At 60.6% G+C, this 136,273-nt stretch overlaps 9 protein-coding genes and 1 pseudogene across 10 annotated transcripts in view; 4 read left to right on the top strand and 6 right to left on the bottom strand.

The window, feature by feature from the left end:
- The window catches only part of PTBP1 (polypyrimidine tract binding protein 1), a 30,960-nt gene extending 30,157 nt beyond the window's left edge, over positions 1-803 (bottom strand). Inside the window, exon 1 of the mRNA XM_082495191.1 lies at positions 771-803. Within this exon, the coding sequence (XP_082351317.1) occupies positions 771-778 (8 nt within the window). The 5' untranslated portion in view covers positions 779-803. The remainder of the gene's footprint in view (positions 1-770) is intronic.
- Positions 804-866: 63 nt separating this feature from the next.
- On the top strand, positions 867-26,343 carry LOC309681447 (uncharacterized protein KIAA1958-like; annotated as a pseudogene). The gene is made up of 7 exons: positions 867-1,051; positions 1,221-1,315; positions 1,676-1,698; positions 1,931-2,046; positions 12,055-12,302; positions 20,545-21,745; positions 25,391-26,343. The product of its transcript is annotated as an uncharacterized protein KIAA1958-like (transcript).
- Positions 26,344-28,180: 1,837 nt separating this feature from the next.
- On the bottom strand, positions 28,181-32,922 carry MISP (mitotic spindle positioning). Its single transcript, XM_082495409.1, has 4 exons — positions 30,666-32,922; positions 29,592-29,803; positions 29,113-29,151; positions 28,181-28,827 (listed from the first exon to the last, which is right to left on the bottom strand). Exons 1-4 carry the CDS (start codon positions 32,704-32,706, stop codon positions 28,741-28,743), a joined length of 2,379 nt encoding a protein of 792 aa, XP_082351535.1. The 5' UTR covers positions 32,707-32,922; the 3' UTR covers positions 28,181-28,740.
- A 6,512-nt stretch (positions 32,923-39,434) lies between these two features.
- Positions 39,435-56,066, bottom strand: PALM (paralemmin). The gene is made up of 9 exons (XM_082495564.1): positions 55,966-56,066; positions 46,686-46,734; positions 45,414-45,494; positions 45,183-45,313; positions 43,508-43,631; positions 43,048-43,069; positions 42,701-42,763; positions 41,489-41,620; positions 39,435-40,130 (listed from the first exon to the last, which is right to left on the bottom strand). Exons 1-9 carry the CDS (start codon positions 55,968-55,970, stop codon positions 39,544-39,546), a joined length of 1,194 nt encoding a protein of 397 aa, XP_082351690.1. The 5' UTR covers positions 55,971-56,066; the 3' UTR covers positions 39,435-39,543.
- Positions 56,067-57,323: 1,257 nt separating this feature from the next.
- PRSS57 (serine protease 57) lies at positions 57,324-59,503 on the top strand (the record flags this gene model as incomplete). The annotated part of the gene is made up of 5 exons (XM_082495333.1): positions 57,324-57,393; positions 57,655-57,808; positions 58,031-58,175; positions 58,694-58,954; positions 59,039-59,503. The coding sequence occupies 5 exons, from the start codon at positions 57,324-57,326 to the stop codon at positions 59,216-59,218; spliced, it is 810 nt and encodes a 269-aa protein (XP_082351459.1). The 3' UTR covers positions 59,219-59,503.
- Positions 59,504-62,326: 2,823 nt separating this feature from the next.
- Positions 62,327-71,977, bottom strand: FSTL3 (follistatin like 3). Its single transcript, XM_082495408.1, has 5 exons — positions 71,868-71,977; positions 68,872-69,057; positions 65,779-65,994; positions 63,863-64,090; positions 62,327-63,748 (listed from the first exon to the last, which is right to left on the bottom strand). The coding sequence occupies exons 1-5, from the start codon at positions 71,926-71,928 to the stop codon at positions 63,696-63,698; spliced, it is 744 nt and encodes a 247-aa protein (XP_082351534.1). The 5' UTR covers positions 71,929-71,977; the 3' UTR covers positions 62,327-63,695.
- An 11,726-nt stretch (positions 71,978-83,703) lies between these two features.
- RNF126 (ring finger protein 126) lies at positions 83,704-92,570 on the top strand. The gene is made up of 9 exons (XM_082495305.1): positions 83,704-83,782; positions 86,880-86,938; positions 88,443-88,506; positions 89,011-89,252; positions 89,901-89,969; positions 90,055-90,124; positions 90,355-90,448; positions 90,926-91,041; positions 91,273-92,570. Exons 1-9 carry the CDS (start codon positions 83,708-83,710, stop codon positions 91,420-91,422), a joined length of 939 nt encoding a protein of 312 aa, XP_082351431.1. The 5' UTR covers positions 83,704-83,707; the 3' UTR covers positions 91,423-92,570.
- Positions 92,571-95,012: 2,442 nt separating this feature from the next.
- FGF22 (fibroblast growth factor 22) lies at positions 95,013-99,573 on the bottom strand (the record flags this gene model as incomplete). Its single annotated transcript, XM_082495332.1, has 3 exons — positions 95,013-95,597; positions 95,888-95,991; positions 99,324-99,573. 3 exons carry the CDS (start codon positions 99,571-99,573, stop codon positions 95,403-95,405), a joined length of 549 nt encoding a protein of 182 aa, XP_082351458.1. The 3' UTR covers positions 95,013-95,402.
- A 656-nt stretch (positions 99,574-100,229) lies between these two features.
- POLRMT (RNA polymerase mitochondrial) lies at positions 100,230-119,062 on the top strand (the record flags this gene model as incomplete). Its single annotated transcript, XM_082495407.1, has 21 exons — positions 100,230-100,287; positions 100,967-101,062; positions 101,745-102,445; positions 102,809-102,939; positions 105,837-106,023; positions 106,493-106,642; positions 106,805-106,972; positions 107,310-107,480; positions 108,234-108,473; positions 108,716-109,495; positions 110,022-110,144; positions 112,123-112,245; positions 113,223-113,402; positions 114,179-114,265; positions 114,580-114,693; positions 115,387-115,436; positions 115,730-115,828; positions 116,172-116,244; positions 116,761-116,843; positions 117,392-117,462; positions 118,329-119,062. The coding sequence occupies 21 exons, from the start codon at positions 100,230-100,232 to the stop codon at positions 118,376-118,378; spliced, it is 3,735 nt and encodes a 1,244-aa protein (XP_082351533.1). The 3' UTR covers positions 118,379-119,062.
- A 669-nt stretch (positions 119,063-119,731) lies between these two features.
- HCN2 (hyperpolarization activated cyclic nucleotide gated potassium and sodium channel 2) lies at positions 119,732-134,422 on the bottom strand. The gene is made up of 8 exons (XM_082495259.1): positions 133,947-134,422; positions 127,394-127,817; positions 124,226-124,387; positions 123,037-123,255; positions 122,679-122,825; positions 122,140-122,380; positions 121,809-121,973; positions 119,732-121,669 (listed from the first exon to the last, which is right to left on the bottom strand). Exons 1-8 carry the CDS (start codon positions 134,405-134,407, stop codon positions 120,696-120,698), a joined length of 2,793 nt encoding a protein of 930 aa, XP_082351385.1. The 5' UTR covers positions 134,408-134,422; the 3' UTR covers positions 119,732-120,695.
- Positions 134,423-136,273: the final 1,851 nt, after the last annotated feature.

Raw genomic sequence — 136,273 nt, 5'->3', positions numbered from 1 at the left:
AACCAATGCCGCCCGAGATAAAGAGAGCTGCGCCCTGGAAAAACCGGAGGAGTCAAACAGGGAGGGAGTTCTGCCTCGGAGGGGTTCGGAGCGGAGAACGGCTCTGCCCCCGCCCCGCGCGGCCGCAGGTAACGCCGCCGCGGGAGCCGCCGGGCGCCCCCCGCAGCTGCGGGACTCGTGCGGGCCGAAAAACCGCTCACAAAAGAGAATCCAGCAAGAAAACAGCCCCCACCCCCCCGCCCGCGCCACACAATGGGAGCGCGGCCGCGGCCTCCATCACCCGCGCCCCCCCCGCCAGGTGCGCCCCCCCTCCCCCCCCGCACGCCCACGCGGCGCCCGCCGCCGCCCCCCCCGGCCCAGCCCCGGCGGCCTTCCCCGGGCGGGACCTCCGGCACGGAGCGGCTGCCCCCGGCGGGGCACGGCCCCCACGAGGCGCCGCGCCGGGGCGGCGGCCGCGGAGCGGGGCGCCCCCACACACACTCCCCCCGCGGCGACGGGCTCCGGGGGGGGCGGCCCGCGCAGCACATCCCCCCGCCCGCACCGACGGCGGCCGCGTCCACCCCCCACCCCTTCCCGCCTCGCCCCCACCGGGCGGCCCGGCCGCACCCTCGGCGCCCCCCCCTCAGGTAACGCCCCAGCCCCCGGCGCGGGTCCCCAACCTCGGCCGCCTTCTCCCCCTCTGCCGCACCCCGGGAAGGGTCCGGCAACGCTGCTCCCCGGCCCCCGGCACGGTGCCGCCCGTGCCGAGGCCCGGGCCGGCGGGGACTCACCCGTCCATTGCACACGGAGGAGACCCGTCGGGAACGGAGTGGAGGCGCCGGAATAGCAGGAACGAACCCAACCGCTCCGTGTTATAGACTCACAAAATGGCGGCGCCGCCCGGCCCGCCTCACCCGCGCCAACGCCCCATTGGCTATCGGAGATGTCATCTTGATAGCAGGGGCGGGGACCGCCCGCCTCCGAGGGTTGGCGCCCTGGCGCCCCTCGCGAAGCCTATTGGCTGCAGGCGAGATGAGGGGCGGTGCAAAGCGCCGGTGCGCGGCGCGATTCGGTAGGCGAAGGGAGGCGGCTGGGAGGAGCCATCTTGAGAGCGGGAAGGATGCCGAAATGCCATACAGATCCGCCATCTTGATTGGGGGCAGGGCATGGGATAACCGCGTTGGGCGCCATCTTGAATACGGGCAAGGCCGCCAACGTGCACATTGTGTTGTCACCCGCAGCGCGGGCCGGGCCCTGCGGGAGCGGCCCAGCCGCCGCCGCCGCCATGTTGGCTACGGGCAGGGAAGCCGCGCGCCCCTGTCCGGTGCCATCTCGAGTAAGGGAGAGCGGGCGCCTCGCCGAAATTAGGTTAATTATTTGGCACTGCCAGTCTGGGGACTTTTAAAGGCGCTAGACAGCACTTAGAAGTTTTATTTAAGATACAGGATAAATTTTGTTTAATTGCAGTTAATGTCTTAAGGATAAAGACTACCCAGTGGGTGTGTGAGAGAGAGAGAGAACTTGTGAGGTAAGACATACCACCTACCTGCTCTGCTCAGGCATCAGGATAATATTTTTCCTAAGCTACAGTCCTGACACCGTTTGCTGACCAAAACAGCTCTTTTTCCAGTCAGGTGGACCTCAGTGGTTAATTAGATAAGCTTGTTTTGCTCTTAATGTGTGTCATTGCCTGTAGGTCTTACTTCTGCAGAGACTGAGGTAAAATCCATGGATTTCCTATCTTTGGGGATTGTCAAACCTCTAAAAGATTTCTTTTTCAGGTGCTGGGCCATCTGTAGTATATTTAAGCCTACTATAACAGACTTACTTGTGTTAAATACTTTCTGTGGCTCCCTTGGAACGGGTTGTCGAGCTCGTTCATGTGCCATAAGATGAAGGCCCTTAAAAAAAAGATAAGGGGGACGCAAGCGTCCGTCCCGTCCCGCTGCAGACGGCGCCCGGCATCGACGTTGTTCCTGCGCAGGAGCGGGCACAGGAGGAGCGGGATCCGGGGACCATCCCCCTGTCCGCCTGCACATTGTGGTTCCTCTCCACTAACGTGGTTCTGTAAAGCAGTTTGCTTCCGTAGATGAAATGCTGCGTGTCTCTGTTTAAATATAGACAATATTTGCTCACTGGGAATTCTACTAGCAATTACTCATTTTCTTTGCCTCACTTGTCATAACCCTATCTGTTGACTGCAGCACAAGAATTAATTGTCCCAGGCCTCGCTACAAGTCCCTTGTGTAGCATTGAATCAAATATCAAATGTCCAGTCCACATTGATCTTGGCTTCATTAGCTGCAACCCTGTTTTGAGAGTTTCTAGGCAACATAATACTGGTCTTTCTGTAGAAAGGATCCTTCGTTCCTCACCAGCACACCCACTTTTGACATTTTTGTGAAAACATTTGTACAATTCTGCCAATTCGCCTCCATTGTCAGTGGTAAACAGCAGAACACTAATATAGATCAGTGCCACTGATGGAAGCACCTGAGCTGTAACACACCCGTGTCAGGGGTACAGATGTGAAGGTTCAGAAAAAAAGATTTAAAAAATGCAGTGTGAATGAAATTTGGAGTCTTATCCTTGGGCAGTGTTTCTGCTTAATGTCAGGTAACTGACAGGTACAGACATGCATTTTATATTCTCACTTCTTTCTGAAGCGTACACTAGACACATGAATACCGGGGTGGAGGAGTGAAAGCGTCTATTATTTTCTCCCAAACACGTATTACTGTGTTGGTTCCTATGGCCAGATGCCTTATTTTCTCAGAGAGTGGGGCAACGCTCGGATATTTTGGTGGCCAGGACCAGACAACAATTTACTGCCTCACTCTTGTCACCGTTTGTGAAACGAAAGAGCTTCCATTGAGCTTGGATCTTACCAAGAGCTGGTAGCTCTAATTTCCCTATCTTTGGTTTATTGGGCTCCCTGGCCGTTTGGCCCTTGTTCCAGCAGTGAAGTTTAAAATGGAGGAAAAGTATATTCTTGCCTATTGCTACAGGCGACTAAAGGCCCCATGTGAAACCAAAGTTATTTTACTAGGTACTGCATATGAAAGGCTCAGCTTTTGCCACAGATAAGAGATTTACAACTTAGATGAGGCAAAGAATGGGAAAATGATGGGATTATGCGATCCACTTTAGAGTGGCTGAGCTGAGAGCCAGAGAGATACAGTGATTTGATCAAAGCAGAGCAGAAATTTAACTCCCATCTCACAAGCCACAATGCACTTTTCTTGAGCTATGCCGGTTTTAAGATGTATTTCCCATGGAGGTGTTTCACTTCATCTTCCCTTCAGAATAATCTGGTTTATAGACTGTAAGTAAGAAACTCCTCCATGCTGGAGGATGGTATGGAGACAGAATCACTCTTTTTTTTTTTTTTTAATATGGGATATTTCAGTCCACTTGTAAAGAAGCATAACCTAAAGAAAGGTACCCTGAAGATGACGCAAAGGTTTTGAAAAATCAGAATTGTAGAATGGTTTAGGTTGGAAAGGACCTTGAAGATCATTGAGTTCCAACCCCCCTGCCATAGGCAGGGACACCTAAAAGATTACTAATGCTAGATACTGATTGCTATAAGAACAATATCTGATTTTCTAGTGGCTGTTGACATTCGTTTATTGCCTGTGCAGATATCCCAGCTGCTTTTCAGATATCTTTGGAAAAGCAAACACAGGTGGATGCCATCAAAGAATTATTACTTTTCAAAGACCTCTCCTGTGCAATTGTGGTCTAGCTTAAAAGACTTTTAAGGTTCATGCAGGCTGGCTCAGATTTGCCATAGTTCTAGCAGACTTGCTGATTATGCTACATTTTATCACACATTTTCCCGTAACATTAACACAGTTTTTTAGACAGCATCTTTTCAGATACTGTGGTAGCAAACTGCCTAATGATACTATTGGGTATTGCACAGTCTTTCTCTGGGCCAAACAGGAAAATGCATTTAAGAACAAAATAATACTTTATGCAAAAAAAAAAACCCAAACCAAAACAAAACCAACCAAAAACCAACAACAAACCCCAAACAGCTGGGAGAAAGACCTGCCTCTGTATATCTTTTTGTTTGTTTTGTAAAAGAAACCCACATGAAAATGGCCTTTTAAAAAAAGAAAAAGAAAGAGGAGGGAGAAGGGAAAAAATATGAATCAGCTTCTTTTGTACAATCCAGCAAAACGGTCCCACCCTCCCCCGGCTCTGGTTACTCACTTGCTAGAAAGGCCTTGGCAGGACACACCCAGGTTTTTCTCTTTTTAAGCCCTTCCTGCCTATGTTATCTCTTTGAATTTAATTTACCATGCAGGGAAGAAAAACCCTCTGAAACAAAAAAGACCATTTTCCTGCCTTTTTTCCTTTGTATTTTTAAAATAGCTCTGAAGCCTGTACTACGTAACTGTATTCCTCTGCAAACTAGCAAAGTTTTTTTTCCCCCTTCTTCTTCCTCTTCCACCCAACGTTTCTATCAGTGACTTGAGAACAAGAACCCTCCTAAAATACAGTCTCTGTTCAGGAACCCGAACTACTGTGCATAATGGTATATCCTAGATACTGTTCTTAATGACAATTGTTTTCCTGCAAGTTCCCCTCCTCCCGCGTTATTCACAGTATCCTGTAAGGTCCTAAACCACAAAACTCTTTCCTATATAACTTTGCTACCAGTATAGTCCCAAAGAAACTTGGGGGGCAGGGGGTGTTTCAAATACTTTTGCTTCTTTTTGTTGCTTCTATTTATTTTAAACCCCTTTCAATTAACATGGCTGTTTTGTTTAAAAGAGTATTTGCAGCTTTTGCAACTTCTTAGGATGCCAGAACATTCTTTTGTGCATCATTCATGATGCCACATCACCGCTCTGGAAATGGTTAGTCTAGAGCTAGCAGAGAGGAGCAAACTCACTGCTGCATTTATCAGTCCAAGAAAAGGACACCTATGGCTTCTGATCGGCCAGTCACTTCTCCCATAGCTCAAAACTGCCGAGAGCACTGGTATCTCCTCACTCAGCTCGTACCCAGGGGGAGGGAAAGGAGAGGGACCAGAAGCACTGCGGGTAGAAGCCGTAAGCTGTGCAGGCAGAAAGCTGGGGTTATTGGGGGAGGAGGTGTGGGTACACGGAGGGTCGCTGGAGAGCTGGCTGTGTTAGTTCCAGCACTTGGGAAAAGTTCATTTCTTAACTGCAGATTTGTGGTTTTACAAGCAGTATACATCCTTAGCAAGGGGAGTATTTTTTCCACTGGTCCATAAGAGTTTGGCAGCATAAAGTATTATCAAAAAGTGTACCGGTTGGTAATTGATAAATAAATTGGTTTGGAATTGAGTTTAGTATACCTTCAGTATTAAACAGAACCAGTTTACAAGTTCCCTAAGTTGGATTTTTACGACAGCTGTGCCACCGCAGCAATTTGAGGTCTCCTTTCCAGGGACAAAGTTGAAAAGCATTAGGAACTTTTATTAGTGTTGCTGTTGCACATTCTGATTACACCTTTTAACAGGACTGTCAAACTATATCAGCAGGTATTTTTTGTGCTGCAAGTAGTTACATCAACTCAAAATTTTAAGTATAATCACAACAACTCATATGTTATGTTTCTTCTCTTCTTTCTAATCTGTGGCAAAATGAGAGACCTATCTGTATGTGCTATGCTGTTGTTATCAGTCCATGTTATTTCAGAACTTCCCTGTCGTGCTGCTCCTTGCGCCGAAGCTTTTGGGTGACTCATTTCCTGTGAAGGATGAACCAGCCATTTCCTGGCTATTGAAGACAGGACTTTTTTTTTTTTTTCTTTTTTTTTTTTCCTCCCAGTCTGTGTTGGAGTGCTGTGGATTAATCTATGGTTTGATTATCCCCCCTGCAATTTACACCAGAACTGCAACTCTTCACTGCAGCCCTCTGAGATAACAAACTGTCGGCATGTGTTGCTTAGGGATCGTGCCTTTCCCTGCTTAGCTGGGCCATAGGCTCTGTGATTTTGGGCTGTGGAATTAAAATAATTGCAGCTATACAGATTTATCAGTGCCATCCTTCCAGTCATTGCAACTCAATTCTTCTCTTAATTCAACCAATTTCAGCTCATAATAAATGGAATGTTAAAAAAAGCACCATAGGGCAAAGGTAGTGATCTTACAACACATATAAGCCCAGAAATTTTGAATTATCTTAGTAAGTGCAACCGAAATTGCATATTGGCATTTGGTAATACCCATATTGGTTTTTGTGTTAGCCCCAGGTTACTAGAGGACTGGGTCAGTTTCTGTATTGATTCTGTGCCCATCATTCCAGCTCTTCCCTCCAACCTGTGATTCGAATTTCCTCAGCCACTATTTATTCGTACTTCACATAATGATTCTTACTGTTGTGGACAACTTGCTTCAACGCCGCCCAGTTAAAAGATTGTCTGGCCATTGTAGTGCCAGCCTGAGGTATGACAACTCTTGCAAGCAGCTTTTTACTGCTGTTTTTAAAATTATTCTTTTAATCTTATTTCCCATCATTTCATTTGAATATTTAGATTCATTAGCCTGTCATACATCTGTAGTGTTTGGGAAGAAACCCCACACAATAGGGATACTGCCTCTTGAGTCTGAATGTAGCACATGTTGTAGGGATGATCACTGAATAATTCATATCCATAATGATTTATTCATGCCCAAAAGCTGGATACCTCCTCTGTGACTTTCCATTATCTCAGAGAGAATGCAGGTTCCTATTCAGCTGTACTCATCCCGGCGTGCCAGTGGCAGCGCCTGCCTCGGCGCAGGGCGCAGGGGGTCTGAGGCACGCCGAGCAGGTGTGCACGAGAAACCACTCCCTGATGATTTTTCTGAAACATTTCTGCTCTACAGTAAAGGGGAAACTCTTCCCATTCCCATGCCATACATATCACCCTTGACACGGAAACTGAAACGCAGGTACATTTTTTTGCAAATTCTTCAGAAAGGAAGGTGGGTGAGCAGGCCCATTAAGCTCTTTCCACCACTACGCATGTAAAGTGAGATGCTGCAGTCACGATGCAGGATGTTGTGAGCATGGAAAACAGGCAAACAGGCCACGACTCCGTGATTTGATATCGTAGAGCTGATCTTATTCTCCATGAGAAATTTCAGTTTTGTTTTCCATTGTAAAGTTATAGATTCTGAGACAATTGATATAAATATAGCAAGATTGTTTCCTACCCTCTCAGGAAACCTTGCAGGAAAGCCTGGACAAATAGCAGCAGTTCAGGCTAATCTCTTTCCTGCCTAATGTGGGCTATCAAAAAATATGCCTCTTGCAAATAAAAGTTTATAAGACCACGACCTGAGTCTCCTGACCTAGGTGAAGGTTTTGCAAGACAGTCAAATTCCATCTGTCTAGAAAGTATGAAAGATGATTCTGTGTTTCAGCAAAGTCTCCAGACCCCTAGCCGGCAACACTACCCCTAGCCGGCTGGTATGAAATTTCCTAATTGTTTATCCTGTAATCCTGACTTCTTTTGTCCTTGGAATAGGCTCTACATCAGCATAATTAAAAATGTCAAACATGCTTGAGAAACTCTCCAAGTTGCTAAAAATGAATGTGAATTTCCTCCCCACAACTTCTCTTCATCTTTCCCTTACTCTGGCCTCAGCTTTACAAAGTGGTCTGTTTCCAGCCCTTCAGCATAGTTTGCATTCCACTGCCAAGAATGAACATTTATTTATACAAACAACCGTCCTTACAAGCACATCTCCCCCTGCTATCCTAGGGCAGGGAAATAAACATAATTTCTGTTTCCTTCTGTAGCTGCAGTTCTACGTTTCTTTTTTCTTTATTCAGGGACATTTTTTGCAATGAAAGATTAGTGCAGTTCAGTCACTTTCCTGTGCTACAAATCTGCTCAGAAACAGACTGGAATGCTCTTTCATTTCCTTACAATGATTTTATTTTATTGCCCTCTAATGATGGTGCCAGTTTCCTGATAAACCATTTAAGGGGTCTTGATGGCTCAGCACGCAGGTTTTCAAAGAGGTCGTACTCACGCTGGAACCTCGAGGACTCTGCATAACTCACAGAAACGGAAGGCCCCAGTGCCTGCTTCTCTCAAAAGCACACCAGTAGCCTGGTTTTCCCGAGTCCATTATTGGGCTGCTGTGCTATACCAATTCTTCCAGCGGCGCAGCTGACATTGTAAGAGAGATCAGTGGTACATGAAACGGCAGCCACCAGGTGAGCAGCACTGTCACAGACTGGTGTGGATGGGGAGCCCGAAGCACATGCATTATTTCTAAAGCTTCTCCATCACTCACCTGTCAGGCTGAGGTATTGTTCACTGAAACGCTAGCTTATCACCTATGTCCTCTGTCCTCAGGTTGTCTCCCATTGCATCTGCCATTTAAATGGATATTACACAGATGCTAGATGACTCCAGACGGGAATTTCATAGTCTGAGCACAGTTTATTTAAATGAAAAAAGGGGCCCTAAAAGAGATAGAGATACACATGCAGAGCATCTAGAAATTCTCCATTAGATGTGTATGTCTGCAAGCTGCTCGCTCTCTTACTTAAGCACGACGGGTTTTGCTGTGTGCGAGCCAGCTTCCATTTCTCAGCTGATACAGTTGTTTGTAGCTAAGAGTAATATTTAGATTGATAATGTTTACAATTACTTCCACTGGCAAATAAGATAAAGTGGTTTTGTTGGGAAATCTCTTACTTGCATTTCTAAAGCAACCTTCTAAGAAATGAAGCATTTAAGTAGTTTCTGAAGGATCCAGGGGAATACTTTTCAAAAAAATAGCAGCAAGATGGTATTTTAGAATGTACTCCCAATGCTATCTTTTCAGGGAGCAAACACAGACAGCTTCTTTAACTATATTGCCAAACCAAAGTCAATGAACTACTGCAAGTGAATGAATTAGGAATTTTTAGTGACTACTTTTCGTGAATCATGACTGAATATTTTATGGATCTTACTGCTTTCTTAGTAAGCTTACTGTTGCAAAGTTTGCAAAGATATATTTACTTTTGCCTCAGTATAAGGTGTCAATCTTTTTCTTCTTTACTGCAATGCACAACAAAGGGCTGATGTCCTTTAAGAATATCCCTGTAACATGCCCAGGTATGTACTCAAGTCTATATAGGTATTGCTCTATTCGGGAAGAGGACTATAATTATAATTAGGCCTTCTGCTGATTAGCTCATACAGTAGCATCACAACTAATATATAGCAGGAGAGAAAAACCTCACAGTGAACATGCAGCTGGCAACATACCACTACCTCTTCCTCACTAGGCTTCCAGTCAGAGCAGCATTTGTTCTAATCTTGCAGGTTATAATACGCATGCCTGGGGCACACCAAAATGCATCCTTACTGGGTTCTTCACATGGCTTATTAGTGTTTTTCATTAAATTGTATCAACAAGTGTACTGGTAGAAATTTCAGCAACATTTGAAGAGGTGTCCTGTTATCTAAAGGTATATGCACAGGGACATCCATAAGTACTTATGAGTATATAGCACTATATTGGCCACGTATATTCCTCTGTGCTTGAGTGTGCAAGACCCTGATTAGTGCAGTAATTCCCCTGGAGACAAGGGAAAAACAAGTGACCCCAAAATGGCATGAAGTAGCACAAGGACAGAAATGCAGAGGCCTAACGGCTCTATTTCGGAACTGGCAAAATTGTGCTCCCTCCCCCCCCTTCCTGAATACTTCTTTTTGATGTCATGCATGCAGTTTATGGGCACTTCAGCAGTACAGCTGAATCAAAGTCCTTGTTTCCACTCTGATTCAAGAACAAATATGTCCAGATACATCTGAAAAAGTAAGAGGACTGACATACCAAACCGCTGTGTGCCTGCCATGAGGCTCGCATTGTCATACAGGCTAATAAAGACATCATTTTCCCAGGGCTTCAGCTCTATTAAACACAAAGCTCCAAATGATTTCCTACTTGGATCAAAGATGTGTTTGTTCCAGTGCCACTTAAGTTTAAAAGGCAATACTGGGAATGAATGAAATCTCCCCAGCGGCAGCTGCTGAGGTTCAATTGGTTTGTCAGTGCCATAATTATGCAGCGGACGTTTTCTGTTTGCTGGCCCATATGTTCCTGAAGGATGTTGTGCAATGGAAACAGTGCAGGGAAGCCTTGCTCCCGAAGCTAAGGGGGTTCTGCCTTTGCCGTATGAAGACTTGCTTATGTTTCAGATGGTGAAAATGTTGAAATCTAACGTTCTGATTTCAGACCTAAAACTGGAGTTTCTCTTGATCAAACTAGATGGGAGTGTATGAAAAGAAACAGTGGCCTACATCCAGTATCCTAGAAGTGGTGCTTTAATATGGAGACTGACCACTTTTAAATATAATTGATATAATTACAGCTGGCCTCTGGAAGCGAGTGCTCCCCTTGGCTAATGTCAGGAGCTGTCTCTGTGATCAATGGCAGGGTTTGGTGTGACCCTTGGTGCTAAGAATAAATGTGGCTTCCTGACCAGCCGGCCACTGCTGCACAGCCCGTCCACCTCTTCCCACAGCACTTCTCATCTTTGTAGGTTGGGGTCTGCATGCTGATGAGAAATGTTTGCTCATTAAATAGCTATCTCCTTGTCTAGTAGATTGTATACCAAATTTTCTTTGTAACAGACATGAGTGTGTACTAAGAACTCCAGAGTATTAAATTAAGCATTAAAAGAACATTAAGACATGAACCTGCAAAATGTGCAGTCAGAGAGAATTGAGAGCACTCGAGATCTCAGTTGCCAAAGGAACAAAAGAAACACAATATCCTTTAGAACGTTTAATATTTAATTTGGTAAGATGCTCAGATAGTAGGGCAGTGAATGCAGAGGGCGATGACAGAGAGCACTGTGAGAGGGGTGCTTTACGTCAGCCACGGGGCCTTAACGGGTGCACCAAAACACAGGCTCAAAAGACTCCTTGTTTGCAGAACCATCGGTTTTATGCACTGCTACCTGGTCTGCACGCACCCCGTGCATTTTCTAAACTCCGTTTAGTTCATATGTGTTCTTGCTAAAAACACAGCATCAACATTGTACATAAGAGGCTCCTAACGACTGGGCTAGTTAGAAAGGAAAGAACCAGTCATGCGTCGTAAATGTTGGAGATCTGAGGCTGACTGACTCCCTGCTGTTCATGGACTGCAGGCACCTAAGGCCAACAGGATGATTTTAATGAACTGAAACAGTCTTCCTACAGAGCTAAGTTTAATTCAGAGGGGCTCCTTCAGCAAAATTGTCTTGCTTTAAGGTCAGGGCTCAAAACAATATCTTAACCAATACTGTATTTATTGAGAAAATACTTGATTTCATACTGCGAGTTGACCGGTTACTTCTGCAACAACTACAAGTCAGCTTAGCAAGATTCTTCCCTCTTAAGTTTTGTCATGAGGACTTAAGTACACATGTGGTCACCAAAGGAACAAAAAGGATTTTATGTAAATAGAGCAGCACGGCTGTGGCTGTGACCCAGTCCTCTAATAGCCAGGCCTGCGTTCCAAAGAGCTTGGCCGTGCACAGATAGCTATTTTGAGGTACCCGTTCAGGCTTCAGGGAGCCAGATGCCTAGGTGATTTTCTAAGAAGCGTTCACTGGTGCCTCTGTCATCTGAGAGCGTCTGCTGGAAGATCCAGTAAGAGACAGCTGGGTTGGTGGTGCCGGCTTGGAGAAAGTTTCCAAAGTGTGTTTTCAGAAGTGCCTTTTGTGCACTCAGGGCAATTTCAGCAGAGAACTCCAGATCTGAACCCACCCTTGGCTCAAGTTTTGCTTGAATCTGTAGAGTGGGCTTAATTGTTTGCTCTTGCTCACGCTTTGGAAAGTGTGTTATCACTGCTGTAGGACAAGGGTTGGCAACCTCTTACGGATACTATGCCAGAGTGTATTTTTCTTTTCCAAATTAGCAGCTAGGTGTGCCAATGCTGGGTTTTGCTGCCTCTCCAAGAGGCAAGATGCCATCCATCTGTGGTATTTTTCATCTGTAAGGCACTCAGCTCCTGCTGAATGCAGCACTCAAGAAGTGGGAGACAGAAACTGGGGGGCACTGCCTCTTACTGGTGCGTCTCCAGCTCCTGCCGACCCCAGCTCCTGCCTCAAGCCTGCCATTCAGAACCTATAAAAATTGAGAGCAGATTCAGCGCTCAGTGCAGAGCCTTTTGCTTACTGCTTCCATCCCACACAAGGGATCTTCAAGTTGCTTTATGATCACTTTTCTAAGTAACTAATGCCTTCTCTCCCCCTTCTTTCCTAGGCTTCCCTGTCCTCTAGGTGTCAGTGAGATTCTTGTCCTTCCACAGACTGCTCCACGGGAGGCTTCCTGAAGCATCTTGTCTGACCTTGGAGGAGGTAAGGGAGAGAGTGGCACTTCAAAGCAAGGACAATAGTAGAAAATTAAATAGGAGCAAGGGCTCCGAAGGTGGGAAGCCTGCAAGGCTCCCAAATTTCCCATCAGCATGGCTAAATATAATGAACTAATGAATTTGCCTGCAGCCAAAAAGCTTGGGGTGCTGCTTAGTAAGATGTGTTTTGTGAAGGACAAGCACCTTTCCTTTGCGTGGGCGCTGCACCCGGGGTTTCCCTGTCCTCTCCCTGTGCCAGTGGGCATCTGCACCTGCCTGAAAGACCCCGGTGGAGATTGTAAAAAGTAATCCCACAGAGAGGGAACTTTACCTGCTTGTTTATCAACAAAGTTATTTCTACCTCCAGGAGCTATTTACCATCCCATCCTCAGCAAACCTTCATAAACACTTGAGCTGTAGAAATGAGAGCTAGCTCTTTGCCTGTTGCTAGCGAGACCGACTTCTACATACAGACTGAGTCACCACCCATTTAAAGTGCTGCTAAAAAGGTGAAATCCTCAAGCCCGGGAATGGGTTGAAGTGTCAGTTCTTAAAATTGTTTTGTATTGTAGAAAAGTAGGTTACTATGTCTCATTGTGAACAATTATGTCTAATTACAAGTCACAGATTCACAACAAATACTATTTAATAATAAATTTCCACCACACTTCACCCAGAGCGTGCTGTGAAGTAACAACATTACCTCTGGTTTGCGGGTACGTAATGCGTGATGCAGAACAGAAGGAAAGAGTTTTTTAGCTCAGATCAAACAAAGAGGAATGGATGCGAGGCCCCGACTCACAGTTCAGTGGTTGAACCTTTGGATGATGTGTCCTCCAGCTTACAGCACTGGCTATTTCATTTTAGTTGAGCAGATGGTAGAAGAAAAATGGCTTGTGCCACACTGTGATTTTCATTAAACTTCAAAAGGCTGCTCCAAAATATATAAAACTGCAATAAACACTTTGACAATAACATTCAACAAATAAGATTTGCAACTTCCTCTTAGCAAACTCCCAAACAGGATGTTAATTTTTGCTGTTAGATAATATAAAAAAAAAAATAATCCATCAACAGCACAGAAATTGAAAGAACCAAAGGTACAGTACCACCCTTATCCCTGCTGCACGGACCGCAAGCGGAGAAGTTTCTGTACTTGGCTAAGGCAACCTTACCGGTCAGCATTTTCTTGCCGTATTTTTAGCGGTAAGATAGCAGGTTTCCTATAAAGTCGGCACGTTGAGAGGTCAGTCAGTCTATAGTGAGAGTTTTGCACTATATTTTCGCTGTTTTCTTTTCCTGGAGCTCCAGGTGCAAAGGTTCTTTGGCAGGAATGGGGAAGTGCAGTGGGGTGGTGCCTTCACCCGAAGTATTCATGTAAGAGGACCTCGACCCCGCCATTAATAGCAGTATCTGTTCGTGGGAGCGGGGGCCCGGCAGGGAGGGGGGTGGGAGCGGCGAGCGGACGCCGCTTTGGGCCACCGGGGCCCGGGCGAGGGCGGGGGCGGCCACGCGTGGCGGGGACCGAGCACCCTCTGCCGGGCAGCGAGCGGCGGCTGCCGGTCCTGGGGAAAAGGAACAAAAGAATCCAAGTGCTACAGCGTTCCCCTGTTATTTTTGAGCCCGTTGCAGTCAAACTCCACGGAACTGCGAGGATTAAAAGTGGTTTTTATAGTAGGAGATGATGATGTTATCCCATGACTAGCGAAGCTTGTGCTTTATGAGAAATACCACAAATCGTGAGAGAAGCAATTAAAAGAGGAGCAAACACTCCTACAAGTGCCTTCTTGCCAACAGACATCTTCCATTAATTAAGTGAAAGAAGATTATTTTAATACAAATGGCTGCTGGGGAACACGGTAAGTTCCCACAGTCAGTTCTGTGCTGATACAATTATATATTCATCCATAGCACAGGACTGAAAATAAAAAATCCAAGGAAAGGAAACCAGCCTGCATATAGAATTGTTACAGAAAATAATGGCCCACTCTCCCCCGGCGGCACTAACCCTAAGTGTGAAGCTGCTCACAAGTGGCAGTGTTAATAGGGTAACTAACACAATTATTATCGACGTTGTTGCATTTTCTGCCCAAGTTAACAGAATTGCACTTCGCTAATTTCAGCTTTCCCACTTCTTCCTGGGGGAAATAAAATATTAGGACCTATTTATAGAAATTGATGGTTTTAAATTAATTTTTTCCTTTGCTACAGCTGTTTTTAGTGGTTGATTACTGTTTGTTGGACCAGGCAATCCTTTGCCAGCTGGCTGCAGCTTTTATTAGCTCTTTTAAGAAGACTTGATTTAGAGCTCACAGTTATGTTACAAGGACAGCAACTCTGTAATGTAGACCCTCAAGAGAAGAGATGATTAGGACTCATGAAAAAAATTGTGTCCCATTCTTTGAACAAAAATGCTCTTGTTTAAGGAATGTGGTGCTGCAGGCTAATATTTAACAGCAGTCTCTCTTCCCTGGCTCAGAGCTGGTGCATGCAGTTACACCCTGCCCTCCATCAGATGTACTGGATATTATTTTCTCCAAGCATCTCTCAAAATGGAGGAATGCCACCCTGTAGCAAGTACAGAATGTATCTTGGGAATTGTATTTCTGCAAGTAGGGCAGGAGGTACTGGTGGAAGGACGTGGTGAAGCAGGAAAAGAGCTGAAGAGGTGCTGAGAAGGCTCTTGTACAGGGGAGGGGGAGGAGAGAAAAAAACATCGCGGAGAACAAGAAAAACGATGTGCTGGGAAATGATTAATCCACCCCAAAGGCCCTCGCTAAGAAGTGGTGGGACAAGCTCAACAATTTTTGGCAGCCATGAGCTACTTCTGCTCGGCTCTCAACTCCCGTCTTGCAACCAGATGTGTTTAAGTACAGCTCCATCCCATTCCTGCCCCAGACACCACATCCCCCCGTCAGTGTCCTTCATTCCTGGCAGCTCCCTGGCAATACGCCCCCTCTATATGTGTATTTTACGGCTGTCCCGTGTCCCTCCACCTCCAGTAAGTGTTTCTCAAGTGAGTGGGAGCACACAGTCTGTGCCGGGGGAAAGGGGAGGGAGTCAAGTTTAAGAACTGATGTTCTGTATCCTGTTGTTTTCCTACCGGGATTGTTCCAGTTTCCTGCACTGTCTTATCTGGAGCTGAAAAGCCAAAGCTCTCATATTTACTTGCTTTGTGTGTGCCTTAGGTTTCTAATCTGTGAAATAAATAGACGTTATAATACTTAAGAGAAACATAGCTAGGACTATTAAAGGGTGGAGGGACAGGAACAAAGCGGTTAAAGGGCTTTCAGTGCCTATACAGTTAGTTTCTTTTTTTAGTTATCCTGCTTGTATAAGCCTGCGTATGTCACAGAGGGTTTCCTTCAGCGTACCATAATGCTGCACAGAGTCCACTGAAATGTAAAGCGAGTAAGATTCAGATGTTTACATTCTGAGGTGATTCCAGGTACCTGTGTTTGACAGACCTTACAAGAGAATAATTTTCAGAAAGTGCTGAGTATGTTTTTTCCTCCGCAAGGGCTCAAACTAGACACAGGAAAGTCTTAAAACCGAATAAGCATTTCAATGCTTTTAGTCAGCCTTGAGTTTTAAGAGCTCCACTGAAATGCTGTAGATGTGTTTAAAATTACTTGGCCACATTTTCTTGAATACAGAGGTAAAATAAGCATTTACAGTGTGGACATCTTGAAAGCTTACTGTGTAGACCAGATGCATGAGAAAGCAAAATCTTGTAGATTTTTTTTTTAAATCTTTTTTTCCCCTCTAGTGAGCATGAATTCACTTAACTATAGGTTATATTAGTGCACTAAATTCCCTATGGGTTAAAAAAAATTAAAAGAAAACATTTACCGTACAGCTTTGGAATGTCCTGTTTTTCTGCACAAAGGTGTGGGTCCTGCACACACAGTGTCCATTATCAGATGGGAGTCTCTCCTGGAAAGACAATTAAACCGCTGCATCACTCCCAGCCATGCAGACACTGAACTGGCCGCAAGGTTTCCAAACAAAACTCAACCCCCCAACTCCAACCCCAGAACCCTCCCCCACAGGGATGCTGGCTCTGCTGGAAGCGGGTGGAAATGGTGGCAGTGGTCAAGATGGATTTTTATTAATTGAAGAGATGAGAAGTATGTCAGTTCAGCCTTTGTGGGTAAATACATATTTCATTTTTTTCTGCTCAGTTGTAACTGTAAATTCAGACTCCTTCCACTTGACAGTTTCTTTGAAGGTACTCTCAACTGATGTAAATGTGAGAGCAGGAGTGGGCTGAAGAAGTGTCCTTAGTTGATTACCAGAGCCTTTATTTGGAACTAAATATCAAGAGAAAAAAGGCTTTTTTTTCAAAGAGATCAGGAAAAGGAAGACATGTGCTTGGAGATAAGGAAAGATAAAAGCATTCCATTTAAAGACGCCTGTGATAGAAATCAAGATGTTCATCTGCCAAGTCAGTAATTTCATGGCCTTATGACCATGCAGAGCTTCCGTTTCTGTTACCTTTTCCCACACTAATTCTAAGCACCGAGTTATTGGCAGGAGAGTTCCTTTTCGTTTGTCCAAGCAGCTCAGCCCTTTAGGTTGAACTTGAAGCTAAAACTCTCTTTGACTGCAGAAGGGGAAAAACGGTTCTCCCATAAGTTTAGGCTCAGCTTTCTGAGGCACAGCGAGACCCAGGGACAGGCTGTGAATCCCCTGTCCTTGGAAGGTTTGAGGACAGGTTAGACAAACACCTCTCAGGAGAAGTTTGGGCAGAGCTCTTTTTCCTGTGTGGAATGAGGATAGCCGAAATGGCCATTTGCAGTGACTTCCAACCCTGTTTTCTGTAATTCATTAGCAGTGAGATCACAGTGACAGTAGATCTTATACAACGCCTAGATTAACAGAGGTCAAGAGCTCAAAATGCGTTTGCTGCTTTAAAACAGGGGGGGTTGGTCTGTTTTTTGTTTAAAGCAAGCAGCGGATTTCAGTTAGAAAATTATTTGAAAATCCTAGCTCCGCATGTTTCACAAGCTAGCATATGCAAACAGCAAAGCATTCTAGGCTAAAATTATCTGTACTATCATTAGAAAGCCGTGAGAAGGAGCATATGGATTGGCACTAGCGTAAGTGCAGAAGGGCCTTCCAAAGCTGTGCTGCCGTGCAGCAGTTTCACCCCAAATGGGAGCGGTTCCGATGCCCACTCTTCATTCCCCATCGAGAAGTACAACTGATGCGCTGCGAGAGATTTGACCTTTACTTTTCTCTTTGAAAGGGACATTTAGAGGGCTCTTCTTGTATGCTTTGCGGATGTTTGTTTCCTTTCCTCTTAGGGGTGAGCTTTGCCTAACTACCAGACGCTTATTAATTGTTCTGTGTGTATTTGTCATTGTAGTCGTTACCCTGCCTCGCTCAGGCAGCAGACAGGCTCCCTCGTGCTGGGCACCGTGGAAGCCCAAACCACTTGCATGGCTTTTTTTTTCCTTTTTCCCTTCCTGCTTGGGATAATTAAACTTTTGCCTGAAGACTTTGCATGCTCACTTGCTTAGGCTTCACATCCAGCAGAGCACATTTATCTTTGGCACCAGTGGATCAAAGCATTCACTTAAAATTAAGTGGTGGGTAAGTGCCCGGCCAGCTGCAGCCTTGGAGCTCGGCCACCCCTCCCTCTGGTGCCCCTCAGCTCCCGCAGGTCTGGAACGGATGGATGGAGCAGGGCACCTGTAAACATGTTGCCAGAGGGCTCCTCCACAGGGCAGCAGCTCGGTCGAGAGGCAGTTTCACAGTCACTGGGTTTTCTTTGGCTTTGGTTGGTCTCAGCCCCACTCCAGGATGGTGAGCATGGGGTACAGGAAGGGGGCAGGCAGCTGCCCCCACCCCCAGCCAGCCAGGCTCCTTTGGGTGCCCCTGGGCCCCCTCAGGCTGGCCCTGCTGCCGTGAGGGGGTTTGGGTTAGGGCAGGCGGCCTCGGGGAGCCGCAGGTGACCCCGTCCTGGTGCCGGGCTGGAGAGGGAGAGGGTAAGGGCCTTCTACCACATGGTTTCCACATCCACCTCATGTCACTGACCCTGCAGCAGCCACCACGCTTCGCCCTGTGCATGGGACTGGTGGCCATCCTGGGCAGCCCAGCCAGTCACACGCACTTCTCTTCCTCCAGGCACAGCTCCTCAGCCTCACCCAGGTCCCTCCTTGCCCTGCCGCCTCACGTGAAGCCAGTAATGATGGCTGGTGGAGGTAGGGCACAAGAGGCACCAGGCGTAGCCTCTGCCTGGCATGCTGGTGCACCACAGGGCTTTCCTCCCTGTGCACTCACAGGCTTTCCGTCCGTTTAACTGGCGTGCTCATGAAACAAATCCCTGCAGACAAACACCGCATTCACGGATTACAGAGCAGCCCTACATCTGTCAGCCGGGATGGGCTTCTCCTGTCTGCAGCAGCTTGCTCGGAGAATAGGAGCGTGCAGAGCAGGAGAGCCGGAGGCTCGAGCTCACGTACCCGGCCAGGATGCGTGCTTCGGAGTGCTGAGCTGTGCGCACGTGCGTGCTCACCTGCAAAGCCAACAGGGGCCTGTTCTCACCAGGAAGCCGTGTCCCATTTAGGCCAGAGCTGCTCAAAGAACCAGTTTAGACAAGATTCCTGCGTCCAGTTTTTCATTCTGGCATCTTTTACCACCACCAAATGCAAAGCGTTTAATTAATAATAGACTAAGCTGCCTGGAGCAAAGGCTGCCATTAGGAACTGTAAACGCATGTGGTGTCAGTCACAGCATCGTAAGGCTGCTTGCCTCTCCTGCAATATGTATGTTGATGGTAAGTTATGGGACCGATTGTTCTCTAAGCTGTTACACAGAAATGATGACGACTTTCTAGACTACGACATAGAACTTTTCAAAACAGATGGGAGAATTTCAGATTTCGTCTCTAGTAAATATGAGTTACATAAAATTTCAAAAGAATTTGAAAAGAATTCTTTAGTTAGGAAACTTCCTCTTCTTTTTACTATTTGAAAAGTCAGATAATGTCAAAATCTGAACTACCTTCACTATTTTTGGTACTTCTGTTTCTGCAGTTCACTCGATTTGGAGAAGTAAAGATTGCTAACCACAGCTTGTGTTCAAAGTGCCAGTGCTGAAAGGAACATCTCGCAGAGTTTGGTTTTTAAAATTCTATTTTCAATATTTATATTTTGTTTCAACTTTGATAGGTACACTGTAGAGGCTAATCCTGCAAATATTTACGCAAGTCTATATATAGCTCATTCCAGCTCAATGGGAGCTCACCTTAATGAAGGCACATGTTCTGCAGTAGCGTTTATTTTGGACTGAGCATTGAAAAATTTAGTTGCATCTGCTATCCAGATTTTTTTTCAATATATATATACACACACACATACAGACGCACACACATATGATGATTATTTTAGGTTCTGAGAGAGAAAGAATATTCAGTCACTTACTGATCTCCACCTGAGAGAAGGCTCAGTGAGATAGACAACAGCAGCATGGTGAGTATTCTTTTATAGTGTAAATGATACCGTAGACAATTGTTTCTAACAGAATCAATTATAGCATTAAAAATTGTAGATTTTTGTAAAAACAAGTTTTAAATATGTGGATGCAAGGTCCATTTTTTAGTTTCTGAAAAGCATCCCACAAACAACTTCTTCATATATCCAATTTCCTTTTGATGCAATTAGTGCTGCCATGTTGACAGATGAGAGAAGTTTGAGCCCTGTTGGCTGTGGGGAGGTGGGAGACCGACAAGCTGATTCCTGACACTTTCCCATGTTATTTTCCATAAGTGAGTACAGAATTGGCCATGGGTACGAGCTTGCCCAGATCAGAGGCCTACGATTTGCAAACAGAGCACTAGACTTCAGGAAGTTTCCCTTCCATTAGCTGAGCTATGGTCGCTGCTTGGGTGGTTCAGCCAGAGCGTTAATAGAACACACACGTGAACAGCTGCTGTGGCTCAGCTAAGGTGTGATAAATTCTTAAGCTGAGCTACTTGATGGGGACTCAGAGCCCATAGGTACGCATAAATCATATCTATAATAAATTCATTGTTCCAGGACCCACAAACTGCCCTCCAGGTCTTCAAAGTGGACAAATTTATTTATTTATTTTAAAGAATGAACAAATTGTAGATCGGTGATTTGTCTAATGATTCTTTTAAAAAAATAATTATTGCTCTATTGAGATGGGGCTAGAAACAATCCCCAGGGCTGCTGTGTTCATCCTCTTCCACTTACCTTATCTCCAACACATTTTTACAGAACGAGAGTGTCAGTGATGGAGGGTGCAGCGATGCCAGTTCACTTCACATGGATCTCTCCAGTCTTGTGACCTGGGCACACACTCATGGGACCATATGCAATCAAATCCCAGCCTTGGACACGGTGCAGAACACGGGTCATCCTAGCAAGGACAATTCTGTTGTGTGGATCTGTGGAGTTGGACATGCCTATCACTGGCAGTGTGGAAAATTATACTTCAGAAGCAGAGAAGAGAATAAAGCTGGAGAAAAGAGGAGGACGTTAGTGTCTTCTGAGGCTTCATCAAGGGAAGCTAATTTAGATGAAAAGAGGTTCAGGATGACCCCATCTTTTGAGAGGGCTAAAGCAGATGCTGTTAACACAGGGTCACATAGCAGATCTCCAGGGATCACTCAGCAGAAAGACAACGCAGTCTACATAATACGGAATGAACCGTCACCCAGAGAAAATGGAAGAAATAGCAAATCCATGAAATCGTGCTTTGCAGCAGAGCAGCATTTGTCAACATCTGGTGGTGAAGTCAAAACTGACAGACATAAGGTGAAGCTAGAAAACAATGAAGATCTACAGATCATCTCTGATGAAGAACAGTGTATATCAGATGAAGACAACCAACGAGATAGAATCAACCAGAATATTCTGTCAGAATCACTAATTAAAGGTGTAACTGCTGAGGTAGATTTGTACATGCATCGCAGTCAGAAGATGGCGTTTAACAAGCCGACAGCCACCCAAACATCTGGCTTTGCCCCCGCAGGAAAGCCACCCCTGACTCTCGCCTGCATTCTGAAATCCCCCGTCAGCAATCAAGAGAGCCTGGACAGCAGCTTCCTGAGGTTAGCGCCTCTGAATCCTGCAGGATCCGTAGCTGAAACTTCCAGAGCAAGAAATTCCTCTGGGTCAGCAATACCAAAAGAATACTTAAAATCTGTTCCTGTCTCCAACATTGAAGCAAAGGCCCAACTTGAGTCACCCGCCTCTGTGACATTCTTTGAGTTTGAAGCCACTGTAGATGTCCATCGGCAACTCCAGCTGAGCCCTCCAGACCATGGCACACCAGGAATAGGCTTAAGTGGGAACATTACTGAAAACCCTGTGGAGGAGGGTGAACCATCAGGATCTGGGCACGCACTTCATCTTTCAGCCTTGTTGAATCCAGAGAGCAACAACGCAGACCATCCACCCGCATCTTTGTATGAAAGTAAGAGAGTTTGGAGTTTTATTCCTAGAGGGGTGTGTGGGTGTGTTCTATTAATCATTTCCCAAAATATTAGAGGGGGGTGAGTTCATATAGCTGCCAAAATCTGTACTGTAGGATCTAAGTAAACGCCTCTGATTTGGGGCAGTCTTGTTTCCAGTAAAAGGGACTAAAAAGGTTCCTATGGTGAGCAATCAGCACTTGAATAGATAATACCACCCAGATGTGTACTTGGCTGTGGCCCAGTGGTTTGAATACTTTGGTCTTTCATTTTACGTAGTATCACCACGTAGTACATTAGCTGTACTTAAGAGAGAGTCCCTGTGAGAAACTGGAGCCAGAGATGGTGTCGTGGTTTGGCCTCAGCCAGCAACAAAGACCCACGCAGCCGCTCGCTCGACTCCCACAGCCGGGGGAAAAATCAGCAGAAAGGGGCAAAACTCGTGGGTTGAAGTAGTGTAATTTAACAGAACAGACCAAGGGAAGAAGAAAGAAAAACAATAACACCGATAAAGGAATATAAAAACGCGATTACAGTACCGCCGCGCAGCGCACCGACCGGAACCACACCATCGCAGCCCGACCCCGAGTGGCGACTGCCCCCCCACCCCCGGCTAGCGCCTCTTATAGCTGGGCACGGGTCACGTGGGATGGAATACCTGCCTCCCCTGCCGGCTCCTTGGGGAAATTAACTCCATCCCTGCCGGAACCAGGACATTATCCACCCCTTATTCCATACCATCTGTGTCATGCCCAGATCTTTCCGTTCCCATAGTCTATGGGCCATCCCTCAAAAATGTCCATTAAGCTCACTTAGTCCATGACGGTAGGCTACATCGGTGCTGAGTCCTTGCCGGAACCAGGACAGATGGGAACTCAGGTCTCACGAGAAGAAAATAAGAGGAAGTAACTTTAAAGCAGTGAAACAGAGAAATTGTGGCTGAAACTCTGGCTGCACCAAAGTCAAAGATCCCAGAGATCACAATGGGAGCAAACTTTCAATCCTGCATATTAAATTACATGAGCTAAACAAATTGCTTTAGTACTTTAAGAATTTTAAGATTTTCATACACACTGTCCTTGGAATCCTACTGGAGTGGAAACAGTTATAATTGCTCAAACATTAACTTGCAAGCTACACTGCTTACTCAATACCGAGGTTAAGCCACGCACAGAGCATATTTTAAATTATTCTGTATCATAAGAATATGCTGTTTGACAAAGATTTTGGAAGCCTGACTTGTGGCTGTTTTAATCCTGCTGTAAAACTGACACTGTCCGCACAAGAAGGAACAGCTGTGGACATTATCAGAATTATGCTATTCTTTTGCAAGTAGCGGGGAAGCCATCAATAAAATTGATGTAATTCATTTAATAAATGATCATATTTTAGGATAGATGTGTATAATACACTGGAGCCTTATGCCAGGTACATATATATTTTGTAATCTAATGATTAAACACCTCAAACAAAATGCAAATGTCCAGGTTTTTAAAGATGTTACAGTAAAGCCCCAAAATTTGCATCTATAATGATTTGAGTGCCTGCAGGTCCTTTTTCACATTAATACCGAGGAAACTGCTGTCTAGCCAGTTTTATGGTTTTGTCTGCTAGTATCTAGGTGTAAACATTGAGGCAGATTTCTAAAATTTAATTCAAAGAGTAAGAGTATATGTTTTCTATCCAGTGGCTTAATGCCACTTCATCTAACTTAATGCCTTGGCTCCATCTAAGTGAGGAGCAGCCCCCAACACCGTGTGTCTCACTCCACGTGCTCAGTAGGAGAATCCCAATTCATATTCCCCCAAACCTGTTCTCATCCCACAGTCCAGCCCCACGCCGGGTGCCAGCCTGGCAGAGCTGCTGCGGCACTGCCCTGCGGCCACGCAGGACGCTTCCCGACTGCCCGCATCTCTGAACTCCTCCCTTGCTGCGGGGCAGGGCTGGAACCCCATGGCCCCCGTCCCACCCCAAATACCCGTCCCGTGGCACCAGAGAGCTGTGCCCGGTGCTCTGCTGAAATAAGGACCTATCTCAAGCAGCCGTAGCATTAAAGAGCAACACCTACTGCAGCTTTCTGCAGTGCAGGGGATGGGCCGTGGCCTTTGAAAGAAGATTACCGAAACAGTATTTTGAGGGTTGTCTGTAACACAGTGGGTGTACTTTTGAAGCACCGTTACTATTCCTGAATAAATTCCGTGTTACAGACGTTTGTATTCCTTATGTGGCCCCAACTGTACAAACTGGCACAGCTGTTTTTTGTGAATAGTATTTGACTATTTTTGTAATTGGCAACATCTATCACCTGAAGGGACTGGGAATTCACCTGGGAATGGCTGTGTAGCTGTTTCTGCCAAGATAAATGGGTGGTGGCTCAAACGAGGCCTCTGCGTGTATTGATTTCCAAGCCATTCATCCCTTCACAGAGAGCAGTCACTAACAAAACAAGCAGAAAACCCCAAATGGCGGCACAGGGATCAGTAGACTCCACCTCAGTCCAGCCGCAGCATTTTAAGATAACAACTAAGCGTGTACAAAATAACTTGGTGCAAGAGGGGGAATCTCTAGACGTTGGCTCTAGAACCCTGTTCCAGCCACCCCTCGTCAGCCCTGGAAGAGGCACAGGCGAGCAGATGGAGCTTTTCAGCAATCCAAAGAATTAATTTCTCATGCTACATCAAACTAGGTAGATGTGGTATTGCCATAGCAACTTCAGAGAGAACCCAACTGGAATCCTGGCAATATTTTTTTTTTTTAAAGAAAACATAAATACAGTTTTACTCATCTTTTTGTTTTTCCTTACTATCCACCCCTAACTTTTGCTTAATGTTTTTATTTCACACTCTCTTGCTCTGAAGAGATCTTTGTAAAGATGAATGTTTTGAAATGTATTTTGCATAATGCCTTGTACACCACTTTGCACATATGAAATGGAAGCTCCCTAGTCCTGAGGCAGATCACAAGATCCATGTACAGGCCAACTCTCACCTATTTTAACAGAGCAGAGTTTGGCCCCTGCAGTCACCAAAAAATATGCGCCAGAGTCATTGCAAATTGATGAGAGCGTATCAAATCCATTTGGGGTTGCTTGGGCTGCACGGCCAGCACTGCAGGCTCAGCACTGCAGCCACCGGTTACGTGACCGGTCCCACGAGCGCGGTGCTACGAGCACACGCAGAGTCAACTCCAAAATCGGTGTGGGTGAAATTCAACATCAAGCCAAGCCACCAAAGACAGGTCCAGGCTTCAGTCCTAGTGCTGCCTGAAAAGACCCATAGAATACGCACCCCACAATGACACGCAGTGATTTGATTTCATTAGGAACTCATTCTCTCCCATTTAAACATCATTCAAAACGGGAGTATCTTGCCTGCACGGCCATGGCAGTGTGCAGGTTCCCCAGCCAAGCCAGAACGACGCGGGGAGGTGGCAGCGCTGGCCTTGTGCAGGCTGGCACTGTGGGGTGGCGCTGGCTGGTTCGTGGGGGGACAGGTCCAGACCCCCGCTGGGAAGGACGGGGCTTGTGAAAGTCCCATAATCTCTGAATTACTTTTTCAAGGAAGGTGAATGTTATTCTGCATCTCCTTTTATTTCACTGATCTCCTTGTAAGTTCTTGCTGTCCACAAAGCTGTGTTTTATCTTTTAGATGCATTGAAGAAAGGGGAGAAAAAGAGAAGACGTAACAGTGGTGATATAAAAATTTTCAAAGACTGGCTGGTTTTACATTGCCCTTCTGAAACGCGCGAGATCTATAATCTGCCTCCTGAAGACCTCAATGATTACCTGGCCTCGTTCTACAGTTCTGCAAAGAGACGGAACGGTACAGATTTTTCCGCCAATTCTTTGCACTTCTATCAGAGCAGCATAGAGAGATACCTCAAGGATCACAACTACGAGTACAGCGTGGTTAAAGGGCTGGAATTCAGAGCGTCGCGGGAAGCCTTGAAACTGAAGCATCAGCACCTGTCTCAAAAAGAGAGAGAGGGAGAGTGGAGTATTTTGGAGAATCTGACAGATGAAGATGTGGAAAGTCTTCGTAAGAAGGGCATTTTAAGTAAGACGCACCCTCAGGGCTTTTTGCACCTCATGTTCACAAACACCATTAGGGCGTTTGGGGCCAGTACACACAGTCAGAGCCCCAGCCTGTACTGGGGACAGCTTGTGCTAAGAAAGAACGAGCGAGAGCTGGAGTACTTGGAGTGGAAGGATGATCTGAATGGGGAGGTGAATACAGGGGAATCGGGTCCACGCCTTTTTGCCAAGCCTGATGATCCCGGTAACTGTCCGGTTGCAGATTATAAGGAGTACACTAAGAGGAGGCCCCTGGATATGCTCCATGACTACGACCCCCTTTATCTCACGCCCAAGCCCCTGTGCTCCATGTGGGACCAGATATGGTACAGCAGAAAGTCACTGACAAAAGCCAAAATGGAAAAGATCATGAAAGTTATTATCCAGCAAGTCAAAGAACCTGTAAAGAAGTCCAAGAAATAAAGGTATCCACCCAGTGCCTGCTGTGCCCCTTTGTGACAGGAGAACTTTGGAAGTACACTTTGAAAGGTTTAAGTGCCAACATTTAGTACAGGTTGAGAAGATCATTCTCTTCAGTTTCACCTTAGAACATCAACACCTGCGTTTGCGTTTTTGATTAAATTGACACGCAGTGATTTGATTTCATTAGGAACTCATTCTCTCCCATTTAAACATCATTCAAAACGGGAGTATCTTGCCTGCACGGCCATGGCAGTGTGCAGGTTCCCCAGCCAAGCCAGAATGACGCGAGGAGGTGGCAGCGCTGGCCTTGTGCAGGCTGGCACTGTGGGGTGGCGCTGGCTGGTTCGTGGGGGGACAGGTCCAGACCCCCGCTGGGAAGGACGGGGCTTGTGGAAGCCCTTAATGCACAAGTGTGCGTAACACGCTTACGTTACCTTAGCTTTCAGGTTAAGTGAAAAACTTCTGTTGTTCTTTCTATTAATGGAATTGATAGTTCAGCAATTTAAATAAATATGGGAGTCCTACGTTTCACATCTGTAAAACAAGTTAATATTCTACTGTATTATTACTGACATGATAAAATAGCTACCGTTAACGTGGAGAGCGCTCGGTAGCTGAGTAACCTGGCAAGGAGCTTAAGCTGCGCTCGTATTTAGGGAGCCGAGCCTTGCAAACAGTGTTTGGTCTCTCGCAGAAGCCTTTCGTGAAGAGATAAGTACTGCGAGTTAGTTCTGGGGTGGAAGGAGAATGGCGAAATGCCGTGTTTGCCAACAGCTAATCCATAGCTCACGGGAATGCTTTCAACAAGGTTTATGTCGTTTTTCTCAGTGAAAGATTTGTAGATTTAAGAAGTTGTGGCTGTTTAAAAAAGTTATTGAAAACGTCTGACAGTGTTGAAAGGTTTTATGGGCAGTGTTTCCCCAGAGTGCTAAATACAGCTCCATAAATACACTTTGGGAGACGTAGTCAACTTTTCTCAGCTGTTCAAGTACTATTGAGTCAACACAGTGCCTCACAGTCCAGGCGAGTTGCTGGGTTGGACTGCTGACGTCACCTAATAAAAGAATGTTTTACTCAGTCCTGTTTGTCTGGTCGGTTTGTCTGGTCTAAGGGGATGGAGCCGGTAACCCCAAGGCGGCAGGTAACGGGTTCCTGAAACGCTGGTGCACTCGCTGCTGGCGCTCGGGTTTCTCCTGCTCCAGGTCTGCCACGGCTCGGCGTCACGGAGCCAGCCCGGGGAGGAGTTGGGCTCTTCGGAATCCCACCGAGCGCACCTTCGTGGTTTTGTAACGAGGACTGTGCGGCCAAGAGTTACTCATCTTCGAGCAACATCTACTGTCACCAAATAACTTCTAGATGTTTAAAGAGCCATAAAAAAAGACAAACTCACTCAGTCAAATGCTCAGAGGGCATCTTCCAGCTTTCCCTGTGCTGTCGAGCGCAGACGGCATCACGACTGCCGCAGCCGGTGCCGACGGACCCACCGGCGCCCAGGTCAAGGCCAGGCACCCGCGCAGCGCCGTGCCCAGCCGCGCACACGGGCACCCCCCGGGTCCGGGGCGGCTGCGAGAGAGAGGGGAGCGAAGGCGGCACCGGGCACCGGGCAGAGACGACCGCCAGGAACTGAAGCGGTTGTTGGGGCGGCCCCGGGCAGCGCCTGTGCCGCCGGTCCCGCTCGCCCTGCCCGGGGCCGCGCTCGCCGGGAGCCACCTAGCGACAGCGGGGGGCAACGGGGCCGGGGCTGCTCCCGCGCCGCAGCCGGACGGGTCCCGGTGCGTCCCCCGCCCCCGGCAGCCGTAGGGACACCCACCCCCACCCCCACCCCCCGCAGAAGCCCCCGTCCCACCCCCGGCCCCGTCTCCCCAAGCGCGGGGGCTCCGTGAGACACCCCCCGCCGAACCGAGGGGTCCCGCAGAGAAAACAGGCCGGGAAGAATGAGGGGCAGCAAAGACTCTTTAATAAATTAGCAAAATAAACAGCATTTATATATATATATGTATATTATGTTGCTGCATCTCAGCAGATCACACGAGTTAAGCAGAAATGTTGATTTCCCGGTTTGATGCTGACACCGATCCAAAGGTATCCGTGCCGGTGCCTGCCCACGTGGGCACCTAAAAACCTAAAACCACTTAGAAATAAAAGAGCTTTTTTGTAAGCCAGAGACACAGCTTCCAATGAGAAAGAAGTTAAATTACCGTATGATTTCATCTCGCTGTCTCCTTGCAGAAGTGATTAAAAGAAAGTGATCCAGTTTTTCCCCTCTTAAGGAAAAAAAAAAAAAAAAAAGTATTACCTCACCTCAAAGGGACCGGGGAATGACTGAGCACAGGTCCCACATTGGGAGGATCATCTCATATTAAAAACGGATGCGATTTGCAGTGTACAAGTCTCTGATTCTGATGATAACCAGGAGCTGAACTGATCAGGTATTTCGATCGTGCATCAGTCCATCCCGAACGGGGCAAGTACACGGTGAAGTCCGGTGGCCCCGAGGGCGGCTCAGTCGTCGTCCCTGACATACTGCCCTGCCTCCCAGCGCTGGGCCATGGCGCTCTTGTGGCGAGTCACTCTGGTGCTTTCCACAACCTACAGAAACCAGGAAGTGCAGGATCTCTTTATAAAGAAGGTATTTCTATAAACAATCTTTTTTTGCACAACTTTGTGTGTGTGTGTGTGTGTGTGTGTGTCCCAGCCAGAACCCTCCCCTGCTTTGGGTTAAATACGCCCGACAGTGGCCACGGCACATCCTGCCCCACGCGACACCCACCCGAGCGCTGCCCATGGCCCTGTGGGAGCCAAGACCCCCCGTCCACCCCTACGGCACCCAGGACTGGGGAGGGCGGGCAGCGGGGAGCGCATGAAGGACTTTACCTCTGTGTTGATCTTGTCGATGGGTTCAATGCCTGCGTACTGTGAAAAGGGGAAAAAAAAGGTTCAGACAGCAGCAACCTCATAGGGAAACACCCAGAGGCAGCGGACACAGGGCACGGGGGGGTCAGGCTGCCGGGCAGGGGAGAGGCGAGGGGAGACAGCGCACACAGTCGTGCCCTTGTGCCCTCCCCGGCGCGGGGGGACGGTTTGGGCCAGGACCCCCCTCCCAGAGGAAGCTGCCGCTCCCCTGCAGTCCCACCCAGCGCTGGCAGCCCTGGAGCAGGGGCACTGCCCTGGGGGCTCGGCACGGCCCCTCGCCGGTGCCACCACCGCCGGGTCTCCCACCGAGCCGAGCATTTGGACCTCCAGCTGTGGTGGGAGCCGGGCACGGCCGCCTTCAGCCCCGGAGCCACCAGCCTCCTCCTGGGCGCCAGCCCCCGAGCACGTGCTGCCAATGCAGGCAGGGTGGGCGCATTCACCTTTCCATCCTCCTTCACCCTCCTCCTCCGCTCCTCGAAGGGGCTGGAACGAGCCGAGTCGGGGTCGAGGGTCTCCGTGCTGCCCTGGGAGGGACCGGCCACTCTCAGCGGGGTGAAGGATGACATCAGCCCCAGGACCCCCACCGGCTGCGAGGCGGGAGGTGAGACGGGAGACTCGGACACTGAGTAGCTGCCGCTGACACCTGAGGCAGCTTCAAGAGAAAGAGCCGTTCAGGGGTGAGGGACACCAGGACCGCTGCCGGGGCCGGGGTACCCGCAGGAGAGCAAGGCTCCCGCCCCAGACCGGCCTCCTCGGCAGGTCCAGCGGGTTCGGTCGCAGCTGGGACCCCACATCTGGGTGCCAGCCGGGGATTGTCAGGAGCAAGGGAGGGGAAGTGCATGAGTTGGGCATTTCTGGGCCCTTCCAGCACTGTTTTCTGCAGTAACATGACACAAAGTCATCAAAACCTGAGCAGGTCTGGAATCAAAAGCCATGCCGCTCTCGCGGAGCCCATCCCTCATCATCATCATCATCAGTTCCCTACATCTGCTTCCCCAGCTCCAGGGACTTCACACCAAGCACTTCTGCGTGCTGACCACAGATTACCTGTCCAAGGAGACTTATTTCTCCTGGGACAACTTGCCACCAACACGCAGGGGTGTGAGGGCATCTCAGCAAATCCTTGCAGGGAGGAACTTGGTCCCCTCACCCACAGCCAGACTCTCCCAGGTCAGGACTGGCGCTTTCCACCCCTCACCTCTGTCCCCCTCTGTCCCCACTGTGGCCACTTTTGCTCTTACAGAGAGCACAGGTCACCTCTGGCTGCCGGCTGCGAGAGGCATCTCGTGCAGACCACGGACACCATCCATAAGAGCTTCCCATGCCTGGGAGAGGAAGCTGCCGGCCCACGAATGTCCCGTGGGACCCCATGGTGCCACTCCTGTCCCTCTGATGGCTCCTGCTGATGCTCAGAGCCACAAGAAACAGGAGGGCAGGAGCAATGCCCGCAGGAGCTCTGCCCCCAGGACTGACCTGTTCCCCGTCCCACCCTGCCGTTCCTCTCCTCCTCTTACCGGAGCTGTGCCGCGAGCGGGAGCCCTCCTGGGGAAAGCCGTCGCTGCTGACCAGGGAGTAGCCGTCTATCAGCTGCCGCCGCCGCCGCTGCTCCTGCAGCTCCTCTTCCCTCTGCAAGTCGCTCCGGATCTCCTCTTCGATCAGCACCGACGTTTGGGGCTTCCAGGTCCTCAGCTTGTACTGCTCCTCCCGGCCGTCCTCCCTCCTCTGCGTCCCCATGTCGTCCACGAAGGAGAACTTGGGCTTCCAGAAGGAGAAGGAGAAGTACTCTCTGGGCAGGACAGCCGTGCCGGTGGGGCTCGGGGTGGAGCCGGGAAGCCTTCCTCCCTGGGAATCCTTGCTCCCCCACTTGCTGGCGCTGGCGGAAACGTGCTGGGACACCAGGGGCTGGTCCCCGCTCCTCTCGCTGGCGGCGAAGCGCAGCTGGGGCGCCTGGAAGTGCGCGACGCTCCCTGCGGAGCTGGGAAGGCCTCTCCCAGCCCCGGTGTCTTCTGCGGGGTGGGGGCTGTGGCTCACGGGTTGCTCCACCACAAACTCATTAACCCAGCTCCTCCGCTCCTCCGCCCTCCTCGTGGGGGTGGGCTTCTGCGGGGGGGCTTCCTCCTGCTCAAACACCCGCCTGCGCTCATCCAGCTCCTGCTGCGTCCCCCTGTCATACGTCCCCAGCAGCCTCCCTTGCTTCCTCAGATCCTCCTCACGCTTGGTTTCCTGCTCGATTTCCCTCTGGACGTAAAGGGAAGCGCGGCCTTTGTCCTTCCCTTTCCTGCCCGGGCCAGGAGAGGTGTGCATGGAGAGGAGAGGCTTCGTCTGGATCTCCACCAGCTCGCTGCTGGAGGTCAACCGCTGGATCCCCCTCTCCTTCCAGAGGTTCTCCTCCCTCTCCATGGCCATGCGGATCTCCCGCTCGATGGGCGTCTCGTTGCTGATCTTTGTCTCCTTGTCCAGGTCACTGCTGCCATCCCTCAGATCCCCAAGGCCATTGAAGATCTCGTTGGATGTGCTTCCGTCGCTGGTGTAGCCTGCGTTGCCTTCGTTATACATCTCACCCAAGCCGGAGTCGAGGTCCTCTCTGGAATACGTTTTAGTGAAGCGGGACATTTTCCCGGTGGGATATGACCTTTCGGTATCAGCCCTTCTGGAGGCATAAACCTCCTCCTTCGCAGGTGTCTTGTAGGACACACTGTAAACCTGATAAACAGTCTTGTCCGTCCTGCTCTGGCTGGAGGCATCAGCGTTATCATAACCTCTCGCAGCCTTTGCGGCCATCTCGGGACTGGGCCACTCTTGCCTAGAGACTTTCGTCATGGGCTCTGGCTTTGGAGACATGGCCTGTTGCCCCGGGCTGATGAAAGAGCCTGGGTTGGTCTTTTCCAGCATCAGGAACTGCTGCCGAGCAGCGGAGAAGTTGATCTGCTCTGTGTCAATATTTTCAGGGTCAACAGGTGTCACTGCCCTCCCCGGGGAAGGTCTGTCAAAGCACACAGCGAAGCTGCTGGTGAAGCTGCCCGCGTGCCTGCTGTCACCCCGGCTGCCCGTGCCGGTGTTTATGGAGCTCAGCTCATCCATGGAGCTCCACCTCTCAGCCATGGTGGAGCTCTTCCTCATCACCTGGCTCCGGATGACCTCCCTCCTCTCGTCCTCGAGCTCCCTGGCTTTCTCGGGCGAGATGTTCGGTGGTGGGACCCTGTACTGTTCCGGCTCGTCCTCATCATAAAGCTTCGAGGGCTTCCTCTCACCTCTGTAAGCCCTGAGGTCGTACAAGCTTCCCGACCTCACCACCTCCAGCTTAGACTCCCTGTCTGGGGATGGGGTCCAGACATCTTTTCCACCATCGAGGAAATATGAGGGTGACTTCGACCTCGTTTTCCAGCCGTAGCCGTTTTCCGCCCTCTGGCTGCTGTATTGAGTGGAGCCAAACACATCGTCGTCACTGTTGGCCCTCTGCTCGGCAAACGAGCCGGCGTGGTGACCATCGCTGTAGTCGTGCTTGTGCGAGGTCTGCGGGAGCTGGAAGACGAGGTGCCTGGTGACTCTGTCCATCTCCTGGGAAGAGTCAGCACCCAACCCTCTGCCAAACTCGCCCTGGACCAGGGATGCTGCTCAGCTTCGAGGTCTCCCTTGGGCTCCCGGCTCAGCTGCGGACGAGGGGCAGGACCCGGCTGGTGCTGCAAGCAGGAGGGGAGAGCGGCTGTTAAGAGCAGCAGAAGGAGCAGAGGTCGGGGTGTGCAGCTCCCCGTCCCGGGAGCAGCGGCTCGCGGCAGGGAGAGGCTTTAGTGACACCAGGCCCACCTCTGCCTGGAATTTCTCCTCGCACATTTGCGGGAAGGAGGCTGCCGATAGCCGAGCTATTGAAACAGCTATTGAAACCATAAAAATGGTTTCATGGCTCATAAAAAGGAGGGGACTTTAACCCCTGTGTCATGCAAAGCGGGAGTAAACCTCCCCGACCTCGGTGTCCATCCTCCTGCGCCAACTGGGACGGACCTGGATGGGGCAGCGGGTGCCGGGGGAGGGAGGGGCGGCACAGACGGGTGCAGCTCTCACCGTGGTGCCGACACCATCCCCGGCCCGGCCCCTGTGCCAGTGGGACACACGTACACCCAGGCGTGCCGGCGGGCCAGCGGCGCATCCTCTCCCTCTGTTTGCCGAGGTGCGGCCGCTGCCCTGCCCTGCACAGGGTGAGCGGGACTGGGAGACGTCAGCACTGGCACTGCTCCGCAGGTGCTCGCAGCCTCCCGGGAGCAGGCGGGAAGCCGGGAGCGAGGCTACGGCAACGGCAGGGGCAGCCCCTGGGTGCTGCCGCACCAGCAAGCGCGGCTCGGGCTGAGGCTGCCCTGGCCGGGGGGAGGCGGCGGCGGGTCCCCTCGGCCGGAGCACCAGCCGCGTCCCCAGGACGGACGCACCGTGGACGTGCCTCCTCGCCTGCAGCGACGCTGGGGATGGGGCTCCCACCGCTCACCTCCAGCCTCCTCCCCCGGGGGCAGACGGGGCCATCCTGCACCTGAGGAGCCATTTAAGACCTTCTGGGGCAGCAGCACCTGGGTCTCGTTGGGGGCAGCCCGGGCCGGCCCCGGGGCGATGCCCTGCACCGGGGTGCTCCTGCCCGGCCCCTCGCTGCCCACGGCGGGAGCGGGGCTGGGGGCCGCAGGAACTGCCGCTCCCGGTGCGCTGCACTCAGCTGCACTCCGTCACCTCTTCACGGCCCCACCTGCGATTCACTATTGCTCTTTTATGGTTCCCGGTGACCGGGACAGTGAAAAATATCTGCCCACCTCTTACGCTGTCAGGAGGGGTCTGCGGTCCCGGCCGGGAGGGGACCCCTCGCCGGGGAGCGCAGGAGGGGAGCGGGGAGGGGGAAGCCGGCAGGGCCGTTATCGGGGCTCCCGGCTGCACCGTGCCGAGCAGCACAGCCCCTCCCAGAGCGGCACCCAAAACCACCCAACCGCCTCGGCTCGGCCCCGGCTGCCCGGCGCTGCAGGAGTGTGGGGACAGGGGGGGCCTGGGCTCATCCCCCCCTGTGTCGGGCTGCCCCCGGCCCAGCCAAGTGCCACAGGGAGACGCTGGGCAGAGCGGGCGGCATTGCCTGGCCTGGGCCCCCACCGCGAAGAGACACCTAGGGAGTTTTCCAGTGTCCCCCCCACCCCGGGCGTCCTGCAGTGGGCTGCAGACTTGCAGTGTGTCCACCCCCCGGTGCGAGCGGCCACATGTGCTCCCAGAACCTGCCGACGTGCGAGACGTGCACGAGCGTGCCGGCATGATCCCTCCACCTGCCCACCACGGGTAGAGCCGGTGTGCGCATGTACCCCCTTGCCGCGGCCGGACCCTGCGCAGGGACGGAGCTGGGGGGCACAGCCACCCTGAGCACCCCGGCACTGCCCCCGCCCCCACCCCGAATGTGCCGCACTTACTGTCCGGGGGAGCCGCCGGGGCGGGGGTCCCCATGCCCCACGGAGGCTGCGCCGGGCACCCAGCTGAGCCGTGTCTGCCAGGGAGCGGCCGGGGCGGGTGGCGGGGGCCGCGGGGGCCGGCGGGGCTGCAGGGCACTGATAAGCTCAGCCCGAGCCCGTGGGCAATTCCAAGAACCGCACCGGGCTCAGCGCTGGCTGCAGTTCAATGACCCGTTCCCGAACCACCCCCCCCCCCGCACCACCATCACCCCGCAGCAGCTGGATCCCACGCCTGGAGGGCCGACCTTGGCCCCCAGCCCGCGGCACGTGCCGACACACCAATGGGCCAACGTGCCAATGCACCGATGTCCCGACGCAGTGGTGCAGCATTGCACCGATGCTCCCATCTGCCGGCACACTCCCCCTCTCCATGGACACGGCTGAAACTCCACAGAGAGAGGGGGTGTCTGGCTTTTCCCCGACCCTGTGCCCCGCGGCAAACTGTCCCCCAACCGGTTTTCCCCACGGAGGAGCACAGACATGGGCTCCGCCGTCCCTGGGAAGAGCTTGAGCTGGAGGGGCACAGCATCCTTCAGCTCAGCCCCGTGAGTCCCTCTGGGCGGCCCAGGGCAGCACAGCGTCCCAGCCCCGGGGGACACAGTGGTGCCGGATGGACACGCCAGGAGCAGCCGTGCCCGGAGCTGGCGCTCTCCTGTTTACACCGCGGGGCCTCTCCCAGCCCGGCCGCCTGATAACCCCGCTGAGCACGGGGCGGGCGCCCTTGCTGCCATGGCAGCCCTGGCTCTGCTGGCACTGCCACCCTGGCAGCCGCGGGTGCCCTCCTGGCGCTGCCCTCCCCGGCCCCCCAGTCCCCACCAGCCCCTCGCAGCGGGGCAGCTCCCTCCTTCCCTGGGGATGTGAGCAGCCCCCTCCCAGCGGGGACAAGACCTTGCGCCTGGTCAGGAACCCTCTGCACCCATTATCTGCCATGCCAAGGGCAGGACTGCGCCACGGCGGCCATGGCTGCTGGGCTCCAGCAGAGCGGGCGGCATTGCAGGCACCCAGAGCCACCCCTGTCGCAGCAGAAGGCATCGCAGCCGAGCGGGTGATGCCGTGCCGGGATGCTCAGCCCTTCGCTGCGCCTGGGGCAGGGGGTCCCTGGGTCCTCATCCTCTCTGCCCCGCCACGACAGCGCTGCTCCCCACTGCAGCCCCCCCCGGCTCCGCTGCTGCCTGCGATGGCCCGAGCAGGGCGATGGGGTCAGACCCCACTGTGGGTGCCCGCGAGGTCCCACCTACCCCTCTCGCTGCCGCCGGCCCTGCGCGCCGGGCTGCCGGCTCTGGCACTGGCTGGCCTGGGGACAGCGGCGTCGGTGCGCTGCCAGGTGGCTCTGCGTTTCCGGGCAGGAGAGCAGAGCCTGTTTTACCGTAGGGTTGAGACAAAGTCCACAGGCGATGGCCGGGGAGCGCACCACGCCTGCGGCAGGGTGTGTGCACGGCTCGCTGGGCTGGCACCGGGAAGTGCCGGGGCCCCACCGCCCCGGGAACGGGCCCTGGCATCCCGGAACAGGGCAGAAGCAGGACTGCCATCAGCCCAGGGGTGGGCAGAGACCCGCGGCCACATGGCGATGGGACCTGGCGGGGGGGCAGGGGGACAAGCAGGAGGACAAGCAGGAGACTGGGCTGCCACATCCCCTTCACCTGGGCACAACCGCCAGCATCACGCCTGCATCCCTTTCCTCCCAGCATCCTGGTTCCCACCCTCCTCTTCATCCCCGCTCCTCTGGAATGGCCGTGTGTCCATCACCCCAGCCCCAGGGCCGGCAACGTGGGGTGCCAGGGCGGCATCCCAACTGCACTGCCCGTACCTGTGCCCTGGGCTCTGGGGTGGCACAGAGGATGTGCCACGGCACAGTGCTCCTGAACATCTCACTTGCCTGGCATCACCGTTGGTCTGGGGACAGACACCTCCGGGGCAGCGTCAGGAGCCAGAGACACACAGAGCTGTGAAAGCACCATGTCCCTGTCCCTGCCCGGCTGGCTGCCACCGTGGGCAGTCCCCGCTGGCCGCAGGAGGGAGGAACTGGGGGGATTTATTCTGCTGGAAGAGCCCTGTGCGGGCTGGATCCCTGCGTGGGCTGGATCCCTGCCAGCCCGGCAGCTCCTGCCGCTGCCCCGTGCCGGCTGGCTCCGGTGCTGCCGGGGGGAAATGAGGCACTCTGCAATGGGTGAGTGTGGGCCGCGCAGGGAGGTGGTGGGGATCCCCCATGTGCTGCCCGCCATGCACCGGGCACAACGCTGCCGGGATGAAGGGGCCGCGGGGCACTGCCAGGGCAGCACGGAAAACTGCCGAGCAGAGAAAGGGCTCTGCCACTCTCAGCGACAGCACAAATGCTCCTGCACGTGGCTCTTGCACCCGTGAAACAGCCGGAGAGGTGAGGCTGTGGTGTGCCTCTGGGCAGGGATGAGAGGAGCCACAGCCCAGGCAGCAATGGGGCAGCAGGGCCCGTCCCCAGCATCCTCAGCGTCCCCATCCCCCCGGCATCCCCATCCCTGCCATCCCCTACATCCCCAGCATCCCCCGCATCCCCATCCCCCGCACCCCCATCCCCACCCCGGTCCCTCCTCACCCGTCCGTGCCCAGTGCCCACGCCGGGGTGCCGAGCGCCGGGGTGCCGTCCCCGGACCCCACGCAGAGGGCGGAGGCGCCAGGCGGGTTGTTCACACAGTTTATTTGCTCGGTTCGGGTGTTTTACAAACAAGGGGAGGGCCGGGGAGGGGGAAAACTTCAAACGGCTTCGGCACAAGTGAAAAGCACGGGAGCGCGGGAAGTGCACTTCAGCGGAGCGGGGGGCAGTGGGGGCTGGCCGGGACGGGGGGGCTCCTCCGCCTGCTGCTGCTCAGCCCCTGCAGCCCCGGCCCCGCGGGGGCCCGATCCCGCTCCCTGCCGCCGCGGGGGCTGGATGGGGCCGGGGGCCGGCGCTGGGTCTGAAGCCACCGGAGGGGCAGCGGGTGCCGAGGGTGGGAGGGGGCTCCGGCTTGGGGCCGGGGGAGGTTGTGGGACCCGGGGCGGGATGGGGCGAATGGTGCTGGCCGCCCACATGGGGGTGGCAGGAGGTGACATGTGTCCCCGCTGGGGACCTAGCCCTGGCCCAGCCCCCCAGGATGGATGGGGCAGATGCCCTGTGGCACCCGGCCCCTGCACCCCACTCTGGGGCACGGCAGCCGTGGGGCTCCGGCGATGCCCGTCTGCGGGAAAGGCTCTCCCTCACCCCCCGGGGGTGCCAGCCCCGACCCCCTTCCCCTGCTCTGCCTCTCCCTGAGGCTTTCGGTGCCTGGCTGGGGCTCGGGGCCAGGTCTTGCGCGGGGGGACTGGCATGGCAGCCTCACGAGCCCCCCGCAGCCCCCGGCCTCGGTCCCTGCCCCCTCCGCTGTCCCTGCAGACTCCACTGGGGGGAAAACTGCAGCCTGGGTGGTAACTGGGGGCAATGGGGATGTCATGGTGGGGGAGGGGTCACTGCTCACACGAGGGGGCTGAGGGGCAGGGAAGGCCTTGGGGGGCTGAGCCCCATCCCTGGCTGCTCTGTCACCCATGTCCTGGTGGGCTGGGCAGCGTGAGGGCTGCTCCACACGCGCTTTGCCGGGGGCTCAGGGGATCCCTGGGAGCTCACCCAGCCATGCTCAGCTGCCGGGACCTGCTGGCACTGGGACCAGGACCCCTGTGCTGCGCTGTCTGGGGGCTGGGCCACTGCCCAAAGCTCCGGGGCCTCTGGGCTGCGGGGACCGGGCACTGCCAGCCCGCCTGCGCAGCCGCAACCGGCTCAGGGGTGACTGACGTTGGGCGCCAGGCACCAAAACCAACCCCAGCCTGGGGCCGGCACACAGGGCTCTGAGCCCCGGAGGGTTTGGGACAGGGCTGGTGGGGGATGGAACCCCCCCAGAGGCAGCCCCATGCTGGGGCAGGGCAGCACCGTGCCCCCGGCCCGGCGAGGTGGGCTCAGTGGGAGCCACGTGCCCAATGCCCGCGAGATGTGTTGGCTGTTGTGGGGTTTGGGCAGGACTCAGCACCCATGGGGGCTGCCGTGGGGCCCCCCACCCTCCCCAGCGGGTCTCAGTGGGGAGGAAACGCTGGTGCTGGTGGTGAAATCCCCGCTGAAGGGCTGAGGCGTGGGGTGGGGGGAACGGGGAAGGCTGCTCACCCTCCCGGCATGGCCACAGCATCCCGGGGACGCCCTCCATGGGACACCGGACCCCTGGCAGCTCCCAGTCCTGGTGCCTGGGGGAAACTGGGCTGCCCCGCTGGCCTGGGGGAGCTGATGGTGCAGCCCCCGGCCCCAGAAAGCAGCTCTGCAACGCTGCCGCCGCCGGGCAGCAGTGGCAGGAGGGGGATGCGGTGCCGGGCCGCCCTCCCGCTGCTGCAGGGAGGCACCAGAGCTCCTGCCCCATCCCCGTCCCCGTGGGGCTGGACCCTCCCAGCTCCCCTCCTGGGGCCGTTCCCTGCAGGAGAAGCGGGTGATGGAGGCGCTGAGAGAGGGGCTGGCGTGGGGCTGGCTCCGTGCCCGCCGTGGGCCAGGCCATGCGCGGGTCCTGCCGGATCCCTGGGAGTCATCTACGGATATGGCGGCATCCTCCGACCCCCCAGCCCGGCCGGCTCCGTCCTCCAACGGCGGGTGGGAAGTTGCTGGCGAGAGGAGTGGGAGGGCACCGGCGTGGGCTGGGGGGCGAGGGGGTCCCTAATAAATATCCCGGGCAGCGCTGGTGGGGTGCGGCGTGGGGCGGGTGGTGGGCAGACGGGGCGAGCGGGGCCGCAGTTTGCTGCTGCCTGCTGCGGCATGGCAGGCGCCGTGGTGGACCTCCCCGGCTCTGCAGAAAGACGGGGCTGTGTCCGGTGGGGGCGGGAGCCCGGCGTGCCGGGGCGGCGTGCCTGGCTGGCGGGGGCCGGGGCGGAGGGGGCTCGGCGGGGGCTGCCTGCTCCGGCGGCGGCGCGGGGCTCACATCACCGTGCAGCACTTGCAGCGCTGCTTCTTCACGTCCGTCTCCTGCTCGGCCTCCTTGGCGTCCGTGGCGTTGGCACCCAGCTTCTGCCCGCCCGGGCCCTCCTCGCCCGGCGGCTGGGCGGCCGTCGGCTCCAGCGCCGTGCCATTGGGCGGCGCGTGGTCCTTGCGCACCGGCTCCGGCTTGCTCTCGGCGTCCTCGATCACCACCAGCTCGGCCTTGATGGTGCCCTCCAGCCCCAGCACCTTCTTGGTCTCGTCCTCATCCTCCACGTTCTGGTAGCCCATGAAGATCATGGTGACGGGCTGCTCCCGGCTCGGCTCCGTCCCCTCACCCGGCGGCAGCACCGCCGTGCTTTCCCGCGGCTTGGCTTGCAGCCCCACGATCTCCCGCCGCGGTGTCGGCTTCTGGCTGGCCGGGGCGCTGCCGGCATCCTCGCCCGCCTTGGCCGGGGCCTCGCGCCCAGCAGCTTCGCTCAGGGTGGCCTCGTCCGCCTTGTGCAGCAGCTCGTCGACCTCGGAGGAGCTGAGGGGGTGGGCCCCGTTCTGCAGGACCCCGTCCTCGGCGCTCACCGCGTGCACCACTGCGGGGACAAGAGGAGGGAGGGTGAGGGGGGGCTCGGGCCTGGGGGCACACGTCGGCCTGGCAAAGCTCCTGCTGGCACGACCTGCGCGGACTCTCCCCAACGGCCCGGCATGGAGGCTGGGACCCCCAGCAGCACCCTGACCCCCCCTCGGCCGGAGCTGCTGCCAGAACCCCCCCACAGCCCCTGCCCCACACAGCAGACGGGGAGAACAAAACAAAAGCACAACGCGAGGAGCCGTTCCTGGCCCTTGGCACCTCCAAAGCCTCAGACCCGGCGAGCCCCGCAGGGCCGCGGCCATCTGCCAGGTTGCCGCCAGGCTGCCAAGCTGGCCACGCTCTCCGCGGCGCGATGGCGTCCGGCTGGCGCTCGGCTCGGCCGGGGCCGACACGATGCTCTGTGGCAGATCACTGCTGCCACCTGTAAGACCCCACTGGGCACTCGGCAGGTGCTGCCCCGCCACGTCCCACCATGTCCAGCCACGTCCCACCATGTGCTGCCGTGTCCTGCTGCCCGTGGCACCCGGTGGCTCCGTGCCCAGGAGCGGACAGGGCTCTTCCACCACCGGTGTGCTTTGCGTGGTGGCTTGCAGCGCTGGAGGCAGCAGACATGCGTCACAGCGAGAGCGGCCTCCGGCTCATCGCATTTTCCACTTGAGCTGGGACATCATGCCGTGATCAGTGCAACAGCCTCCACAGCCAGTCGATGGAGTGATGGACGACAACCAGGGCCGGCTCGGCCGGGACCAACACATGGCTGCCCTGGGCTGATCACTGCCGTGGCGGCTCCTCAGCCTGTCCTCGGCACTGGGGGTCCCGGTGCAGCGGGGGGCTGCGGCAGGCGGCTGGTGGGGTGAAGGCCAGCACGGTCCAGCATGGCCACGGCCACAGGGAGGGTGTTGAACAGCACCGGCCACCGGTGCACCGCAGTTTCCTCGGAGAGGTGGTCGGTCGGTGGAGCCCAGGGTCTGCTCGGCAGCCACAGCCCCCAGTAATGCGCTGCAGCTCTGCGGCCAGTCCTCACCGCCAGCACGGCCGTCCCTCGGCCTCAAGTCTTGTGCACAGCAGATTCTCTTCTCCGCTCTCCAGCGGCACAGGGTGACGATGTGCAAACCAGGGCCGGCCCATCGGGACGGTCTGCACCATGTCGCCGGGATGGATCCCATGCCAGGCTGGCTGGCACACAGGACTGGGTCCGGCGAGGGGCTGTTGTCAGCAGTCTCCCGTACGGAGCTGGCGAGGACGGCCAGGAGTGGCCCCAGCCCTTCCTGGCCCCGGTGCCGGGATGCTCAGGCGGCCGCTCCCTCGTCCCCTGCCCTTTGCTCCTGATGCCTGCCAGCGGTGCGGGATGGGCCGTACCTTTCAGCTCATCCTCGTACACTTTGACCCCCTGCAGACAGTGGTTCTGGGGGAGCAGGGTGGTGCTGGACAGGACCTTGGTCTCCCCAGTCACTCTGTCCTTCTCCACTGTGATCTCCACCGAGTACATGGCTGGGACACAAAGAGGACAGCGCACGTTACGGCGGCCCCGGCCCTCCCCAGCCCCTGCTCAGCAGCCAGCAGCGGGCAGGCGTGTGGCAGCAGCGGTGCGGTGCAGTGCGGTGCTCAGTGGCGTTAGCGAGGCAGCAGGCAGCAGCGAGGAGTGGTGAATGGCAGAGGCGAGTGAGACATCCCGGGCACAGCCCTCCTACCGGGACCCGCGGGGCCATCGCCACCCTGGTGCTGCCGGCATCCCTTACCTCCACGGCTTCTGTGTGCGCCGGGCTGGGGCCCAGCCAGGTCCTGGAGGCACCGCGGCAGGTGGTGCCATGTCCATCTGTCCGGCCGGTAAGCGGTGGTGGCCATGGGGGCCTGGGCTGGGAGCCCGGCTCACGCTTGTGGGAGGTGGCATCCCCCGCCGGGGGTGCTGGCAATGGGGCAGCTCCTCTGCCCCCGTGGGATGGGCGATCCTCCACTCCTCTCCTTCTGGTCCCGGCCAGTCCCTGCTGGCACTGGGGTCCCCTCGGTCCGGTGATGCTTTGCTCCGAGGACCCCAAGACAGGCTCTGCCCAGCACTGGTGCCACAGCCCAGTGCGAGCCATCCCCCCAAACCAGAGCAAACCTCTCCAGCAGTGGAGCCAGTCCCCCCCAGCACGGGCAGCTCGGCCCCGCGCGCCCCTGTCTGCTCTCAGCGCCCTGCAAGCTCCCCGCCGGCAGCCAGCCACGGGGCCGCGAGTGCCGGCACGGCATTAGCCATGCCAGCAGCCGACGCACCGCTCCTCCTGTGCTCTGAGAAGCCATGAACAGAGCGGGAGGCGAAGGATGAAACCGGAGCAGAGACATGGAACGGGGGGTGAGGGGGGAGCCCCGAACCACAAACCAGCCACAGGGTAGAAGCGAAAAAAAACCCTCTGATTGCAAATAAACGATGTGCTCTGCCTTGGGCTTGGAAAGCCATCGAGCGGTGGGCTGCGGTGGTGGCAGGACTGCGGGGGGGGGGGGCAGCGAGCCGAGGGGCGGCGCGGGAGGGGAGGGGAGGGGAAGGGGAAGCGACCGGGAAGGAGCGCTCCTCCTGGGGGAGCGCACACCCACCTGCCTTCATCATGTCAGTGCCTTCCACTGCCTTCATGGGGCTGCTGGAGACCTTCTTCTCGGCTGGGGACGGAGAGGAGAGGCAACCGCCTGAGCCAAAGCCATCACCCAGTGGTCCGCGTGCCCACGGGACGGGCCCTGGGGAGGGCGGCGTATCCCCCCGCAGCTGGTGCCTGGGACGGGCTCCCCTGCCACAGGGCACCGCTGCCCGGGAGGGGACAGGGACGGGGGACATGGGGACAGGGCTGCCCCCCACTCCCCCCACCCATCTGGCCCCAGCACTGGGGCGGCGCGACACAGGCACTGCCCCCGAGAGCAGGAACCGCGGCTGAGGGGGGATCACCTACCCTTGACCGTGCCCAGGGGACTCTGCAAAACAGAAGGGAGAGGTCAGAAGCCGCCGGGAGGTGCGGCGCACCCGCTGCCCACACACCCGCCACCCACACACCCAGCCCCACCGGCACAAGGGACCCCCAGGATCCGCAGGGCAAGGGGCTCTGGAGGTGACAGGGACGCGTGGGTGGCCAATCCGCCCGGCACGGCTGGGACTGGAGCCCACTGCAGCTGTGCCAGTGTCCCAGTGCCACCCCGCAGCTGGCCGGCAGTGGCTCCCCACGCTCGGCCGCTCCGCCGGTGCACCCTGCCCATTGCCATGCCGTCACCCCGGCAGGTCTTGCTCCACGTCGGCAGCGAGAACCAGCTCCAGTCTGGTGGGGGACGAGCACATGACAACCCCCAGGCACCCCGTCTCCCCCTTCACCCCTCCCGCAGCAGGCAGCCCTGCCCGCGCTCCGCGGCCGTGCCCACCTTCTGCGCGTTGGGGACGGCCTCTGCCTTCTCCTCCTTGGCCGGCGCTGCCGCCTCCACCAGGTTCTCCTTGGTGGAAGCTGCTGAGCTGCTGTTCTCCAGCATCTCCAGCTCCTTCTCCAGCCTGCGGGGAGAGTCGGGGCTGAGAGGCCGTGGGCAGCCCCGGTGCGGGCAGCCACAGCCGACCTGCGAACATGGGCCAGCGACGTGGCGCGGGGGAGAGGGGAGGCACAAATTGGCCCCCGGGCTCGCATGGCACAGGGACAGACAGACTGACCTCCGGCACAGCCATCACCATCTCTCTGCAGGGGAAAAGCGTGTGTTTGCTGGAACAAACCCAGGGGCTCCACCAGCGGGTGCTGCCCTCACCCTTAACCCGTTTGGCCCATTGGCCACACACCTCCACCCATCTCCGCAGGGCGAGGGATGCTCAGGACGATCATTGCAGCTCCGCAGCCGCTGAGCAACCGGGGCGGCCACTCAGCCGATGGGCTCGGCCCAAGCGGACAAAAGAAACCCCCCGCGGACACTAAGCAGGAGGACCGACCCCACGGGGTGACCCCCGCAGCTCTCCCTGTCCCCGTGCAGTGACAACTGAGCCCACCATGCACTTGCCAGTGCCCTCGCTTGGTGGCATGGAGCAGCGCCGCTCCATCACCGCTCGGCTCCCACACGCGTCACCCAAAGCCTGTTTGAGCTTCCCACGGGGACGGCCGCCCGTTCCCACCCACCCACCCCGGCCAAGAGCTGCGCTGGCAGCCGGGCCCCACCGGGACGCGGCGGGAGGTCAGGGCAGTCCCCACGGATTCATGTCCGTGTAAATTAGGGCCCCTCAGTCGGCGCGGTGGCAGCACCCCCTGGCAGAGCCCCCCCCCCCGCTTAACTCCCGTCTCCCCGCAAGGCGCCGGCGGAGGAATGCACCGCGCCATTAGACGGACACAAAGGCCCCTTCGTGCCTGACCCCTCTCTGCACCAATGCTCGGTAATTAACGGCACAGCCGTGACTGATTGCATTCTTGCGGGGCAGCCGGGCTGCCGGGACACCTCCGTGCCGGGGCTCGTGGCCCCCCCGCTTTTGGCAGCCCAGGCACGAGGGGGCTGGGCAGGGGCTGAGGCTTCTCCCCCCCAAACCCCCCTCACTCTGCCCCCTCCCCATGGGATGAGCCACCACAGCGGGGACAGACGTCCATGGGGAAGCAGCCCCCTAGTTCCCTGACCCCTACGACCAGGGGTGCTGGGCACCGAGCAGCCCCCCCAGGGGACCCCAGCCCAGCTCTGCGGCTCCCACTGACGCTCGACACAGCTGGTGGCCCCCACAGCGCCGGGCAGGAGCATGGCGGGGGGTCTGTGCTCCGGGACCCGCCACAGCCCCCAGACAAACGTTGGCAGGAACCCAGCCGGAGGGTTCACGGCGAGAACGGCTGAGCCCCGGCAGCACCGCAGGGGCAGCTCCGGGCTCCAGAGGGGATGCTCTCCTCCCAGCAGCGCCGCAGCTGAACCTGAGCGAGCGTGGTGGCGCGGCGGCATGCCTCATGCCTCGTGCCCAGCATGTGAGACCGAGCTGCATCTCAGCCTCCTGTCTGCCCCAGGAGGGAGAAGGTCAGGGGGGCTCTGGAGGCCCTCAGATGCCCTCCGAGCACACCTTGACACCACAGCCTCACGCCATCCCCGTTACCTCTGGATGGTTTCCTCCAGCTCCTTGGTTTTCACCTCATCCTCCTGCATCTGCTTCTTCATGGCCTCGTCCTCCTCGGAGGCTGAGGTCGGGGCCCCCTCCAGCAGCCATCTCTCCCGCAGAGCCTTGGACTGGGGAGCAGAGAGGGGTCACGGCCCTGCGGCCCTGCACGGAGGGTCCCCGGCACGTACGCGGTGCAGAAGCCGCCCGGGGGTCCCGGGGGATCCTCACCTTGAGATGCTGCAGCTGCCGCCTGTCGTCCTCGAGCTGCCGCCTTTTGTTCTCGATCTCCGTCTGACGTTTCCGCTTCTCCTGGAGGGATGAGAGCGGCAGAGCCGGGGTCGGTGCAGGGAGGGGGTCTGCGCTGGGCACCACCGGGATGGGGGCACCTCCCTCCCGCCCGGCCAGGGCAGCGTCCCCGGAGCAGGGAGCAGCAGGGACCAGGGGGTGCGTGGGTCCCATGGGGTCTGACAGCGGGGCATGAGCCATGCCCAGGGCTGCAAGACTGTCCTGGGGGACAGCCCACAGGGAGCTCCCCAGCCCAGTGTCACATCCCTGCCCTCCCTGGGGGAAACTGAGGCACAGAGAAATCAGGGCAGAGCCTGGAGTCTGTTCGCCGTCGCAAAGTGTCACCTTCCCCTCCGCCGGCCCCGCGGAGCGAGCTGCCAGCCTGGGGGGAACCAGCCCGGCCCCCCCTCACCGCGCGTCCTGGGACTGGTCCAGGGCGTTTCAGCAGAGTCAGTCCCAGCCCGGGAAGCGTCACCCCTGTTCTTTCTCCTCTGGCCCAGAACAATTTGCCCTTTGTGCAGCGGAGATCGACCGATAGCGGGATGGGACGGGGAAGCTGGCAGCCCGTGGTGGGCAGGGGAGCTGCTCCGGGGCAGCAACGGGGTTTATTTAACACCAACCCAGTGCCCAGCTCTGTGCTCCCCACCGCCCCCGACCACTCGCTAACCGGGACAAGTACTGGTGCCTGCAGTGGGCAGGGACAGATCCTGCATGATCCGCAGCCCTTCCCTGGGAAAGGACGAAGGGAGAATCATCACTCGTTTCCCTCTCACTTGGGGCTCATCAAGGCGCTGCTTCATTAATTAAACCTCCCAACCGCCTGTCGCTCACTCTGTCCCTGTTTCAGCTGAGCCCTGCCGGATCCTGCGCCCTGGCCCTGGAGCATGCCTGGGAAGAGCCGCCGCAGGGCAGGACGCCCTGGCACGGGCTCCCACGGGTCCTTATTTGGCCGGTAGAGACCCCCTGCCCAGGCTGGGCACACGGGGGGTCTCTGGCTCCTGCCCCCGCCGGCAGCCCCGGGGCAGCTTTCCGGGCCAGAGGCAGGGGCTGGGAAAGCGGCTGCAGAGCCCCCGCGCTGGCACAGCCCCTGCGCCCGCAACCCTCCTTCCCGCCTGCGTCTGCCCCACGTGCTGCAGGCGATGGCGCGGGGACGTGGGGACGCCAGGTGAAGGTCCGGCGTGCTCGCCGGGGACTCAGCGCGCGCGGGGGACTCACCGCGATGGCCTGCAGCCTCTCCTGCTGAAGCGTGCTGCTCTCCACAACCCTGCAAGAGAGAAGAAGCAGCAGTGAAGAGCGCGGCCACCCCTGCGGAGGAGAGGTGCGGCAGTGGGTGAATGGGGACATTGTGCCACCACCGAACCGGACACAGTGCACAAAGGCGGAACTCTTCCCTTCCGCCAGCTGCTTTCTCCCTTTCCCCTCGCCATCCCGGAGCCGAGAGCCCCTCGCCCGCACGGCTCCTCCGGCACCCTTGGCCCCCCGCCCTGCCCGAACCCCCCGGCAGAGGCACCTGGGGGGGACCCGGTGCAGCCGGACCCCTCCTCCCGTGGCGCAGATGGAAACGGTGACCATGGCGAGGCTGGAGCGGGGCGGTTCTGGCCACCCCTGCGGTTCAACCTGGCTCACACTTTCCATTCCAAGCCCATTTCTTGGCTGCTGACTCCTTTCCCGGACAGTGACCTTTCCGGGCTGCGCGCACACACACGCAGACGGACACACGTGCACAGACACACGGACACGCACAGACACACACACTGCAACAGGCTCCGCTCCGGCTGGGGTTCGTGCTCCCGGAGCCTGGTACCCGCCTCGCCGGCCCCGCCACCGCTCTCCCGGGTGCCGCAGGGCCCCGGGGTGCTGCGAGAAGGGGGTGCCCCGACCCCCCGCCACCACGTGCCCACGCACCCGCCTTCCTGCATCCCGGCGGTGAGAGGACCCCAGACCAGCCCAACCGGCAGCACAGCCCCACGGGGGCCAGTGAGAGCCCCCACGCCGCGAAGCATCAGGTGCAGCCGGGAGCCGCAGCGTGGAGCTGCGGGCGGCTGCCGGGGCCCTTGGCTGTGCCTGGGGATGCTCCGGCGCCGCAGGGAGCCGGCTGGCTGCTGGCCAGATGATGCTAACGAAGTGCTTAGCTGTGACAGTAATTAGGGTGGGCGGCGCGGAGGTACCGTCAGGCGATGGATCATTGCCACTTATTTCCCAGGGCAGCGCGGGGCAGCAGAGCCTGCGCGGGGGCAGCAGCACCGGGAGCAGCTCTGGAGGAGACACAGACACGGAGACGCTGGTCCAGGCTCCGGTCCCTGCGGCCGAGCCCTTCCTCTGGCTGCTCCCTCGCACCGGGGCCGTCCGTGCCGCTGCCCTGGGTGAGCAGGAGGAGGGGGTCTGCACACCCCTGCCCAGAGCGGGGTCTGGCTCTGGCCCCTGCCCGCAGCGGTTCCTGCGGCTGGCGGGTGCCGGGGCCGAGGCGGCGGAGGGGAGAGCTCTTGGACTTCATTTACGCTGGTGGTTAAGCACACATCCATTTTCGCAGCTCCCAGGAGCTCCTGCGCTGGCCGAGCTCATGGAACCGGGATGGCTGATGCCCGGGGTCCGGCGGGACACCTCTGCCTCCCCCTGCTCTGTCCCCGCACACCCCGCTGGGCCCGAGGGCTTTGCGACGCACAATTAAAGCAAGAGGCAGACAGTCCCTTCCCAGCGGGCAGGGAGAGGGGCGGCCGCAGGGCCACCGGCGGTCCCAGTCTGGGGGGGTGGCCGGGGGGGACAGGGAGGGGCGGCAGTGCCGTGTCCCCACACAGCAGGAAAAGCCATTAGCATGGAGCGAGTGCCAGCAGCCCGGTCCCAGCCCGGCCGCACCGCAGCCGCACACTCGGGGGCCACAGACCCGCCGACACAGGTTGTGGCCATCCCCGTTTTCATACGGCACCAACCACAATGGCGGCCGAGCCGAGGCCCAGGGAGGGCAGCCCCCCGCCCGGCAGCCCCAGCCCGGCTCGTGGTGCCCATTTTGGAGGACAACACAGACCCCGAGGTGCTGCCCGGCACCCACACGCTGCAGACATCCTGACGGGGGGGCTCTGGCCCCGCTCTCTGGGTTTCTCCCCATCACTCTCCCCCTGCTGCTGCATCGTCCGCTCCCCGGGACGCAGCCGGGCGCTGCAGATGGCCGCGGGCTGGGGGTGGCGGGGGTGGGAGATCTCCACGCACCCTTTAAGGACTTTTTCCAAAGAGGGTTTTAAACGCAGGGTGGGCACGGGCTGCTGCTCCCCCCACGGTACCTGCCTGGGCTGCGATCTGGCCACAGTGCCAGCACGTGTGCCCTTGCGCACGCGTGTGCCCTCGCACATGAGCCCACCACCGGCGTGGACAGCACACGCCTGTGCAGGAGCCGGGCTCTGCAGCAAATCACAGGGGGGCTGGCGGGGCGGGAGGACCCCCTGCCGCCGCCTGCCGCCTCCTCGAAGGCCGCGGTTAACCGAAAGCTGCTCAGAGCCGCCCGTCCTCCCCTCACCCTGCGCCCCGGGACCTCGGCAGCGCCCGAAATCCAGGCCAGGAAAACAAACCGGGGAAGGTGTCGCTTTTGTAGCAGTTATTTTTGTGCTGTTTGCGGCGTCGCTGTGACTGCTCTGCACGCACAGGCGCACACCCGCCACTCGCAGCGCCCCGCGTGTCGCGCCTGGCAGCCCGCGGCCCGACGCTGTGCTCCGGCCGGGAATACAGTAATTACAAACCCAAAGAGAGCTGGAGTGTCTGCAAGTCCCTTGGCCGACCCCGCTCGCTCTGCCGCCGCTCCCTGCCCGGCTGCACCGCGTCTGAGCACCGCAGCACCAGCATAGGGGCAACGGAGGGGGCGAGGGGCTGACCCCCCTCCCTCCCTGACTGTCCTGAACATCACCTGCACCTGACAAACCCCCCACGGCGGGAGCCGTTCCCGCGTGGGGAGAGGGAATGGGGACAGTGGGTTTCCCAAGGGAAACCTCCTCTGCCGACCCACCGGGGCCACAGGTGGGGTCTGCCCTTCCCCTTCCCCATCCCTATCCCCATCCCCAGGGTCTCCCCCCTGGACACGGGGGAACGAACTCACCCAGGCACAACACGGTGGACCCACAGCATCGTTCTCTCGCAGTTGCACAACCCGGTGACGGAGCTGTGACAAGGACGGCGATGGATCCGGTGGGCCCCCACGGGCAGGTGTGGGGGCTGTGGGGGGCGCAGGGCCCTGACGGGGCGAGCACGGAGCGGGTGCTGAGAGCAGCATCCGCACCACAGCCCTACGCCCTGCCCTGGGCTCCGGCCCAAGGGGTGAAACCTCCCCCTTCCCCCACCAAACCGGCAGGGAACCCCCCGGGATTCGGGGCAGCTCTCTGCAGAGACAGATTATGTGCAAAAGTTGAAGGGAGTTACCGGCTGCCCCCCCGCGCCGTGCCCTGTGCCGGGGCTGCCCGAGCGGCCGTGGGGCCACGCTGGCACCAGCCCCACGGTGCCAGGGCTGCCCCTTGCCAGCGGCACCATCCCGCTGTGGGGCCAGGGTTCCCCCCCTGAGTCCGGCTCTCAGCACCCCAAGCTCGGATGGCTTTGGACCTGGCCCTGTTTCTCTCCTGGATCTTGCCCCATTCCATGGATCCAAACTTTTACAGCATTCCTGAACCGTTCTGTTCCGCTTTCCCTCCCTCCTCCATCCTCTTTATTTTCCATTATTTGCTACAGTCTCTGCATTCCCGGGTCCAACGCCAGGAATCTTCCTGGCCCGGGTAGAGACGCAGAACAGGCTGGATGCCCCTCGCTGCCCCCCCTGCCCCCACCGCCCATGCACCGCAGCCCCGCTGTGACCAGAGCTACCCCCGGGGGGGGCTCACCCATCGCCGCCAGACCCTGGCGAGAGGGGGACAGAGTGGGGACCACCCCGGTGGCCCCAGGTCCCTGCCCACCGGGACAGGGCGGCCATGTGGAAGGATGGGAGGGGGGCTCCCATGCCCCCCGCCCCCCCGTGGCCTGTCCCTGGGGGTCAGCACGCTCGACAGCACCCTGCTGCCGGGGGGAAGGAAAGCAGAGCCCCGGGGGCGCGGGGTGGGGGGCGCCCCTGTCCCTCCCCACGGCACAACCCAAAGCCGCCGTTCCCCGCCGCCCCCCCCTCCGCCGTTCGGTGCCCGCAGCCCCGGGCCGGTGCCGGTGGCGGCGGCGATGCCGATGGGGCCCCGCAGCCCCCGGCCCCGGTGAGTGATGGCTCCGCCGAGGCGGGAGGCGGTTCCCTGGCAACGGAGCCATGGCAACGGCGCCATGGCAACGGGGCGAGCCGCCGGGCGGGGGGATGCGCGGCGCGGGCGGGGGGGGACCGAGGGGACCCCCGGGGTGGGAGCGGCGCTCCCCGGGACCGGCCCCCCCGGAGGGCCACGGCCGCAGCCGCACCGGAGTGGAGCCCTCCTGGGGGTTTCGGAGCTCCGGATCCATCCTGGGTGCCGGGGAGGGGCGGAATGGCGAGCCCAGGGCCAGCGAGCCCAGGGCCAGCGAGCCCACGGCCACCGACCCCCTCAGGAACCACAACCCCACGGCGCACCAGCCCTGCCTCCCCCCTCATTTCACCGGGTCTCACGAGCTCCAGTTAACCGGCCCGTGCTTTCCCGCCCGGCGTCCACGGCGCGCGTGTCCCAGGGCAGCTCCTCGAGCCGTGTCCGCATGCACCGCATGGCAGGGAGAGCCACGGGCCGTGGTGCAGGAGACGAGGCCGATGGGACCAGTGACACTGGTGGCACCAGCAGATGTCCCGGGAACTCCCACCTGCAAAGGCAGCAGTCCCTGGACCCATGGACGGACCCCCCCACACGCGTGAGCACGCACGCGCCCCGTGCACGCGCCCGCGCTCTCCCTTGGCTCTCCAGCTCTTTCCAGCCCTGCTGATGCTGCCGTTTCCTACCATCACAAGGGAAGCCCGTGACCTTTTGTCTCCTCCCCGCCTGACATGAAACAATAATGTTTATTTGCCTTCCTCTGTTTTTTTCCCATTAGCTCATCCAAATGTGCAAAGAGCCGTTTCAAGCTGCTCCTCCGCTCCCCTGACCTCCGCTCCCTTTCCACCCGCTCAACTCCGAGCCGGGGGGAGGGCCGGGAGAGCGCCCTGCACGGGGGCACCACTGCCCGGACCCCCATATCGACACTGGCCAGCCACCACCGCGGGCAGATGAGCCCCGGTGTGGGGCCCACAGCGTGGGTAAACGGCAGCACCGGCGGCAATAGAGGGACCAGCACTGACATACACCGCTGCTGCCGCGCCAAGAGCCGGGCCCCTTGGCTGGGCCCGGAGTGGCGCTGCCGCGGGGAGCGTGCGCCTGCAGAGAGTCAGCAAAGCCTCCGTCACGAAGCCATTAGCAGCGGGCCGCTATCGACCGCCCTCACTGGCGGCAGGCACGGAGGGGAGGGGGCCGCAGCAGCCTGGGGGCCAGCAGTCATCGACCACAAAGACAAATAAATCAGTGGCCAGCGGCTCGGGCGAGGATGGCCAGAAAGCTGTGGTGCCGAGGAGCCGAGTACCGGGGCAGCTGGACACAGGGTCCCGGGTCCCAGTGACACAGGGGCTGCTCTGGCTGTGCCCCACGGTGCTGGCTGCCTCCACCCCGCAGCCGGCTACGTCGCCCCAGCGCTCCATCCCGCTCCTTCCCTTCCCGAATGCCGTGCCTTCCCCACGCTCCCACTGCCTGCGCGGCCCCATCCTGCGCTGCCGCCCGGGAGGATTCGGGGACGGGGACGGGGGGAGAGATGGAGGGAGGCGGGAGGAGGAGATGGCAGCCCCAGGCTCCCGAAAGCGCAGGATGCATTAGAGCAAGCAGAGCTGCCTGATTGATTCTTCGGGCTGAGACGTGGGCTGGGAGTGCCAGGAGAAAATGGATCCCATGAATATTTGATGAACGGAGGCTTGGGGAGGGAGTTTGATTGGAAAATTACAGATCTTTCAAACAATGGTTCAAGTGCCCTCCAAACACTTGGGTTTCCAGCTCCCTTCCAGTTAGAGGAGCAAGGCTCCACCAGGAAACTCCCCCACGATTTATGAATGAGAGCGGAGACGGCCTCTCCCCACGCCTGGGAGCACCCCCCAGCTGGGACAGGCAGCCCCGGCGCCGGCCTGGGACACTGCCACCGCCTCCCCGCCACCTCGGGGCGGCCCTGGCCATGTCACTTTGTCCTTGGGTTCCCACACCAACGCCGTGAACGTAAGCGCACACAAGGCTCCCAGGAGCCAACTGGAACATGGCTCCTGCACGGACTGCTGGCAGGGACACCCCCGGGAGCCCCAGGCACCCCCGGGAGCACCGTCCTCGACACCGAGCCGAGGGCCGGGCTCAGCCCACGTCCAGCCGCGCTCCACCAGGAAACACCTGGATGAGGCCGGATCCGCCCCGGCTCCTCTCTCTGCTCCCGGGCCGCCACAGGGCTCATCCTCGTCCCCGAGAGCGGCTACTGTCTGGGCCCCGGGGGCTCGCTGCTCTCCGGGTGGAGCAAAGACAGACTCGGGAAGCCGGGCTCCCGCGCAGGGCTCTGCCTCCAGCCCCGAGCGCTGCGCCTCCACCCGACCCTGAGCCAGCGCACGGCGCCTCCCGCCTTCGCCCCCGGTCCTTCCCCACCGCCACCACCTCCGCCACCGGAGACAGGGCCATGCCACAGCCTGGACGGGACCCGGCACAGCTCCTGGCACAGCTCCCAGCATGGCGCACATCGCGTGAACCACTGACCCCACGTGGGGAAAGGGGCTGTTTCTGGCGAGGAAGCGGGAACGCCAACACCAGCAGCTTCCCAGGAAACCCACTGTGGTTCCTGCCCAGCCGCGCGGTCCGGCCGAGAGGCCCCGTCCCATGGCAGTGGCCAAACACTGAACCCCGGGACCCGCCAGCCCCAGGCAGGGTTGGGGTGCTGTTGTGCGGCTGTCGGTGGTGGAGCTTTATGGCTTCCTCCAGGAGAGCTGAGAAAGGTGACAGTGCCGTCCCCTCGGCTGCACACAGGGACAGACCCGACCCCCACCAGCTCCCCACAGCCCACCCAGGACGCAGCGCCGGTCCAGCCTGGGGAGCATCAGTTGGGTTTTGCTTCTCCCCGGAGCCACATGAAGGGGAGAGTGGCGTCCCATGTCCCTTCCCAAAGGGCTGTGCTCCAGGTTAACCTGCAGGCAGGAATCTCCCTCCTTCCCCTGGGTGCGACTGTCAGCTCCGGATCAGGCATGGGCAGGGTGGGGAGGGGAGGTGCGGGAGAGCCCCCGCTCTGAGGGGACATCAGATCCGGCGGGGAGAGCAACGACCTGCCCAGACAGACTATGGGAGCAGCCAGACATGGAGATGCAAAACCTCCAGCATGAGTGGCAGCGGGAGCAGAGGACAGCCGAGCAGCCCCGACGGGACCAGCACGGACCCGCGCAGCCGTTACGAGAGCTGGAAGCTGTCAGCCAAACCTCCCCGGGCACCAGCGGCTCACGGCAGCCAGGACCCTCCTCCAGCCACTGCCCGTGCCAAGGCAAAGCAGGAGCCGAAGCAATGCCAGCAGCACGCTCCCCAGCACCCCACGCACCGGGCCACGGGAAGACGCTGCTCCTATAGCTCGGTGAGGTGAGCCCCCACCCTGGGTCACTCACAGAGTTTCACTCAAAAAGAAGACCCGTCGGTGGGTCGAGCGTACGGAGCTGGCGGGAGGGTCGGTCCGGGGCCTCGGCTGCCAGAGGAGCTCGGGGAAGAGTGGAGCAGGGTGAAAGGCAGCGTGTGGAGTCCGGGGGCAGGAGCTGCCATCCTGCCCGGCACCGTCCCCCACTTCAACCCCAGCCCTCGGCTCCTCCACCCGGGGAAGACCCCGTGCCCAATCCCTGCTGCTCCTCGTCCCGCTCCCCAGGGCACGTCGTGCCCCTCCGTTCGGCCCTTTCCCTTACTGCCTTTTGGCAAATCACACACACGGTTTCCTCCCCAAAGAGCCACTTTTCTGAAGGGACTGACACACTGAGGAGCTGCCCAAAGCTGCAGACCTGCCTTGGCAACCTCTCGCACCACAAAGCCTCCGGCCTCTCCAGCAGCAAGGGCAGCCGCTCCGCTCCCCCGGCCCCACAGATGCTGCGCCCCAACCTCTGAAACGTCCCCAGCCCCCCCCCCACCTGGGAAACCACCACCCCGTCCCTCACCAGCACCCCACAGCTCCAGGGGGTCCCCAGGCGGAACGCAGACGGTGGCGAGCGGGACCTGTTGAGCACCCGGCATCTCACTAGCAGGCGGCCAGTTAACCGGAGAGAGGTGAGGCACCCACGAGGAGTGGAGGGTAGCTGACCCCCAGGATGGATGGATGGACGGATGCCCCCAGGAAGCCCCCAGCGCTAAACCCAGGAGATGCTGGGGGACCCTCACTTGCCACCATGGGGACCAGAGCTGTGGGAGGGAAGGAAGGGCCTGGGTGAGCCAGGGCCACCCTGGTGGCTGCTGTCGCTGGTACCCGGCGCGTTGAGCAGCCGCCCAGCCCCCTGCCCTCCCGGGACCAGCACGCTGCAGGTGGGACCTGCTGGTGTCCCCGAGGGGCAAAACCAGCCTGTGGGCAGGATGGTCCCCAGCTACCAGCCCCCCCACCGGCCTCCACCGCCCCCCAGCCGCCCGCAGAGCCCCCTGCCCGGCTCCCAGCCCCCCGCAGGCACTGACCGTGGGGCAGGGCCCCACTGCCGCACACAAAGGATAAGGCCGGGGCCGGAGCGCGGCCGGAGGATCCCCCCGCCACAGCCGGGTCCCTCGGCAGAGCCCGGGGGGGCGCGCAGGGAGGGGCCCGCGGCTCACAGCCACCCACTCACCCCAGCCACACGCAGCAGCAGCAACAACAGGTTCAAAACACGAAAATAAACGCCCTTCCCACCCCCCCCGCCCCACTTCCCGCACCGCTGCCGGCGGAGACTCGCCCCCCGCAGCCCCCGCACCCCCACCGGGGCCTCCACCGCTGCACCCCGAGCTGGCGCCCCGGCACCCCACGGCAGGGCAGGGACCCGGGGGGGGGGGGGGCAGCACCTGCTCAGCAGCACCGGGGGGACACGATGCCCCGGTATTGGGGTCCCGAGCCCCCGCACTGGGGGGGGTGTAAGCCCCCGGTATCAAGGTCCTGAGCCTCAGCATCTGTGGGGATGCGAGCCCCCGCTTTTGGGGTCACGAGCTCTGGTATGAAAGGGATCCGAGCCCCCGGTTTTGGGGTAATGAGCTCTGCCATCGGGGGGATGTGAGCCCCCAGTTTGGGGGTTCAGAGCCCCCAGGATCAGAAGGATGCGAGCCCCCGGTTTTGGGGTCCCGAGCCCCGGCACCGGGGGGGATATGAGCCTCCGGTATGGGTTCCTTAACCCCCGGCGTGGGGTTCCCGCGGCCCCGGTGCGGGGGTCCCGAGCCCCGGCACCCGGGGGTCCACCCCCCTCCCGGTACTGCGGTGCTCAGCCGGCGGCACGGGGTGGGGGGGCCGCGGCCCGGTGCCGGGGTCCCGCGGCGGCGGCGCGGCCGGATCCGGTACTCACTCCATTTTCCAGGCGGGCCGCGCGGCGGCGGCGGCGGCGGCTCCGGCGGGGTCGGGCCGGGCGGGGGGCGGCGGAGCGGGGCCGGCAGCAGCCGGCGTCCCGGCGCTCAGGGCCCGGCGGGCGGCGGCATCCCCGGCGGGGCTGCGGGATGCGCAGGGATGTCGGGGCCGCGCCGGTGCCGCCGCCTCCCGCACAGCTCCGTCTGCCGGGCGCGGTCCGCCACTGCCGCCGCCCCTCACCCGGCCTCGGGGCGCGGCGCTCCCCGCCCGCCGCCGCCGCCGCCGCCGCCCCCCGGGGCCGCCCCCCGCCCTGCCGGAGCCGCCGCCACTCCTGCGGAGCGGGGGGAGCCCGGCGGGGGGGTCCCGGCTGCGCGGCGGCCGGAGCGGGCCGGGCCGGAGGGGCTGCGGGCGCCGGCGGCCCCTCGCCCCGGGAGGGATGGACCCCCCCTCCCGCCGCCCCGGGAGGGTCCCCGCCGCGGGCGCTGCCCCGGCCGAGGGCCGCGCACATCCCACCCGCTGCGGCGGGGCCTCTGTGTCCCCGGCACGCCGAAGGGTGACCGACCAGGGAGAGGATGGAGAAGGGGGAGCCCGGGCTGCCCGTCCCCCCTCGCTGCTCCCCCGTTTCCCAATGCAACGGTCGCGTTGGGCAAACTGACACAGGAAGCCCCGAGCCACCCTCCGACCACCGCGCCGTTGGGAAATCTGCCGTCTGCCAGGGCCAGAGCTCCGCGCTCTGCAGCGAGGGTCACCCCGGAAGTGGGGTCCCCCTGTCCCCCCACCCTGGTGCCCCCCGCAGCCCTTCTTGCGCCCCGGGGGGCTGCAGACGAGGGGGAGCAAACTGCCCTTCTGCCCGCAGCACCATCCCAGAGCCAGGCGGCCTCTGGAGGGGCCGAAAGAGGATCTGGGTCCAAGCACAGCACAGTCCCAGTGCCACCCACAGCAGCCAGGCTGCCGGCCAGCCCTGGGGACGCTGCCGGGGAAGTGTCCTGGGACGTGGTGGGGCCCTGCTGCTCCCCCCTCCGGGCCACAAGAAGAGGGGTTCCACCCCGATTAACTCAAGGCACAAGAGGAGCGGGGCTGGGTTGGGAGCCGCTCTGCTTTCTCTCTTCCTTCCCCTAATCCGCCCTCCTCCCAGCGAGACGCTGCTCTGCTCCAGGGGAAGCTGCAGCGTTGCACCTTCCCCTGGCGCAGCGTTGCGTGGCGGTGCCCCCCACCAGCAATTGCACAAGGCAGCAACACCCAGAGAGGGGGAAGCGGGGGGAGATGGCACCCAGCTGGAGGCTCAGCCCCCAGGGTTATTTAAGCACCCCACCCCTGAGCGGCCCCAGACGAGGTGGCAGTGGCCCACTCTGCGCCAGCATGGTCGCGGCTGGGCTGTTCATCCTCAGCCTGGGGGGCTCCGTCCTGCTCCCGGCACTGGCCCCGACAGGTAATGGGGCTGAGGGCTGTAGGGCTGGTCCCCATGGCCGGGGCGGGAGAGGGAGACCCCGGGCTGGAGCGCCGCGGTGCAGGAGAGGCTTTGCCCTGCCACGCGCAGCCCTCCTTGGCTGGAGCCGACGCTCAGCCGCTGCCTGGCACCCGTGGGTAGAGCTGGGGTGCTCGGGACATGCAGCCGGGAGCAGGACAGACACAGGCAAGAGCTGTGCCTGGACTCTCCGGCAGCTGGTGACCACCCGCACCCACCCACCAGGCGCCCAGGGGAGCCGGATCATCGGGGGAAAGGTGGTGGCACCCCACTCCCGGCCCTTCATCGCCTCCATCCAGCTGGACGGGCAGCACGTCTGCGGGGGTTTCCTGGTGTGGCCCAAGTGGGTGATGACAGCAGCCCACTGCCTCATTCCCAGGTGAGCCGTGCTCCCACACGGGGCACGCACCCCCTGTCCCCCCGGGACACAGCGTGGCCCCCTTCAAACGGATACCCCCATCCCAGAGGGTTACACAGCCCTGGAGCGACCCCCCCACCCACCCACCGGTGCTCCCCCTGAGCCCACCCCGCTGACCCCCTTCTCCCCCTCCCCGATCGCCCCCGGCTGTGCCAGCACCCGCTCACGGCCCCTCTGCCGCAGGCGCAACCCCTCGGTGCGGGTGGTGCTGGGCGCGCACAGGCTGGAGGAGCCCGAGGAGTCCCAGCAGGTCTTCAGCGTCGTGGAGTCCATCGCCCACCCGCACTACAGCCCTCGCTCGGTGGACAACGACATCCGCCTGCTGAGGGTGAGTCCCACGTGCCGCCGGCCATCGCACGCCCACTCGGGCCACGCGAGCATCTCCCTCCCGTGTCCTGCGGGGCGTGGGGGACCGCAGACGGGGCGCCCCGCGGGGCGCAGGAGGGAGATGGGGTCCCCCACGGCCCGCGGGAGGGAGATGCCCACGCGGCCCGAGCCGACACTAGATGTCAGTGCGTCTCCGGAGAAGCGGGTCCGCGCCGGGGGGTGCGATGGAGGCGGCCGAGGACACGCAGACCCCCACCGGGTCAGCAGCTCCCACCGCTGCCGGGCAGCCAGTCTCTAGAGCAGACCCGGACCAGTGCAGAGGGGCAGGAGGGATGGGGGAGAGGGGCGGGCAGCCTCTGTAGAGGGATGGGAAGGGCAGGTCTGGGGCGGTCGGCACGAGCGGGGAGGTGGGGTGGGCGTGTGATGGGGTGCGGGGGGGTGGGGGACCCCAGGCAGGAGTGCCTTGGGGGGGCTCTGCCACGGCAGCAAAGCCACCCGTGCCCCCAACTCCCTGCCCAGCTGAACAGGTCGGCCACACTCAACGAGTACGTGAAGCGGATCCACCTGCCCTCGCCACACGTCGACCTGAAGCCCGGCACCGTCTGCTACGTAGCAGGCTGGGGTGACATCTCCAACTATGGTGACCGGCCCACCGAGCTGATGGAGACCGGCACCACCATCGTCAAGCGGAGCCTCTGCCGAACGCTGTGGAGGGGCAAAGTCTCGCCCAACATGCTGTGTGGGGCGAGCCGCAACACCACGCTGCAGGGCGTCTGCGCGGTGAGCGCGCTCCTGGCCCCCTGCCCCCCAGCCACCCCCCTCCAGGATTGCCACTAATCTCCCTCCCGTCCCTTTGCTTCACAGGGTGACTCTGGGGGACCCCTGATCTTCAAGGAAAAGGTTTACGGCATCGTCTCGTTCTCTGGGGAGAGATGTGGGGACCGCCGGTACCCTGACATCTACACCAAGATCTCCAACTACATCGACTGGGTACATCACACCGTGCAAGGGCACCGCCATCAGAAGGGGCAGCCAAAGCCCTAATCGGGGCTGGGAGGGGGTCCCGGGGGCAGACGGGCCGCAGGGAGAGGGGTTGGGGGCGTCTTGGCTGTCTGGCAGCTCCCAGAAGCGGAGAAAAGGGCCAGGCCCCCCAGGTCCTCCCGGCTCCGGGGGGTTTGTGGGCTGATGCTCGGGGTTCCTCGACCCAGGGCAGTGCAGGAGACTGACTGCCTCTTGGTGGGGGGAGACGCATCCCCCCAGACTGTACAAGAAGCCCCTGCACCTCGCTCAGCCTCTTGCCATGGCAGTTTGCCTCCCACAATAAAACCTTGTTGCTAGACCCGTGTCCATTCACCTGCCCGCTACCCATCCTGCTGCCCCTTTACACGGGGCCACAGCCCCCGGCTCTGGCACAGGCAGGAGCCTCAGGGACACCGACCCCCGCCAGCCCCTGCCCACCCTGATCCCACCCCGGGGACATGATGAGGAGACCAAGACCAGCCCAAGATCCACCTGCCCAGGGGGTCAGCCCCTTTCTGGCCCCCTTTAATGGCGGGGTGGGCAGCTGAGCCCGGGGGGGCTGATTGGGCCGATCCTTAACCCCACACTGCCCAGGCGGCTGCTGCCCGTCTCAACGGGGGCTGTTTTTTCGCAGCTTTGCCCTCCCCTGTCCCCCTGTCCCACTGCAACCTTCTCTCTGTCCATCCCGCTGTTCCCGTTTCTGCTCCGGTCCCCAGCCAGACCCCCGGCTCGTCCTGGGCCGGGGGGGATGGAGCAGGGCATACAGGAGGGAGGAGGGGAGCGCCAGCCCCCACTCAGGACCCGGCCCTGCCCCGGAGGAGCTGGGATCCACTTCCCGGCGCTGCCACCCCACGGAGCATCCCCAGCAGCGCTGGAGCCGCCTTCCTGACGGGGTGGGGCTCCCCATCCCATCCCATCCCATCCCACCCCGTCCCACCCCATCTCATCCCATCCCGTCTCATCTTGTCCCATCCCATCCCATCCCACACCGCACCCTCCCCACTGCGCTATGGGACCCCCCAAACAGGGGAACCACAGACACCCCCCGGGGGCAGATGGGCGCCCATCCACCCGGCTGCGCTGGCAGAGCCCGTGGGGATCCCGGCAGAGCCTCACCTGCCTCCCCGGCACGCTCGGGTGGCCCCAGAGGGAGCTGGGTGGTCACAGGCGCAGGGGCCAGAGCTGCCCACGCCGGTACGTGTGCCGAGCTGCTGCTGGGCCTCAGCTGAGACGCACACATGGCGTGCGGCTTTGCCCGGCATCGCGGCCGTCTCTGGGGACAGATCCAGACGTTCCCTGCTCCTGGTTGTTTGTTTTATCTGCAGATTGCTGGCAGGCTGCGGGGCGCAGCCGCCCTCCCCGCCCGGGGGGTCCCGCAGGAGCCTGCAACCGACCGCAGCATCCGGCACGGGCCACTGTGCCGCCCTCGGCACTCCGCCGGCGAGGATGGAGGCCAGCGTTGGGCCAGTATGCCCAGAGGCCCCTAAAAGCCACCCTCACCTCTGCGGTCCCCGTGGTCCCCACGCTGGCTGCCCCTCCCTGCGGCACACTGCCCCATACCCTGGGGTCGCAATCCCGGCTCCCCACTGCGGGGCTTTGCACGGGGTCAGGGGGACAGAGCCGCGGGCATCGGTGGCCTTGGGGACACCAGGGGACATCCAGCAGAGGACAGACCCCTGCCAGGCTGCCAGCCTCCAAGGAAACCCCAAATCCCCGTGGGGTCCTGGCAGTGGTGGCGTGGGGCAGAGCCCCCCGGGATGGTGGGGCAGGGCTGGCAGCCCCGGGGCTTCTGCGCGCTGCCGGGAAGCCTGGAGAGCCGGCGCCTGTCCCGGCTTGTCCCAGACCACCCAAAAACCGGCGGGAAGGAGGCGCCTGACTCACGGCCGTGTTTTGGAAGCCGAAATCTCCCGCTCATCGGCGGGAGCTGACGTCGCCACCGCAGCCTGTGCCCGCGGGCTTGGCGCAGGGCAGCACGCCAGGCGCTGCGGGGGCCAAACCCTCTGGCCAGGGCAGGCGAGGATGGCAAGCTGCCGCAGGGAGGAAGGCACCGCGGGCGGGCTGTAGAGAAACTAGGGCCACACACCACCACGTGCGGCAAACGCCGGCGCCAGGGCAAGTACTGGGCAGCCTTTTGGCAGCTCCTTTATGCCCACCCCCAAAAGCAGGGGTTGGGGGGGCATCGCTGAGCTGGGCGGGTAGAGAGGGGCAGCAGGAGAGCACCCACTGCCCCCCCCGGGGTGAGATGCCGCTGCCCGGCCGGGCTCAGCGCAGCTCCGGGGCGCACAGGGCACCCGGGTCCAAGCCAGGCTGCAGCCGGGGACAGTTCCTGCGCAACGCTCAGCGCCCTCCCGGACCGCAGGGAGGGCTGGGGGTGCTGGGTGCCGGCCAGGAGGGAGGGTCTCGTTCCCCCTCACCGCTTCACAGTGCCTCAGTTTCCCCTGTGTAAACCCGCTCCAGGTCTTGCGGGGGTCGGGGGTCTCTGTGGGAGCCAGCCCAGCTCCCCGGGAGCTGTCAGGGCCATGCCGGAGCCCATCCATGGGGCAGGTCCTGAGCTGGGGAGGGTTCGACCCATGCGAGGCTTGGTGGGGCGCGGGGGCTGCGCCGTGCTGTCCCCTGGCACGGGGGGACACGGCCGAGGGGGAACCGCCGGCAGCTCCTGTTGAGCTCGGAGCGCCAAGCCGCAGGCTGCCGGCCGGGCTGCCGCGCCGGGGCAGCACCGCACATCAGGACCCAATTAATGGCAGGAATTGTTTTGTGAAATACCAAACCCTCGTGGCACGGCCTGATATTGGGAACAGATTTATCCCCGCCGCTGGCTGGCGTTTGCTCTTCCCCGCTCTCCCCTTTCCTCCCGCTGCAGACCGCGGTCTCCGCCGCGCTGGGAACACCCCAACGCCAAGATGAAGCAGATGTGGCGCGGGGCCGAGCTCCTCACCCGCTGCCAGGGGCTCTCCCGCCCCCGGTGCCCCCGCGTCCCTCTGCCCACGGCTGCCTCGACCCCTCGGACCCGGCGAGGGGGTGAGCAGCGATGCTGCGGTCAGCGCAGCCCCTGTGGGAAAGGGCCCCGCGAGGTGCAGCTGCCTCCTGCGGCCCCAGAACCCGCAGAACAAAACTGGACCTGCAGCACCATTTATTCTTTTTTTTAATTATAATCCAAATCGTAACACAGCTGTAAAATGCCCCTAACAATACCGAATAGGAAATGTATATGTTCCCGTAGTGTCTGCCTCGGCAATCAGAACGCACTCATACAAAAATAGAAAATAGGGTATTTTTATATATATATAATATATATGATATTTTTATATAAAGGCAATAGCTTCTCAGTGTCAGAGATGAGATGGTATTTACACAGGTGACAACACACAAAATGAGAGGAGTAGTAAAATAAATACAGAGGGTGTCGACAGAGCAGGGGGTGCGGGAGGTGGGGGTGTGCGGGGGCCGGGGCTGCGCGGCCAAGGGGGAGCTGGGCTGGGGGTCGCCGGGGGGGGCGGGCAGGGCCATCGCCCCCCTCCTGACCCCCTCCGCCACGCCGTGCTCCCTGCGCCCCCCCGGGGGCTCCGCAGTGGGGTCGGGAGCTGAGCATCACCCCAGGGCGCCGCACGGCTGCTTCGCCCGGCACCGGCCCTGGAAACACCTCTGGGGGCTGCAGACCCCCTCTCCCCCGGCAGCTTTCAGAGGGGTTTTGGCAGGGAGGGCTCTGGGCAGGTTGGTCCCCGGGCGATGGGCACCAGCAGCAGCGGTGGGCTCGGCGGGCCTGGGGGGGTCGGTTGTGCCCCCCGGCGGGCATCAGCCTCCCGGGCAGCAGCATCGCCTCCGACGGCGGGTGGGAGCCTGGTCTGAATGGGCCCAGGAAAACCTAAACTAAAACCTGTTTTAACATACACATGCTAAAACTTTAAGAGAAAATAACATACATATATATATATATTTTATATATATATATATATAAAATATCTATCAATCTCCAATCTGATGCAGCGCTGCGCTGCCTTTCCTGCCGCTGGCAGCTGGGGCTGAGCCCCTCCAGGGAAGGCGAAAGCGCAGATTCCCTCCAGACCTCGAGGTCCCGGCCAGAAACGTCAGCAGAGTACCGAGAATTCAATCCAAAAATAAATAGGCCCAGGGCTGCCGGCCAAGGACACGTGGGGGGGCCCAACGCGCGGCAGCACGGACGCCCCCTCAGCGCCGTGTCGGCTGCAAGGAAGGGCTGTACGAGCGCCGGGAGCGGGCGAGCGCCGGCAGAGAGCTCTGCCGGGCACCAGGCGGGTGCCGGAGCATCCCCGGGACGGCTCAGCATCGCCCTGGCCGCGCAGGCTGGGAGCCCCCTCCCCTGCTCCCCGGCTGGCAGGACTGAGAATCGGGCCCCCTGCCACTGTATAACATACACAGGTATAAATAAGGATCTTTTTATCTTAATAAATATCAGGTATATGGTTTGTACAATATACACATAATGCCCCTGTCTCCCGGCTCCGGCCTCGTGGCGGGGGAGGATTCACACGTAGTTCTCTTCCGCGTTGTCCGTCTCCGGGGGGAATTTGGCCGCAGCTGGAAAGGGAGCAGGAGAGGGGGAGAAGCGGTGAGGGGGGTGCGAGGGGCGGCCGGGCGCTGGGGGTCCGAGCCCGCTCACCCCACTGCCCCCCCTCGGGATGCCCCGCTCACCCGAGCAGCTCCCGTAGTGGCGCACGCCGATGGAGCGGCCGCGGTGGCAGGTGGCCCGCCGGAGGTGGCACGCCGAGGGGTAGGTGACGTTGTTGTTGCCGCAGAGAGCGTGGTCCAGGCTGGTGGGCTCGGGGCAGGGAGCCGTCCGGCACATCACGCAGTGGGCGCTGCCCGTCTGGTCCACCACGCAGGTGTGGGTGCCGGGGCACACCACGCTGGAGCAGGACTCTGCGGGGAAGCACAGGCGGCCGCAGCTGAGCCTCCCTGGTTGGGGTGAGCCGAGGATGGCCGTCCTCCTCCTGCGGCTCCTCCGACCCGGGTGGGCAGCGGGCATCGTCCCAGGGACACGCGGCCAGCTCAGACCCCCTCCCGCCCTTAGCCACCGGGCACAGAGCGGGGCCGGGGGCTGGAGGGTCTCGAGCTCCCCCACCGCCACCGATCCCGAGGACGGGAGGTGGCAGGGGCCAACCTCCCGGGTGCGGGGCACCGCGTGGCCCTGTGGCACCTGGGCACGGCTCCGGCTGCAGCCCGGCCGCGCGGGGCGGGGGACGACGTCCTCCTGCGCAGGCCGAGTGCGTGGGGCTGAGCCCGGCTTGGCGCAGCGGGACCCGGCTGGGGCAGGCGGCCCCACGCAGGTGCTTTGGCACGGGGAGCGGGAGCCGCTGCGGCCAGGCTGGCGGCGGCCGCGCCGTGCGCCCCGGCGAGAGGGGAAGGGCAGCGTCACCCTGGACCCGACCCAGCCCTGCGAGCGAGGGAGTGCGGGGGCAGAGGGAGCCTGCGCAGGCAGGATCAGGCCCCGCACGGAGCTCTGCCGGGCTGGTGCAGAGCGGAGGGGCTCGTGCACCCCCTCATCCCGCAGCAAAACCCCGGGGTCTGTGCGGTCTGCCAGCCCTGCAGCCCCCCTGCGCCGGCACAACCCTGTGGCAGCGGTGGGGGCACAGCGGGACCCGCAGCGCTCTCCGGACACCGTAAACGCTTTGCAATGGCGTCCCTCCGCCTTCCTCGCCCTCCCTGCCGGATTGGAAGGGGATTTGGCATCCGCAGCTCCCAGCTCGCAACTCACATTTCTTGCCCCACATTTCCCTGCGCAGTCCAGAGCTTGACAGGCAAAGCATTTCAGAGAGGAGGGCTGGCAAAAATAATCATAATAATTCTGACAGTTCTTGGCAGGGCAGGGAGGATTGCTGCTCTCTTTAACAAAACAACAAAAAAAGGGGCTTGATGTTCGTAAGTGACATTTTACGGATTGTTATTGCTCAGCCCGCGGCGCGGCTCAGCCCCCGTCACACTGACAGCCTGTGTCGGCATCACGGGCAGCTCTGCTGCCGCATCCCCACCGGGGTGGGCCGGGCCGGGGCTGCCAGCCGGGCACAGCAAGGGTGATGCCGAGAGATGTGACCCCCCCTGTGGGCCAGGGGCCACTGGTGGCCACCAGCACCGGCCTGGCTGTGGAGCAATGCCCCTCACCGGGCCCAGAGCCCCACGTTCCGCAGGTGAAGCCCCGCGCCGGGACAGACCGACCGTCCATCCCTGGGCATGGCCAGCGCCACACACCGGTTACACACCCTCCGTGCCGTGCTGGACGAGCAGCCGGTGCTCAGGGCAGGTTGGTTCCTCCCCGGGACACGCTGCCCACGGGGGGATAACAGGGAGACCCGGCTTCCCGGGCAGGAGGGGAGGATGTGCCGACACGACACAGCAGGGCGACCCTTCCTCTGCGCACCGGAGCAGCTCGTGGTGTGCCAGGAGAGCCGGCGAGCCCGTGGGCTCGGGGACCAGCACTGCCATTCATCTCTTTCCACATGGGCACAGCTTGGACCGATCCCCTGCCGAACTGGGACACAAGAGCCACAGGGGACGGGACAGGGACAGGATAGGGATGGGACAAAAGGGGACAGGGGCACGACCGAACCTACTTTTGCATTTGCCCTGGTACATCACTTCGAGGTCGGGGTGGTCTCTGCACTTGGCCGTCAGCAGGTCGCACTCGTCGCGGTAGGTGTAGCCGTCGGAGCCGCAGACCTGCAGCTTGCGGGGCAGGCTGGAGCAGTCGGGGGCACAGGCGCACTGGGGACGCCCGTGCTTCATCTTGCAGACCTTGTCGGGGCCGCACACCACCCCCTCGCAGCTCTCTGGGGACAGAGGGGACCGGCGTGTGAGGATGCAGATCTGTCCTGCCCAGCCTGGCCGGCCCCATGGCCTCGCCGGGCAGCACCGACTGGGACGGGGGCCAGCATCCGCCCTCGGGGTCCCAAATCCCTCCCGGGGTCCCAACATGCACGCTGACGCTGAGCTGCCCCGAGCAGCATCTGGATCTGCTCAGCTCCACCAAGGAGCAGGTCGTTGGCTGCAGCTCCGTGCGCTCATCCAGCACTCGCCCCAGCCGGAGCCCCGGCCTCCACTCAGCACCAGCTCACTCATTTCTATGTATTTATTTTTTTGGAAGGAGACGTTTCTTTTTCTTGTGCAATGGAAAAATCTATCTCCGCAAGGCCCCGGCTCCTCCAGCAGGAACCGGGCTTCGCGAGTTGTCTGGGCAATCAAGAACGCCGCTTCCACCAGACAATACCCAGCCCTGTTTCGCTCTGGGCCTCCGTGACTTGAACACAAGAGTGGGACGCGGCGGCGGGCGCGGGTCCCCAGACAGGCGGCCGCTTTGTCCCCCGGGTCGCCAGCACGGGGGCTGGGTTCAGAGGGTCCCGCCAGCGCCCGGCGGGACACAGAGGGGCTGCTGGCTCCGAGCGGGACCCCATCCTGGATACCGGTGCCTCCACAGGGAGAGGCAAAGGGGTCAGCGCCCACAGCAAGGCAGGGACGGGGGCTCTGGAAGCCCCTCACCCCCTCTGACCCTGGCACGCAGCCCTCCCCCCAAAGGGACCTGCTGCCCTGAGCTCCCCCAGGACGCGGGTGATGGCGGGAGTTGGGGGGTGAGAGGCTGCCCCCAGCGCCGGGACACGGCTCCATCAGCACCTGCGGGGAGGAGGGATGGGCAGGACCCAGAAGCTTCCCGAAACGGGGATTCGCCCCCGAGCAGGAGGGATTCCCGCAGACAGGGTGTGTGCTGGGAGCTGCGGGGAGGCAGAGGGGGATTTCCCTGCGGGAGAGGGGTCACTTTGGGAGACAGCAGTGGGGGGGAAAGGGAGGAGGAAGAAGGGGAAATTCCCCGTCTGCTTGGCCCAGCTCTCCCCAGGGGAAAGTCCCTGGTGGGAGACAGACAGTTTCCCGGTTTTCTCCCCGGTTTCCATAGCTGGGGCCTGTCCAAGGGAAGGGGAGAGCGGCAGGCCGAGCGCCGGCAGCGGACAGCCGCAGGGATGAGAGCCTGGGACAGAGGGCATGCCCCATGGCCCTGCGCCGCCGGAGCAAGTGGGACCCTCATTGCCCTCCGCTCTGGGACGCGGCCACGGCACAGCAGGGTCCGACCGCGCAGATGTCGCGGCAAGGCAGGGAGGGAGGGAGGGAGGCGGCGGGACCGTCTGCCCGTGACCCCAACCCCGCAGCCCGGCTCTCCCCCCTGCGCCGTGTCCCCCGGGGGGGAACGCCATGTCCCCAGCAGCTGGAGCCAGGAATTTCACCTCCCCACCAGAGACGTGTTGCGGAACCCCCGGGGCCTGGCCAGCGCCTTCCCGCGGGGCTCGGCCGCCCCGGCTGCTGGCGCGGGGCTGGTGGCTGCAGCCCACTTTATCCTGGAGTAACCTCCGCCGGCCCCGCCAGCCCGGGGAGCGGGAGCGCAGCGCGTCTCAGCCGCCCTTTTCCAAGGCCTCCGGCTCGCCGGAGCCCGGTGGGGAGCAGCACCAGCTCCATCTGGACGGGACAGGCAGGGGCTTTCTGAAGGGTGGGGAGTTGTGGTGTACGTGCCGGCCAGGCTCTCTGGTGGTTTCGGCAAAGGTCCCGCTCCCAGACCCTGATGATCCCCCAGGAGCCACAGCCCCCGCTGCGGTCTTTTGTCACCGGCAGCCCCCTGGGTCCCACAGCCTCCCCGCAGAGGCGAGGGCAGACCCCTGGGATGAGGGCTGCCTGTCCCCAACCACACTCGGCCCTGGGCACGGGGGAGCTACGCTCCCCGTCAGCCCCTGGAGAGGGTCCCGGTTCTCCCGGCACTGCCAAGCGGGAACAGCTTGCCTGGCCACCGTGGGGCCGAGGCCATGGAGGGAGATGGGGCAGAAAGCCAGCGCCAGGATCTCACACAGCCTTTGGCTGGCACAGGGTGCAACTGAGCTGTGCCGGGATGGGGCCGAGGAGCAGCCGGTGCGCAGCGCCAGGGGGTGCAGAGGGGCTGGAAGAAGCAGTTTTCTTAGGAACCTTTCCCCCCCCTTTAAGCAAATAACAACATGACCTTCCAAAGACCTGCTCCTGCCTACTGCGGTCAGCAGGTCCTCAAGCATGTTCTCACACGGCCACGCAAGCGCGACTGGGGGATCCGCGCCTCCAGCGCACGCCAAAACATCTGGCGGGGCTGGAACTCACAGCTGGAGAGTTTCCACTTCTGGAACTGCCCGTTACATAAAGCCATTTCACACACACGCTGGGAGGAGGAAGGGGGAGCAGAGGGGAAGAAATAGATCTTTTTTTCCTTAAAAAAAAAACTTAAGAAGTTTCCCTCTGAGCAGACCTGGCGAGAGCAGGGGCAGGAGGCCGTGGCCACAGCAGAGTTCATCTGGCAACGGGGAGCCCCAGCGCGGCTCCTCGCACTCAGGCTGCCCAGCCAAGAGCCAGGTCACGCATCCCGCTCCGCAGGGGGAACAACAAAAATACACACAAAATGAGAGCTGCCAGCAGACGGAGGCTGCCCCGTGAGCCCTGGCCCCACGGCAGCATTCGACACGGAGCTGCAGCAGTAGGAGCACAGGGTCAGTGGTCCCCGGGACCCCAGCGGGCACCGGAGAGCCCTCCCTGGTGAGGTGCAGCCCAGCCCCATCACTGCCACTTCACCGGGAGCTGTGGGCTCTGAGCATCCTCCTGGAGCAGAGCTCAGCCCCACAGCAGCCCACTCGCCCCACGGCCGTGCTCACCTTTGCAGGGGTGGCAGGTCACCAGCCCCAGGAAGCCCAGCAGGCTGATCTTGTTGCCAGGGTAGGTGTAGTTAGACCAAGCCACGTCCACGTTGCCGTTGGCACAGCACTCCTCCCACGTCACGCCTGTCTTCAGGATCATTGTGCACTTGGCTTCCTTCCCCTGCTGCAGCCAGCAGATCCCACCTGCGGGGAGGGCAGAGGGTGAGGGGTCCCCGCTGTGCCGGGCCACCATGCGAAGGGCAACAAGGCCCCGGCTGCGGCTGGGCCACCCGTGGGGCAGAGGCATGGGGACCGCACTGGTGCCCGGGAAGGGGGCGTGTGGGACGAGTCGGGGAACCTAAAGAGGCTCTGTGATGGCTCCCATCCCTCCCATGGCTCAAGGGCTGTCCCAGAGCAGGCGTCCCCGTGGGACCCCAGCACGGCACGGCAGCTCCGTGCCCGCACTGCCGCCCCACTGCCCTGGGCTGCTGGCAGCCCGGCTCCTCTGGCAACTCCAAACCCAGCACCAGGACCACAGGGATGCACCAGTTATCTCAGCACTTGCAACAAATGCTCTGGGAGGTGTCCAGCCAGCGGGCTGGCGTCCGGGCTTGCAGCCTCCCCCCTGCCCTGCCCTCCCTGCCGGCACCGCTGCCCAACTCCTGCCCGACCCCACAGAGGCTCCAGCCCAGGGAAGACGGGCAGAGCTGGGCCAGTGGGCGCCCACACCACGAGGGCTGGATCCCCCCAGTGGCCCCATGGAGTGACGGGGACCGTCCTGCGGCGCGGAGGCCCCGACACCCACGGCCTCAGCTAGGAGCATCTGAGCCACCGGCTGGAGAACGGGCACTTGACACAGCCCTTGGGACGGGGCCAGCGCAGCGGCATCGGATCCCTCTGAGTCAAAAGCCTGTTTGTTCCTCAACCCCACGAGCGAATCAGTTATAATTTTTTTTTTTTTTTGTGAGTGATTCCTTTGCAATTTCCGCCTCTGCAAACCAGCCTCTTCTGACGCGTATTTGGGTTTATGCTCTCATTAGCTGCGTTTGAGGGATGTTAAATGGCTAAAGATGTGAGGGAGGGATGGGGGAAGGGACGGATCCTGCCAGTGCCGCGCTGGAGTTGCTCCTCTCCAAAGTGGGGATTCACGCTGCCCTGAAGCGGAATCAGCACCCACCTCGGACCCCAGGTGCCCCCCCGGCTCCCTCCCATGCACCCGATTCTGGTTCGGCCAAAAGCACGTGGGGTCTCCCAGCACAGCTGCAGGCGGCGGCAGTTCCGCGGGGCAGCCGTGGATGGAGCAAACCCTCGGGCTGCGCAAACCAGCGGCCCGGACACCTCTGGAAGCATCAGCCGGGCCAACACACCTCTGCCATGGGCAGGGTTATCCTCCGTGGATTTGTCTAATTGCTCTTTCAAGCCTATTTGTCCTTCACAACACCCCCTGACCCCGATTTCCCCCACGGTACCAAGCTCCCCGGAAGCCGTGTCCTGGCTTCGGACTGTGGTCACCCTGCAACTGCTGCCCACGGGCACGCAGAGCAATCCCACCTGCAATGGGACAGATCCACACACCCCCTCCCCACACGTCTGGCCTCTGGGGCACACCCCCGGCCAGCAGCAGCAGTGGGGTACCCGCTGCCGCCTCCCGAGCCGCACTGGGGTGCGGGGATGCCGAGGGACATGCCCCGGGCAGGGGGATGGAGCCCATCCGCCCTGCGAGCGGAGCGAGGCAGCCGCTGGCCAGAGGGCCAGCGTGGGGCTCTCGGGGTGCCCCATCCTCAGGGTTTCCCCGGCGCCTCAGCCACGAGGGTGCAGTGCTCCTGCGCTCAGCGTGGCTGGAGCACCCAGGCTCTGCCAGGGGACACACAGCGTGTCCCTGCCCGGGGCCTTCCCGCACTTGTGCTCGACCCTGCGACGCAGCAAGCAGAAATCCCGCGGGCTGGGGCGATGCCAGATGTGATCCCGGGGGCTGCAGCAGCACGAGGGGCCTCTCGGGAGCCTCCACCGTCCTTCAGGGCATCCTGACCTGCCACTCTCGGGGGAGTGCAGCACCTGCCCACGCTGGCAGGGAGTGATGGAGATGAATGGGACCGTGTGAGGGGGAAGATGGAAACTCCAGCACCACTGCGGGAGAGCCGACGCTGGCAGCAGCAGTCACAGCTCCGCAGAACTGGGAAGGGCTACTGGAGCTCCGCACCGAGATCCCAGCCGGGCTGGCTTCCCGGTGGGGAAACATCTACCAAAGGGCCCCGACACCCCCAGGCGCCCAGGAGAGCTGCCAGCGCGGTCAGCCGAACCGGGAGGGGTTCGAGCTGCAAACTCCACACCCAGATCACGAACCGGCCGCTGTGCCCAGTTCTTCCAACGCAGCTCACGGAGCTCCAGGGACCGCAGCCCTGGCCTGGGGAGAGGGACCCCCTCCGGGGAGCACTGCAGGGGGGCTGGTGGGGCCAGCCAGGCTGTTGCCCCGGTCGCCCCCATCCCAGGGCACACAGGGGTCAGGCACCGGCACTGCCGCCGCACGGGACGCAGCAGCGGAGCCGTGCGGGACCCCCGGTGCCCGCTCCCCCCGCGGCAGCCCCGGGACCGAGCCCGATGGAGGCGGCCGCCCCCAGGGAGGGACAACCGGGGGCCAGGGGCCACCCGAGGGGCACCGCCTGCACCGGGCACTGCTCCGCCACCGCCCGGCACCCGAGCGCCTCCCGGGGAAACGGGTTTCTGCCGCCGACAGCCCGGTCCCACCGCCCGCACCCACCGGGCCGGGGCGGCGGCTGCCGGGGGGGGGGAACAGCAGCGCCCGGGCTGGGAGGGCGGGCGCAGCCCGGTAACGGCGCCGGGACCCCGTTCGGGGCCGCCCCTGCCCCGAGCACCTGCCGGCGGGGCCGGGCCGGGCGCGGCGGGGAGCGGCGGCACCGACGGCCCGGGGCGACGGACGGGGCGGCCCCGACGGGAGCGGCTGCCCCGGGCGCAGTTTCTCCCCCCCCCTCCCGCCCCCCCCCGGGGGCACTCACCGTGCGCGGCGGCGGCGGGGCTGCAGAGGGCGAGCAGGCAGAGCGCCAGCCGCAGCGGCATGGCCGGGCCGGGGCGGCGGGACGGGCCGGGACGGGGCCGGGACGCTCCAGTGACCTGTTGCCTGTGCGGCGGCGGCGGGGCCGGCGGCGCTATAAAGCGGCGGGGCGGCGTGAATCACCGGGCGGGGCGGCGGCGGCGAGGGGGGGCCGCGGCCGGGGGCGGGGGCCGCGGGCGGGGGTGGGGGGGTGGCAGTGGGGGGGTGGGAGTTGGGGGGCGGGGATGGGAATTGGGGGGCGGGGGTGTCGGGGAGGGGGCGGGGGAGCGGCGAGGGTCTGCTCGTCACCGCCTGCGGGTGCCGGGGGGGGCGTCGGGGCGGGGGGAATGTGTCCGTGTGTCCCCGACCGGGCAGGGGCCGGCACCCCCCGGCGGGCCCGCGGGGGGGTGGGGAGGGGGAGGGGAAGGTTGGGGGTCCCCCCGTGCTCGGGGCGCGGGGGCGGCGGGGCGCAGCAGCGGAGGACGGACCGGGGCAGAGAGCGCAGAGACGGGACCGGGGACACCCGGAACGTGGGGGACGGCTGAGGTCTGGGTGCTGCCAGAGCACCCCCCGTCCCTCCCCCCCGCCCAGCCTCGCATGAACCCTCTGTCTGCCTCCTCCCAGCCTCCTCCTCCTCCCCACGGCAGCCCCGTCTGGCAGCAGAGTTACCGTAAGGTCTGTGTCATGTGGCTCCTTTCATCTTTGCTCCCCAAACACCGGTGCAGCTCCACCGGCAGCCCAGCGTCACCCACGCTGTGCCGGTAGGGAAACTGAGGCATCGCTGGGTCCCGTGGCCTCGAGCTGCGTGAGCCCTCGTCTGGGCGAGCCATGCACGGTGAGGAGGGGAAGGAGTTGAGTTGGGGGGATGTACCCCCCAGGGCACACACTGTCACTGTCCTCCCCACATGTCCCCATCACTGCTAGGGCCACTCCGTCACGGCTCCCAAACGTGTGCCGGACCCTGCACGGCCCATCCTGGGCTGGGGAACCGTGGCTGTGCCAGCGCTGCCAGGCTTTGGGGGGGGGTCCCAGCAGGACGGGAGTGGGCAGGGGGGCTGTGGGGAGCCCAGGGCACGGTGGGTCTCGCTCCCTGACATGGCCTGGTCTCACGCCCTGCTTGGTGCCACTGCACAGAGATTGCCCACCCGTCTGCAAGGGGGGTCAGGGCACCATCAGGGCCCCTGTCCATCGCCCTGCTCCCTGGGCAGAGCACTGGGGACACCGGGCTCTATGCCTATCCCCGCTCTTCCTGCTGCAGCCCAGGGACCTTCTCCAGCCCCGTGAACTTCTGGGTCCGTCTCCCGGCCGTGCAGCTGAGGAACGTTTTACCCTTTGCACTGGCCTCAGCTGAGGTCATGTTTTCGGCAGAGCTGAGCCGGGCTCTTTCAGGAGAGGGGCCCCGGCCGGAGGGCCCGGGGGACCTTGCACCACCCCTCTGGCCCTGCAGCAGCCTCCTCACTCCGAGCCGGTGCCAGCACAGCATGAGCCGCTCGGTTTGGCGCGGGATGGGGCTGGATGCAGCTTTGGTCCAGTGAGACATGGAGCAGCACGGGTCCCACGGCCGGGGGAGCGCAGGGTGGGATGCCAGCAGGCAAGGCAGGCAGAGCAGTTGTGTCCGCTGGCACCACCACGTCCCCATCCCTCCCTCTGCCCTAAGGACAAGTCCCAGGGAAGGGCAGCGGGCTGGCCCTCCACCAAGGTGGACCTTCCTCCCTTTCTCCCCATACACCCCCAGGGAGGGGATGGGAACGGGGTTTTACCCCAGGTGGTATCGGTGTAAACCACAGGGCTTCGGCAGAGGAGCCCTCGTGCCCTGCAGTGCCACGGTACCCCTGGACAGCATGTGTACGCGGCAGGGAGCAGCGCCGTGAGGGACAGCGGAGGGTCTGCTGTCGTGGGGAGGAAGGGCAGAGGCGGTAGCCCCCGGCTGCGCAGCCTCCTGGCGTGCTGCTGGCCCGGGCTGAGCAGCGCTGCTCCCTTCCCTGTCCCCGTCCCCGTCTCCGTTCCGGGCCGGCGTGACCCCTGGCTCGCTCTGCCGGCCTCGGAGCAATTGCCCATGTAAGGGCAGAAGAGCCAAATCCCCGAGCTGGGTTTCAATGAGCGAGCGGGCGCTGATGCACTCGCTCACATGCTCCAGGATGCAAGAGGAGCTTGCGGAGGCCAGGAAGGGATTTTCCCTGGCTGCGAGCGGCGTTGCACAACCGGCTGGCTTTGGCAGGGAAGGGGTCGGACCTCGCTGCGGAGCAGCCGGCACTGCCGCATCTGGAAGGGAGCAGCCGGGCTCCCGCTCCGCCTGACGTGGGGCAGGAGGAGCCTGGAGGCCGGGAGGGAAGCGGCTCGGGATCCTTCCCCCAAGCCGGCGTGTCACGGCGCTGCCTCGAGAAGGCCTTCCAGTGCCCAGGGGCTCCGAGCCCCCCCCCGAGGCTCCGCTCGCCCCCTGCCCCGGCTTCGGCTCCGGCAGCCCTGGCAAGCGCCATCGTGCCGTGGGCAGGGAAGCGACTTGCCCACGGTCGCGCCTCCGGCGGGGGCCAAGCCTGGTTCTCCAGCAAAGCAGGGAGCAAAACTCCACCGACCAGTCTGCCGCACGCAGGGCGATGCTGCTGCTGCGCTCCCACCAACAGCCGGGCGGGAAGCGGGGGGAAGCGGGCCCCAGCAGCGCCCGTGGAGTGTGTGGGGAGAGGAGCCGGGCAGGGAACCGCGGAGAAACCTGCCCCGTCCGGGCAAGGCACCCGAGGAGAATCAAAGGAGCCCCAGGGCCGGGCAGGGGGCTGGGGGCGGCGGCGGGAGCCGTCGCGGGGACAAAGGAGCTCTTTGCAGCCGCAGTGAATGGCAGCCTCACATCTGACCTTTCCGTCTGGGCGCTGGTATTGTGCCGGGTCAGGCGGCGTCCCGCTGCCATTTGGGCTGCAGCAAGATTTCGGGCTGAGGTTCAAGAGCCAACCGTCCTTCCCCCCCCAAACTCCGGCTGCTTCATTCTCCTCCTGGACTGCTGGGCTCCTTTAAGGAGGGAATCTCGCCTCTCTCATCAGTTCAGGCTAATTAAACTCTGCTAAACCAATTAGAGCTGCAATTTGCAACAAGACATTCAATTGAGAAGTGTTTCTCGCGGAGCGCGGGGTCAGGGCACAGGCAAAAGAGCAGAGGTTTCATATTGTCGGCGTGGGTTTGCTGTCAGGCGTTGGGCAGGTCCCTGGATGGCTTTTGGTCACCGTTTCACCCTCGGAGTGATGCTGTCCCCGTTACACTCCCCACCGCAGTGGGCCGCCCGAGGTTCTCCCATGCGAGCGGAGACGCTGCCCGGCGCCCCATTGACACCCGCGGGGAGTGGGGCTGCCGGCCGGGGGTCCCCGCAGCCCGAGGCACTGCCCGAGCTCAGGCATAGCTGTGGGGCCACGGGAACCCAGAAGCCCCCGGGGACGGGACCCACGCTCGATGCAGTGGGGTGAGCTGGAGAGCTGCCGAGGGTCAGCCCAGGGTGCACCCAGCAAGTGGGAAGCGGGTGAAGTTCGGCCCGAGCCTCAGCCTCCCTCTCCACGAGCGTTCCTTGGAGCACGCGGCGAGTCGCCGGTGTGAGGCGTGAGCTGAGGGCTCTGGGGCTGCGGGCAGCACCGGCTCTGCAGCCCCGTGGCACGTGACCCCGCCGCCCTGGTGGGGAGCTGCCCCTCGAGGTGTGGAGCCGCTGCTGGCGGCTCTGACCCTGGGGCTGGATTTTCTCCGCCATGTCCACACGACTCCAGCCGGGTAAATTGGAGAGGTGCTATGGCTCACGGCAGCATGACGGACGTTGGGGAGAGAGTGGCGGAGCGGCACGATCCGCACCTCGATGGTCTGTCGGGCCACACTCCACCCCCAGCGCTGACACGCAGCTTCGCCCCATGCCCCGGGGCAGCAGCGTCACCGCTCCGTGCCTCAGTTTCCCCATCTGCTGTGGCGAGATAATGCTCCTCCGCTTGATCCTGCACTATCTCACAGGAAGGTTGCAGGGATTAGTTAGCTAATGTTTGCAAGGAGCTTTGAAGATGAAAAGCCGTGAACAAATGCCAAGAAGTGCTGAGCTGGATTCTCCTCGCCGAGTAATCGTTTCATGTTCCTGGGATACTTCCACCGCTGCAGACGAAGGCGGGCAGGGCGGGAGAGCTTGCGTGTGGGGAGGCAGGGGGGGCGGGAGGCTTGCATATCTTCCCAAGACCTGCCCCTCCAAATCTGATCACCCGGCCTGTTTTACTCCTGATCAAACTCAGATCCCTCCCGCTAACGCCTCTCTGCCACCCCGGCTGCGCCCTGCGAACACCCGCACTCCGAGGCGGCTCCCTGCAGCGTCCCTGTCCCTCCCCGCTGCGCTCCTGGCGCTGATTCCCAACGCAGCACCAACCGGGCGGTTAATTAACGCACCCTTTAGCCCGGCTTCCAGGCTGCCGGCAGGAGAGAGGTTAAACGACGCGGCGCCCGCTGCCCCCTCCTGCAGCCCCCCGCCTCACTCCCTGCTATGTGCTGACATCTCCGTGCCAGTTTTCAGCGTATCGTAAAGGCGCTCATATCTCAGGCAATTGGATTTCGTTATTCGGGTAAGATTTCACGAGGCGCTGTGTCAAAGGCTTACTGAAAGCCCAGATCTCTTCCGTTGCCCACACCCCCTCTGCACCCCCCGTGAGTCCATCAGTCCCCATGAGGCTCTCGGCTCTCCGCTTTCGTCTGTGAGCTGCTCCCAACCTCACTGCTTCTGCTGCCGCTGCCCGGAGCCCTATCCCCATCCGGGACTCGGGGGGTGCCTGGGGGGGAGACCCAGACCCCCTTCCTGCTGCTGGCACCCAGCATCGCCCCGCGTGCTGCGGGAAGCATCACCCCGGGGGGTTTTGCTCCCTCTCCCCTCCTCAGCGCTGTCCTCCCCCACGCCAGGGCTTTGCTCACAGCAAGAGCTGCGCTCGCCCAATGCCTCTTCTCCTCCAAGCATCTTCGGTGCTGGTGTCCTCAGCTCTGCCCGGTGTCGGATGGAAGATGCTCTGGGCTCTGTCCGTGCTGGGGAAATGCTAGTGCACGGAGCCAGGAGGTGCAAGCAGTGCGGAGCAGAGACCGGGAAGGCCGGGACATGGGAAAGCAGTGGCCAGAGCCGGGAGGCAGCAGGGATGTCCTGTCCCATCCCACCCCATCCCACCCCATCCCCATCCCACCCCATCCCTTCCCGCAGGACCCTGCTGCCCAGCGCAGGAGAAGGAGCCAGCTCTGACAAAGTGCGTTTTCCCTCTCAGTGAAAGAACAGATGTCTCTTGTCCGTGGCCTGCAGTCGGCTGTGGTTTCCATCCCTCCTGTCTGTGCACACACAGACTTATAGCTGCCTTAATGAGTTCCTTACGAAACGATCTTGTTGCCCACACGGCTGGCTGAGCCTCGTGGGGGGCGGCCGCGGGGGGAGCCGGGGTGAGGGGGCGGCAGGGCTCCACCACGGCTCGTGTCCGCAGCCTCAAACGCCTGAACAAGCCACTGGTCACCTGCCGGCGTCCAGCCGGGGCCGGGCGCACCACGAGCAGACCGGGAAGCCACCGCTGCGCCCAGGACACAGCTCTGGTCCCCGCTGCCGCTCAGCCCTGCACAGCCCCATGCTGCTGCCGGGGTTGCTCCCCACCGCACCGAGTGCTTCTGCCTCCCGATCCAAGCAGGGAACACTTTCATGAGGAAGACGATGCGGGAAAGCCGTCCCCGTACACACACGCAGAGGGGACGGCAGTGGTGCACCTCCATCCCGCAGGAAGCCACACAAGGACAATGCTGTGGGCAAAGTGGGTTCTTCATCCCATGGCAGCGGAGGAGGAGGATGCTCCAAGCATCCACAGGGAAGCTGCAGCAGGAATCACCTCTGTGCCCGGCACCTCCTTGGCGGCACCCGGCCGGCCCCAGCTCAGCCGTTGCTTTCCGTAACCATCCCTGCAGGAGCTGCTGTGCTGCCGGGTCTCCGGGCTCGCGTGGCCGAGCTCCGCCACGTGTGACACACGTCTCTGAGTAACTTTCACGGGCACGCCGTGTAAACAAGCCGTGAGTCAGCGGCCGGGCCGGCCGTGCGGTTTCCCCAGTGTAAATGCTTCCTCTGCCGCGGTGGAAGGAAGGACCAAACTGAGCCTGGAGGGAAGAGCCGGCAGCGCCGTAAAACATAATGAAATCGTGTGGGGCTGAACTGCATCCAGAGGAGCTGGGAGTTGGGAAAACCTCCTGGGTCATTAAAGCGTCTCTGGCTCCTCGGAGAGGCTGCGGAGAGGCGCTGCTGGAGGAGGCAGAGCAGCACCGGGAAGGGCAGCGTCTGCTCCGCTCATCTTTGCTCCGGGAGCAATGTGCTGGTTGTCTGGACGGGACAGCCGGGCTGCTGGGCGCCCTCCTGCGACACGGCCAGGGGGAGGATGCAAACTCAGCCGGCACCTGAGCACAACCCTTCCACCCTCCTGCCCAGGGGGTCTTCTGCAGAGCGCTCCCGCAGCCCCCGCCCAGCAGAGCCCAGCACTCATCACGGACAGGGCTCGCTTGGGAAGGGGGGGGAGTGCCGGCGCATTGACCCCGCGGACAGCCCCAGCCCCTGCAGCCGCGTCCCGCTGTCTGTCCGGCGGACGAGGGCGCAGTGGCTGAGGGACCCCAGCGCACGGGCCCGGGGGTCCCGCCGGAGGCTGGGGCGGCACAGCCCAGGCTGGGGCAGCGTCTTCGGGAATGCGAGAGCAAGCGGCCGTCCGGCACAGCACGGCGCAGGCTGTGTGGGGAGCGAGGGCTGGTTGTAACCTCCCGCTGAGGGCCCAGCCGGACCCCTCTGCATCGGGGGAAGCATCCAATGGAGCCACCGGAGGGGCTGATCCTACACGGGTCCATGGATGCCGGCGGGCAGCGCCGTTCCTGCAGTCTGACCTCACAGCACCAGTCCTCACTGGGAGAAGGAGGTTTCCACTACGAGCTGCAATGACAACAGCCGCCGTGGCCGCGGACGAGCCGAGCCGGGCTGGAGCATCCCAGCCCCGCCAGCCTGGCAGCCCCGCGGGACCCACGTCCCCGGCTCTCAGCAGCCGAGGTTTGGCCAGCGAAGGGCAGAGCCGCCGCAGGGCACTTCTCCCCGTGGAGCCCCCGTCCACCCCCCAGCCCTCGTCCGCGGAGAAGCCTGATTGCTTACATAGCCCAGGCTTGCAGTTAGAAAAACAAAACATGTTTTTCACATTAAAATTTCCCTTGAAAAACAATGGTTTAAATCAAGCGTAAGAAAAGCAAAGAATGCAAAAAGCAAAAAGAAAAACAAAATTTTTGGTGGAGCCCAAAAGCAGACCCCTGAGACTCTGAACTTGCCCTGAGCCTCTGCCGCCACTGCTCCGGAGGCAGGTGGGCTCCCGCCGGGACGGCGCAATGGGACAGCTCATGCTACGAGATACGGGCACTACGCCGACACGCCGCTGCCCTGCCTCGGCATCTGCCAGCCCCTGCTGCTGGTGAAACCCCGGATCCAGGAGATGAGAGCCACGCAGGGGGCCGGCTGCGCACCACACGCCGCCAGCGTCCCTTAGACCTCACAGCTGGTTGGCGCAGCGGTGGCGAGGACAGGGCTGAGCCCAGACCCGCTGCTCGCGGGTTATCAGGAGCTGCCGGATAAGTGCCAGGGCGGGATCCGGACCTGCAGCCCGGAGGTGCAAGGCTCGGGGAGACGAGGTGGGAGATGTAAATCTCCCAATCCGTCTGTGAGCGAATTCAAAGGGAGACCGATTCAAATCCGCCGTGACATGACTGGCTCGGGGCTGGCAGACAATCCCTGCAGTGTTTGTAACAAATCTTGCCGCTTTCCTTTGAGTGGCCTCCAATTTATTAATTAAAATAGGCAATTATATATAATGTGGGGTGGAGGGGAGCGGGGAGACCAGCTGCACCAGTTATTCTCACTTGGCAGGAACCGTGCTGGAAAGCTGCTCCGGCTCCGGGAGGTGCCTGTGCGTCGAAGGGCTGGAGGCAGAGCCTGGGACGGAGCCCAGCTCAGAGTACCCCCGGGTCCCCACGGGGCACGGCCGGGCACGGCGAGCCACGCGGTGAGGGGGCTTCGGCTACAGCCACTGCTTCATTTAAGAGCACCAGGCCCAGAGGCTGAGACCCTTTAGGAAATGACTCGCCCGAGTGGGCAGGGAGTCGGCGGCAGAGATGGAAGCTGCACCCAAAGTCGCCGGGATGTGCCAAAAGCACTGGCTGCTGCCGGCCCCGCAGGGCAGGAGCATGTGGGGCTGGAGGGGGAAGCCAGGTCCTTTTGTGACTGTTGCCACCCATCCCTCCGCACTCGTCGATAGGAAAGACGATGAGCCCAGGACCCCCGGCTCCAGCTGAGCACACCGAGCGTGGTGCCGATGGAGGGGGAGCGCCACTGCCAACGCGCCCGCGCAGTGCCACGGCTGCGTGCGGCAACAGCTGCACCTCTGGGTTCATCCGAACCCTGCAGATCCCATAGCAGCAAACCGGCAGGATTCACCTGGAGCACTTGGTGCTCCCTGCAGGACACACCGGCACGAGGCCGGCTCCGGTGACGGGCTCCTCTGCCCAGTGCCGGCCACGGGGTGCAACCGGGAACTGGACCCGGTGTGGTGCCTGTGCCCCCGGCTGGTGCCACGGGGGAGTTTGGCCGCATGGCGCGTTGGCTCCTGCTGAGACCGCACGCTCGGGGCGCGTGCACGCACACGCACACGCCTGTGCCGGAGCCCGCCAGCGGCTGCACCGCCGCAGCCCGCGGCTGTTCCCCGCCAGCACCTGGCACAGTGGCACTGTCTGAATTAAGTAATGTCTCGGGACATGAGCTCATCGCCAACACCCACGGCAGCTCCCACGTGGCACCCACTGCTCTCACCCTCCTGACACCGGCACGGTCCGGAGCAGCACTGGGGTTTTCCACCTTTCCTGCCAAGCCCCGGCCGCCCGGGGTGACCACTGGCCCCGCACCGCCTCTGCTCCCAAACACCCACAGATTTTGTGGCGGAGGCTGATGCACCCACGGGTTCCCGTGAGCCCCGGTCAGGGATCGCAGAGGGGCACACGTCCCCCTCCACAGCGGACCCCAGGGGGTATCGCGCCTCAAAGCTACCAGAGGAGACTCCCAGCCCGTCCGTCCCCTCGGACAACGACAAGCCCAGGATATCTTCTGCTGCCGTTGGCCAAAACCCGCCCTCTTTCCCTTCGGCTTTCCCCGCAGGGGGATGGCCGCTTCGCCCGCCCGGCCGTTTGGGGAGCAGGCTCTGTCTAACGATGAATCGATACTAATTCAGGAGGTGTCACCTCTTCGTCAGTCCTCTCGGAAGAGGGTGCAGTTTGCTTCTTTCTGCAGCGCCGTGGGAAAATCCTCCCGGCCGCCCGCTTCCCACCGTGACTCAAGTTTGCTCCCGGCCAGACCTGGCTCCCCTGGAGGGCAGGCAGGGGACAGCCAAGTCCAGAAACTCGATTCCCGGGACGTGCAGCCCCTGCCAGCGCGGCAGCAGAGACGGGGTGCCTCTGCCCAGGCACCCCCATGTCCCCCGCGGGGAGGGATGGCGGCCGGGGCCGGAGGCAGGGCACGGGGCAGGCAGGGGGCAGCAGGAGAAGGGCTCTCAAGCGGGATCCCCCTCTCCACGCTCAGCATCAGGGAGGTGGGGGGCCGAGGGCCGGGCAGGGGACGCCATGCGAGTGCAGAGGCTGCAGGTGGTGGCGCACAGGCCGAGCGCCGGAGGAGCCGCAGCTCAGACAAGGAGCTTTCTGCATGACCAGGCTCCCCCAGCCCAGGGACAAGGTGGTGCTGCGATGGAAGGTCCCTGCTCCGAACCCCACAAACACCCCAACCAGCCGGGGGGTTGGGGCGGGGGGGCTCTTCTCGACTGCCGCGTGCTGGAGGTGTCGGGGTGCCGCTCTGCCCGCCCTTGTCTCCACGTGCGTTCATATCCGTTGCCATTTGCATCCTGACGAGTGTTGCCACGTTCGGCTTCCGCAGCTCCTGCGTCAGGGAATTCCAGAGGGACAAAGTCAGTGGAGCCGGATCCTCCCCTCCCCATCCCACAGGCACCCAGCGCCCATTTGATCAAGTGGCAACTTGTCCTCCGACCGCGAAACGGGGCAAGGAGAAATGCGTCCATGTCCTTAGCGTGGAAGGGAACTTCCCTCCGGGGTGCGATGCCCCGGACAGAGCTGCGGGCTCCGTCTGGCTGCGGGGCTGGGCCACGCCGCACTGTCTAGACCCACCTCCCGAATAAAGGCGTTGCAGGACTCACTAGCAGTTTCCTCACGGGCAGTAAATAATTGCTAACATGCCTTATCAACAGCTGGGATCATCAATCAGCGACTAAACGACTGCAAATTTGTCCCACAGTTGCAATTTCCACTCAAGGGCTGAACCCTTCCAGAAGTTGCCGACCGGTCACGGAGCCGTTACGTGGCCGTTTCCCACCAGCGCCCAGTTCATGGCACCTCAGCGCTGTCCCCTGTCCCCGTCCGAGGGGAGACCTTCAGAGATGGCGTCCTGAGCTTTGCTCCCCGGGGCTCTGGAGCTGCTCCCCGAGTCCTCCCCAGCCCTCTCCATCACCGAGAAGAGCCGGAGCAGCAAAACCTGGGCCTAAGATGCCACCTGCTGGTGGGCACCCCACAGCCCCACCACCCTCGAACCCCCAAACCCCACCAATCCAGAAAACCCCAAACCATGCTACCCTCTAACCCCCAAAATCCCACAGCCCCACCACCCTTAAACCCCACCACCCCGCAGCTTCCCCACCACCCCGAAATCCCAAAACCCACAGCCCCATCACCCAGAAACCCCAAACCCCACGGCCCCACCACCCAGAAAAACCAAAACCCCACAGCTCCAAAACCCCACCACTCAGAAACCCCGCCCTCAAGCCCCCAAACCCCACAGCCCACCATGAAGAAATCTCCCAAACCCCACAGCCCTGCCACCCCCAAACCCCACCATCCTGCAGCTTCCCCACCAAGAAACCCCCAAAACCCGCAACTTCACCATGCAGAATCCTCAAACCCCACAGCACCAGTTTGGCGGTGCCGTAGCGCTGTCCCCCAGTGCCAGGGATCCAGGTCAGGACCGTATGGACCCCATGTTCCCCCAAAAGCCACATCCTCGGGAACGAGCCAGGCTTGAGCGCAGCCCTGCGTGGGACTTTCAGCATGCTCTCAAGCAGGCAGGGCCGTGCCGGGGCCCCCGGCTCGTTTCCAAGCCCCTCCAAGGAACTCAGCTAGGGAAGGAATCCCAAAAAATTAAGATTTCATCTGCCCCCCCCCCAAAAAAAAAAAAAAACAACATGGGAAGATCTGAGGGGAAACACCCTACTTGTGCAGTTTTTGGTGAAATTCCACATCCACATGCCTTTGTGGCTACTGCAACTTTACACAAAACCTGGGATTTTCACTAGAAAACCCCTTTTTCTTCATTTTGGGGGTGGTAGCCACAATTTCTTCTTCCCCCCCCAAAAAAAAAAAAATAATCAAGTTTTGAGCTGAAATTTTAAAGCTGGGGTATCAGTGGGCCTATAACCCTGAAGGACTAGAGGACCGGGGGTGGGACCCCGGACCTACGACCTCCCCCCAGCCCCAGACACTAATGGCTGCTGCGCCCGTCCCCCTTATAAACCCCTAAGCTCCGCCCTTCCACAAACCCCGCCCTCTTCCCCGCCTTCCCGCCTCGTTTCGCCCCGCCCCTTCCCTTCCGCGTTTCCACTCTCCCCCCCCCCCCCCCCCCCCCTTCCTTGTCCCCGCTCGGCCGCCGTCGTCCTCCGCCGCGCGTCGCTGGGCGGGGCGGGGTGAGGCAGTGCCGGCGCGGGGGGGGGGGGGGGGCTGTTTAAGATGGCGGAGGCTTCCCCGCAGCCGGGACGGTTCTTCTGCCACTGCTGCTCGGCGGAGATCGCCCCGCGCCTGCCCGTGAGCGGGGGTGGGGGCCCGGCGGCGGTCCGGTGTGCGGTGGGGGGGGCGGGGGAGCGGGTGGGGAGGGCCCCGGCGGGTCCGGCACGTGGGGAGAGGCCTAAGGGGTCCGTGGGGCCTGAGGGGCGGCCGGGCCCTCCGGCGGGGAGGCCCGAGGGGGGCATTAGGAGGGGTGGGGGTGAGGGCCTGGGGGGGGCGTGTGGCAGTTGGGGTGCGAGGGGGGGACACGTTAGGAGGGGTTGGGAGAGCCGAAGCGAGGAAATGGCGGCGCTGGGGGCTGCGGGGGGGGGGGGGAGCTGAACGGGGCGCCCCTGGGCGAGGGGAAGCAGCCGGCGGGGCCCCCCCGCCCTGCTCAGCCCGGTGTGGGTGTCTGCGGGGCGGCGGTGGGGTGAGGAGCACTGCCGCGGGGCGGGACTGGGGGCGGGGGCCCCGGGAGTTCCGTGCCCCCGTCCCTCCCGGTGTGACACCCCCCGGCTCAGGCACTGCCACCCGCCGCACGGCCCGGGGCGAACTGCCGCTCCGGGGGGTGACCGGGGAGGGCTTTTTTTGTCCCTTTCAGTAGACTTAAACGGGCACGAGAAGAGCTTCGCGGGTGGTAACATCTGAGGCGTAGGCGGGGGCAGAAGCGCTGCGTGTGCCCCATTTCCCCTCCAAGTGCGGTGTAGGCTCCGGGCGAGCAGGGGTGCATTAACCGCCCAGTGAAACCCCGGCTTGTCAGGAGTTGTGTTTTCCTGGTGGGTTAGAAACGGAGCATTGGCTTTTGGAAAGGAACTGGCTACAGCACCGTGGTGGGCCACAGCTCGGCTTTCTGTTCATCACCCGCCCAACATTGCAAGATGTTAAATTCAATTTGGAGGATTCTGCCCGACTCTTTTTTTTCCTGAAACTTTTCACGGTGTCTTGTCAAAACAAGGCATTGCATTTTGTTAAAGCTGATTGAATTTTAAAAGTCACCTTATGGTGAGCATAGGTCTGTTCTCTGCTGTGGTTGATTGGACGTGGCTGTCAGTTTGGTTTTGTGACGCGCTGTTTGTCCTTTCGCCTTCTCCATCAGCCTCACTGGTTAGGCGAGGGCAGGCCTTGCTGGTAAATCTCACAGCTTGTGCTCAGGTGTAAGGGCAAAACTCTTGATAATGCTCCTGCTAAATACATAGACGGGCTGGAGAAAGCTGCTCAGGACCTGAAGGTTGTAACCTAGAAATATGGGCCATTTATTTTTGTTTAAACACGCCATGTTGGCCTTGTGGCAGCAGAGCACATCTGGGAGTGAATGTACTGAATGGTGGTAGGGAGCGGACAACTGCTTTTGTTGATTCAGGTCTAGTTAATTGCTAATTAATGAACTTGGGGGGGGGTCCTAGTTCATTTGGTTTCACTTACTGTTTGCCGACCAAGCTACTGGAGATACTGTAGCATGCGCTGCAAAAGGAGTGGCTCAAACAGCCTGAGAAACAACAAACTTTGGCATTTGTGCTGTTCCAGCTGCAGAGGAATTTGCTGATCCCTGTGTTCAGAGTTGTCTGTGAGTGCATACTCCTCTCAACTGTCCTATTTTAGGGAGGCTTTTTTGTGTGTAAGTTGCTCGCTGCTCAAGTGTGGCTACCATCATAATTCACCCCGGTGGCATACTGGTGGAAAGTAAAACAATAAAGGGGCATTTCAAAGGCAGAGGCAATTGATCTGATGTGCTGTGCTCGACACGGGAATTCCCGGGTGCTGGTAACCAACTTTGAGAAGAATTTGGATGGTGTGGAAGTGTTATTGAAATCAAATGTTGTGTAAATTGCATAGACCAACGTTATTTCACAATCGCAAATCTAAAGAGTCCTGCGCAGAAGAGGGAGCAGCAACTTCTCTGAGTCTGTTTCTAGGTCTTGCTGTTTGCCGCTTCCTTATCTTGCGGGGCAGGCAGGGCAGCGGTGAGTGGGTCGCTGGCGTTGCTGCCTTGTGCTGGGGCCTTATCAGTATTTTCTGCGGTGGCTGGAGGAGGGATCCCAGATGTCTTATCAGAGCATGGCTGGCGTCCTCTCGTCTTTTGGGGAATCCTTTGACTTTGTTTAAGGGCCTGTGCCAATTCAAACGTAGTGGTAGTAATGGGAAGTAGCATTATTTTTAGAAGCTCTTAAATTTCTTTTATGGTGAGCCTGGCTTTGCCAGCGCGGGGTTTTGGGTGGTTGCGTGTGGCCGTTCCTCCTTGTCTGTGGTTGGGCTAGGTACAGGGTCTGTCGCTTCCTCTTCTGATGCGGCAGTGCTGCATGGTGCTACTTCTTCTCCAGCTCTGAAAAGTGCAGTAATTTCCTTTCAGGATCTTAAGTGTTCTGGGCTGCTGTTCTCTACGACAGTGTGTTTGTGGAGTATAAATACTTCACTAACGCCGAGGATTGTGAAGAAGAGTGACTGTTGCAAACTCCCAAGGAGTCCTGCTTCTGCACACACAGGCTGTTTATTCCAAGATATTCGTTCTTCAGTGCTAAAGGCTACAAGGGTGGCAGTAGCTTTCTGTAATGAGCGTTGAGCGTGGGAGTGTAAAATTCTGGTATTGTGTGTTGCAGAATGACCCTCTTGTGTCGCCTTGACCCCTGTGTGGTGTGAACCCCAGGCTACAGTAGTAACAGCTTTCCATTCAGCCCTTCCCAAGCAACAGTGACACTGTGATTAGCCCGTGCTGCAATTCCCCCCTTGTTTCTTTCATGAGGACAGTTTGGCCCCTTAAGGGGGCGGGGGAAGGCTCCCAGAACACGCAGCTATTTAAAAACTTGTGTTTGAGTGCTGCTCTTCTGGGAAGGCCAGTGGTTTTGCTTTCACTTCACCCAGAACTACATCAGATGTTATCTAATGCTTTGTCTCTACTGGGGATTAACTAGTGTTAGCCAAATCTTTTCTACAGCCAAGTTCCAAACAGGCTCAGGCCTAACAATTTGCCTCACTGGTCTGATAGTGGCAAATATTGGTGGTTTGGGGTCTTTTTGGCTCTGTAATTTTAGCATGTGTTTGGGACAATGGGCTGCAGGTCTCTTCCACCCCATCACACTGAAGGCACTCGTTGCAGCTTTTACATACCACTTTTGTGTCTCATTCAGTATTTCTTCTCCCGTAGGACTATATTTGCCCGCGGTGTGAATCTGGTTTTATTGAAGAACTTCCTGAAGAGCCGAGGTAAAGTGCTGCCCCAAAGGCTGTTGCTGGAATGAATTTAGTCTGCTTTGCTCTTTTCCTTTTTCTAGTTAAAAGGCAACATTAGATGCTAAATACACCATTTTTTATTACTTCTGCACAATATTTGGTTCATCTTTCCTCACTATGGGTATATAGTGCTTCATTTGCGTAGTTTGCATCTACAGGTAAATCAGCCATGGGAATGCTGAGTGTCATATGTTGCTGGTAAAGGGCGGGGGAGGAATGGGTTCATTTAAAACAAACAAACAAAAAAGCGCTAGAGAGGCTTTCCCCATGGCATGTGGTAGCTCTGAACTGGTTTGAGTCATCAGGGTAGAGATAACCCTCTGAGAGAGGAATCTGTGGGATGGAGAGCATACGTATGCTTCAGTGTATAATTTAATAACTTAGTTTAGAGTACAAACGGCAAAACATTTTGACTGAGACTTTGGACTCTGCACTGGAGCAGCAGAGATCTGCATTCACGTGCTTTCCTGCTGACTCAGTAGTGGGACTGCTCTCCGGCAGTGTCAGAACAGGCAGGAGTGGAAGAAAAGTCCTAAAATGTTTCAGACACATTTGCTGGACCTTGGCTGTGACTGGCTTTGGGACAGGCAGCGTGCCGGCAGGCGTGCAGTGTGGGGGCGCACTGAGCTGCGCGGAGGATGTTGCTGCCTGCTGAGAGAGGTGGGCTTTACAGACTGATGTTTCTGAACAGACGAGGTGATGTTTGGTCTGACTACGCCAATCTTAGAGGCTGAAAATCAATCCTGTCTAATCCTAACTGTATTGGTGACTTGCTGTGACCTTGGGAGAGTCGTGTAATCACTGAACCTTAGGTCTTTGTTACTGTGAGTGGCAAAGCATAGGCCTGGGTACTGAGCAGTAAATGTTCCTGCAGCTTTCCAAAAGCAGGAGCCTAACAGCATTAAGAGTTTTCCTAATAATCTGTCCCGTCTGGTCACATGCCTCTGCAATAGAGAAGTTCCTTTGATTCAAGATTAGACTTAAGCATGTTTGGGTCATAGTGATCAGAGTTTGTACCTTAAGTCTTCTCTTCCTGGTGCTCCAGAGGATTAGCTGATTTGTTTGAGGTGGATTGTGCAGGGAATCCTTGCTTGACATCGTGGTTTGATCACTTCTCTGTAGCTTCATGAAATCGGAATGTAAAAGGGAGAGATGGATGAAGATGTGGGAAAATGAGGGTTGTGGGGAGGGAAAAATGACAATTGATATGGACAATTAGGAAATCAGCAGCTGAGGGTGGACTCGTTTCGGGATGGAGCTGGCCCTGCCTTGGGGCAGAAGGAAGGTGAGCAGACCTCTGAGGTCCCTTCGAGCTCTGGCTTGGCACAAGAATGAGTCTGTCACTTTCTGCGTGCTGTTTCCAAGTGGCTGTGGTGTCTGCTTTTCCTGTCAAACTCATGTCCCTCACTCCCCTCTGCTGGGAAAATCTTTTCGTAGCACCCTCCCGAGGCTTACCAACGCTCTTCGTTTGTCACAGGAACGCTGACAATGAGACCAGCTCCTCTACGTCAACCAGCGATCAGAGCAGGCATCCTTTTGAGGTAAGTCCTCTCCATCTTTTCTGACACTTTCTGCTTTGTTTAAATGTTCCTCGGATTATGACAGAATTTAGGAAAGGAGGTATTAATATCATCCACATGCTTGCTGCTCCTGAAATCTCTGCATGTCATATTTTTACTGCGTGTTTTTAATAGGACCATCACTTGTAGCTTATTCTTGTTGTGAGGGGGCTAAGCTGGGATTTAGTGAGCTGTCTGGGTGTGTTGCTATGCAGTAGCCTCAGCTTAAAAGGCAGCAGTTACATGCAGCTGCTAAAGAGAAACCAGGGAAGTTGTAGTTATTTCTTACCTTCATCTGTAGTTTTGGTCTGTGTCTGTTGCTCACTAAGCTGCTTCTGAGAGTGCACTGATCCTGTGTCACCTGAGGTTTGTGAGTTGCTGCAGATCTGAAGACACTAGTCTTTTTTGGAAGGCTGCTGAAATACCAGGCGTGAAAGCTGTTTCTCTCCTTGTTACAATCTGTTCCCTGAATTCTCTCCCTCCCAGAATGTGGATCAGCACTTGTTCACCTTGCCGCAGGGCTATGGCCAGTTTGCCTTCGGGATCTTTGATGACAGCTTTGAGTTTCCGTTCGGGTCCAATGTGCAGTCGGAAGACAACAGGGATTCTGAGAACCGGAGGGAGCGAGAGCATCAGTCTCGGCATCGATACGGTGCAAGGCAGCCCCGAGCCCGCCTCGCCACACGCCGTGCCGCTGGCAGGCACGAGGGCGTTCCCACGCTAGAAGGGTGAGAACAACTGCCAGGTTCTTGTGGAGGAAGCCCCGTCATTTTTCACTGATGAGACTTAGCTGAAAATCAGCCTGTACCTTTTTCTCACCAGTTTGAGGATGGCTGTCCACTGCAGCCCTTCCGTAGGTGCCTGACTTTGCCCCTGTGAACTCCCGCTGCTGGACAGTAAGGCTTCAGCTGGGTCCACGGCTGCTGGCGAGCTCCTGCCTTGAGTTTATAGTGGCCATTTCACCTGAGCGCAGTGGCATGGACTGCCTTGTGGCAGGGAGTTTTGCCCGTTAGGCTTACAATGAGAAAGCTTTCCCTGGTCGTTACCAGGTATTACCAAAGTGCTGTACTCAGTGTGACAGGAAACGAGAGAAAACACTGGACAAGACAACTGATGTTTCTTTAACTGCATCCTGGAGAGCCACTTGACGTCTTTGTCAGAAATTATCCCCTTACAAAGAAAATATTGAAACTTCTCTTTATCAATGAGTAGTCACTTCCTAAGATGCATTTGCAATTGCTACAGGATATGTTTCTTTTTGCCCCTGGTGATGCAACAGTATTTAGTGTATTTAGTCACTCCTGCCATGTCAGGGTTCCGGGCTGGGAGCTCGCAGACACTAATTCTTACAGAATCCCGGTTTTCTTGTCTTTCAGAATTATCCAGCAGCTGGTCAATGGAATTATTGCACCTACGACAATACCAAACCTAGGACTAGGTCCTTGGTGAGTTGGAAGATGTACTGCTCTTTCTGACAGTGTTCTTGTTCGTGCTCCCAGCCCAATTTAATTGTTGTCCTTACTCTTAAAGGGGAGTCTTGCATTCAAATCCAATGGACTACGCGTGGGGTGCCAACGGCTTGGATGCAATTATCACACAGGTAAAATTGGATTATAATGGCATATCCTGTCCTTTTGTGCAGTGCTGCAAAACTGTCAGCACCTGGTGTGATGGGGCGGGCGCAAACCACTGAAGGTGGAGAAACAGTAGACCATGTCTGCAGCGCAGGCGATGAACCAGAGCACTTGAACCCCGCAATAAAAGGGCAGATTTTGTGTGCTGCTGAGCTCACATCTTCTTTCTGCCTTCTGTGGCCTATTGTTCTTTCAGCTACTAAATCAGTTTGAAAACACTGGACCGCCACCAGCAGACAAAGAAAAGATCCAGGCCCTCCCCACCATACAGATCACACAGGAACACGTAGGTACGTGTCTCCTCCAGGGAATCCTTCACAAAGAGCTCTGTGAAAGTTCTGTTTAATGTTTTCTCGGGATTTTAATTTTGTCTGCTAGTACCTTCAAGGCCTCAAACATTTCAAAGAGGGAGAGAGGTGAAGCTCTATTATACTCTCACACAAAAAAAGAGCAGAGTGGACAGGGTGGATTTGCCCTGGGGAGGCAAACTGTCCTGCAGAGTTCAGTGTGGACAGAGATGACAGCAGAAGGGAAGGGAACAAAGTGGCAAACCCAGGGCAGAGAGAGGTGGAGTGATGGAGGTAGGAGCTGCAAAGCAACACGCTTCCCTCTCTGCGAGGATGAAGCAGTGGTGGGGGCAGCAGCCACAAGAGAAAGCGGGGGGGGGGGGGGAAGGGGAAAAGGTGATGGGATACTACACCGGGTGCTTTGAGCATCATTCTCTCCTTTGTTGCTTAGCTGTGTTTTGCTTTCCCTTTACCATACAGATTCTGGGTTAGAGTGTCCTGTGTGTAAAGAAGACTATACAGTCGGTGAAAATGTCCGGCAGTTACCTTGCAATCACCTATTCCACAACAGCTGTATAGTCCCTTGGCTGGAACAGGTTAGTGCCACCTGAGTGGGTGACCTGGGTTTTGTAGCACTTGGGTGTTTTTTCTGGTGGTACTGTTCTCCTCTGTAAATATTTTCATACCTCCATGATGAGGCCTAAGCATGAGCAGCCTTTGATCAGAGGAAGGAGTGTCATCCCAGCGTTTTCCTTGAGTGCCATTCCTGCATCATGTTTCTAATTCTTTCCCTTATTTCTTGTTTTGTTTTTGTCTGCTCTCCAAAGCATGACACGTGTCCCGTGTGCCGGAAAAGCTTAAGTGGACAAAACACTGCCACAAACCCCCCAGGACTCACGGGGATGAACTTCTCATCATCCTCCTCCTCCTCTTCCTCCAGCTCACCAAGTAACGAAAACTCATCGAACAACTCATGAATCTTAATCTAACCCTCTGTCCCTGGGGCCCTCTCCATTGTCCTTCCTCCCTCCCCAGCCACGTAAGCAGCGAAAGGGGCTTCCAGAGCAGAGCGAGGGGAGGGTAGTGGGGGGGAAGCAGCGCCCCCAGAATTCCCTTTTGAGTTCTGAAGACATGGAGACTCTGGGTCCTTCAGAGACAAGAAGCCTCAAGTTCTGTGATGGGGGGGGAAAAGAGCTCTGTCTATTAATAAAATCATCCATTTGCCGCGTGGACTTTGAACCGTTGCAGTGAAAGGCTGCTGCGCTCCACAGATGGAAACCCCGGGGTGCTGAGCTAGCGGTTGCAATTCTGAATGGAAAGGTTGTTTGTATGGTTTTGAATTTGAGATTCCTTTCTTTCTTTCTTTTGCTCCTCCTCCTCCCCTTGGATACTATCTCTTCTGCTTTGGAGATGGAAGTCTTTAAAACGCAAGCGTAATGATACTGCCTCCCTCCCGGGATCTCCAGCTGGGGAGGGCCGATAGTTGTCACTGAAAACATGAACTCTTGAAATAGACCCCATTACCCTTATCTTCCCCATCTCAAGTCCCATTTATTTTTCTTTGTAACCTCGCCCTTCTGATACTCAACACCGAAAGGGTTTTTATAATTTTAAATTATTACTGCTGTTAAATAAATGGACGTTTCAGCTCAATGAGACGTTATGCATGATTTGAGGAAAACTACAGGGTAAGCTCTCTGGAGACTGCTGTGCTGAGCCGTCCCGTTTCACCCCAGGCAGGCTTGGCTTGCCCGAGCCCTCCTGCGTGCCAAGCGTAGGCATGCTGTGAGCTCCGGGCACCGGACTCTGACACAACCAGCACCCGTACGTGCATTGCCAGCCTGCGTGTCATTGGGCGGTTGGCTGCAGGATTGCGACTGAAAGCATCCTTGCCTGGTCTTTTGTATTTTTTACACCTCCTCCCTGTTGCAGTCCTGCCCTTCTCTCAGCCTGAGCGGACTCTTTCCACTGTGTCGACACTGGGACTGGGCGTGCATCAGAGCAAGGACCAGCCAAATTTCATTGTGATTGAATAATATACAGGAAAAACAACATTTTGGAGGAAAATGTATTTCAAAGCTACTTAAAATACAGCTGATTAAAAAAGGAGAGAGAGACAAATATCCAGGTGTGTTGGTGACTCAGTTTGTGTCACAGAGCTGGAGGCTGGGGAATGAAAAGAATGTGACCGGAGTGGGCAGTGACCTACCTGCTGCCCGTGTCCGTGCTCACCTGGGCCAGGAGGCACGAGAGGGACAAAAACTGGGGTTAACGTGGGGCTCTCCCCGAGGGCCCTTGGTTTTGTTCTGGTCACGCTGGGTCTCTGCAGCCCTGCCAGGGTCTGGAGCTGCGTGCTGGGGTGGGCGATGTCCTTGGGGGAGCATGCCTGCAGTTTCTGCTCCACTTCGGCTTTTGCAGCACAGCCCATAGCAGAGCTGGCGGGAGGAGCAAGGTGGTGGCATGTGGCTTCAAAGTGTTGGCGTGGGATGTTGGTCAGCTGATGTCTCTGTTGCAGGGACTTCGGGCGGTCGGTGGGTCTCCCTGACCCCCTAACCCAGTGTTCATGATGCCAGGCGGCATGTCAGGACCTTGCTGTGGCAGACACCAGAGCAGTGGATGGGGAACCTGCCGGGTGGGATGGACAGAGGATTCAATGGTGTGGGAGGCTCCCTGTGCCTCCTCTGGCTTTTTGGGGCCCTACGAGTGGGCTGGGGGTGGCTAGAGAAGTTGCTGGACTCCTCCCATGGGCACTCGGGATCCTGCCACCAGCAGAGCTCTGGTGTCTCCTCCAAAGCAGCCTTACCAGCCAGGAAGGGCCTGATCCTTCCTCCCAAGAGCTCTCTGGGAAGGGACGTTCCTCCTGTAGGAGGGGGGAAAGCAGGCGGCTTGTTTGGTGTTTCTTGAGCCATTTCAGAATACAAGGAGAGAAGGTTTGTTGGAGAAAACGTCACCAGTGTGGATGGCAACAGCCTTTGCCAAGCCTGCCGGGGCCACGCGGCTGGTGCTGAGCAACTCTCCTGGAATGTTTTTCCTCCTCGGCTTCGCCAGGGCAGCCCAGCGGCACCTTTCATCTCGGCGGGCGGATGCCTGCGGGACCGGGGTTTATCTCAGGACTGGTATATCAGGGTTAATAGCTCATCCTCCGACAGAGGTTGAACCAGAAGCTTCTGCCACTGGGATCCTGGGCTCGGGAGGTGGGTGGCAGCAGGAAGGTCCCTGGCTGAGCCTGCGTGTGCCCGTCGGCTGGGCTGGCACCGAGGGAAGGCTTTGCTGTTTAGTCACTGAAATGCAGCCTAGGAGACCTGGAAAAACCTTCCTTTCCCCAATACATTTCAGCCGCTGGCTGCGGCGTGGGGTTCCCGGCTCCCCCGGAGCTCAGAGGGTGATTTCTGACATGTCAGCAGTGCTCAGGGTGGGTTTCAAGTCGGCAAAGCAAAGCCCGTGGCGGGTGCATGGCTACTGCCACCCTCCTGGCCGGTGCCCGCCATGGTCACCGCACAGTTAACGCGGTGGCTGTTCCTTCTCTCGGGCTCATTGGGAGCTGGTTGGGTAAGAAATGGAACGAGTTTGGTGGTTTTCGCTGGGGCCATCGCTCAGGTCTGACGTGACAAAGTGACCAGGCTGCCATGCCTCGCCACGGCGGGCGCGGAGAGCGGCACAGGAACGTGCCCTGGCCGGGAGGCCACGGCGCCAGTGCTATTTCTGGCTGTGCTCCCCTCAGGGCGAGGGGATGGTCCTCACCACCGGCCGCCTTCCCAGCTTCATCTCTGCTGGGGAGGACGGAGCGGAGCTGGGCTGGGGGGCAGGACCAGGCGGGGGGGTTGGGGCTGGTGGGGGCTGGATACCCCGCTCCGCTCTGCGTCTCAATCCAGAGTGGGGATGGGGCACGAGCCGCCTGAGTGGGGGGCTGTGGCCCTGGTGATCCCACTGGGGACAGGTCCCCAGAGCAGGTCTGTTCCTTTCTGCTCACAATGCCCTGACTCGGAATCTGCATGTGGGTGGGGAGCAGCATCCCAGGGCTGTGCCTGCCCGAGGGACTGAGCCGGCTCCTGCGGTGCTGCCCAGCGCCTGGTCCCACACAGCCCACCGCAACGCTGCAGCAGGATGCTCGGCTGCAACCAGGCTCCTGCTCGGCACCAGGGACCCTCCCGACCCCTCCTCCCCTCTGCCTTATCCCTTTGGGTCTCCAGGGCTGCATCCCCTGGTACCTCCCGGGGGATGCTCCCCTTGGAGCAGCTCTGCTGCAGGTCACGCATGCGAGCGCTTTCCTGCGGCGCCGGCGCAGGGTCCGGGCTCTGCCCTGCCGGCAGCTGCTTTCATCTGCTCCCTCCTTTGTGCCGCTGAGCAACCATCACTGTTTTCACACAGGTTTGGGTTGGGCAAGTGTCTGCCTGCGCACGCGGGTGAGGGTGTGGGTCGATGAGGAGCTGTACATGGTGGGGTCTGGCTGGGGTCCCCGATGGCAGCAGCAGGGACCCCCGGGGAGCCAAACCCACCCAGCCCGTGCCAAGCCCACCATTAAAGCTCCAATGCTCACTCCCCCTTCATACCGTGAACACAGCTTTAATTGCCACAGGTGCCTGGACACGAGATAAATACAACCCGCCGTCATGCCGCAGCCCCCGTTCCAGCCTCAGCCCCTGCGGAGGTGCCGGTAGCAGAGTGTCAGCCGCCTAGTTCGGGCTGTGCGGGCGGGAGCACGACGTCGGCAGCCCTGGCACACGGTGGCCGCACTCCGGGGGCTGTGCCACACCAGCTCTGCCTCCACGGGACGGTGGGGAGAGCCATGTCCCTGCACGGCCACAGGCTGCGTCTGGAGCGTCTGCCTTCCACATCCATCCTCTGCCGTGCGTTTGAAAATGAAACAATAAATAACAAAAAAAAAGATATGTACATAAATAAAATAACCCTTTTTTCCATTTTTTTCCCACAGGATGGTCCGGAGCCACCTGCAGGCTCAGCTGATGAGCATGGGGAGGAAGTGTGTGGAGAGGTGCTGCCGGCGTGTCTTGCCCCCTCGCCGCGGCCTGCCCTTGCTATTGAGCGAGAGGAACATGGGGCGGCCCCGGTGCCGCCAGCGCAGCGACGCGTAGGTGTTGTAGCCGTTCTCCTCGATGCGCTCCGTGAACTTGCAGTTGGGGCTGAACTCCTTCTGGCAGGAGAGGGAAGGGGGTGAGGGGCGGCCGGGGCCCGTCATCGCCCTGCTCCGGTGGGGTCGGACCCCGAGAGCGGGGCAGGGCAGGACCCCGGCTCCTCCCCGGTCCCCGGAGGGCAGAGGGGCTCTGTGGGTGCAGTCCCCTGCTGGGGAAGAGGTCAGGGCATGGGAAACCAGGAGCCCGCTCCTGGGCACCGGTCCCGGCGGGGTTGGGACCCCCCATTCCAGCTTTGCCCTGCGCCTCTGACCCCGGTCCGGTCCCTCCCGGGAGGCAGCGTCCGACCTACCGACCCGTAGAGCCTCCCCTGCTTGTTCATGGCCAGGTAGAAGCCGGTGTGCACCGCCCGGATGGCCACGACGCCAACACGCACCGACCGGATCTCGACGATGCCTGTGGGACAGCGAAGCGTGGCGGTGAGGTGGGGAGGGACAGGCGACCTCCCCGAGGGGCCCTGCCCCGACGCTGGGTCTGTGGCCACACGTCCCCCCCAGGAGGGACGGGGCCACTGACCCTCGCCCAGTGCCGGAGCAGCCAGAGGGGCGGCAGGAACAAGGGCTGCAGCCTGAGCCGGGAGCGGGAGGGGGAACCTCCGATCCAGGGGGGAATTGATCTTTACTCCTCTCCTCCCCAGGGCCCAGCCGCTTCCCAGGAGCCGGGCTGTGCCGGAGCCGTGCCAAGCACAACCTCCGCTTGCCTGGAACAAACTCTCAGCCTCTGCCCGGTGCTGACCTCGCGCTGATCCTCCCCTCATTGGCAGCTCTGCCCACGCATTTGTCCCCAATGCGCCTGCGGTGCCCTGGGGACCCGACCCACCTCTCGCGGTGCATGGCACCCCGCGCTAGCGCGTCCCTTGAGGGGCAAAGTGTGCCCGGGGGCGGCAGGGATGGCACATGGCTGCGTTACGGTGGATGGAGGCGGCCAGGCAGAGGGCTGCGGGGGCAGGAATGGGACCGGGACAGTGCTGCCCATGGATGCCACTGCCGATTGTCCGGCTGGCACGAGCACAGACACACAGCCCTGTGCTGGGCACTGTGGGCAGGAGGGATGCGGCAGTGCTGCAGGACGTGGGGATGAGCCCAGGAGGTGGCTGCAGCCGAGCTGTGAAGCCACAGTGGGGCCCAGCTGGGCTGGCATGCGTGTGCCCGGCTGCCGAGCTCCCGGCACAGCCGCTAATGGGAAAGGCATGCGGTCGGACCAGCGGCTCCGAGAGGGGAAACACCCAGAGCATCGTCAGAGCCTCAGGATTCCTGCACCGCCTCACACCCGACTGACCCCAAGCGCCGCTGCCAGCCCTGCCGCCCACCGGGCCTGGGGTGAGAGGGAAGAGGAGAACGAGTCTCCAGTGGGCAGAGCTGCAGGCAGGGCAGTGGGCAGCATGTGAGCTGCAGCAGGAGCTGCCCATGGGCTCCGCTGCCCCGGTCGGCCAGGGTGGGAGGAGGAGCGGAGGCTTTGGCTGGCAGCACACACAGCGCAGGGGGCTGCAGCCCCAGGGCAGGTGCCTTCGCCAGCATCGCCCCCCCCATCACCTGGGTATCGCCTCCCCAGGGCCACTCGTGCCCTCGCCGGGAGCGGAGGGGGTGGATACAGCACCAGGGCAGAGTGAGGGCTCCGGAGTGTTTGGCTCCCTCGGGGCAATGGGTAAGAGGGGATTTTCAGCCCAGCCGCCTCGGTGCTGCCGCCAGCACCCTGCCCCGGCACCCACCGGGACCCGCAGGGCCGGTCCCAGCGAAGCTGTTGACAAGGAGCAGCCGTGGGGAAGGGCTGAGCAAATGCCTGCGAATCCATCCCACTTGATCACCGTCTGGAGTTGCTGCTATTTATAACAAAGGACTTCTGCTTTTCTAAAAATAACCCCCCATTGCAGTTACCGGCACCCTGGCCGGCTCTGCTGTGCTTTGCTTGCCGGTGCCCAGCCAGCACCTGGCTCCACACGAGGTGTCGGGTCCCTGCAGACGCAGGGCAGTAGCCCATGGGCAGCTCCCAGTGCTCCCAGTCTCACACCCTCTGCCCCAACAGGGTCCCAGGGATGCTGGGGCAGATATGGGTCTCGATGCGGGGGACGCCCTGGGACAGCCCCAGCCACGCTGCAGCTGCCGTGAGGGCTGAGGAGCAGAGCCCGAGTGCAGGTTATATCTGCCGATAAACCAGCGCGAGCCCCATGCGACAGCCTGGAGCCGCTCCACCTGCCGGGGCCCATTGCCGCATGGCCGAGGGAACGTGTTGGGGCACTTTGAGGTGGCAGCGCGCCCGGTCGGGACTCCTGACAGCCTCTGACACCGCAAGAGGGTTCCCTGGGCTGGGCTGCCTTCCTCGTCATGCGGCTGGCCGGGTGACAGGGCAGCACCCGCTGCCACCAGGACATGGGCTGGGGGATGCTGCTCCCGTCTGCAGCATCCTTCCCGCTCCAAGCCCCAACACCATGCCAGGCCCCCCCAGGGATGCTTGGGCATCCCTCCTCCCCCAGGTCCCCAGCACCCCATACTGTTACCCCCCTCCCTGTCACGGGGGCCAGGACCCAGCACCCAAAGCACCACAGGTGCTGAAACTGGGCTTGCAGCCCTGGCCCTTGCTGCAGCTGTACCGTGGGTGCCCCGTCCCCTCGGGACCTACGGTGCTGTCACCCAGAGTGGCCTGGGTAGGAGCAGGCAGCTGTGGAGCTGAGGCACGACCCTGGTGCCAGGAGCAGCCTCTCTGCTGGTGTGGGGACCCCAGTGCCAGCCTCCGCAGCCACCTCTTCCCACCACCGCACGCGGCCGCTCCCAAGGGCTGCAGGGTGGAGCAGACGCAGCCCCAGCCCCAGGGGAAGGCCTAATCCTGCCTGCTCGTTCCCAAGCTCCAGATCGCAGCACAGCCTGGGCACCACCAACATCCCGCAGCGTTCGCCCTCTCTGTTTCCCCGGGGGACAAACTGCCTGGCACTGTGACCCCCGTGAACAGCCCGTGGGGAGGCTGCAGTGAGTGCCTCCCTCTGTGTGCTGTGGCGGGGGCCGCTGACTGTGACCACCCGGGTCCCCGCACAATGGGGGTCCCTGTGGTCCACGCGCGCCCTCATACTGTGCTGAGCCCCAACCGCTCTGCCGTCCCCTCCAACGGGGCTGCTCCGCTCTCCTGTAGCAGCCTCATGGGTGCTCGGTGTGGAGACCGGCATCGCCCCGAAGCCTCCTCCGTCCCTCCTCTTCCTCAGCCTTTACCCTCCCCAGGGTGTTTACGGGGAACGATCAGATCCCCCCAGTCAGCGCCGGCTGAAGATAACCCTAAACGCAGGGCAGGGGAGGGACCCCGCGTTTGCACTGGCAGGAGGAGAGGGGGCGAGGGACCCCCCCGGGTGATCCCAGGCGCTGGCAAAGTGACACCGGGTCCCCGGCCAGCGCACGCCGCTGCCCGCACACCCCTCCTCGCTCCCGCAGGGGCTCCCCGGGGCGCGGGCAGCCGGAGCCGTCCGTGCACGGGCGAGCTGCGTGCCCCGGCCAGCCGCCCGCGGGGCAGCGGGGCCAGCGGGGACCTGCGGCTCCCGCCCGGCCGGGGATGTTCGCTGGGCGGGAGGCGCTGCGGGCGCTCCCCGGGACCGGGCACTGCGGGGTCCCCGCCGCCGTCCCGGGGCGCCTCCGCCCGCCCCCGGCCACCGCCGCAGCCCCGCCGGGCGCGGGCTCTCCCCCCCGCGGGTGGTCGCGGGGGTCGGCCCCGTCTCTCCCCGGCCCCGTCGCGGTCCCGGCCCCACTCACTGCCCGGCCGCTCCCTCCAGCGCGTTCCCTCCACGCCGCCGCCGCCGTCGATGCGCAGGAAGAAGCGGGTGGCGGAGAAGAGCCGCCGCCAGCGCACGTCACCTTCCAGGTGGCCGTAGCTGCGGGGGGGCCGCCGGGCAACCCAGGCGGCACTACCCGCCCCCGGCCCGGGGCCCGGGCCCGGCCCCGCCAGCACGGCGAGCGCCCCGGCGAGGCAGGCGGCGAGGGCGGCGGGGCCCCCGCGCCTCATGGCGGCGGGGCGCGGCGGGGCGGCGGGCGACGGGCCATGGCCGCGGCGGCGGCGGCGACCGGCCCCGACGGCGCGGGCGGCCCGAGCGCGGGGGGAACCGGCGGGAGAGGCGGGGCGGGGCGGGGGCCGCAGTGGCCAATGGGCGGGGCGGAGGGGCGGGGCCTCCCATTCATAAATCGGCGCCTCGACGGCTGCTCCGGTTCCCTGTCTCCGGTCACTCGCCTGCGCTCGCAGCGCGCCCAGTGGCGGGAAACGCACGTTCCGGTCCGCACTGGCTCCCACGGAGGTGGGACGAGGGACGGGCCTTCAGGCGGGGCGCGGGGAGAGGCGGGGGGGGCGTGGGGCTGCCGTGGGGCCGGGGGTGAGCTCCGTCTGCCTCCGGTCCGTGGCGCGCCGGGCTCGGGGCAGCCTCGTTCGCCCCCTCCCTCCCTCGTCGCGTCGTTCGTGTCCCCCTCCCCGCCCCAGTGTCCCTCCAGTCCCGGTCCCGGTCCCGTCCCGTCGGGGCCGGCGTGGCAGCCAGAGGGCGCAGGGGGCGCTGTCGCGCTGCATCACGGGAGTTGTAGTCCATCGCGGCGGAACTTCCGCTCCCGGCGTGCACCGCGCGGCGCCTGCGCAGTGGGGGCGCGCGGCGCGGCATGGCGGCGTAGCGCGGGGGAATGTCGGTGCTGCGGCTGCGGGCGGCGCTGCTGGGCCCGGCCCGGCTGCGGGGCGCCGGTGAGGGGCCGGGGAGAGGGGAGCGCGGAGCGGGGGTGGGGGGTCCCTGGGGTCCTGCCCCTCACCCCCCTGGACGGGGACGGGGCTGCGGGGTCCCGAAGGCCTCACCCCGACCGTGGGGCCAGGGACGGGGCTGCGGGGTCCCTGGGGGCCCAGAGCATCCCCCCAGGACAGGGCTGGGGGTCTCCGGCGTCCCGAACCCTCCCCTGGGGCAGAGCTGGGGGTTATGAGGGTGTCCGTCCGTCCGCCCCCCCGTATAGAGGTGGGGCTGTGGGTGTCCTGGGGCATTGTCTTTCTCTTAAGGGTGGCGTTGGGCGTCTCTGGGGTCCTGTCCCTGCCTGCTCTTGGGGTTGCTGGGGTTCTGTCACCCCTTGCAACAGCGCCGGGCTTTGTGGCATCCCTACGGTTGTGTTCTCTCCAAGAGATAAGAGCCAGAAGGGAAAGGGGGTGTCACTGTCCCTGTCACTTGCTGGCACAGAAGTGCCCCCCCCCCGCTTGGTCTGTGGCACTGCTGAGGGTGCTCCGACCTGCGAGCTGAGCTGGGAAACGCTGCGCGCCCTCTGCGCCCTCCCTACTGCCCAGCTGGGGCTCAGCCGTGGCGTGGGGCAGGGTTGTGGGGCAGTAAGCAGTGTAAGGGGTGAAAGCACCTCTGATCTCTCTTTGTGTCTTTCTGCTGCAGGAATCTCATGGAGTGTTCTCAGGAACTACTCCTCTGCCAGTGCCAAGGAGAAGGCAAGGAGAAATGGCGTCTGTGAGAGGACGGAGCTGCTGGAAGGTGAATTGGGGAGGGCTGGGAGAGCTGCAGGGTTTCCCTTGATCAGTGTCCTGGGACATTTTCTCAGAGTCTTCCCATTCTGTGTAGCCATGAAGAAGATATTTGGGACTGTAAATACTTGTAGCCTGGGCAAGGACATGGGGCTTCCCATGGACTTGCTGGCATCCCTGAGCAAGTTCTGTTCTGTCCTAAGGACCTGGAGGCCCGCCCTACCCACAGAGAGCTTTGAGTTGTTCTAAAACAGAGTGGTCCTAAGGGAGGGTAGAAGAGTCCCTCCAGGGCGTGTGAGGAACCTATAGGCTGACCTGGAACATGCTCTGGCTTTGGGCTGTCTGCCCGGGTGAGCTGAGGGCACGAGGTCCTTGGAGAGAGGCCCCGTGAAGTGACCAGCCAGCAGGTTAGATAAGCATGAGCTGGTGGTTTTTCCCTTGCAGTGACATTGTTGGGTTCCCCGGCAGGCAGGGGTGGGCCACAGCGTAGGGGTGGATCCCAGAAAGGCAGTGGTCAAAGCAGCTGATTGCTGGGAGGAGGGCTCACCAAAGGGGGAAGAAGTCCTTGTGTGCACCCTCTTTTCCTGAGTATGTTACTGGGTGCTCCCAGAGGAGAGGCTCTGGGGTAGGACACAACCTTCTGCTGCACTTTGCATCCCTTCACCTCTCCCTGGCTGTGTCTTTCCCGGCAGTGCTGAAAGCTCGAGTGAAGCAGCTCCAAGCCAGTAACATCCCGGAGGTGATGCTCAACAAAGCGGAGCTGGCCCCACTAAGGAATGACAAGTACCAGGACCCACTGCAGAAAGTGGTGGCTCCCCACCCCGTGGAGGAACAGCCTGCTCCCAGGGGAAGGGGTGAAGGCCCGGCCCGGCCCAGCAGCTGGGTTGAGAAGTTGAAGAAGGAGATGTACATCCGGCAGCTGAAGGTGGAGCGGAAATTATCCATCGCTGCCTCCCAGCTGGCTCTGGAGGGCAAGGCTAAGGCCAAACCAAAGGGCAAGGCTAAGGCCAAACCAAAGGGCAAGGCTAAGGCCAAAGCTAAGGCCAAAGCTAAAGCCAAGAAGACCCTGAAGACCCCAAAGGCTAAAGTGGCTGCTGCCTGGAACCAGAGTCACACTGGCTCCCACCGTGTCTATGCCTACAGCAAGCCCAGGGTGGTAGCAGTGAAGGAGGGTGCAAATGTGCAGAAGCCTCGGAGGCGGCTGGAGGACAAGGACAGCAGCCAGTACAAGATCCTGCAGCAGACCATCCAGTCCAATCTCGAATGCTTCCTCTTCTTGCAGCAGCCAGAGGAGGCTGAGAGGTTCCTTCTCTTGTACCACAGCTCCCCTGTGAAGAGAAGACTTTTGAATGTCAATGCCTACAACATCGTGATGCGTAGCTGGGCAAGAAAGGTACTGAGCTGCGGGCTGCTGCCCTGCTCTGCCTGTCAGGTTTTCTGGGTGGCCGAGGGGAAGAGGGGGGCTGGGTCAGGAGGAAGATCCTCATGCTTGTAGAAGCAGTGGTCACGGTTTTATCTGTTTGTCACATCTGCCTTCAGCAAGTGTTCAGGGAGGGCTTGGCTCCTGCCGAGAGGGATGAAGCCGATAGATGGCCACTGAATCAGGCCACTGATCCCTGTGAGGTGGCTTGGAGGGGAAGAAGGGGATGGGGCAGGATAGACGTGGCTAAAGTTGAAAAGGAGCAGAGGGGCATGAAGCTGTGATTTGGGGCAGCTGGTGTCTGTGTCCACAGCCCCCTTCCCTTCTCATCCGCAGGGTCACTTGCAGCGCATCAACCGGCTGTTTTCCATGCTGGAGTCCGTCGGCCTCCGGCCAAGCCTGGACTCCTACGCGGCAGTGCTGGAGTGCATGGGCCAGAACCAGTCATCTGCTAAAGCCATCCAGAGGTAACGCACTTCACCCACCGCAGGGGCCCTGGGACAGCATCTCCACAGCCTGCCGCTTCACTGCGCTGGGAGAACTGGGAGCTCACTCTGGGAAGGAGATGCACGGGCCCAGGGTCGGGAAGACCTGCCCACGCTGTATGCACATCTAGATGCTCTGACCCACTTCTCGTGGCCAGGTTTAGGGGCAGGCAGAACTCCCACAGTAGGCCCTCCTTTCCACCCCCAGCTGCTAGGGAGTTTGTCTGAGATCTTGCAGGGAAAGGAGATGTAGGAGGTGAGAACAACCTTGCTTCTGGCCAGAGCTGTGCCTGCTCCCCGCAGAGCTCACAGAGCAGCTCCCTGGGCTGGGGTCAGCCTCTCTTCAGTCAGATACTCCTTGGTTCTGGGCCTGTCCTGGGCATCTCTCTCCCACTGGCCTCTCCATCACTCCCCAGTAGGAATGGCTCCTCCAGTCGTTTTTACAGCATCTCCATGGAGTTTGCCCTTCCTGGTAGGCTCAGCCAAACAGCTGGTGTTTGCAGGATGCCAGCTCACTGGAAGAATGTGATCAGGAGATTCAGATGGATTTTGTGGAATGTAATGGACAAAATAAGTGTCAGACCCAAAGCGGGGAGCTGAAGGAGCTCCATGAGATCCCAGGAGGCTGGGTCTCGGGGCAGTGCTTGGGTCTGGTAGCGCAGCCAGCTGCCTTGCCAGAGGATGGAGAAAGCTTTTTGGTGATCTGCAAATGCTGCACAAACACCCTTGGGTGGTTCAGGGATTTATCTCTGGCCTGTGTGTCCCTTGGCTGGCTAACAAGTTCTAGATGCCTCTGAGTGAATGTCTGCCAGTCAGCTGATTTAGAAGTGACTGGCATTGGCTTTCCTGCCCGGGTGTGTGGGTGTTGCGTCAGTATAGCAGTGCACCTGTAGGGCTGTCTGTAGGCAGATGTTTGTAGCACACCTGCATGGATTTGCCAACCCCAAACCTCGCCAGGGCGTGTGCATGTTTCCCCACAACTGTGTCTCTTTGCTGGCACTGCCTGTGGGGCATGAGCTCTCGTTTCCCTTCCTCTCCTAATGTGCTCTCTCTGTTCGGACATGGCAGCGGCATGGCCTGGAGCGCTGAGCCTGTGTTGGGAACACGTGAAACGGGGGTTGTTTTTTGCTCTGCAGAGTCCCTTTGAGGGCGTAAGGTGGGAGCTGCTTGTTTTGACTGGGCTGCTGTGGGGTGGTTCTTGGGAAGAGTGGATCTGCAGAGATGTAGAGCTGTTCCTCGCCAAAGCTCCTGCCTGCTCCAAAACATGCCAAAATGCAGCTGGGGCGCACGCAGCAGCAGAATTCACGGAGTGTTGCAGTTCTGGCTCAGGGCACTGTCTGTCACCTCTTGGGCTGTTCGTGCTTTCCCAAAGCTGCCGGGGGCTCCCTCCTGTCTGTTTAGCTTTCTGTGGCTGATGGGGGCCTGGGCTGGGGCCTGGCTGGTGCCGCTGTCGCCCGGGCCTGCCTGTCCTCCTTCCAGTGTCACCCGGCAGGGGCCAGGCCAGTCGGCAGGTGGGGCTCTGGGCTCTGCTGTGCTCTGGATCCCGGCTCCAGCCCGGCAGAGCCAGGAGGATGTGATCCCGCAGCATCCTCTGTGGGGCTGGGGAGCGGGAGATGTTGATGCATGCAGGGGATTCTGGTCCCTGGCAGCAATGGAGGCTGCAGGGAAGAGAGCTCCTCTGCAGGTGCTGCGGCTGCTCCTGGTGCTCAGGCTGTTCCTGCAGCAGCCATGTGCGCTGTGCTCCCGTGCCCTGGCTCTCGGGCTCGGTACATGAACCGCAGTCCCCTGCCCCTTTGCCCAAGCTGTGGCCGGCCCCATGGGTTCCCATCTGCTGGCTCGGGCTGGAAGGGAAAGCAGGGTTTATTTGAGAGTGAAGGAACCTGCGTCTTTTTGCTCAGTCTCACAACAGCGGCAGTGGAGCTCGGCCTCCCCAGCCAAGTGAAGGTGAAAGCCGCCTGCTCAGCAGAGGTGCGGGTTGGAGGGGTGGATAATGGATCGCTGTAACCCAAGACGGGTGACCTTGTCGGGACAGGCTGTGCTCTGGAGGCAGCTCCCCACCGCAGCAGCTCCTGTAGCCCTGAGAGCTGGCTCCTGGCTGCGTGTGGAGGGCAGGGAGAGCCCATGTGCTCCGGCAGGACAGCGTCCTGCTGCCAGGCTGCCCCACAGTCATGCTCTCGAAAGACTGAGGCGTCTGCCTTCTGTGGGTTTCCCAGTTATGCCCATTTCTGCACCGTTCTTCCCCTGTCTGGAGCTGGGCAGACATCGGCTCGGTCAGGCACAAGTTGCCAAAAGACATTCACTGGTTGCTGCATGAAGCTTGCTCTGAGGAGTGTGCAGGAGAAGGGAAGAGGCATCCCAGGGCAAGTGCATGGGGCACATCCTGCTCCCTGGGGCTATCGGAGCCTTCCAACAAGCATGAGAGGTTGCACCCTCATGCAGCTGTCCTGGCGTGAAAGGTGGCACAGAGGCTGGGAGCCACTGGCATGGTGGGTGCACCCCTGGAACAGCCTGGAGCCATGTACAGGTCTCCTGCTCTGTGCCCAGAGGTAATCCTTGGTGGGTGCCAGCCCCCAAGCCCTGCTTTGAGACAGGGTTTTGCTTTTGTGGCTGCCAGGGATTTGGCAGGGGTGGTTCTTTGTCCTGTGCTGTGTCTCACGTGGGTCTGGGTGATGCTGCTGAGTGCACAAGTGACGAAGGAAAAGCCTGATACAGTCAAGGTTCTTGGATCCTCAAAAGGGTCACCCCCAATCTGTCTCCTCTTCTCCATGCTTAGTCTTCTGTTTAGAAACTTTGTTTGCTGCCCCGTTATGTGCAGATTTCTGTACAACAGTCACAGTCCCCGGTGAAAGATTAAGCATATCTTATCTGCCCCTCCTCAGATGTGTGCAGCAGCTGAAGAATGATGGCTTCCATGTGGATGAGCTTTTCCAAAAGTGCCTATTTGAGGAAGATGAGAAGGAGAAGGTGCTGAGGGCCATTAGAACTGTCCAGCCCAACTACCAGCTGCCCCCTCCACCCAACCCCCAGACCTGCAAGTCTTCTCTGCTCCGGGGCTTTTACTCCAAAGTAAGCCACAGAGCTCAGGGATGTCTCTACAGCCCGGGGGGGTGTCGGAGCTGGCCAAATGGTGTTCACAGGTGTCCTCAGGTCCAGCCCGGGACTGTAATATGGGAAGAATTTTTTAGCGCGATCTTTGCTCAGTAGTCCACACGAATCATCAAATAAATAGCCTTAGCAACAGCCTTACAGAGGAACAGAGAAGCCAAGGGCTGGCAGAGGGGGCTGGAGATGATCTTCATACACTGGAGGGGATGCTTGACCATGACACAGGAACAGGGCAGCCTCTGGAGAGGCTTGTTACTCCAGACTCCCTGGGGTTTGCTGGCTGGAGACATCAGGCCTCTGGACTCAGAGGTCCCAGAAAGGTGTCTTCAGCAGGGACTCATATCATATGCCTCTTGCAGGGAAGCTGGGAGAATAAGCATGTCTTCTCTTCCTCTGGCTTTTGGCACTTATTGCCTCACTTTTGTTGCAGGAGAAGATGGTGTCATATCCCAAGCTGGATTTCTCTGCACAGGAGTTGCAGGAGCGCTTTCAGCAGCAACTGGAGATGGAACTGGACAACACTGTAACCATCGAGTCAGTGGAGTCGACCAAACCTCTGACCCCACAAGCCATTAAAGCGGTAAAGCTCAGGGGGTCTGGGGGCTGCATGTGTCGAGAGGAGGGGGAAGTTCAGCCCTCAGGACCTGTGAGAGAGATGCAGGGGTCAGTGGCCTGAAGAGGGGGCAGCTCCTTGGTGAAACACTCACCACAGCGTTACTGTCTTGCTTCCATTTCTGCGTAGCGCAAACTGCTGGCTACCCTTCGTTCCCAGTGGCACGACTCCATCCTCCAGGCCCTGCAGAAGTCGAAGCACAGCATGTCCAAGCACAAGATGGTGTCGGGGTACAACATTCTCTATCCCTACCTGTGCCTGCTGCCAGATGAGGAGTACGTGGGCATCATGCTGCAGGTAGGACCCTGCCCTGTCCTCCCAGAGCCCCAGGAACAGGGCTGCCCACATGGCCATAGGGCTGCCACAAAGCGCTGATGTCCCACTCGGCCCAGTGGAATCAGACATGACCCTCAAAGTTTGCCCAAGTTATTAGATGCAGGCTCTGTCTGCTCCCTGTGCTGAGAAGCCCCTGCTGTGTCCCGGCCATGTTTCCTTCCTCGCCATCTGCTCAGCATCATGGGAATCAGCATCTTTCTATGCTCTGTACACAAGGGCTTTAACTCCCACTTTGTCTCTCTGCTCCGTCTTTCTGTTCTTCCCTCCTTATGACCCTCTTTGCCTTCCTCTTTCTCAGATCCTCAACACCATCTCTCCACAAGGAGAATCCCTGGCTGTCTTGGCCAGGGAGCTGGGCTCCAAAGTCTACAACAGATACGTCACCCAGAGGAAGCTGCGCAGTCGTCAGCTGGAGAAGGTGCAGGAGGTCTACAAGGACTACATCCACCTGCTGGCAAAGGACAGCCAGGTAGGTGTGCCTGGGAGAGGGGGGTTCTGGGGCCCGCAGGTTACAGAGCAGCAGAGCAGAGACAGGGCGAGGCAGTTCGTCCACCTCCTTGCATGCACAAGGTCCAGGTTCTGTGAATCTGCTGCTGCAGAGGCCACCAGAACCACCAGTAAGGCCTCATCTAGCACTGGGCGATGTGCCCCATGGTGACAGACAGGTCGGTTCTGGCATAGCAGTGGGTGTTTCTGAGCCTGAAGGTTTTAAATTGGCAGAGTTGACCCCTTGGGGCCAGGCATCCCATGCAGGAGAGCTCTGGGGCTTGGGGAGGGTGCGCTTTGCAGGCTGGGAGGGGAGGGGAGGGGAGGGGAGATGGGGGCCAGGGCCAGAGATCTGGGCAGCTCGAGGGCCAGATGAGCAGGTTGTTTGCAGAGGTGTGTGTGTGTGGTGTGGCGGGGGAGGCGGATCTGCAGTTTGGGAGGAGGGTCAGGGTGGTGTTGGGACAAGGTGTCAGCAAAGGGATGTGGCGAGAGGAAGGGCTTTGCAGCACCACTGTCCTGCCCTGCAGCAGAAGCAGGTTATCGCTGCTGGGCTTGCCCCAGCCAAGTCAGCAGTCCTTCCCCAAATACCCCTGTGAGGGACGACCTCATGGGGACGCAGAGACAGGAGGGTCCTTCTCAGAGCCGTGTTCCAGGTCCATAGATCCCATCCAGCAAACCTGGGAGCAGCACAGCTGGCCCCTGCAGCTGACCTGATTTTTCTCCTTCCACCTCCCAGCCTGACAAGTACTTGCCACGGGAATATTGGGAGAAGCTGGTAGCAGAAGCAGGCTTTGGGCCTTCACTGAACTTGAAGGACTGCAGCTGGCCGTACATGCTCCTCATGCGCCTGGGCATGCACATGCTGGAGCTCCTGGTGCAGGCTGTCAAGGTGCCCAGAAACATCCTCAATCCCCGCCTGGAGCCCAAGCTCATCCCTGTCCTCTACCACATCTACTCCTTCCGTAGCAGCTGGCAGGTGAGCCTTGTCCTGGGCACTCTGGACCGTGCAGGTCACCTCTTCATTGGAACTGGGCCTTTGCGAGGACCTTTTCCCTCCGTGCTGCCTTCCGTGCTCAGGGACACTTGGAGGAGCCTCTGGTTCTGTGGGGACAGTGTCAGTACCTAGCATGATCGTTATGTTAATGGCTGATTGACCACATGCTCCTCCAGACTCCAGCCCTAATCCTCTACCTTCACCTCTCTGATTCTCTTCTCCAGGTTGGGCTGATAAAGCCCCATCCCATTTTCTCCCAGATTGTGTCAGATGCTGCAGAGACCTTGCTGACCTTTAACTCCTCCGCCATACCTATGCTGTGCCCCCCAGTGCCCTGGACCTCCCCCCACTTTGGTGCCTTCGTCCTGAATGACACCAAGTTGATGCGCTTTGTGGACGGGGCCATCCAGCACCAGCTGCTCCTGGAGCAGTGTCCTCCAGTGAACCTCCACCCTGTGCTGGATGCCCTGAACCAGCTGGGCAACTGTGCCTGGAAGATTAACCAGCCAGTGCTGGATATCATCATATCCATCTTCAATGACAAAGGCAATGAGAAGCTGGACATCCCACCGCCCATCTCTGAGGCCCCCAGACCTCCTGCCATTTCCGGCAATTCTTCTACCTGGAACAAGTCCCAGAAGCATGAGTTGTTGCTGTGCAAGAAGAAGGCAGCTGAAATGCACAGCTTGCGCATGGACGCACTCTATAAGCTCTCCATTGCCAACTATGTCAGGGACAAGGTGTTCTGGTTTCCTCACAACATGGACTTCCGAGGCAGGACTTACCCTTGCCCACCTTATTTCAACCACCTTGGTAACGATGTCACCCGGGCCATCCTGCTCTTCGCAGAGGGAAGGCCACTGGGGCCCAAGGGCCTTGACTGGCTGAAGATCCACCTCATTAACCTCACGGGGCTGAAGAAGAAGGATGCCTTGCAGGACCGGCTGGCGTACGCCAATGAAATCATGGAGGAGATCCTGGACTCAGCCGACCACCCACTCACGGTAGGTGGGGAGTGGCTGGCAGGGCTCTGTGCACTCTTGGGGTGGAGTGGTGGGACCCCAAACCAGGGGGGAATAGCATGGGCTCAGGGGGCCTGCAGCTAGGGGAGGTTCCCCTTCAATGACCAAACTCAAAAGCAGGGAAGTTCCTCAGTGAGTCCAAATAGGAATTGTCCAAATGATAAGGAAAAAAGGGATCAGTCTCATCATTAATTTCAGAGGAGACTTAACCATTCCTCTTATTTGTCATAGCTTCTATAAAGTAAAATAAAATGGGAACGAGGTTGACTTTGAAACAAAAACATTTTGAAAGAACACTTTGCAAGGAAAAAAGGAAACAAAGCGTTGCCGAGTTTCCTAAAGAACATATTTCTCTCTGAAAACATGATGAAATATTAGGGAAATGGAGGCACAGTGGGATGAGGTGCCTTGCCCAGTATATCCCAGGCATGCAGGGGCTCCTGCCTTTGCTTTGGGGTGCCACAAGAGCACTGCCTGCTCCTACCAGTCTGTGCTTTCTTGTTCCCAGGGCAGGAAGTGGTGGATGAACACCGATGAACCCTGGCAAGTCTTGGCATGCTGTATGGAAATCGCCAAAGCCTCGCGGTCCCCAGATCCAGCAGCCTACATCTCTCACTTTCCAGTTCACCAGGTAGGAGCCCAACAGGTCTGCGTGGTCCGTACGGCTGAGCAGGGGGAGGAGAGCGGGCAGGGCAGAAAGCTCAGGGCAGAAGCATCCAGGTCTGCAACCCTGCATTTACTACGACATGCGCCCAGGCTTTCTTAACAATGGGAGTGCAGTCTACAGGCATCTTGGCTTGAGAACTCCAGTAATTTGCTGCTGCATGCAGCCATTAATGAGACAGTACAGTTAAGTGCTGCTTTGCTTCCTTTGGCTGGAGCAAAGCCTGTCTGGGACATGGCTGTCAGCTGCCCGCAGGGTGAGAGCCGGGCCAGTCTTACCTTCTCCAGCCAGGGGATCAGGACTGGAAATGACCCCGACTCCAGCTGGGTGGGACGTAGCGTGAGTGCATGGCAGCACCTGCCTGTCTGAAGTGCCTGGGGCTGTGCTGAGGCTTCAGGGGCCTCTGCTCTGCTCCTCTTCTGAGGCTGGAGCCAAGCAGCCCTGCAGGAGCAGAAGATGGGAGGTCCGGACCTCTGAAGAAGGGCAGGGGGACAGAGCTGATGTGTCCTTGGTCATTCACCATGTACCCTGTCCCTGCTCAGTCCCAGATGTGCCCATGCTCTGAGTGGGGCAAGTGCAGTCGCTCAGGTGCTGCTCAGCTCTCTGAAGGCATCTGTCCTTCCCGTCCGGAGAGAGGAACTGGGCAGCTGCTCCCATTAGCCAGCACTCAGCCCTTTCTCCCTGCTGCATCCCAGCAGATCTGCAGCCGCTGCCTAGCCAGCTATCTGTCTGCACTGATAAATCCCATTGCTGCATAGGAGACAATGATTAATTGCTTTCCTGGTGAGAGGGTTTTGCTCATTTATCTCATTAGAAGATCAGATGGCCCTAATGAAGTGGGGAGGGGAGAACGGGGGTGTATTCTGCCAGTAGCAGTGGTCTGGAATATGTATGAGACCATCTAAACTGATATTGTTATGACAACAAAAGATCAAGAGAGCAGTTGGGGGTGTGTGGAGGGTGCCGTTAATGAAATTCAAGCAAGGTCGACTTCTGGAGGGCACCCGAGTCTCTTTCCACCTGAGTCATCAGCGCTTGGTTAATAGAGGCAGCTCTTCTGCCGCGGCAGGGCTGCCGGAGCCTTGTCAATTCTCGGCTCTGCAACTTGCTGCACTGCAGGCTGTGGGAGGAGGGGGAGAGGAGAGGAGAGTTGATCCTGCCGGCAGCCGCAGGCTCCCTTTGCCCAGGCAAAGCCCAAGCACAGGAGGAACAGGGATGGTCCAAAGCAGCAGCACATCTTCTGTGAGAAGCAGTTCTGCTGGTGCTCTTTGGAGAACATCAGGACCTTCCCATGCCATCGTTCAGGTCCTGCCCATCTCATGCAAGCTGGTCTCGGTCCCAGGAGGGCTGTCAGGGCAGCTGCTGTGACAGATCGGTCAGCGTGCCTCTGTAACTGCAGCTTTGGGAAGGGCTGGGTTGGAGCTGGTTTCTGTCAGAAGGATGTTTTCATCAGCCACAGAGCAGAGGCAGCACAGTTTGCCAGAGCCTTGGAGTCAGCTGTGGCTTGCTGAGTGATCTTTGGCTTCGCCTGCCTCTGATCCTGCTCCTGAGTTTTCTGAGGTGGTTTTGAGTTCCGGCTCTTGGGGTTTCTTTTAGCATGCCGGACAGATCTGTGGTTTTCCAAATTTTCTGTTTTTCAGTGTTTCCACAGAGCTCTGAGGTCTTTGAAAATTCATGGAGGGGGCAGTGTGATGTGAGGTTTTCTTTTTTTAAACCTCATAGACAACAGTAATTAGTGATGAGACCCAGACAGGAAAACTGGCTAGAAGGAAAATGGAAAGTGTTATGGCCCTGGCCGCTGCTGGGAGATCGACTGCAAACCTGTCTGAAGAGAGGCGGGGGAAAATGGCACTAATCTTCTGAGCCAAGTGTATCTGTGCTGTTAAGCATGGCTCTATCCTCATGCTAACAGGTTGTTTCCACCCTGCTCTCTTCCTACACGCAGGATGGCTCTTGCAATGGTCTGCAGCACTACGCAGCTCTTGGCCGGGACCTTATTGGTGCCGTCTCCGTCAATCTGATGCCCTGCAATGTCCCTCAGGATGTCTACAGTGTGGTGGCTCAGCAGGTGAGGCACAGTGGGGATACAGGGAAGTGTCCTCTCGGACCTGCCTCCACCTCTTGCCACTGTGTTGTACAGGGTCACTCTAGCGCCCAAGGAAAAAGGTTGAGATCAGACCAGTGTAGACAGGGCTGGGAAAGCACGAGCTGGTCACAGGCAGAGAGTCTCTCCCTCCCTGAATGGGAACCACTGCAGCAGCTGCAGTGGGTATCTGGCTGGAGGTCTGTCCTGACAGAGGTAGCTATGAGAAATCCACTGGGATATCTGCTGTCCTCACTTCTGGATGAAGTCTGGAAGAAGTAGTGTAGAGAGCAGAGAGTGTTCCTCATCTCGTGGTCACAGCTGGCTGGCCCGCAGGTTATAGGATTTTCTTCTTTTGAGCTGGGTAGGAGGAAGGGGGAGGGATTCAGCCCTTGGCACTGCTGCTAAGTAAGTCTTCAGTTTTCTTGGCAAGACATGATGTGAAATGAGCCTGCTGGGAAGCGTGCTGAGATCTACCAAACTCACTCAACTGCCGTTGAACCCCTGGCTCCCCCTTCTATGTCTCAGCGTGTTTTATCCAGGCAGCACCGCACCAGAGTGGGAGGAGCACACAGAGGGTGCACAGTTCACTCAGAGTTATCATTGAGGGCGGCAGAGGTGGGAGAACCTGAGTCCTGAGCCACAGTCCTAGCGCCGCGTCCTTGTGATGTCCGGCACCATCCAGCTACCAAGTGACACTTCTCTGCTGAGGCAGCAGTGGAAAGCTCTGCGGGCACGCTTATCTGTGAGATGCAGATGCCTCTTGATTCCTTCAGCAGATGATCTCTGTTAACCAAGGCTGGTGAAGAGGGACTGCAGGGTTTCTGATGGGAGTTCAGGCCAGGCAGCGCATGGCTGGGAGGGTCTCACATGGCCCCCCTGACTCTCCCCCAGCCATGGAAGTGGCTTGGGCCAGCATAGCTCGCAGTGGGGCTGACCTCCTGGGGTGCTCTCCTCCTCAGGTGGAGGAGTTTCGGAAGAAGGATGCTGAACAGGGGGTGAAGATCGCCCAGGTGCTGCAAGGCTTCATCAGCCGCAAGGTGGTGAAGCAAACAGTGATGACGGTGGTGTACGGTGTCACACGCTATGGCGGACGGCTGCAGATGGAGAAGCGTCTCAAGGAGATTGACGAGTTCCCTGAGGTAGCATGCATGCTCTGGCCTCACCAGTAGTGTTTTGCTCAGCTCTCAGTTGCTACTGGGAGAGGAATCTGCACTGCCTTTCCTGTGGGTTTCCTTCCTGCCTTGCTCTCTCCTTACCCCACCAAACCTCAGCGAGCAGAGGGACGTGCAGGACTGAGCCCCCCATGCCTGTGCCAAGCTTGTCCAGCTCACAGGAGAACTGTCTGCTGCCACTTGTGGGTGGGGAGCAGTTCTTCAGGTGGGGCTGCTCCTCATCCTTCCTGGGCCCAGCTGGTGGCATGACAGCCTCAGCTGGTGTTTCAGATGCAAAACAAGGTTTGTGGCTGTGCTCTTCCCTCTGGAAGTGACCCTTGTCTCTGGCAGAGCTCTTGAGGGCTTGCTCATGCCTTTTTCTTCTTCTGTGACCCACCATGAGACAGGCCTTGCTGAGTGGGTGATTTGCTCTGGCAGGTTGGTGATGCGAGTGTTTCTGCTGTGTGTTATATTCCTGGGGCAGATGAGGCTGCAAGAGCCTCCCGTTTGTCCAGGGACGTTACACAGAGATCAGCCTGTCCCCAGACAAGGAGCTGTCTGAAATGCTGATCTCAGCCTCCCTCCATCACAACCCACAGCCATCTGCAACAGCTGAAGACTCAGCACAGTCTGTGGTGGAGACAATTTTGAGACTCCAGGGAGCAGGGACATGCTCTTTTAGCTTACCGTAGGTCCTTTCACTTTGCTTCACATCTTCTGCTGCCCCTTTGCCTGACCCCTCGCTCTGCCTTTGGTCTGTGCAGGAATACTTGTGGGAAGCATCTCACTACCTCGTAAAGCAGGTGTTCAATGGCATCAAGGAGATGTTCTCAGCGACTCGAGATATCCAGGTAAGGTTTCTGTTGCCTCTTATCTCTCTCTTCCTTTTCTTTTTCCCTGGCCCACCTGGACATAGACCAGGGAACTGAGGTGCTCCATGGGGAGAGATAGTTATTCTGGGTCCTGGCCCAGAGAGGATTCTCCTATCCCAGCCCAGAGGTGTGGGATTATGCCTGCTGCAGGGCCAAACTCCTCCATAAGCACTGGCCTGTCACAGTCGGTGGCGGGAGTTGGGCTCGCCTGTGCTGGGAGTGGATGTGGTGTCCCCTCCACTGCTGCCCACACTAACTCCAGATACTCTCTTCCCCACTTTCCTCTGCTAAAGAACTGGCTGACAGAGAGTGCCAAGCTCATTGCCCAGTCGGGACAGACAGTGGAGTGGGTCACGCCTCTGGGTCTCCCCATTGTGCAGCCCTACTATCGGTCCAGGTCCACCGTGGTGAGTATCTGGTGTGCGGGACTCAACTACCCCTCCCTCTGCCACGGTGGGGAGGAGGGGGAGGGCAGCTGGGCTTCGAGGCAGCAAGCTAAAGCCCGGCAGGTTGGCATCACCTGCGGGTGAGCCTGCAGAGCAGGTAGGATTTGTGTGTGCAGGCACATCCTCCAGCCTTGTCGCTCCCTGCAGAGACTGGAGTGTGTGGGTGGGCTGGTGAGGAAGCTCTGCTGCTCCCGTCCCACTCAGGCAGCTGGGGCATGGGCTCGTTCCCCGCACCGAGGCGCCTTCCTCAGGGCTCGCGTGATTCAGTCTCGCTGCTCTCGCCTCCCACGCGCTGCTGCACTGACTCACATCTCCCCAGCCTGTCTCGTCCTCACAGCCGCTCACCTCCAGGAGCCCTTCTCTTAGCGCTCATGGGGGTGAATCACCGTATCACTGGGAAGGGGTGAAGGATGTCTGCTGGCATCCTCAGGAGGGGAAGCAGGCAAGGTGTCGCTGAGGGGTGACCATAGTGGCTGGGATGCCCTGGAAAGGTCCCTGCCCAGGCCCCGTGTTGCAGCCAGAGATGTTTCCTCCAGAGCAGAGTATCTCATGCTCTGCATGATCACCTCTCCAGAAGTACGGGGCAGTGCTGAGCGCCGTGTGCTGGTGGGGCAGTGCGGTGTGGCAGCTGATCCCCTCTCTCTTTCCCTGCAGCTGAATTGCAGCATGCAGAACTTGAGTGTGAAAAACTCCAACAGCAGCCAGTAAGTATGACACTATGGTCTTTACCGAGCCCCTGCTGTCCCCAGCCTGTGCTCTGGGGACAAAGCCTTCCCATCAGTGGAACCTGCCAATGTGTGCCAAAGCTCCTGGTGTCCCCCTGAGCTACAGAAAGCCAGCGGGAGGAACGGGGCCCTGGTCTTCAGCAGGGCCTTGGGGCCCTCCAGGGCTGCCCCCATCAGCCCCAGGTCTCGGCTGGCACTGGCTCTGTACTGACGCTCTCATTTTTGGTGCTGGAAGGTCCTCAGCTCCTCCCGTTTCCCATTCTGTGCTGCAGGAAGCCTGATACAGTGAAGCAGAAGAACGCCTTCCCACCCAACTTCATCCACTCCCTGGACTCCACGCACATGATGCTCACGGCTCTGCACTGCCTCAGGTAGGCAGTGGGCGGCCAGGGCTCTTCCCTGGCTCCGGAACTCACCCTGTGCTGGGAGAGCATCACCAGGGCGAGGCGTGCAATGTGGGAAAGAGGTTTCCCTGGTGGATGGTGTTTGGGGTTTTTGGCAGAGAAGGGTTGAGAGGACACAGCACAGCAGGGACCGGGGGATCACGGGGTTAGCTGTCTCTCTCTGAAGATCTGCAGGTGCTGTGCCAGGAGTCCCCCTCCTCGCGTGGTCCCTGCCTGTCTCCCAGCAAGGAGATGTCCCCACATGGGACAGGGAATGCTGCAGAGATGGGACTCCCAGCACTACTTCATGGCACCTTCCCCTACCTCTCAGGCAGGGTCTGACCTTCGTCTCAGTCCACGATTGCTACTGGACTCACGCGCTCACTGTGGACGTCATGAACCAGGTAAAAATGTCCTCCTGGGTCTTTTGCGAGCAGGGATCTTGCTGATCTGTCCTCTGGGCGCCTGCCAGCCCTTGCCTCCCCTGGGCTTTGCTCCATAGGCTGATTTATTTACCCGGGCGAGGTGAACCTGGGGTCCTTGCTGGTAGATGCAGCTGATTTCCTGGTGCCATAGTCCCATCTCCTCCCACCCATAGGAGGGTGTGAGGGGAAATCTGTGCCCGTAAATCAGTGCTAAACACAGCGCCTAGCAGGGTCGGTGCCTCCGTCCAGCCCTGGGCCCTTTCCCTTGCAGTGCTGCGAGAGCTGTTGTACAGTAGACCCATAAATGGGGGTCAGCCTCTGCTTCCCACCTCCCCAGGCTGATTGCCTTCACCCTTGTCTGGCAGCCCCCCTTTCCCACTCTTGCCCGCTGCTTTCCCTGCCCCTCACTTCTGACCTGTCTTGGCTGAGAAGCACTGAGGGGAAGGAGGGGAAAACGCCTGTTAACCTACGACTCACCGTTGCTCTCTGGATCAGATCTGTCGGCAGCAATTTGTGGCTCTGCACAGCGAGAAGATCCTGCAGGATCTGTCCAAGTTCATGCTGGAGAAGTACTGCAGGTATTCCTCACCACGTTCCTTCCTACCCGCTCCGACTCCCTCTCCCGGGGCTGGTTGTGCCCCAATGCTCCTGGTCATCTGCCCTGGGGTTGCTCTGGAGGGACGTTGTGCTTCCTTTGTGACTGGTGCCCAAATTGCCTCAGACCTCAGTGTGAAAAACAAGGTGTCTGCATCCTTTTGCTGCAGAACTGAAGTAGGGTTTGGTGCTTGAATCCCTTGGTGGGCCTGGGGCGGGCCATAATGCCTGTGCCTTGGGTTCCCCGCTGTGAATGAGGCAGTAAGGAGCGGTGAAGACACACGTTGGGTCAGCCCAGTGCGTGGCCCAGAGTTACCGCTGCAGAGACAGACCACAGACATCTGCGGGGTCTGTAAGTGCCTTGGCACCTGCCGAGGGCCGCTGTGGCAGGGGCTGTGTTCCCGCTGCGGGGTGTGTGATGTGTTTGAGAAGAGCTGAAGGCTGTCACTGGGGGCCTGCACCGGGGAGCAGAGGAGGCTGCACCTTCTCCCAGAGCTCCCATGCTGATTTGCTTTCCTTCTGGTTCATCCAGCCCCGGCAGAGAGACTAGAGCCCTCTGGCAGAAGAAGCTGATGGAGCAGCTGTCGAATGTCCCCAAGACAGGTAGGAGCACAGGACAGGAACTGCAAAGCTCGGGAGCAGTTTGGAGACAGGGGAGGTGAGATGGAGAAAGGCCCCCAAATGAATGAGCTCATGTGCTGTCTGAAGTTGGACAGTGAGGGCCTGGCCAGCCCTGCTAAAGCTCTCCCCTAAGATGGGGTTTTCCTGCCTGTGTTGGACTGCAGAGCCGCAGGGCAGTGCCTTAAGGTGTTCCCCTGTAGCCTCCCCGTGAGCAGTCCCTTCCTTCCCCGGAGCTGAGCCCCAGGATCTTCCCCAGGTTGACCCAGCTCATCCCGTCCCCCGTCTTGTTCTTCCTCTCCCATCTGTTTCCAACCACGAGGTACTTGCCTGGAGATGGGAGTGAGGCACTCAGCATGGTAATTGCCGGGATCTAGATGATATACATGCAATGGGATTAAGGCAATTAGTTTAACTCCTTCTAATCTCTCGGCCCTGCCTCTGCCAGACCATCTGGCTAACCTTCGTTCTGCCTTTGCGAAGCGGCACAGGGCAGTGCTCTGCTGCGGTCGAGCAGCTGCTGTGGTCATCCCCAGAGGCAGCACAAGCCAGTGGCAGGGATGGTTTGTACCCTGAGGCCATGCGCTCCTCTCTTCCTTCCCCACCTTCCTGCTGTTATGCTCTTCTGTCTTATCCCTCCAAGCTTACCTGGGATGGCGGTAGGAGGAGCAGTAGTTCCTGGGAGACCTCTGACATCTGTGCTGCCTCTGCCCACCCTGCAGCGGGGGCTGAGCTGAAGTAGTTTTCTGCAGGATGCTGGAGCGGGGCTCGGGGCAGCTTCTCTCCCAGGTGCCCCATCTCCACCCTGCCCTGCCCCTGCTCTCCTCTGACCTCTCCCTCCCTTCCCCCAGGCGAGTTCAACCTGAAGAAGGTGATGGATTCCACCTATTTCTTCAGCTGAGCCCCGGCAGCTAGCGGGGCCCTGGACTACCTCTGGACTGCCGCTTGCCTCTGAGGCTGTGGTAGGCACTGGCCCGTGAGGCTCCTCTGTCCTGCATCTCACAGGGAAAGCGGGTACAGCAACAGCCACCTGCCCAACAGCAAGGTGCTGAGCCCAACTGGGACACCTCGAGGAGCGCAGGGGCAGCCATGGGGGGCCAGTGGGGGACAGGGTCTCTGCACTGTTTGCTGTTACTGCCTGCGGCCGGGCAAGGGGAGAGGGCATCTAGCTCTGGGGAGGGCTGCACCTCTCTGGTGTGGGGTGGAAGGGGTGGCAGTAGACGGGGCTGCCTCCCCTCGGTCCTCGCCCTGGCACAAGGGACATATCTGCCACTGCTGCAAGCTGCAGAGCTTGCCTGGGCAGCGCCCATCATGGGGTACCATCCCTCTCCGTCCTTCTCCACCAGCGGGGCTCAGACCTCCTGCAGCGTGAGGGCCTGCCTGGAGGGGCACGCAACCGCCGCGGCCACCGCTCTGCTGCCGGGCAGGCGCTGCTCTCCATGCCCCGCTCCAGCCGCTGGCCCCTGTCACTGCTCTCCTGTAGCACAGCCTCTGCGGCTCCTGACGCTTATTTCCAGGGAATGGTTTCAATTCTGCTCACTGGGTCTCAGGTAGAGAAAACCACTAACATGGGGGTGGAGGTGTATGATACTGTAAATAAAGTGTTTTTTGAAATACTAATGGGAACTATGTCCTTCTCTGCATCTTTGCCCAAGGTCCTGGGGAGATGGGACTGATGTTTCCCCAGACTGCCGCTGTTTTGCTGAGTGGTTTGGCTTCAGTTATTCACAGGGGTGTAATATTCTGGAAATGCTTTTGTTGCAGAAACAGAGACAAAACTTTCCCACAGCTGCAGTGGGAATAAGGCTCTCGCAGGGGCTGCCTCAGGCTGCCTGGCCCTTGCATTTCTAGCCAGGAGCCTCCTGTGGCCTTTCAGCCCTCCTCTCCACCAGGCAGCGTGTGTGTGCGTTGCTCCTGCAGCAACTGCTGTTTGGAGGTCTTGGGTGTTCGGCCCAGCTCTTGGACAGCTCGTTTGCAGCCTGCTCCCAGCTCCTTCTGCGCTGGTGCTGGAGCAGAGACAGCGCTGCCAGCGAGGGGAAAGGTTCTGGGAGGAGGCTTTTCTTTTCACCTTGTCATGTTTCTGGCAGGGAAACAGCTCTTCAAAGGACAAAACTGCCTCCTGCAGCTGACCTGGGGCTGTGCCCGTTGGCAGGGCTCCCAGGGCTGGGCGAGGGGAGCGCGAGCAGCCGGAGCCGCGGCAGGGAGGGACGGTGGCAAAGAAGCAGAGACGAAGTCGTGCGTAGCTCTGTCAGCTGCTGACGTTTATTGCACAGGATGGGCTGGATGGAACGGTGGACGCGTGGAGCGGGGCCCTGTCCCGCCGGCTGCGTGGCTATGGGGCACCAGGCTGGCCCGTGGCCCCTCACTCGCTGCATACATTCAATGTGGAAGGCTCCAGAGTGCTAGGCGGAGGCATACGTGCACACACACCCACACACACCCATCCCCTGCACACATGCACCCATGGGTGCACACGCACACATGCAGAGGCGCACTGGGACACGCTGTGTGCCTTCCCCAGCCTTACAGCCAGGAGCACCCCCAGGCTCCAGCATCTGCCTCTGTCCTAACCCTGACTACGGGGGACTCGGGCTGCATTTACCCCACCAGCCCCGGGGTCGGGCTGGGGGACAGCATGTGCGCAGGGCGACCGTCCCTCAGACCCCCCCCACTTACCTCCAGTCCTGGACCGTCACCCCTCGCCTTGGGTCTGTGGGAGGGGAGGCAGGGACATGCGCAGGTGCCGGGGCCGGCCAGCGCGCCGAAAGCCCCAGGGAGGTGTCCTGCGGATGCACACATACAGGTATGTATTCAGGTCATAAATATCATATACAGCGTTGATCACGGGGCATGATGCAGTTGTGGCTTCTATGGGGCAGCCGGGGAGGCTGAGGGCAGCAGGGCTGCGCCGCGGGAGATGGGGCCAGACTTTGGTTGGAGACGATGCAGGCGGGGGCTCAGCCCAGACCCCACCGTGCCCCCGCAGTGGGTGGGGGGCGCAGAAGACCCATGCCCACCCCTGGCAGCCGCGCCGCTCCACGGCATGTGGTGGGATGAAGCCGGGAAGTGGGGCTGGCATTGCGGCCGGGGGAGGCAACCGGTGGGCAGCCGCGGCCCTCACCCGGCGCTCCTCAGCAGGATGGGTGCGGAGGGAGATGGGACTGACCGCTGCAGCCCCCTCTGGCACTCGCATCCCCACAGCCGCTGCGGCACGGAGGTCACAAGTTGGAAGACAGCCTGGACTTGGCCGGGTCCGTGTCGGGCGTGCTGGCCGCCGAATCCTTGCGGGTGGCCGCTGAATCCTTGCGGGTGGCCGCCGAGTCCTGCGGCAGGGCGGGTGGCCCCGCGTGCAGCGAGCCTGCCGATGCCGGGTGGGCTGGGGCTCCCCGCGAGGGCGCCTGACCCCGCAGGCCGGCTGGGGGGCCAGGGCCCGGCGAGGCGGCAGCCGGAGCCCCGCCGATGGAGGAGCAGGACTCGCGCGCCGAGGCCGGGGGGCTCTGGGTGCTGCCGGCCGCCAGCCCGTGGGGCAGGGAGGGCTGCGAGGCTGACAGGGGCCGTGAATCCTGGCTGAGGCTGCTGGTGGGCAGTGCCTGTGTGCTTTTGTGGGCGGCCAGGCGCTGGGGCGAGCCGGGCGCCTGCTGCTGGCTGAGGGAGAGCTGGGAGCCCAGCTGCCCCGGGGCCCCTCCGTAGGCGAACGTCCGGCTGGCCAGGGGGCTTTGGGACGGCGGGCTGGCGGTGGCTGCGGCAAAGGCGCTGGTGGAGGCAGGCAGGGCCACGGGCTGCGCTGGGTCCTGCGAGGGTGAGGGGTTGGCATGGGGCACAGGGGGCTGCGGCTGCTGCGGGGGGCTCTGTTGCAGCAAGACGGGGGAGACGGCGAAGGGGCTGGGCACGGCCTGGGCGTACTGCAAGCGGCGCATCATGCGGGGCGAGCCCAGGGCCATGGAGCCCACCAGCGGGCTGGCCATCTGCGGGCAGAAGCTCATGGCGACGGCTTGCTGGAGGGTGGCGATGGCAGAGGTGACCTGGGGCTGTACGGGGCTGTACATGGCCGTGTGCTGCTGCAGCTCCGCCTGCTGCACCATCTCCCGGTCGTACTTGACGATCTCCTGGATGATTTCGTTCTCCTGGTTGTTGAAGACGCCCGAGTTGAGGTCGTGCTGCACTTTGTGGAGCAGGATCGAGTTCTTCTTCCCTGCAAGGAGAGGGCCAGCATGGGGAGCACCGTGAGACCCTGCGGTGGGACGGCACTGCGCCTCCCCCACGCCGCGCATGGCTGTCCCTCACTGCTGGGACAGCCCCCTCAGCCTCCCCCAGAGCCCCCTGTGCCCTACCAATGCGGTCAAGGCGGTCAATGGCCACGGTCTCGAAGGCCCGTCTCATCATGGGGTACTCCTCCAGCACCTCGTTGAAGTTGTCCACTGAGAGCGAGTAGAGGCGGCAGTAGGTGTCTGCCCGGACGCTGGCCGTGCGCCGGCCACGGGTCAGCAGGCAGATTTCTGGGGGGGAAACAACAGTGCCAAGGTCAAGACATGGCCAGCAAGGACTGGAAAGGGGGACAGGCCAGGAGGAGGGGGCGAGAACCACTGCGTGGTGGGTGCCCTGGGACAGCACAGGTGGCTCTTGCAGACCCTGGGAGAGGACCTGGGTTCAGCCAGCACTCACCTCCGAAGTAGGAGCCATCGGAGAGTTTCATCTCCTTGTTGCCCTTGGTGAGGATGCTGACCACCCCATGCTGGATGAAGTACATCTTCTTGCCGATGGTGCCCTCGCGGATGATGTAGTCGCCCGGCTGAAACACCTCAAACTTCAGCTTGGTGAGCATTGCCGTGACGAAGTTGGGGTCCGCGTTGGCAAACAGTGGCATCGAGGCCACCAGCTTGCGGCAGTTGAAGTTCACGATTTCCTGCAGGGGAAGGCGGTGAGGGACCAGGAGGCCGCGACGTGGCTCCCCCCCAGGGCATGCTTGTGAACATAGAGGTGTCAGCACACGCAGACACGATCCTGCATGGACACACTCACACCTGGAGCTGCAAAGCCGGAGCGAGAGACGCTCAACCCCAAGGGCATGCACTGCAGGAGCCGGTGGGACCCACAGCCCCCCCCCGCGGCAGGGAGCAGGGCGTCCCTCACTGGGTGGGGGAGCAGTCCCCATCCTCACTGTGTCATCCCACGCCTGACTCTCCAGCCCCAGGGGCCCTGACCTCGCGCAGGGGCTCGTTGAGCTCCCCCAGGATGCTGTCCTCGTCAAACATCTTGCCCTGGTAGCGATGCTCATAGTAGTCATGGATCTTCTGGCGGAAGTCAGCGGGCAGCTTGTGGAAGGACATGTACTGCTCCACCTGCTTGTACTGTGGGGAGAGATGGCCTCAGCACCCAACCAGGCTGTGCCGACCCCACATGTCCCCACGCCATGGGGCCGGTCCTGGTCCCCTCCTGCTGGCAGGTCCCGCTCCATCGCCCCGTCCCTGCCCCACAGATGGGATACACTGCAGCTCCAGGAGGGGACGTGCCGGCCGGGCACAGGACAGGAGCCATGGTCCCTGTCCGGCCCAGTCCTACCTTCTCCTGGTACTGGCGCCGGGAGGAGTCCAGCGACTGGATGAGGGCAGTGGCGTGGCCGATGAACATGGCATAGCAGGTGGCCCCCACGATCATGCTCAGCATGGTCAGCCAGATGTCCGTCATGCTCTCGGGCGCCTGCTTCCCATAGCCGATGCAGAGCATGTGGCTCATCGACTTGAAGAGGGCAAAGGAGTACAGCTCGCTCCAGGAGTCGTTCTGCAGCGACAGGGACGGTGGCCGCGCTCAGCCCTGGCCGGTGCACAGCTGCTCGCACGCGCGTGAGCATGTGTGTGTGTGTGTGTGCATGCACACGCGTGTGTGTGAGCAATAGGATTTGTTTGGTTTTGCCAGTCTCACTGTGCAGGTGAGATCCAAACAAACTCTGCAGCGCTCCGCTCCCTCCTGGCGGGACTCTGCGCCTCGCCACCCGCCTAGCTTTCCTTTAGGTAGTCAGTCATTTTATTTTACTTTTTTTTAGAGTTGATCTACTGAAGCGCAGGGAGCCCCTGTGAAACGCGGTGATGGGAACAAGCTCTGAGTGTGTGGAAGCCACTGAGTTACGGCAGCACTCGCGCGCGGGAGCCTGCGGCTGTGGCGGGACAGCAGGCAGCAGCAGGCAGGGACGGCAGGAATCCCCCAGCACAGCATCACACGCAGCCCCCATGTCGCCCCGGGAGTGAAGCAGCCAGGGAAGAAGCAGCACAGGGAGGGGAAGAAGAAGCATAGGGAGGGGAGGAAGAAGCATAGGGAGGGGAGGAAGGGGAAGAAGCCACACGGGGGGAACGGAGCAGAGATGGAAACACCGGCAGAACTGGACGAGACAGACGGAAGGAGAAAAGCCATTTGTAGCAGACTGCAGGGCTGAGAGGGAGCAATTAGAAATGTGGTCCATTATTTATTAATAGCAGCTTTGTTGCTAATGAGCAGGGAGAAGGTGTCAGGGGACAGGGCAGAGAGCTGTGTCAGCATCTTCCTCCCACCCAGATCGATCCGCTGCCCCAGGTCCTGCGAGACCTCACCAGGGACACCGTCCGCAGCATGCACGGCTGCCCTGCGTGCCATTGGGGCACTGCAGCACCGGCCAGCACCGGGGTGGCATCTCCTGGGGTCGGTGGAGAGAGGCCGGAGGGCACGGGGATGGCTGGGGGCTCTGGGGGAGCACAGCGGGGTGAGGGCTGGTACTCACCACCATCCCATTGATGGAGACCCAGCAGTTCTGGGGGAAATCTTGCAGCATGGGCACGAGGAACTGGAGGCAGCCGTCCCAGTGGCACAGCAGCAGCATCATGCCGATGAGGTTGATGATCCTCATCACCGCACTGGCCAGGTCGTAGGTCATGTGGAAAATCTGCAGGTGGAGGGGTCGGGGCGGGATGGCAGAGGGTGAGCACAGGGACCGTCCCCCCCCACCCGTCCCCGCTCGGGGCACCGACCCACATGGCCTCGGCCGAAGAAGGCACTCACGGCTGGCCTGGCCCCAGCCCTCCCCGCGGCGGCTGTACTCCACCTGCCTATTTATAGCCGGTGGGATGCCGCCATGCTGCCGCCCCGGAAAGTGCTAATGGCTGCGAGCTTTGACGAGGATAAGCCGGCGCTGGCGGATGCTCAGGGAGAGCCAAATGCTCAGGGCACCAGGAGGGAGCGGGCAGCCCCCGGCACAGAAGTGCGGGAGGGGGACCCCTCCAGCTCAGCCATGGGGAGGTTTGCAGTAAAGAGGGTCCAAGGTGCCCGGGTCAGGGTGGGGCTGAAGGGAGACCCCCATCTGGGGACAGCAGCCAGGGCAGCTCCATGCAGTCTGCCCGGAGAGCCCAACCCAATGGGCCTGGGCTGCAACCCCCCACACCGGTGGCTACAAGAGCATCCAACGCTGAGACACATCAACAACACCTCAGGGGAGCCCCCAGGAGCCCCCCCAGCCCTCGGGCGGCCACAGGAGGAGGCCATGGCCACAGGGACCCACCATGGCAGTCCTGGGACCAGAGCGTGCAGCAGGTGCGTGCCTCCAGGAGCAGCTGCTTGGTGCTGCAAGTGCTCCCCTGGCTCCCCCCACCAGCCCGCAGCTCCCACAAGAGCGGGGCGTCCCCCCGGCCACATCCCCAGTCCCAGCCTGGTCTCAGCCCCTCTCACCCCGGGGCACCCACGCAGGCAAACCCGGGGGGTAGAGACGTGTCCTGCCGGGTGCAAACAGCCATGGGCTGAGGACTCGTTCCTTCTCCTTTAATATTTGTAGGGTCCAGAAAAGGTGAATTCAAGGAGGTGAAAAAAAGAAAGAAAATAAGGAATTAACCCCCTGGTAGTGAAACTCTCAGTCTCCCCCCCGCTGCAGAGCCAAGGCTCGATGGAGCCCAACAGCATGGCACGGAGCAGCCGCACGGCGAAGGCAGGTCAAGGGCAAGGGCATGGTGTCCCCTCTCCCCCTGCACCCAGCCCGGGGTCTGCGGTGCCTGCGCAGGCAGGGCACGCGGCACGGGCAGGATGAGGCAGAGCCGGTGCAACGTGACGGGGAGGGAACAAGGTGGAGAGTGAGGTGCTGAGGAAGGGGCAGCCCGGGGCGAGGACGGGCAGGAGCAGCCCCGGTCCCACCGCTGCTGGCCTCAGGCACGTCCCTTCCATGGTCCAGCCATGGTGCCCCTTGCTGCCTCTCTCCCAGCCACCACTGAGGCTCTGGGGGCAAAATCAGGCACACGTGGCCCCCCCGGAGATGGTCCCACCGCATCCGCCAGCCCCGGACGCGGTGCCCCCGAGAGCAGGCGAGGTCCTGGCAGGGATCGGGGCCGCGCTCCCCTCCCGAACCCTGTAAGCAGATGCGATTACCAGGATAATCTGCACAGCCACGCACAGGTTTAACTTGTCCCTGGGGCTCTCCCCGCTAAGTCCCATCTGAAAGTGAAAAGGACGCAGAGCGAGAGCGCTGGCAGGGGAGGAACGGGGGGGATGGACACACTTTGGGATGGGGGTTCACAGGACAGGAGGCGCAGGATGCTCCTGCAGCAGAACACAGCCCCAGCGGAGGAGCAGGAGAAGGGCACAGGGCAGGGGGATGCGGGCAGACTTACTGGAACCACAGCCCCCGCCCCACCCCTCTGCCCCAGGACGCGGGGGCAGCCCCCAGCAGCGCCGCAAGGCGCGGGGGGCTCTGCTGGGACAGCCCAGCTGAGCCCTGTGCACATGGGGAGGCTGAGCCCCTGCGGAGCTGCGCGTCATCGGGCGATTCCCCACTGCAGGGTCAGGCCAGGACAGTCAGAGCCGCGACAGAATGGGGCAGTGCCACGGCGGGGGCTGCCGGGCACAAACCCCCAGCGCCCACCCCGGCTCGCAGAGCAGCTGCCTGTCTTTGCACGGCGGAGGCGCGGGAAGGAGAGGGTCTGCGGCCGCCCCTGCAGCTGCCACAGCCGGTGTCACCGTGCCCAGGCTGCACTGCGGGTCCCTGCAGCACTGCCAGGCGCCTCTCGCCCACGGAGCCTGCACTGGGGGACCCCCGGCTAAGAGTCACACATGCCCCGCTGGGCCTGGGGACACACGGCGGAGGATGAAGAGGAGGGAGCAAAGGCGCTTGTGCCCCTCCAGCCCACGGGCACGCAGCTGGACCCGCGCTGCAGCGGGCACCTGCACAGCCCCAGCCAGCGCAGCCGCCAGCCCACGCGCCTGAGCCACACGGCAAAGCCGAGCACGCCACGTCCCGACACAAAGGCACGTCACCGCGCAGCCCACACGGCTCCGGGTGCAGCACGCCCGAGCAGCACCCTGCCTCCCGCCCTGGGGACACAGGGGTCCCGCTGTCCCCGGGGGCTGTGGATCCTGCAGCCCCCCCTGAGTCCCGGCACAGCAGAGAGCGGAAGGGACGGGAGGGGAGGAGTGTCGCCTGCCCCGGCACGTGGGGAGCTGAGCGGGGGGACATGGACGAGCTGTCGGCAGAGCACGGGATGGCACGGCTGCTTGTGCTGGCCATGCTGTCACCTGTGGGCAGTGCTGTGCCACGGCACCAGCTGGGCAAACCCCGGCACCCGGGCACATGTGCGCACACACGTGTGCATACACACACGCACACACGCACAGAGGGCACAGCTCAGCTGTGGCACCCAGCAGGCCCCGAGGAGCCGGGGGTCTGCCTTTGCGCTGAAACAGACCGGGAGCGCTCTCGTGTCCCAACTGTCCCACTGGGGACGGAGCTGAGGGGAAGGTGGGGGATACCCAGGGACACCCAGAGCCTCCCCACTCCAGGGAGGGTCACAGCCGTCCCTCCCAGAGCCCCACAGACCCCATCCAACCCGCCGGCTTGCCCACTGTCCCCAGACGGTTCCACCGCTGCCGGAGGAGGGACCCACTGCCGGGCTGCATCCCACAGGACCCTTACCTCCTCCCACTGGTGGATGTAGCGGATGAGCCGGGAGAGGCGGAGGAGCCGCAGGAGGCTGAGGATCTTGGTGAAGCGGACGATGCGGAGGGCACGGGCTGTCTTGTACACCTCTGAGTCTATGCCCTTCTCCACAATGAGGAAGACGTAGTCCACAGGGATGGAAGAGACAAAGTCCACCACAAACCAGGTCTTGAGGTACTTCTTCTTGATCCTCTCGGGGTCCAGGATGATTTCCGTGTTGTCCTCAATGACAATCCCCGTCCGGAAGTTCAGCACCAGGTCCATCAGGAAGAAAGTGTCAGAAACCACATTGAACACAATCCAGGGCGCCGTGGTCTCCTCCTTGAAGAAGGTGATGCCCACAGGAATGATGATCAGGTTGCCCACCATGAAGAGCAGCATTGTGAAGTCCCAGTAAAACCTAGGGAGTGAGAGGATGCAGGAGGGTGTCACCAGCGTCCCGAGTCACCCCTGCATCGAGGGGACCCGACCATCATACCTTTCCCTAAGGCACACAAACTACTGGGGACCACAGTAGTGAGGTCTCCCTGGGGACCACATCCTGCTCCCCCCTTTCCAAACTGCCCCCGGGGCTGATCCTGCATGCCGGCACCGTCCCTGGCTGAGGCAAGGCTGTGCATGCAGGGGGCGTGCAGGATGCGGCCGGGGGCTGCCCACTGCAGCGGCTCTTCCCGCTGCGCCGTTTGGCCGGAGCTCTGCCCTGAGCACCCCATCCCAGGCAGGTCCCGGGCCAGGGGAGGACGATGAGGCGCCGGTGGGGGAGACCCTCATGCCGAGCCACCCTGGGGCAGCCTGTGGGCTGGGGACCGCTCTCCTCCCCAAACTGCCGGCTGTGGTGGGGCCATCTCGCTCTCCGTGGGCAGTGCTCGAGGTCACGGGTGGTGGCAGGACGGGAGATCCCAGCATCCCCCACCCCTCCCTGCTCCCAGAGGGGGGACCCAAGGATGAGGGACACCGTCCCCCGGGACAGACGAGGCCACCCCACCCCGGCACATCCCCACACCGGGCTGTGGTCCGGTTTTGGGGTGCGCAGGGCAGGGGCTGCATGCCAGACCCATGCAGCATGGCCGCGGTGGAAGGAGCCGCGGCAGCTCCCAGTCACGTACGGCTGCAGCTGGAGCCAGCATCGCCCCAGCCCCGGTCAGGCGGCGGTGGAGGCGGACGGCCGCCTCTGCCTGGGCTGCACCGCTCCTCCGCCCTCTCCTGCATCACCCTCGTCCTTCTCTCCTTTCTCCTCGTCCCCATCTTCTGGGCCACCGATGACCTTTCCGAGCGCCTGCAAGGTCACAGCAGCCCCGTCCCCGCAGCCCCGTGCGGAGGGGACCCTGGCCCCTCGCTCCCCGCCTGCTCCAGCACTGGCCCGGGGGGGGAGGGGGGGGGAAGGAGCGGGGGACGTTCCTCAGACCCCCCGCACACAGGAAGGGGAGATGGGCCGGATCCAGCCCCCCCCATGCAGATTAGCGCAGGACCAGAAGGAGCTGAGCATCCCAGCTCCTGACCTTTCTCCAATGACACCTTCCCCATGTGAGATGTTGCCGTGGCAACCGTGAGTGATGTCACCGCTGCACAACGATGACTTCACACCCAGGGCCGTCAGCCGGTGGGAGTGGGCCGTGCTCCCCCCACAAGCCCTCGGCCCCACGGGTGAGCTCCAGCCCCCGGCACCCAACGGCTCCAGTGCCCCACAACCCCCCCACAGGCATCAAGGCTGCGGCTGTGGTGGACCCCACGGGGCTCCCGGGTTCCAGCCACACGGCACGACCCCCCGAGGCACCGGCATCGGCAGAGCCACTGCTGTGGCTGGGGCAGCCCACGGCAGCAGCACCGCGCTGGATCTGTCCCGCAACCCCCCTGGCAACACCGTGCTGCCGCGGCAGACTGACCCCCCTGCACAAAGGCAGTCCCATGGGGGCATTAGCCATGCAAAGCTGTGAAGAACAAAGATTAAATAACCACGCCAGCTGGGCAAAACTCTCCTCTGGCTCAAATCCCTTTGCAATCTGGCTGAGCCAGGGCGGAATTTGGCCTGCTGAGAAAGATAAACTGCTCCTGAACCCCCACAACACACAAATGACTATGTGCGATCTCTCGGGGACCGGGGTGCGATACCAACGCTTTCTTCCTTGGAGGGCAGTGTGCGCATAGAAAGAAGATCCAATCCAGGCTACTATAAATATCTGAAAACAAATTAATTAGGATCCTTAGCACCCGCTCCCTTCTTCTGACCCAATTGAATGACAGCGATGGTGACAGAAGATGCCGAAAGCCTCTGCGAGCAGCAGCTGCTGCGTTCCTACTCCATCGTCTGCCCAAAGCCTGGCACAGACCCCGCAGGTCCTGAGGAGGAGCAGAGGCGGAGCTGAGCACCCCCACCAAGTCCCAGGGACCCCACCGCACTCCTGTCCCCAGAACCCCAGGGCACACCCCTCCGCAGAGCTGCCACCTCCCCGGCACCTCCAAAACCCCAATGGAGACCCCGAGGCTGGAGAGGCACGGGCAATCCCAACGGCTGCACCAGCAAAGCCCCCCTGTCCGCCAGCTGTTACCGCCTGGGAGGAGAAGCCCCCTGTGCCCTCCAGGGGGGCACAGCCGCAGGACACCAGGGACATCCCCGCTCAGCTCCATCACTGGCACACAGAGCACCGGGGGCTGCCAGGAACGATCCAACTGCCTCCGTGCGCTCGGTGCAACACATCGCTCCCCTCTGCAGTGACGAGCCCTGACCCACCTGCTCTCCAGCCTGCCCGGGCAGACGATGCTCCCCGAGATCCCCTCTGCAGGAGGTGCCCCCGAGGGCTGAGCCCCTCGGCCCAGACCAGAGCCCCGCTGCAAGCGGCTGGGCTGCCCGGCGGGCGGGAGCGGTGCGGGATCGGCACTTTGCAAACTCACACTAAATACTCCTATTCTAAAAATGAGGTCACTCTTAGAAGTGGGTTAAGAAGCCAACGGCAGAAGTTCTACTGAGCCAAGTGAGCGGTGAGGTACAGCGCCCGCCATGCCGTCCGTAGCCCTGCATCGCCCCGCGTCCCAGTACAGACAGTGGTGATGAATGACTGGTGCCGCTCTCCCCTGGAAAAGCCTTTTACCCTGGGGGTCCTTGGGGAGGGGAGGGTGGATAAAGGCTTTGCAAAATTCTCAAGGACCCCAAACCTTCCCAGTCCCCCCAGGCAGACAGTCGCAGCCTTTCCCCCCTGATGACCAAGCGGTGGCTTCCAGCCCACCCCTGAGGTCCGACTGCCCCACACTGATGCCGCAGAGGGGGAGAGCAGCTCCCCGACACCCTCACCAGAGGGAACGGTAACGCTGAGACCAGCAGCAGCTCACAGCGCCGGCACACACATTGGGAGCAACAGCAGCCAGTGAGCCCAGGTCTCTCTGCTCAGGAGCCCCAACGGTGGCACAAACAAGGTGGTGGCACCATCCAGGCAGCAGCAAAGCTCCAGAAACCACCCTGGATGAGGAAGCACCGGGGCCAAGGAGCACCGGGGACACGTGCTCTGGATGCGGCTTCACCCCCAATTCAGGTGTGGGATCAGCTCTTGCGAGAGGAATTCACCAGCAGTGAAAACCCGTGGCTCGCCCTCAGCCCCGCACGCCGTGGAAGGCTGCGGGTGCCGGGCTGGCAGCAGGGGATGCCAGCGTAGCCGTACCAGGCGGCCCTGCCGTGGTCACGGGGGGAGAGACACTGCCACCGGACCACCAGCTCCGCGCAGCTCGTGGCATTACGGCTGCACCCAGCACGGCGCCGGGGCTGAGCCCTCCCGGGCTTATGCACGCTTCTCACCGTGTGAGAAGATGAAAGGATCAACCGCGGAGCCGAAGCACCCACTCCCCTGGGAATGCCACCCGGCCCCACGCCCACCCCTGCCGGGCTCTCCGGTAAGGATGAGGCCAGACCAGCAGCGTGCCCCAAGTCACTGCGAAACGAGGGCTGGATGTGGCCCCCGGCTCCCAACCCTGCTCCAAGAGCAATACCCCCATTGCAGAAACACCAACAAAAATAACAAAAAAGTCGATGCTATCTGGGTTTTCCCATCGATAAAGACCAGAAGCAGCAAAGACAGAGGAGAGAAGTGAGCACAGCAGCCAAAAGGAGGCGGCGCAGCTCAACGCTGTCTACTTCAGCACAAAATTTACAAGGTCTCTTTTATCAGATTTGCAGCTCGGGATCTCAACCAGCCACCCAGGCTGCTTCCTAATAATTCAATATTTATGTAAATAGCAACTTTCATTCCTGGAGCAAGTCTGCCCCTGAATTTTGCATGAATAATCGCAGTGCCGTGTCCGTGAGGAGACAGGATCTCCAAGCGACTCCGATTATGAAATGATGTCACATATGCAGATGGGTAATGATTTTATCTTAAGATGGGAAAATGGGTTTTGCAGGGCAAACATGGCTGGGTTCATGCTCCATTATCATTACTAGATAAACATAATATTTTTTTTAAGGAAGGGCAACGAGGAATAGATGGACACATGTTGTCCACACGCACAAGCAGAGCGGGCTCCTCGCAACCGGGCTTTCAGCCCTGCCTTGAGCCGATCCTGTTTATGTGCACGTTTGTAGACCCAGACGATGCTGTGGCTCTGCCTGCAGCTCCTCCCCGCTGGGCAGGGAACTCTCCTACGCCACTTGCAGCATCAAAACACAGGCAGCGGCTCTTTCCCAATGGGTTTCAAGTCTTGATAGCGACTCCAGGAGGGATGGAGCCAGCACGGGGCAGGACAGCCAGGGTGACTCTCCAAGGTCACCCCGGCGCGGACCAGCGCCCGCTGCGAGCGCCAGCCCAGGGAGCGACGCTGCTGCGCCCCAGGAAGCCTCCGAGGCCTCGCTCCCACCACAGGCTCACCGCAGGGGAACGCTGCTCTCGGCAGCACCTCGGGCTCTGCTACCGGGACCGCGGCTCTGGCAGCTCGGAGAAGCGGGACAGGCTCTGGCCCTGGTGCAATCATGGTGGGGGACAGAAGGGACAGGCCATCACCCCCTCCCAGCTTCCCCCACCAGCCTGCAGCCACTGAGGGCGAAGTGGAGTGCAGGCAGCACGGAGGACCAGAGTCCCCCATCCTCCTGGGAACCCCCCGGTGCTGGAGATCCTCCTGCCACCACCACACCTGCCCAGTCATGGCAGGGATGGCACAGCTCTCTCCGCCGCCAGGCCGGTGATGACCACGTGGTGCAGCTGCCCCTCAGCCTGGCTCTGCCACAGACCCGTTCCCCAGCCAGCGAGCCAAGGAGGGGGCTCCGATGGATACCCGCAGCGGGTTCCCAAGGGGAATGTCTGCCACAAGGGCACAAGACCCCTGCGTGGGAGGTCAGCCCCCAGAGGAGGCTGAGGGCCTCCAGCTGCACCTCTGGAAGATGCCAGATCAGCACAGGAGCAGCACACGAGGGCAGGAGCAGGAGGTGCAGGCACTGGTCCCTGCTCCGAGCCTGCCTGACCAGGGCAAACCCCACAGCCCGTGGCCACCTCCATCTGCCCCGGGGACCCCCCACCAGTGGGGAACCATCAACACCAGTGGTGAACAGATCCCGGGGTCTGGCTCAGCCGCGTCCCCCACACCGTGCACCCACTCGCCTGCACCCAGCGAACCATCCCTAGAGCATCCCAGAGCCACACACCAGAACAGCAGCAGAACAACTTGGAGCCGAGCCCTTTGCTCCCCCCAGCCCCTTTGGGGCCCCTGATGGCTGGCTCACCAGCGATGCCAGTGGAGACCCGGCCACCCATCCCTGCAAGGTGTCATGCCGCCTGCCCCAGCCGGATGAGCCATACGTCCCTCCCGGTAGCCTGCACGTGACCTGGGAAGCATTCACCACTCCTGCACTCCCCAGGGGCTCAGGGGGTGGAAAGGAGATGGAACCACAGAGTCTCCCTCCCCAGGTCTGCCACCCGCACAGGCTGGGTTTGGGGACTCCGGTCCTCTTGGGAGAGAGATTAATCCCTCCTGAAACTCCCTGAATCCTGGGGACAGGATCAGGCCTCCCTGGGGGAGGGGAGCCGTCACAAAGCTCTGCTTGGCACCACAGAGAGCAGCACGTCCCCCCGCCCAGACCCCCGGCCCCGCCAGGGGAGGGTGACACCTTCCTCGGGGCGGTTTGGGGACGGAGTTAAAGCCCGGTGAGGCTCCAGAGGGTCTGCGCTGGGCCGAGCCGCCTGAGGCCCCGGGAAGGACGAGGGGATGCCCTTGCCCGTCCGCCCCCGCCAAAGCAGAGAGGCTCTCGGCATCCCCGGATCGACCGCTGCTCCGCTGGGGAGGGGATGCCCGTCCGCCAGCCCCTCCCTGCGCACGGCGAGCGGCATCCGCGCTGCCACCTCCGGCACAGCTCAAGGTGCCCTCTCCCCGGGCACGGCTCGGCTCGGCCTCTCCTTCCCCCGCCCGCCGCTCGCCTCCCGTCCTCCCCGCCGTCGCCGGGGCCGGGTGCTCCGGCCCGGCCCGGCCCGACGCTCCGGCCCGCGGGATGCCGCCGGGCGCGGAGCCGCGGAGCCACGGGGCTCCCGGCCGCAGCGGTCGCCCCCCGCCCGCGCACCTGAAGTCGCTGTAGGGGTGGATGATCCAGGCCCCCGCCGACTTGACGCGCTCCTGCTCCCGCTCCACCGCCTTCTGCGAGCCGAACATCCGCAGCGAGAACTTGTTGACGCCGGGCTGGAGCATCGCCCCGAACTGCCGCTGCATGAAGCTGGCCTGGCTCCCGCGGGCCTCCTCGCCCGCATCCTCGCCCGCGCCCTCCTCGGCCGCCTTCGCCCCGCCGGGGGACGCGCCGCCGCCGCCGCAGGAGAAGGACACTTTGGGCTCCCGGGGCGGCTCCGGGCCGGGGCTCCGCGGCGGCTCCCCGCGCCGGCACTCGCCGTTAGGGGACCCCTTCCCGCCGCGGCCCCGCGACCGCCCCCCCGCCGCCGCCGCCGCCGCCCCGCCGCGCTTGGCCGCCTCGGCCGCCGCCTCCTCCTCGGCCGCCGCCTCCCCGCCCGCCGCGCCGCGGCCCGCCCGCATCCTGCCGCTGCCGCTGCCGCCGCCGAGGCCACCGGCGGCCGAGTGGCGCCCGCCGCCGCGGCGGGGGCGGGCAGGGGCGGGCCGGAGGCGGGCGTGGGGCGGGCGGCGGGGCCGGGCCGGGGACCGGGCGGCTCCGCAGCTCCCCCCGCTGGCACAGCCCTTGCCGGCGGGACCGGCGACCGGGGCCACCCCGCTCCGCCCGACGGCTCCAGTCTCTCCGAGGGGTGGCCCCGCGGCAGCGCAGCCCCCGGGGCCGGGCCGGGCCGGTCGCTCCCTCCGCGGGGCTCCGGAGCCCTCCGGCCCACCCGCCCCGCCGGGGAGGGAGCGCTTCGGGCGCTGCCCCGTGAAAAGCCCCTTCGCGTCCCTGCCCCGGGCCCCGCCGTCGGGGCGGCCCGAGCCTACCCCCGGGCCGGGGACCGACCCCGCAGCCCCGCCGGGTGCCAGAGGGGCTTCGTGCGGACGGGGAGGAGGTGGCTTCGCCCTCCCGCAGCCCCCGGGACCCGTCGCCCCCTTCGCCAGCCCGAGCCCAGACCCAGCGCGTCCCCTCGCCCCCACGGCTGAATCCCCCCGGCACCGAGCCGGGTGGGCGCGCGGGGGGTGGCAGGGACGGAGACGCAGGGCTGACACCCCCGGCAGGGGGCTCCTGCCCGTCCCCGGAATACCTCGGGCCAGCAGCCGGGCACCACCGAGAGGGACGCCCGCGCCTCCGCCAGACGCAGCCGGGGCCGATGCTCGGGGTGCCGGGAACGGGCCCGCTGGACCAGCACCTCCTCCGCCGCCCCAGGGACGGGCTCCTCCCGCTGTGGCTCCCGCGGGCTGCGGGGCGGCGGGGGGCACCGGAGCGAGGAGGCGGGTGATCCCCGAGCGCCCTCGAACGGGCGGACCGGGGGCAGAGCCGCGGCGGGAACACGGGTGTGCAGCCCGGGCTCCACCGGGCCCGGGGCAGGGCAAGAGCCGTCCCGGGTCCCGGTGCCGCACGGGAGGTGTGGCCGCAGCGGGTGGCACCATCTGCTGCCCACGGAGCAGAGACACAGCCGGACAGCGTGCATCCAGCTCCCACGGCCCGAGCCAGCCCCACTCCACGCCGGGGTGGGAGTGGGCAGCTGCAGCCCCTCCGCCGAGCCCCACGGGAGGGGACGCCCCAAAAACCACGCTCCAGGGCACAGCAGGCTCACTCCGCAACAAATCACCCCCCCAGCTTCACATTGCTGCCCACAAGCAACAGCCTGTCTCTCCAACCACTCCCCGAGCACAGCGCAGCCCCCCATCAGCCGGCCTCCAGCCCACGGAGGAGCCCCCCGTGAACCAACACCACCACTTAACCTGAGCAGGAGGCTGGAGTGAAGAAGCGAGGCAGCAGCTCAGGGCTCACCCCAAGGCGCGGGGAGGCAGAGGCCGAGTGGGATCCCCACAGACGGCGGTGCCCAGAGCACCCGATCTCTCTCTGGGACGCAGCGGGGCACCACGGCAGAGGACCGTTGGCACTACCCCTGCGCAGTGCTCGATGCAGCAGCACCTCGGCCCGCATGGCATGGCTCTGCCTCGGCTCCCTGTGGGAGCGGGCCCAGCAGAGAGCAGCACGATGCCACTCCATCCCCTCCCCGGGCTGTTTTTCCCCCTGTGTCCGCCCTGCCAAACAAAAGGCACAAGCAGTGCTTTGTGCTGCAGCCTGAGAGCCGGGTCAGGCAGGACCCATAATCCTCATCAAGGAAATTAAGCCATGCATTGATTTTTCACCAGGACAGCACCAGCGAGCACGAAGCCGGCTGTGAAAGCCTTGCATAACCCACTTACGTGCTGCAGAGCCACGCTGCCTGGTCAGCCCCAGGGCCGGCCCGGCTGATGACACACAGAGGCAGCAGAAAC

Source organism: Vanellus vanellus (assembly GCF_965231255.1).
Source record: "Vanellus vanellus genome assembly, chromosome: 25".
Lineage (NCBI taxonomy): Eukaryota > Metazoa > Chordata > Aves > Charadriiformes > Charadriidae > Vanellus > Vanellus vanellus.
The sequence above is the reverse complement of the archived record's forward strand: the minus strand, read 5'-3'. Positions and strand labels throughout refer to the sequence as shown.

Coding starts and splice junctions, on each gene's coding strand:
- MISP (XM_082495409.1), bottom strand. CDS start 32,706: ATGGACAGAGTCACCAGGCACCTCGTCTTCCAGCTCCCGCAGACCTCG. Junction 29,804..30,665: donor CCGCTCGCGGCACAGCTCCG/GTAAGAGGAGGA, acceptor TTTCTCTTGAAG/CTGCCTCAGGTGTCAGCGGC. Junction 29,152..29,591: donor GGGTGAAGGAGGATGGAAAG/GTGAATGCGCCC, acceptor CCCTTTTCACAG/TACGCAGGCATTGAACCCAT.
- PALM (XM_082495564.1), bottom strand. Junction 43,632..45,182: donor CTGGAGGAAACCATCCAGAG/GTAACGGGGATG, acceptor CTCTCCCCGCAG/GCTGGAGAAGGAGCTGGAGA. Junction 43,070..43,507: donor CCGTCCCCAACGCGCAGAAG/GTGGGCACGGCC, acceptor TCTGTTTTGCAG/AGTCCCCTGGGCACGGTCAA.
- FSTL3 (XM_082495408.1), bottom strand. CDS start 71,928: ATGCCGCTGCGGCTGGCGCTCTGCCTGCTCGCCCTCTGCAGCCCCGCC. Junction 65,995..68,871: donor GACCTGCCACCCCTGCAAAG/GTGAGCACGGCC, acceptor CTCTGTCCCCAG/AGAGCTGCGAGGGGGTGGTG. Junction 63,749..63,862: donor CCACTACGGGAGCTGCTCGG/GTGAGCGGGGCA, acceptor CTCCCTTTCCAG/CTGCGGCCAAATTCCCCCCG.
- RNF126 (XM_082495305.1), top strand. CDS start 83,708: ATGGCGGAGGCTTCCCCGCAGCCGGGACGGTTCTTCTGCCACTGCTGC. Junction 86,939..88,442: donor GAACTTCCTGAAGAGCCGAG/GTAAAGTGCTGC, acceptor CGTTTGTCACAG/GAACGCTGACAATGAGACCA. Junction 90,125..90,354: donor TGGATGCAATTATCACACAG/GTAAAATTGGAT, acceptor TTGTTCTTTCAG/CTACTAAATCAGTTTGAAAA.
- HCN2 (XM_082495259.1), bottom strand. CDS start 134,407: ATGCGGGCGGGCCGCGGCGCGGCGGGCGGGGAGGCGGCGGCCGAGGAG. Junction 124,388..127,393: donor ACATCCACCAGTGGGAGGAG/GTAAGGGTCCTG, acceptor CTCCACCTGCAG/ATTTTCCACATGACCTACGA. Junction 122,826..123,036: donor GGCGCCAGTACCAGGAGAAG/GTAGGACTGGGC, acceptor CTCTCCCCACAG/TACAAGCAGGTGGAGCAGTA.